Raw genomic sequence first — 118,897 nt, 5'->3', positions numbered from 1 at the left:
CTCTAGGAACCTCTAGGAGCCTCTAGGAGCCCCGGCGGTGGCTGATAAACGCGATACGAGCCGTTTAGAAAGCGATAATCTTATTATCAGGGCGGGGCAACAGGCAGTGATCGCCATCCATGCAGAATTTCTTCCTCGTGTTCAATCTAAAGCCATTCTACCCCCTCCAACCTAAAGCCACTCCCCCTCATCCCATCGCTACAAGGGAAATGCTGGCAAAAGAAACTCTCTAAGGCTCGTTTTGGAGGTTTAGGAAGCAAGCATCCTTTAACAGGGCTGGGCAAGGCGAGGGAATGATCCCCATCCATGAAAAATTTCTTCCACTCTAAATCTTTCCCCTCCAACCTAAAGCCCCTTCATCTCATCACTACAAGTGGCACTGAAAATGCTGGCAAAACACACTCTCTAAAGCTCGTTTTGGAGTTTTAGAAAGGGAGAATCCTTTACCAGGGCAGGGCAAGGCGAGGGAGTGATCCCAATCCGTGAAGAAGTTCTTCCTAATATTCAATCTAAATCTTCTCCCTCCAACCTAAAGCCGTTCCCCCTCATCCCATCACTACGAGTGACACTGAAAATGCTAGTAAAATACACTCTCTAAAGCTTGTTTTGGAGTTTTAGAAAGGGAGAATCCTTTACCAGGGCAGGGCAAGGCGAGGGAGTGATCCCCATCAATCCTGTGCAGGGAGATGAGAGTTGGGACAGGTTGGATTTCCCCATCACATGGATAAATTGTCCCAGAAATCTTATGCATATTCTGTTACTTTCCAAGGACTCGTTTTAATGTTATGAACATCACAGCAGTCAAATCTCTTGCTGATCTGGAGCTTTGGCTCCAGCCGTGCCTGACCTCACCTTTGAGCTGGGGAAAGGCTGCAGAGGGGACTCCAGCAGACAGCTTCTTCAAAGGTGACACTTTGCCTGGCATTGCAGGAAGAAAAATAGCATTGAAGTCATATTATTTGGAAAGAAAGGGCAAATATTTACTGCAGAAACTCAGTTCATTGCAGACGACTGCTGCAAGTTAGCAGGAGTGATTTACTGCTTTCATTACTGTGGTGAGGGGCTGCCCCACTGGTGAATAAAACCCAACCCTTCTCTCCCATCACCTTTTCAAGGGTGAGAAGATCATAGAGTCATAGAATGCTCTGCTCCTCTCTTTGGTGAGACCACACCTGGAACCCTGCATCCAGCTCTGGAGTCCTCAGCACAGAAAGGATCTGTTGGAGCAGGTTCAGAGGAAGCCACGGAGATGATCCGAGGGCTGGAGCACCTCCTGTACGAGGACAGGCTGGGAGAGTTGAGGTTCTTCAGGCTGGAGAAGAGAAGGCTCCAAGAAAACCTTTTTGCAGCCTTTCAATACTTAAAAGGGAACTGATAAGAAAGATGGGGGGGAACTTTTTAGCAGGGTCTGTAGCAACAGGACAAGGGGTGATGGTTTTAAACTAAAAGAGAACTTTAGATTAGATATTAAGGAGAAATTTTTCATACAGAGTGGTGAGGTATTGGCCCAGGTTGCTCAGAGAGGCAACCCAATATTCCTTTGGCCACTGAAAACGCCCACTTTGGAGATCAAACCAAAATGAATGTTCCCATGTGTGAGACCAGAGAATAATACTTACCAGCAGAGCCCGGTAAAAAAGCAGAACACAAACAGCACAGCACTTCAAAAGTCAGATAAATGAGCAGCGTTGCACAGAAAAGGCTGTAGAAGGCAAATACAGCTTCTGACCTAGCTGTCAAAGTTAATTCAATTTTAAAAGATAAAGAAAAATAAATATGCAAGAGCAGCGCAGGAAGCGATAAATGTAGCCAAGGGGTTGCCTTTAATTTATATGTCAGGACAGCACATGGACTACGATTTTTATCCCTTAGCATGTTCACCATAAACTAAGATCTCAGAACCCCAAGAACACTCACTCCTTTTCCTGCTGTTGTAATACACTTGTTTTCAGAGAGCAATTATGCCTCTGTCCAATTAATTTCAACAGCCTCTTCAAAGGTGACACTTTCCCTGGCATTGCAGGAAGAAAAATAGCATTGAAGTCATATTATTTGGAAAGAAAGAGCAAATATTTACTGCAGAAGTTCAGTTCATTGCAGATGACTGCTACAAGGTAGCATGAGTGATTTACTGCTTTCATTATTCGAGTTAAATAAATCTCCTCCTTTCCAAGCTATTGAATATAGACTTATGCTGGCAGAGTGGATTACATTTGATCTATGTACCATGACAAGTAGGGAAAATTGTGGGCTTCATTGCTGTATTCACCCACTCCTTCCTGAACACAAGAAGAAAGTGTCAATACACGGAGCAGCCTTTGCTCTGTTCCTTCAGCTCGAGAAAGCACAAAGCTGCTCTGCAGCTGTAATGAGTATACAGTCTGACACCATGGAAACGAGGATAAACCCCTTTTAACTCTTGCAACTAACCTGCAGGGTGTGGCATCAGAGAAAAATTTTCCTGTTAATGAACGCTTTATTTGCATATATCATCGCTCCTGACAGGCTTGCATTAATGACAACTCAGGCTTATTTTTATTTCTAATCATATGGTTGAACTCTTAATCACCGTAGAAGCAAACAGCCTATCTGATTCAGTCTGGTTTCTATATTATTCAAAAATGAAAGTATTTAAACATGCTGCAATCGCTTCAGAAGAACGAGAAGATGAGTCTCCCACACTGCTCAGCAGATGGGCATCTCTGATATCAACCCACAGTCTTGACTCTGGGTTTCTTTCGCATAGTTTGGGAGGCTGATAAGTATGCAACAAGAGCTTGGACAATGTTTAAGAGACTCTGCTCCTTACTGGGATTTCTGTTATCACTTCATCGCAGTCTGCTACCCACACCACACCCAAACACAATCAAACCACCACAGAAAGAGAAAAATCTGCAAAACAAAAACCCACCGTTTTCAACCATGCTCAAAGCACGGGTTTAGTTCACTTTATAGCCTGTTTAATCTATGGACTTGTCTCCAGTAGAACCTGGAAGGCTCCTCATGCAAACCAAACCCTTACGCTTACATGCTGTGACTTCAGCATCTTGACTCTAGGAAACAGTGAGCCTTGTTTTATACTACAACTCCAGCACCAGGGGTGTCACCACAACTGTCACCTAAATCGGAAACCAAAGAGTTGAGTTCCTAGCAAGTCTCACCAGGAAATTTAGAAACAAAAACCAGAATCAGGAAGGAAAGTTTTATTTGATCGGTAATGCCCACATCCTAAGAGTAAAGGTGTTAAAAAAACAGCTGCAAAGAAAAAGAAAGACACAAAACAAGAACAGATTTGTATACCTTTAGGAAATCAAGAGAAAACAGGCACGAGTTTACATTCATTAGTTTCAGATATGGCAGAGGAATGTTCTACTGAAGAGGGGTCGATAAAATCCTGCTTTCCCCACCTCCTTGTATGAGAGCATGAGTCGTGCTCTTCAAAGCCACACTGATCCCGGAGATACAACAAGGCAGATTTTTCCTCATTCTTTTTTATTGATGTATTTGTGCTGTTAAGCCCATGAAGACCTGCCAGGAGCCATTTGGTGTAGTCTCTACACACACACTAAAGTACCGAGTATGTACTTTAACCACTGGTGAAGCTTGTTACAACGTCCACATAAAAACTGAAAGTCATGCATATTTGAAATCCTGTTTAAGCATCTGAAACCATTGAAGGATTTTATTTCATCACTGCTAAGCCACTTTAAATCCCCATCAGTGTTAAAATCTTGCAAGTGTCAACCCAGAATGATTTAACCCCTTGAGAATAAGGGTTCATTATAAAAAAGGCAAATATCTTATCTCTAGAGGTCCTACTGGAACACGTAACTCATCCGCTACTAATACTGAAGAATTTCCTTTGCTAGAACACAATATGCTGGGGAAAGGAGGATTTTCTAGGAATCTCTTACGCAGCCAGAAGGCAGAGAGTTCTTCCATCACAACCTTTTACTCTACCCTGCAAAACAGATGAGTGTGAGGTGGCTGCTGCTTGGCCAAGCCCTGCTCTGGACGTGATCAGCAGGAGCACCCCGAGCTCCTTCTTGGGGCTGCAGCCAAAAGAACTGAAGGCAGCAGGTCACTGACCACCACCCCTCAAGGTCAGGGAGAGCTTCTCCCACAGGAACAGCTCACTGATCCAAGCAGCACCGTGCAGAGGCTGCAAACACCTTTCCTCTGCCTTTCCTCTCAAGCTACAGAGGGACTGGGGAAAGAGGAAGAGCAGCAACGAAACAGCAGGGGCGAGGGGGTAGCACAGAGAAGTTTAACATCCTCCCCTGTAAAGAGAAAATCAGTTTATCTCAGCAGACATCCTTGGCTCGTGCAGGAGCAAGTTAGCATTGGTGGGCAGAGGGGGAGAACTCAATGTCCAAGAAGCTGTGGATGTTCTCAAGGAAGATCCCTCTTTAACCAGCGTACCCCACTTGCAATAAGGGCTAAGGAAAAGCATAAAGCTGTTGTAAAACTATATTCTTCCATTTGATTGATTAGGAATTTGCAATTTCTTAACGTAAAAAGCTGAAGTGCAAGTTAGTGTTTGTTTCGTGGGGACCCTGTTTCAGTATCTTCTCCTGCAAGGATGTGAAAAGCCAAAGGCAGAGGCTAGCGTTCTCGTCTGTACACAAAGCAGGTAGGCTGCCCCGGCACTGAGGCCAAAAGACACTCATAGTAGTAAATAAATACACATAAAACAACTCTAAAAATGAGAAATTAACAGCATTGATTGTTTAGAATTACAATCCATCTTATGACATTAATCTTCACATTTATCATCTTTTTAACTGCTATACAAAGCTGCTGAAGTTTCTCTGTCTTCTAAACCATCCAGACAAGAGCACAAAGCACTATAAACTTTTGTTTTGGCAAAGTAACTTGCTTTCAGAATACAACATCCTTTTGAATCACAGTTTACATGCAGCAGGTGTGCCGTGCTAATACAACATCCTCTGTTCCTTCTCTCACTGCATGCTACCAGGAGCAAGACACCTCAGAGACCTTTCCTAGTTTAACTGCTGCCTCTTAAATCCTCCTCCTAACAGTTTATTTCATGCAGCCTCACTCGGGTCAGCTGGTCTTCGCTTCTGCCTCAGCACTGTCTTGTTTATTGCATTAATCTGGTTGTCAGGATAAGCCACATCAGTCTGTTGTGCTTATTAAGCAACAGATGTTACATGCTCTACACTTACCCTCTTGCAAGCATCTCAGGAGCATTAATCTACTCCTTTTACATCCTCCCGTTTCCTTTTTCCCTGCTGATTTCCTTCCTGCTGTTACTAGCAGAATCCACATTACATTTCTGAAGAAGAAGACAGAAGACATTTGTATTCTCCAAGCCCATGCACTGGCTTTCCACTCATATGGAAACTCCAGATTCTTATTTCTTTGTTTCCCTTGCAAAAATACAGTTAGATCAGACTTACACCTTTCACCAGGAACAGACAGAAGGGAGTGTCTGTAAAATCTGTAAAAAACAGTGAAGCCCACACTTTTCTGAAAGTCCTCCTTTTCTTCTCCCTGAAGACCTCCTTGGGTATTGGAGGTATATGTGGACTGGAACAGGAGGAAGCACAGGAGCATCACCCTTCATCTGCGGCACTCAGAGGACCCAGAAAATCACTGCGAACACCACATGAAAACCAGAACTGCTTCAAGTCCCGCACGCTCCCCTGCTACTATCCTATACTAAACTCAGTACGTGGCCCAGAGCCGCTAGATTTCAGGTACCAGCTGTGTGGTCAGGAACACATCATTTGAGAAGAGTCCATCTCAGCACAATAAGGTCCTACATACGCATGCATTTGATACCCAAAACTATGCTACGTTTCTTAGGATTGACAGACTATAAAGAATCGATTCCTTTCTAGCAGCTTGATCCCAGCTCTCCAGCTGCCTCCCTCTTTGTACACCACATCCCAACACCTACACCTCGGAATCCCTTGTGCATCACAGGAACAGGCACCACATTAGACCGGTTCTCTCTCCTTGTGCACACCCCACACCTCCTACCCAGCGAAAACTGCTGCTGGCTCATTCTGAAATACAGCAAGGCACTTTGATGGATGTTGAAGACTTAGTGCACGCACAGGCAGGATGCAAACCCACCCTCTCCTCACACAAACTTGCCTTAGGGGCAAACACAAACCTCAGCTATCTCTTAAGCGAGGACGGCCATGGCACAGAGCCCATCAGCTAGCCTGCAAAGAGCAGCAACACAGAGAGCAGACAAACTTCCTCAGAGCTTCAGACTGCTTACAGAAGTCTGCATTTTACATCAGTGCTTTACAGAAGTATTTCTTCCTCCTTAGGAAAGAAATCTTTGCTAGTCACATTGCATGTGCTAAAACACGTAAGGTGAAAATCAGCAGCAATGTCTGTAGAAACACAGCAGAGAGGAACAATAATAAAAACCCCAAAACAAACAAAGCCTCCTGTAAAAGATATGGGTCAAGTGGAGAAATTACCAACAATGTTCCTGCTCCCACACACCATCGTAAACGTCACGGATTACCTCTCAGAAAATGCACAGGTCAAACAGGTACATACGTTGCCCTATTCGAGAGAATTGGGCATAACTCTGGGCCCAGGCAGTCATAGTTTATATGACACATTAAAAAATAATGCTAATAAAAAGAACAGGAAGGTGGAACAAAGAAGAAATTCAAACCATAAGCTGGCAAGTGGTCCTGGATCCATCCCAGCAAACACTACTGACTACAAAAAGCAGAAGGTCCCACCAGGTTGCTGTGTGTTGAGATAAGTCTTGCTGCCACATTTCAGGTAGCTTTATCCATCTCTGGGAGGAAAAAGGTCCTTGTGCAAAATTTTTCCTCCCCTGACTGACACTAGATGAGCTCCTTCAGCGGCTCATTTTCACCAGGAAGCATGCCGTTCATCTCGGGGGAAGTCTCGGTGCCCAGATATCCCAAGAGGATCTCACTGCGCCGCCGCGACAGCTGCAAAATGTCTTCTGCCAGCGACTGCACTGTTGTGTATCTCACGATGTCCAAATCAAACATGTCCTTCAGATATTGCACTATCTGGTGCTGCAGAGACAAAAGGAAGGTTTACGGTAAGGAGATCTCCTCCCATCTGCCAATACCAGCTGCCTGAACTGCAGCAACCGGAGAACCCCAAAGGAATTTTGCACCTCTGCCATACAAGCAAAGATCTGCTTCACGCTGGGTATCACATTTGTGGCCAGATCCCCTCATGCCTCTCAAATAGGACATCAGAGTTCCTGCAGTCAGGCAAGCAACGCTGATGTCCACAGCAACATCCATGCAGACATTTAATGAATACAATGCAGACTCTCATGATAGTATCAACAACAACAAGAGGATTTAGGCTTTAAGATCAAATATATAACTTTGAGATCCCATAAACTCTTAGACAAGATACTCTTTCAGCATATGCACTCATCTTTTTCAGTACTGAAGGTATAAATTGATCTCATCAGACCCTTTTTCTATCAGCTATGGTAAATAGTGCTGGGAGTTTTTATCAATCTGAATTCAGCAATCTGCATCTCAAAACACAGTGATTTTTTAACAGTTTTTATACAGAGCCAAGTTTCTTAACGCCGCATCAGTCACCAAAAGCTCATGCCTGCAGCTTTAAGCCAGCAGATAGCAGGAGCTCCACTCAGATTAGATACAGAAAAGCCATCTTACCTTGAAGAAACCGCAGACTTCAGAAAGCTGCTGCTTGGGCCCCAGAAAACCAAAGGCTAGAACAGGACTGACATGCTCCGATACGGAGTAGAAATGAGAGATAAAGCCATCTGGTACCTGCCAGAGAGAAGGAAAGAATCGGTTGGTCTAGGTTCTCAGACAGAATTAGCAGCTTATCCTGTATCAGCTACCAAACTCCCTGCCAGAAAGCACCATGCTTCAGTAACTGAAGTTAAGAGCTACTTAAGAACTCATCTTCCTGCAGAATTACATTTATCTTTCTGATCCCTTGAAGGATGAGTAAAGTTTTCTATCTTCATATTTCTAAACTATTATTTCAGTAGGAAAATAAATAGAAGAAAACGAAAGGCAACCATCAGGCATTCTTTATAGACTATTTATAATCTCCAGACCAAGCCAGGAAAGGGCATGCAAACATCTAAGACAGAGCTACTGTATAGCAGCACCAATACAGTTCCCAGTGCTCTCGCTTCTCTTTGCACCATTTCATGAGACAAACCCAGTTGCACTAGCTGGTTGTGGGACAGAAGTTGAAAACCTGCTAGAGGCCACAGGGTTGAACCGGGGTTGTGAAGTTGCAGCTTCCTGTTCTCCAAGTCCATTAACTCATCTGCTGTTATACTTTAGAAAGCCACAGATTTAAGGGAAAAGCATCAAATAATAGCTAGTCAGTACTGGGAAGCGGAGAAGCACATGAGCCATTCATTGTGTTGCCAACAGGGAAAGTGCAATGCAGGAGCAGCTCCCTGTTGCTTGGTGTCTGTGACCATTCCTAGGGCATTGTGAGCAGAGAGAGGGAATACCAGAGAGGAAATATTGTCTTTTGAATCCTCACATTAATAAAAAGGGAGAATAAAATCAGACCGATTCGGTAAAACACTGGCACAGCGCTGTAGCAATGTCAGCAGGACCCCAGGGCTTTAAAGCATCACAAAGAATGCGACTCAGTTCAGTTATACCACTTAGATTTTGTATTTTGTCAAGATCTAGGTGTTATCTTTTCAGCTACAAATACATTACATTCTTTCCCTTTAAATCAATCTTGCTTACCATCAAAAGCCTCCGTTTTGCTTTCAGAACCGACCAGCAGGCAGTTGCTAGAGCCTACAATTAATGGAGAGACCATCAGTTACTGGGATTACTTTTCAGAATAAAAACAGTTTACCAACACATTGTCATCACAATATCAAAAGAGTGGCCCTTTTGTGCCAACAACTCTAAAGTTACTGGCAAAACCTAAGTGAATTGGGAGCAGATTTGGTCACTCAAGACCCATTCCAGAAAAGCCAAAGTGTTTGAAGTCAGACAATACAGAATCATAGAATCACTAGGTTGGAAGAGACCCACCGGATCATCGAGTCCAACCATTCCTATCAATCACTAAACCATGTCCCTCAGTGCCTCGTCCACCCATCCCTTAAACCCCTCCAGGGAAGGTGACTCCCTGGGCAGCAAGGTGGTTGCCAAACACCCCAGCACGCACACTGTAAGCAGACAGATGATCAAAGGTGCCTCCCAAACATCTTTTTCTCAGTCTATGAAACTAAATCCATCTTAAATATGCAGCTGGGGGCCAGGACTAGAGAAGCACGTTGCTATTTAAGCCCCAGTGTCTGCTGAGGAACCATCAGAATGAATGGCCAGGTGCAAAAAAAAACCATCTTTTTCCCTATATTTTGATTTTCTTATTCATGGAAATACACGCTGTCATCTTTTAACATCTCCATGGCATCCCTAAGAAAGGCTGCTAGAGAAATAAGTCTATTGGAGCCAACCAGATGCTTTCAAAATAAGCAAAGCTTTCCTGCAAACAATTTACATGTACTGAAGATTGCTGTCTAGAGCTTCAAGAAAGCATGGTTATTTCCAAAGAGTGCATTCAGCTCAGCCACAACAGCCAAGGTTTTGCTCTTGGCACCGTGATCTCACGCTCAGAACAAGGACCCGCTTAGCGCACCGTCTCCTTGAAGCTGTCGGAGAGCCATCGGTTGCGCAGCACAGCCAGCACAGAAGAGGGAGGGTTCTCCAGATCCTCAAAAGCATCCATGAGGATGAAGTCCAGCACGATATCAAAGAAACTCATGCACACCACCTACCAGAGAGCAGAACAGCTTGTAAAGGAAACAGATTTCGAAAAAGCAGATGGACTTCTCTCTTTTTGCCTTGAAGCAACAGAACTTAATGAGCTGAAGTTTGCCACCCAGGCAGGAGGACTGAACTGTGCACACTTAGCTCACAGCCCCCACGGAGGGACTGGTCCAGAGATTTACTAGTCCTGTGTCCAGAAAAAAAACAGTCAAATGGCAAACAAATCTTAGACTCACAGACAGTAGCTTGTGCTCTCTAGGGAAAAAAAACAAAGAGGATTTGGGGTTTGGTGTGGTTTTTTTAGCTACAGTAGAGCTGATGTTGCTGAAGGCAAGATTTGCTGCAAAGCTTAAACACCCCAACAGCCAATGTTCCCCTCGCCCTCCCCAACAATGTACAATTGCAAACTAATTGTATTTCAGAGCAGTTCTGTCACTCCTGGCCCATTCCTACGGATTCATTATCCTCCAACTCCTCTACAACTTTCTAGAGGGAACGTCTTTACCAACCCCTCTTCCCTCCAGCTCCTGCTGAGTGGTTGCCCAGGTCTCTTGCTTCAGTGCATAACGCAGCATCTCCTCATAGCTTTCCAGAAAAGCTTTGGGATTCTGGGAGAACAGAGGAACAAAACACTTTATTAGGTACAACAGCTGGGGGCATTTTGACCAAAGTTTCACTATTCTATTTGGAGCTAACACCATGTGTGCAACTGGCTAATGTTTTCAGCCCAAAACACTTTGTGCAGACAGAGGGAATTAATTTCTGCGAGGTACAGATAGCCCCGGGCTCAGTTGTGACTCAAAGCACATGTGTTGCTCCATTTTCTTCAAGGAAGGAGGAAGAGATACCTGTAAGCAAACTAAGCCAGCAAGGGACTAACACCGTGCAAGCGATGATCTCCTTGTTTAGGGGATAAGCAGTGCTAAGCCAGGGATCTGAGGGCTGGTCTGTGGTTGAGGCAAAGGTTTGATTCTCTTTTCCCTTTCCTATATTCCCTGATGCGATGCCATTGCTGGTGCGCAGCCCCAACCCTCTGTACACTCCAGTGTGGCACAGCATCAAACTGCAGGCATGAGCAGCACAGAGAGCTTCTTTCAAGAAAATTTGGTTAAACAAGAATAAAAGCACAAACACCTTATGTGTCGCAATAGTCACCAGCACACAGATTCTAAGTATTCTTTCTCCTTCCAAGACATTGGAATAACTAGATTGGGATGCAGGACTAAGTGTCCCTGTCCTCACAGCTGAATTGTTAGACAAAATTCCTACCTTTTCAGCTTTTGTCATCAGTCCTATCACCATTTGCTTCCCGACCTCCCCAAAAAACAGTTGATTGCTTTCATCCTCCAGCAGCTCCTGCAAAGGGAACACAAGAAGTCTCCTGTGAACGCCTACGCTCACACGAATTCTGAGCTGGGAGAAAAAAAGACAGGACACAAAGCAGTGCAATGCTGCATATACCAGTATCATTAACCTTTAATAGGCTGGAGTCTAGAAAATAAAACTGCTCTCTCCAGGAAGCGAGTTTAAAGTTAGGCTGAAAGAATGGAGGCAGCAACAAGAGGCACAGGAGCCACAGAGCAGCAGTGGGGCCAGAGCACAAAAGCTGCTCTTCAGGCTCTAGACATACATTCCTAGGACATGGATTGTGATAAGGACAAGGAAATCCTACTCCTCGACTTCAGAGGTTTGACTCCAACCCAGCAAAAAGCTCTCAAGTGGGAGCAGTAGCTCTTGGGCCACTCTGAAATTACCAAACTTTCACCTCCCAGAACTAAACCAGCATCAGTGGCCACATTACCACTGCTCAAGCTGGGCACGGGGACCAGGAGATCCTCATCCTCTCCAAATCAAATCAACTGGGACTGGATGACAGAGTTAAACAGGAGCTTGGGATGCTGCTGCTTCTGCTTTTGCTCTTCAGAGACAAAGACGTCACGCCTGCACAGGCAGGGAACATGCTGCTGGCAACAATGCACCACAAGAACCCAGAAGCCTTTTGCCATTCTCACCTGGAAGGCCTGCCTGACACAGTGCAGCTTCGCAAGGAAATCCTGGTCACTGTAGCAGCCAAGGAGCTCTGTCCTAGAGGGAAAGGAGAATTACTGTGTAAGTATCATCCCTCCTGATGTCTGTAATCTTAACAACTACGCTCCCTTAGAAAAAAAGTAAATCCCAGTGTGCACCTAGGAGCAAGTAACAACTGCATTGCCTTTGTGCAGCTCCCTGGGGAACCACAGCACCTCTGCCAAGGCTGTTCCAGCACCAGGCAGCCACACAGAATAGGCACATTTCTCATTTCTGATTTTCTGGGACTATTACCCTTCCTCAATATGTGTTCTAAAAATCTACAGTTCCTCTGGAAGTCCAAACCAGCAGGAAGGATGCGAAGAGTTTCTACCCCCAAAGGGTTATCCTGGTTATAGAGCTGCTCAAAGGCAAGTAATGTGTTCACGCTGCTCCAAGGAGCCTTGAGACAAGGACCCACAGCTCCAGCTGGCACTTCACCTCAGCGTCCGGCACGCAACTTTCCCTTCTTTCACTAACTGCAGAGCTTCTTCATACGCCGCTACTGGCTTAGAGAGGTGGAACGGTATTTCCTCAAAGTGGAGAGGGTCAAAGAGCTGTACAGGTGGCAAAAGGCACGGGAAGAACAAAATGATCTCATTAAATATTTGCAAATATGCAGAGGCTGCACATAAGATGTGCCTTCTTCAGCTAGCAAACTTCTGTCAGTGCCAATTATTTCATGCAAAGGTATTTCTCTTTCCACCAGTTTCAAAGCTGTCTCAGCTCTGATGCAGTTCAATATCCCCTAAAATTTACACAATCAAGCCATATTACATTAGATTTACGGTACTTTCCTACTGTTACAGCACGTTTTCTACTTTAGATAGGAAGATGACATGGAAATGCTGGCTGGAAAGGGCTGCACCATGCCTCTAATTAAACAGCTTTTCTAATATCCATCTTGAACCTCCCAGCTTGGGCTGTTACTCCATGTTCTATGATCTTTCTCTACCAAGACATGTATGGCTCCACTGCTTTTGTGGCTCCCCTCCAAGCAGCTGGACTGCTACGGACAGCTGAAACTCCAGTCACCTCTGCTGCAGAGAAGAAGGAGTCCTCAGAAATCGAGCTCTCTTCGTCATCTGTCCGAAGCCGCAATGACCCATCTGTCAGTGGAAGCATTAAAGTCTTTTCTGGAGGAGAGGAAGAAGCTGCATGTGTTGGAGTTTATGGACTATCACCCCTCTTAGCCACCGTGCCGTCCCTCCCACCTCCGCAAACAGCACTTCGTCATTATTTCATTGCCTGATTACAGAAAAAGCCATAAAATCAGAGAAGAAACTGGCCTTCTAATGCATTTCCAACCCGGCTCCCATACCCAGATCCAGCAGCATGCTGTCTGATGGAAGCGAAGACCCAAACTCTTCCTGGAGGTGGTAGGCTCGGTGCAAGAGGGATTCCAGCTTCTCAGCAAACTCCCTGTTCTGCGACTCCTCCTTGAACAGAAACAAATGCCACCCTTCATTAGCCAGCTGGGCAGAGACAGATTGACAGCACAAATATGGAAGGAAATTTTCAGTAAAATGGGATTTACAGTTGCAGATTAACTGATTTAAAAAAAAAGAGGACTCATTAATCCTACAATGCAGCTAATAATGCAAGGGGAGGGAAGCTTCTACACAGCTTATTCAAACCCTCTGGCTTTTTAGCTCTGCAATTTTGTTTTCCTGTTGAAAAAGGAAGAAAGAACGTAAGAACTTTAACCTGCCATCCAGAAAAACAGATATTTTATTGACTTACAGGGGACTTGGTTCTCCTGACTTGTGACTTTAAGCTAATCTCAAGAGGGATTCACATCAGAAAACCTGTGTTGAATACAGCAGAGCATCCAGAAATGGATAACAGAGTAAGAGTCCTTGGATGAAGGTGCTGGGCATAAGCAAAGTTTGCTGTAAGCAGCACAGGAGGATAGGGAAAAAAAAAAAAAGGGAGATAAATAAGACTTACACAGCATCTTGGCCTCATCCCCTCTGTCTGCTCTGACACAGCTCAATATCCCAAACAAGCCACATTAAATAAGATTTACGGTACTTTCCTACTGTTATGGCACATTTTCTGCTTTAGATATGAAGATGACATGAAGACAGAAGCATTAACAAGAAGCATGAAATCTATTTTGATAATGAATCAACTGGTTTTAAGTCAATTTTAGAAACACTACAGGACTCTTCAAAGACAGAAACAACAGAAGAACCCAGATTTGACTTGGATATCACAAAAGACAAGTATCCCGCATCCTTGCTACCAGCCCTGTTTATAAGAGGCTGGAAACACTTTTTGTCAGAGAGAATTCCTGGACAGTTCAGAATTCAGCTCCTTTCACAGTCCTGAGCTACAGCTGCTCTCTTTTTCTTCCTGACTGTCACTGAGCTGTTCTAGTTTGGATCTCCTCTTCCCTGCATAGTCCTCAAGTCCAAGACACCAAGACGTTGTCCTAAAAGTCTTTTGTCTGTAGATGTAGGCAGAACAAGTTACACTTCTCCCTGACTCACTTGCTCAGTGAGCAGCGGCACACTTAGCTCCTTCACTTCACTCATTAACGCATGCAGGCAGCCAGCCTCTGCTTCTCCCAGCTTCCTCAGAAGCAACAGCAACCATCAACATCTCCACTTTCAAATGAGTTTAAAACTTACAGACATAACATGGCCAGGCAAAAAGCCATTTCTTTCTTTCTGCTGCTGTATTTGTTACAGCTTTTTCCTACTGCAGCCTCTGCTGCTGGAGGACTTGCCTGACAGTGACTGACACGATGCTGGAAGGTGGGTAGAAACGCTGGGGAACGAGGGGGCGAGACTTATTAAGAAGTAAAAGAAATTAAAAACACCCCCTCACATTGCATGAGGAAGCTGCAAACACAGACAGCTCTTAAACAGAGTCTGGCCCAGCTCTGCCCTTAATTTGCTCTTCTTTTAAACTCCTAATTGCTGCTTCCACACCCAGGCTGGTCTTTCAGCTGGCAAATGCAAAGGGAGAGTGGAGACGTACCTCGGGGATGTTCTCAGACATGCTGTCAGTCTGTCTCCTGCTGTCCCAGGGCACGGGGGTGCTGGTGCCAGCACTGTCCCTCTGCCTGATGGTCAGCGCCTGCTCCCACTTCTGCAGAGCCTCCTCAAAGAGCTCCATGCCTGGCAACGCAACCAAATACAAGCTGTGAGAGTCCCAACTTAGGAACAAAGCAATACAGCACAAGATTTCACTCAATCAGATGGTACAGCAAATAGGGAAGCCTCTCCTCAACTGATAAGAAAGAATAAATGTATTCTATTTCTTTTCCTTTAGAATATGTTTTCATTTGGATTAGAAGTTAAGGAAAATATCCTCAAACATCAGCTACGTCACTGCCAAAAGACTATTCCCTGCACAAGGCAAGCCCATTGCTTGAAGAACAGCATTTTGGAAGTAAATGATTTACCAAGAACACAGAGAACTGTTTCTTTAGGAGAAGATGGGACTTCTATAACTAACAAGTGACTGAGTTTAAGTTTATAACGGAAGAAAGCTTCCTGGTAGAGCTCTACATTGAGCTGCTGATGCTTTATATCAGTTTACATCCTCTTTTTGCTCTCACAGTGATAAATAACCCCCCTCAGGATGATGTTACCCTCATGCTTGTTTACCTTGAATGTAGAGGCTTTCTGCACTGGAATCACCGAGGGCTCCAGCATCCCCCATTTCCTGGGCCTCCCACATTCCTGCTGATGCTGGTGTTGGACTGGAAGAGTTGACTACTACCATCTGCAGGAAAGCAGCAGAGAACCGCAAATGCTTTTTGAATTCTCTCCAAGGGTTAAGACCACACAAACACCACGACCACTTAAATCTGAACAATAAGCCATTTCCCTTCCCAGTGCTTGCCCTCGTGCTCCCCCTCACCCTGGGAAAAGGCATCAAGAGTTACAGGCCCCCTTCCACTTGGGTTTACACTACGCTGTCAACTTCTGAGAGCCACACGGTGCTGAGAGGGGAGGCGAGGTGAGAATTCCTCCCCTTTTCCACCCAGCACCACAGCGGTGCCTTTGAAAGCACACCAAGTTGTGTGGGAAATACCTTCCCAAGCAATTTACACTGAAGCTTCGTTAGGAAATGGCAAACCCATGCAGCACTGAGCACCAGCAGGAGAGCACCGATGGAGATGACAGCCTGGGGAAGCTCCAAAACAATCACGACAATGGTTTTGATAGAAAGTTCATGTCAGCCCCAGCTGCCTGTGCAAAAAACCCTGGAAGTTGGGGGAAGCAACCACCATCCAGAAAAAGGAACCGATTACCAGCAAAAATACAGCTGAGCATTTTGGCCGGGGGCATCCCCGCTCTTCCCTTTGTAACCAAATCTTCTCCTGGGAGGGCTGAGCACCGAGATCCACACAGCACAGTCAGCTTTCTCCAATTTCACATAAATGTCTTTTAAAGTCTGACCCAATAAAGCGCTGGGATCAAATGCTAACCATGACCAGTGTTTTCATATGGCTCAGAGAAAGATGTCCAAATGTGAGCCTGATGCTAGGGAATAAGCTACAGTAATTGCCTGACATGAATTCTTGCCCTGCCTCCATTGATTTAGCTCTGTGGAGTGTTAATCCATCACCTTGAGATCCAGAACCGCAAATCATCAGTTCACTGGTGCCGATTACTTTACCGCATGGCCCAGAAAAACCCCAGGAAGCAGACAAGAGCAGACAGAAACTGCAGCTGTGCAAAGGATGAGCTGTTTTCCCATCAAATAACATGGAAGCAAGGGGTACAGTGTGACAGACACTCAGCTCCCCCAAAATAAGGGGGTACGGGAACAGATCCCTCTCCATGTGAGTATCTCACCAGGCACTGGCAGTGGAAAAAGGAATTTAGATCAGTTTTTTATCTAAAGAGAAACAGACTCTGGTGATACAAAACCTGGACAGCACCTGTGGAAAGGGAGAAGCCACAGGGGAATTTAATGGACATGAGAATCCCTGCAGGGGGAGCGAGGCCAGGGCTGGACACAGCTTGGTCTGCACTGACACATTCCTTTATATTCCTTCCAGTTATCCCAGGGGAATATTGGTGTAGGGCTGTGCCGGCACTGCCGCCTGCTGGAGACACAGTTAGGCCAGCAGGAATTTTTGGCTAATTGTGGTGCTTTAACCATACAGGACCATCTAAAAAGGGAAAAAAGGGCGGTTTCTCCTTCCTGCCTCAGCAGAGCTAACCAGCACCGAGGCCGGGTGCTCTGGCAGGTGACACTGAAGAGATGTTTCACAATAAGTCCTGCATGAAACTGCAGAGGTTCGCTTGTGCTGCTCACTGTTCTAACAGCACCTCATAAAGCTTTGAGCAATAGGCATGCAGAACAGGTCTTGAAACCACAAACACTCCCCCGTCCTTCTGTGGCTGGTCTAACAAGAGGTGGCTAGAAGCAATGGTGCCTTCTGCTGCCTGGCCAAGCCTGAATTACCTGTATTTATAGCCTGCTTTTGGCTTTGGAGAAGGCAGAATGACAAGACTGTTCTCAGCCTACACTCTTTCCCAATCACAACTATCTGATTTTGGTAGTTAATTTGGTTTTAACAACCAAGCAAGCTGTAAGGAGCCCCAGCACAGGAGGGCTGTGCTGGCACAGGGGCTGCTGGGCCACCCAAATCCCCACAGCAGAGGGAAGCAAACAAGCTCCCCATTGCTATGAATCATAGAATCACCATGTTGGAAAAGACCCACTGGATCATCAAGTCCAACCATTCCTATCAAATGCTAAACCATGTCCCTCAGCACCTCGTCCACCCGTCCCTTAAACCCCTCCAGGGAAGATGACTCAACCCCCTCCCTGGGCAGCCTCTGCCAGTGCCCAGTGACCCTTTCCATGAATTTTTTTTTCCTAATGTTCAGCCTGAATCTCCTTTAGCGGAGCTTGAGGCCACTCCCTCTCGTCCTGTTCCCTGTCACTTGGGAGAAGAGGTCAGCACCCTCCTCTCCACAACTTCCTTTTAGGTAGTTGTAGAGAGCAATGAGGTCTCCCCTCAGCCTCCTCTTCTCCAACGAAGCCTTGCTCCTTGAGGGGTTTACAAAGAGCTCCAAGGAATCACAGCCACGTCCCATGCACAAGATCCTCCCGCAGCCCCTCACTGACCAAAGAAGTGGGATGCTCCCTGGGAAAAACGCTGCACTGGTTTCATGCAGGCAACTCAGTGTGAGGCTAATATCAGAGCCTGCCCTCCAATTATGCCATAACCTGCTCTGCTCCAAAAGCTTTGGCAGACCCAAGGACTTTTGTGATCTTGCATCTCCCAACCCTGCTTCTCCCAGCCCAGCAGAGTAGATCCTTACCGAGGCGATGCTGTGGGAAGAACTGGAATGTTTGCTGGGCTCGATGGAGGAAATCCCACTGAGTGTGTCATTGCTCTTGCTGCCAGGACTCTGGACTCTCTTGCTGGAGTATCCTGCAATTGGGAAGGTCACACAAAAATGGGATTTCAAGGCCAGTTCACTGCAGCTGTAAACATGGAGGGGAACACCACCCTGTCAAGTGTGACTGCAGAAGGGGAAAGCAGCATCCAATACCTAGAAATGAGTCATGGATCTCCCATATGCTTTGTTTTACTTTGAGACACAACGAAAACCGACATCAGTGGGGATCTGAGCCAGAGGAATGAGTATTTATTCACTGCTTATGGATGGCAGGAGACATGCACAAGCAGAAAGTGTCGAGCAGAAACTCCTCCAGCTTCCCTCAAGCCAAGAAGACCACTGACGTTATTAAAAACACTTAAAGATGTCCATACATTTCATAAAACAAATGCTTAATCCCTAAAATGCTTTGCTGAGGGCCTGGGTCAGTCTTACCCCAAAAATCAATTCAATCAGGTGCAGGAGCTGCCACAGAGTTGGAACCTCACAACTCGCCTGGCCAAGGCCACCCTCCCCTCCATCTCCCAACCTTCCCGATGCGGCTGCACACGGAAACCCTGGGTCAGACATCATATCGGCATCATGAAGATCAATCTGCAACCAGGTCACCACGTGCCCCAGGCCGTTATTATGGGGGGAAGTGTGGCGCAACGGGTCCGCAGCCTGTCTGCAAGAAGGGGGATGGGAACTGCAAACTTTGGTGAAAACCTCAGTGTCACACTTCTCACAAAGGCTTTTGACGGTCTCTCCCTTTCCTCTGCTAACCCTGTGCTCATAGCACTGTCTTTCAGGCTTCCAATTTCATTCTGCATCAGTGCACTACACAACCGCTTTGCTTTCCTCTGCCCTCGGCTCTCAGGAACTTCCCAGCACTCCCTTAACACCCTCTTTGCTCCTTTACAAAAGGCTTTTGGGGATTTTTCCCTTTTTCCAAGTCCAACCTTTCTTCACAGAGGAGACCCTTCTGGTTGGCAAGATGGGCACTGTGATCCCTCCAGGCTTAAAGCCGCACTTCTCCGGAGCAATCTGCTTCTTTCGACGACGACGACGCTTCAGCTGATGAGCTGCAAGAGCCAACGCAACCGTCCCGAGAGCTGTAGCGAACAGCACCTTACGCAGGCCTGGAGAGAGCCGCAGCTGAGAGAAGACAGACTTTAAACACAAAAGATACGAAAAAGCAACAATTAAAAACCAACTCCACCACCCTTCTTCTTATTTTTTAATGCAGTCTTAAATATAAATCACCTCAGCATTCCCCCTCCCACCTACAAAACGCAGCCCCTGCTACACAGCTGGGAGTTAGCAGCAGAGATACTGCAGAAAATCATTTTGACAGAACGTGGAGAATCTGGTCTCAATTTTCTTCACCAAAACACGCTGCAAAATTTGCACGCAGCCCATAACAGATGCAATCTGGGTTACCTAAATTCAATTCTTAAACCCTGGTACATAGCTGAGCTTTATATTGCCCCAAGTGTTGCATTACTACGAGTGGGAAATACATTAGTCATCTTTAAAACAAGTCTTTTTTTAGTGCCTGTGAAGAAGAGAAAGGTTGAGTCTGGGTGTTCTTCTGGGAGGGATGTGGGAAGCCTTTCTTTCTCCTCTCCAAGCTCACCCTGAGCAGCTCTCTCCCACCACCCCAACCCCTCCATGTAATTCTTATAAACCCTCAGACTGCTCAGGTGTCTCAGCATCACCCCTTCGAGCCTCGGTCCCTCAAAACTAACACAGACAACCTCTACAGAGAAAATCCAAGGGACCCAGCAGAAAAACCTTTCCTGTTTGTTGTACCTGTCCAAACGTCGTGTAAACAAACACAGGGATCTCTGCCACGGTCATCGCCAAGGCCTGGATGATGGACATTCCCTCTGTCCTTCTAAATGCCATGTCTGCACAAAGATCTTGGCACCTCCAGGAGCCACCAGGAAGGGGAAGGGCACTTGCGGATGCTGCGTGAGCTCCTCACAAAGAAATCCAATTTTTCTCTGACATTTGGCTCAGAGTCCTGGGGTTGCCCTTCATCCAGCAATCCTCATCCTGCAGGAAGAGGAGAAAAAACAGGTGAGTGAAGGGAACGCGACCCGTCCTCCCTTCCACTGCACTTCAGAAACCACACATCAGGTCACTGGGAGCAGCAATGCTGCTAGAGCCAAGCAGATCTAAAGCACCTTCTCACTTTTTTAGCTTGTCGTACTGACCGTGGGGTCAGATTCCTAACTGCTCTACAGCAGCAGCATCCTCAGACTCAATAGCTGCCAGAGATTTCGACACGCATCAGAACATAATTATTACAAATAGCCACATGTGTGCTTTCATTGTCAAAACTCTGCTTTCACGCAGTTTTCTGTGCATCGCAAACCAACCGAAGGTCGTTTGTCCAGGAGGTTTCAACGCTGCTCGAGTTTACTCAGAGCTTTGCTGGCCGCGCCAGGGAGGGAGGAGGGACACGCTTCACGCCAAGGACAGAGCTACAGAAGAGCATATCGAAACCAGAAGGGGTCGTCTTTTAAACACCACAAAGTTATAAAAACCCTCTGGCTCCAGTCTTTGCCAGGCCAGCCTTTGCAGCATGCCAGCTGCTGCTCTGACCAGGCTCTGGTGTCCCCCACATGGACAGGAGAAACCCACCCCGGTGTCACAGCGACGTGGGGAGCCCCGGTACCTACCAGACCCACAACATGTGGGCCAGCAAACCCCTCTGGGAGCATCCTTCAAAAACGCTCTCAAGGTGGCCGGAGCCTGTGGGGACGGGCGATGGGCTCTCCCCACAAGGTTAAACACAAGGTTTCCGTCAGAGCAGAGATGAGGAGAGCAAAGTGCAGGAGATTTGGGGCACAGAGAGCTATCTGGGGGTTACTGTGCTTGCCTGGGGGTGCACGCAGCTGCGTATCGGGGCGATCCCTGCCTGGGGCATCTCCCCACAGCCCTGCCAGGTGGCTGAACCTGCCAGCCAGGTGGGCCCCAGGTGGGAGCTCCTGTGGGAACCCAGCACTGCGGCATGCGGGGACCCCACCGGCGGGGCTCTCTGGGACCCCTGCACCCTTGGGGATCCCCCCACAACCCCAAGACACACATCCACCCATGCTCTCACATCTCTCTGGGGCAACCCCCCCCACCCCACACCTCGATACCCCTACAGCCCTTTTATTGGGGGCTCCCCCCATGCACCCCTAGGGCATCCCCCATATCCCCTGCAACCCAGGACATCCCTAAGTGCCCCTGGGGCACCCCAGGGCACCCCCAAATGCCCCTGGATCATCCCCCCCATCCCCAAACACCCCCAAATGCCCCTGGAGCATCCCCCCCATCTCCAAACACAACCAAATGCCCCTGGAGCATCCCCCCCATCCCCAAACACCCCCAAATGCCCCTGGAGCATCCCCCCCATCCCCAAACACCCCCAAATGCCCCTGGGCCATACCCCCCAACCCCTAAATGCCCCGGGACATCCCCCCCATCCCCAAACACCCTCAAATGCCCCTAGAGCATTCCCCCCCATCCCCAAACACCTCCAAATGCCCTTGGGACATGCCCCCCACCTCCCCGGACTCTTGAGGCAACCCTCACCCCCCACCCCCCATAAGCATCTCCATCCCCCTGCACCCCTGGGCTCACGGCCCCCTTCCCCGTACACTCTCTGCACGCCCCCAAGCCCGGTTCCCCCCCCCCCCCGCCCCGCGATGGTACAGCCCGCCGGGCCCGGCCCCCGAGAGCCGGCGTGGCCGGCACCACTCACCGCGGCGGGGGGGCGCGCGGCCCCGCTCGGCGCCCTCTCCCCGCGGCGCGCGCCATTGCCGCGGAAGGGCAGCGTCTCCTTCCCCCCGCGCCGCAGCCAACCCTGCACGGAGGGGGCGTGGCCAACGCCCAGACCCGCCCCCCCTCCAGCCAATCAGAACAGAGCGCCGCCTCCCGGCCAACCAATCAGAACGCTCTCCGCCGGGATGCGGCGCCGAGTGCGGCGGAGCGGCAGGGGCGGGGGGCGCGGCTGACAGCTTCCCCCTCGCCTTAAAGGGGGCTACGACACGCGCTCCCGTTTCGGCGCGGCGAGGACCCACCGCTTGCGCGCTGCCCGTTTTAAGCGGCGCGAGGCGGGGTCCGCCCGGCACTATAAAAGGTGGAGCCGCGGTGACAGCGGGGGCGCGGTGCGGCGGCTCCGGGGCCGACATGGACTTCAACGTAAAGAAGCTGGCGTCGGACGCGGGGGTCTTCTTCTCCCGCGCCGTGCAGGTGGGCCTGGGCTTCCCTCCCTGCCTCTTTTCCTACCGCCCTACGCCTCTCCTCCTTTCCTTTCCTGCCTTCCTTCTCTCCCTTCCTCCCTCCATCCCCCTCTCCCTCCCTCTCCCTGCCTCCTTCCATCCCTCTTCTCCCTGCCTCCCTCTCCCTCCTTCCATCCCTCCTTTCCCTGCCTCCCTCTCCCTCCTTCCATCCCTCCTTTCCCTGCCTCCCTCTCCCTCCCTCCATCCCTCCTCTCCCTGCCTCCCTCTCCCTCCCTCCATCCCTCCTTTCCCTGCCTCCCTCTCCCTCCTTCCATCCCCCCTCCCTGCCTCCCTCTCCCTCCCTCCATCCCTCCTTTCCCTGCCTCCCTCTCCCTCCCTCCATCCCTCCTTTCCCTGCCTCCCTCTCCCTCCCTCCATCCCTCCTTTCCCTGCCTCCCTCTCCCTCCCTCCATTCCTCCTTTCCCTGCCTCCCTCTGCCTCCCTCCATCCCTCCTTTCCCTGCCTCCCTCTCCCTCCTTCCATCCCTCCTTTCCCTGCCTCCCTCTTCCTACCTCCATCCCTCCTTTCCCTGCCTCCCTCTCCCTCCCTCCCTCCATCCCTCCTCCCTCTCTCTTCCCCCTCGCCTCGTGTCACACGGATAGGGGTCGAGGCCACAGCCAATCCAGGCTGCATTTCTCCCAGCCTGGGGGTGGCTGGAGAATGAGTTTGGGGCTGGATGGTTCCCTTGCCCGAGCCACAGGAGCAGCCACCACTGGGGTCCCTGAGTGCTGCTGGCCAGTCCCAGGCAGGAGCCGAGAGACCCCAAACCATGGATCTGCTGCTGCCTGGCGGGGCTGGTACCAATTAATAAGGCAAACAGCCCCAGAGATGCTTCTAACCAATACAGTGACTGGGGCTCATGCATGGAGAAGCATGTGGAGAGGACATTGCTTGCCTAATCGTGGTTGTCCTTAAAGAAAAGCTTGTCTTGCAAGCTTCTCTTCAGTTAGTTGTGTCCAGACCCAGCGGGGACTGTTCTTTCTCGCTAGGGAGATGTGGCAGAGACAGCCTGAGCTTCTGTCCCATGGGAGCTGTCAGGTATTGGGAGCTCTCAGGTCCTAATGGGACATGGTGCTGGGAAGAAGCTGCTGAGAATGAGCAGGCAGCATCTCAGTGGGCTAAGGTGGCATCAGAACCATCCTTCATGCACTGGAGATTAGGGGCTTGCTGGGGCTGCAGTGACCCGCTGGAGCTGTGGAGGGAAGGAATTTGGCTGCCTATGAGGAGGAAAGTCTGCAGCAGGTGGTGAGATGTTGAGTCACCTTCCCTGGAGGTGTTTAAGGGACGGGTGGACGAGGTGCTGAGGGACATGGTTTAGTATTTGGTAGGAATGGTTGGACTCGATGATCCGATGGGTCTTTTCCAACCTGCTGATTCCATGATTCTGTGTGGCTGCTGAGTCAGTCCACTTCTTAGGCATGAAAACTGCTCATAGTTGGGTAGGAGAGGAGAGAGGAGAGTCCGAGCTGGGTGGGATCTTGCCTGAGAAGTGAAGTTCAGCAGGTGTCTCTGGGACTGGGCTGCTTCTTCTACCTATCACGTAGGGGGGAATGATAAACAAACGGAGCAGTGCTGGCTTGTTCCAAGCCTTCTGTGCAGTGGAGTAATTCTGGCTCTTTTAGGACCTGGCCTCCAATAAACAGATATCACCTCCTGTGACCGTGCCAATGAGTCATATGTTATGAAAAAAAGAGATGTAAACTACAGGTGCAAAATAAGGAGCAGATGGAAAGCTTAAAGATGCTGTTCTCATGCAAATGACCTTGGTAGCAGAAGAATAGGAGAAATGCTGTAAAGAAATCTGATGTTTAGAAGCTTCATTGTAAATCTCCGATAAGTGTTTTTTAGCTTCAAGGCGTAGGAAGAAGACAGGCATGGGAACAGTGTCTGCGCACAGTGATTCTAGAGCAAAGAGGAGGTTATAAATAGTGGCTTCTGCCTGCTACACCTACTCCACATAATCTCGTATATGGATATTCATATGACTAATGCCAGTAGTAATTTCTTGAAACGGGCACTGATACTTGCGGATAGCATGCAAGATTAGGGTGCAGGTGTTTGCATAAGGAGGGGAGACTGGAAGGAAATCATAGAATCACAGAATGGTTTGGGTTGGAAGGGACCTTAAACATCATCCAGTTCCACCCCTGCTATGGGCAGGGACACCTCCCGCTGGATCAGGGGCTCCAAGCTCCATCCAACCTGGCCTGGAACCCCTCCAGGGATGGGGCAGCCACCTCTGCTCTGGGTAACCTGGGCCTGGGCCTCACTCCCTTCACAGGAAAATATTTTGTGCACTCCTTAGCACAAACCTTCTAGGAGGGGGATGAGACCTGCCTAGAATAAGCTCTGTTCTCTGTAGCATTGGAAATGCTTTCTTTGGCTCCTGGCATTTAACAAAGCGCTGTTTTACTGGAACTGCAGCGACTGGGAGATAAATGGACTGGCCATTATGTGCTGTGCTGCTCAGACAGCATTAGCTATTGCTGTCTGGCTGAGACGTCTGGCCAACATGCTAGAACTTAACTCAAACTGCAAGAAGGGCTGTAGCATCACTCAGCAAAGAGTAGAGGAGGCAGAGGTCAGCACACCTCTCCTGGAGTGCCTTCCCTGAGGCTTCGGACAGGAGCAGTCCCAGTTTGAACACAACCTAACGTAGGTGCTGTCTGAAGGATTTTGGACAAGGCTAGACTTCACTCATGACCAAAAAACCCCTCAATGAACCACTTTTTTATTTTTTTATGGTAGTTTTCTAGCACAGGCACCACTTAGCAGGATTCCTACTGGAGGAGAAGCCAGGCACCTCAAAGGTCTTGCATGCTTCTGGGTGAGCAATCATGTACCAGTCTCCAGGACAAAGGTGGCTGTGACAAAGAGGCTGTGTAAGCGTAAGGGACGGGTGGACGAGGCACTGAGGGGCACGGTTTAGTGTTTGATAGGAATGGTGGAACTCGATGATCCGGTGGGTCTTTTCCAACCTGGTGATTCTATAACGATCTGACCAGACAGTGCCCTGTGGGCTTCGTGGCATCTCAAACCAAGTAGAAGTAGATGAGGGAGGTGGTGATCAGCACTACTGGGAGTGCAAAACAAGCTTCTAGGCTTGGGTAGCTGCAAGGAGAAAGAGCTTTTGTAGGATTCAGCATCCCACTCGAGGATGTACTCTATTCACACTTGCACCATCAGTCACAGCCATCAAGTAAGGGTCCTCTGAGAAGATGCAGCACAGCCCCTCACAGCTCTGTTGCCTGCAGAGATACTTCAAACAGGCCACGCTCTTCGTCTTCACTGAGGAAGAATAAAGTCTTTCTCCTTAATCAGCTGCACTTTCCAGGTATCAGTAAGTGGGTTTGATCCGAAGCCTCTGGAGAGAAAGCCATGCTAACAGCTCCAGCTTCCCAAGAGAACTTAGATCTCCTCTTCCGAAGTTAACACATTGGATGTCTTTTTCTAGATAGGCTGTGAGCCAGGCTCTCTTGGGGATGTCTGGAAATAGTTGTAGGTGTCTGTCTTTTGTCGATTCTGATGTAAACTGGCTCTGGGTGGAATTGCCCAAGCGCGAGTACAGTTTTGCAGTGCTTATCCCACTGCTAATGTAATTACTACCAGCAGCTAGAGGCTGCCTAATTCTATCTTGAAGCTCTTGAAAGAAGACAGATTCTCACATTTCTCTGAACTCTGCTGATAAAATAGACTTTTCCCCTCTGCTTGGTGACCTTACTGGGCTTGATGCCTTGGCTGCTGCACACTTAGAAGTCAAGAGAACAGGTGGTGACTTAAGAAAAGGGTTTTGAAGGCAAGAGGTACAGGACAGAGCGTGTTTCCATTTGAAACACACCCATGAATCCACAAGGGCAGTATTTTTTCCTCTCCTAAATGCCTTGCCCATGAGTTAACCAAGCTCTCCTGTTAATAGCTTCCTTCTGTCCTCTAGCACAGTTTCACTTGGCTCACAGCCTGGCTTTCCTGACTCCTGGTGACCAAACACTTGAAGCACAGGCTGTAGCTATTCCAGAGCTGTTGAAATTCAGGTAGTTTTTAGATGCTGACAGAGTGGCTGTGGCTTCTTGCCTAATGCGACCCTGCACAAACTGGGAGGTAGATTTGCTCGAAACAATTTTGTCGTGCCTCTGATCTCCAAACAAGTGAATGTTACCACAGCCTGGGCATTATGGGCTGTTTGGATGCTTTGGAAAATCCAACATCCCAGATCTACTGGCAGGTGCAGGAGGCTATTCCTGGTTTAAGACTAATAACCCTAATTTGCTCCTTGTGATTTAAGGTAGAAAGTCATAAGTAATGTCCAGCTGGAAAAAGGGATCCTGCAAATGGTGCAGGGGCCTGAAATGTGCCCCGAGATTCCCTGCAAGGGGGCTGGAGCTGCCCTGGCCGAGCTCACAGTGTCCAGGCCTGGTTCAGCTGGAGGGGAGAGGGACAGAAAAGCCTGGAAGAGACACAAGTCAACTTGTGCTGCATTGTGCAAAACAGCTGTAGTGTTTGGCATAACTCTGTGGGAGCACTGGGATTTTATTCCCCTCACCTTCTCTCACAGGAGACAAAGGTGCTAATGCTTTCAGCAAAGAAAACAATACATGTGCTGTTTTAAAGCCTCAAGTCTCTAGGGCTGTGGGGACAGCCTGTTTGATATGGTAGCTGTGGTGCTACCCCATCCAGCTCAGCTTTACTCACGCAACCTCCTGACATCCCAGTAGCATCACTACCAGCTCTGCTGGGGTAAGGGAAGCTTCCCCACCCTAATACTGAACAGAGGCAGCTGCCTGAGCTGCACTCTCCCCTCCTACTCTCCCAATTCATCAGCCTCCTTGCCCACAAGGGCTCTGATAATGCATCTGGCGTTCCTGCTGGCCAGCCAAGCCTCCCAGAGGAAACCCAACCTTTGGCTGAATTATTGATGCCTTGGAATGCAGCACAACTCTCCTCTTCCTGGAGAGCGAGAGTGGCACTCGACAAAAGGCTGACCTGCATTATTAATCACCTCATCAGCTTCCCTGCACAAAGACTGGGCTGGGGCTCAGCTGGGATGCTTCCTGGGGGGCAGGAGCAGTGGAGCCTCTTAGCACCGTGACCTGGCACATGATCCTAGGACGCAGAACCTGGAATTGGTTCAGGGCAGGGCTGTTGACCCAGGGATCAGGCTCTAGAAAACAAATGGGAATAGCTCTGTTACAGCAGAGTGGAGCAGCTTAAGGTTCTCCCCGTGCCTTGTATGTGCATGTGCTCTGCTGGCCCTGACTCTTCCAGGTGGACGTAGAATCATAGAATCACCAGGTTAGAAGAGACCGACTGGATCATCGCGTCCAACCATTCCATGCACCAACCCTCTAGGGCAACCCGATAAAACCAAATAACTCTCCTGTTTATAGCAATCTGGAATATTTGGTGCAGCAAAAGACACCAGTGCCTCTGGTCCAGGAGAAGCAAGACACAATAATTTTTGTCTGCCAGGAGGCACAAGTGCGTGGTCAGCTTGCCTGCCCTCCTGCATCTCTTGGCCTCACAGTGAAATCTTGTCTGTTCGATGGCAAGGGAAAACAATGCAATTCTTGTGAGTGTTATGAAAACAAATTCCTAGGAACAGAAATGCTTTGCGGGGGAGTTCTGCCTGCAGTGCTTGAGTAGCCAGACTGCACAAATTGCTGTTCCTCCACCCTGCTGTTCGCTGGGGACTCTGGTTTAGCAGCCACATAAGAGAGGATGAATGGCTGAGATCTGTTGCCACCTGAAAGCTTGGATCTCTACTCACCAGACACGAGAAAGAGCCAGCTCGCAGGATAAGGCAGTGTAACTTACCTCTAATCTCCTTCGCTGGCTGTGCTTGCATGAGACGCTGCATCTGATCCCACCGCAGGCTGCTCCTGCGAGAGGTGGTCCTGCTGTCCCCTGCTCCCCATGGCCCATTCCCAGCAGTGCTGTGTAGCTGGGGGAGTGCTGTGATCTGCCTGAAAACTTATGTTAGAGATTAAACTGAGCTGGATCAGTGACTCCTCGTGCACAGACAAGGAGGTAGAAGCATGTTACGAGGGGGGGGAAGAAAGATCACCCTCTGCAGCAGCCTGCAGTGAGGGGGTAGCAGCTTCTGGGCAGCAGCGAGGGAAATGCTGAGGGAATTAAGAGCAACTGGAATAAGAGCCTCCCATGCCCTTGCATTCTCTTCATGACATTCATGCCCTGCTTCCAACTCGGAAAGAAAGCTTGAATAAGAGATTGTTTTCTAGACTGACCCTTGGGAGCCACAGGCTGTGACTGAGATCGCTGCCCATCCTCCCCTTCTGGCGTAGCCTACACTTGCAGTGACTGGGGTGCCTGTCCTCAGCCCTCTTGCAAGACAAACGGCTTTAGTGCCCGACTCGAGATAAGAACTGAGCGACTGGGTCCTGGTTGCCCCGTGGCCAACTGTCCAAATGACCCACGTTGTTCTAGCACAGCACGCAGAGAGGGTGGGTTACAGCACACGGCTGCACAAGACAGCAATGCTTGTGTGGGTCTTTTCCAACCTGGTGATTCTATAATTCTATGAATACAGCAATATAATCCATATAATTCTATGAATACAGCAAATTCTATGAATACAGGTCCAGAGCTGGAGCGATTCAGGAGGCTGGCAGTAGCTCTGAGGAGGTGCTGGGGGGGGTTCAGCAGCGATCTGACTGCAGCAATGCTGTAAGAAGCTGCTTAGGTTCAGCTGATTAAAAACTGGGTTTAGACTGACAGCTCCAGGGCAGATGCTGGTGCAGGATGAGTCTAAACTGCAGGAAGAAGAGCTGGACTTCAAAGTGAGATAAGATCTCGAAAAGCTGTCTGGGAAGGGGAGGGGGGGGTGAGGGAGACTGTTATGTTTGCATCAAAGAGTCTTGGCTTGTTTAAGAAAGCTCTTAAACAGATGACAGAGAATTGGTGCCAAATACCTGGGAAGCCCCAGTTTGCTGCATGGCAGTGACTCAGCCCAGGCTGGCAGAGCCTGAAAACAGCCCTGGGCTTCCTACAGCGACAGAGGAAGCTGCTCACGCATGCCTGATAGTCGTGTGTCCCCCCCAAAGACAATCCTAGATGTTTTTTACAAAGCAATACAAACGCCTCACCTTGATTCTGCTTTTAGCCGCGTGCGGCAATAGCCATGGGGTCCGTGGCAAGTGAAAGATGAAAAAAAGATGAAAATATTGAATAATAAGATGAAAATAAGTGTCAGTAAGCAGGGGCTGCTGGTGTGAGGGAGAAGCGAGCCTGGTCGTGCATGGTTGGAACTGCTCTGTCCTCTCGGGGCTGCGGGAGGGAGGGTGACTGCAGTTCAGTGTCTGTCACCGCTGGCATCCAGCTCAAATCTTGCCCAAACAGGTCACTGCGTAAACACACCTGCAGGGTTTGTATATCTCGGATATCAAGTCGTGTTTGCACACTGCTCGGCTCATTTGCCCGCATCGCGTGCTGGTTCTGGGCTTGCTCCTTATCTCACTTTGTTCCCAGCATTGTACTGGATGGGAACACAACAGAGCTTGTCTGAAAGCCTTTCAGGAGGGGCAGCAGACCCAGACCCCACAAAAGGACATCTTAGCCTGTCTAGAGCTGAGCTGTGGGACAGGGGAGGGTAGAGGAGAAGATACAAGCAACAGATCGTGCAACTGTGTTTTATCTAAGAGTTTGAGGCAGGCTTTAATCTCCTGGCACCTGACTGCACCAGGCATTGTACAGTACCGTGTCCTGATAACTCAACAGAGGCACCAGAGGCCAGCAACAAGGACTAAAAGGACAACTGCAACCTCTGTAGGAGGCCAGGTGACAAAGGGGTCTTTTAGTACAATCCAGCAACATGCTGGTTCCATCCAGACTGAGAAATTGTCCTTAAAACACACTGAGGTTGGCCAACTTCACTGAGAGGAGTGGGAAATGGGACTGGGATGAGAGGGAAGGGGCACGTCTCTCAGGAATCCCCCAACGAAACGATGAGGGGCCTCCAGGCCATCTGATGCTGCACCTCCAGACTGACAAACCTTGCTTATCAGATGTCACTGCCCAGTAGGAAAACACTCACACAGTCTGCTTTTCTCTCCTGCTAATGTTAAACTTAAAAGGAATCATGGAGGGAGGAAGGGTTTGTTGCCAGTGTGAACCTGAGTGCTGGGAGAAGTCAGACACCGTTCTATTTCTCTCCATACCCTGCTTTGGAGCCTGTCCTAGAGGAAGGGTCACTTGCTAGAAGTGCTTTCATCCAAATCCTGAGCCCCGGAGCAAAACTGATGTTGTGTCCATGCTTGCCTAATAAGATGAGAAGAAAGTGCGGCTTGGGGTTAGCGGCATTCCTGGTCCTGTTGGGTTTGCAGGACAGAGTTGGTTAGGAGAACATGAAGGAGGTTAGCATCTTGCCTCACCTGAAGGATGTCTGTTGGTCTCCTGCATGAAGTACTGGAAGCCATGTCCACGTTTAAATTGATTCCTCACAACTAGAGTCTTTCTGACCAGACCTAATTAGGAGTTACTTGTTTCAGAACACCTCTCAAACCTGGGCTCTGTTTGTAGTTCAATACTTGTTCCACTCTTGGTCAAAGATGCCTGAGAACAAAGAATGATACCTTGAAGGCCTTTTAGCTCTACTCTGTGATGAACACGCAGGACAGAATAAGTCTCAGTGTCTCTTAACAGCTCTGTAGCATGCTATAATTTTGCTTTAGTGGAGCAGACCTTCTAATGAATACCTTCTTCCTGCAGTTTACTGAAGAAAAGTTGGGCCAGGCTGAGAAGACTGAACTAGATGCACACTTTGAAAACCTTCTGGCCAGGGCAGACTGCACGAAGAACTGGACAGAGAAGATCTTGCGTCAGACTGAGGTTCTGCTACAGCCAAACCCTAGTAAGTCCTGCTTCCTCTAATGCTTGAAGGACAAATATCACTTGCAGCTCAAACAGTGATAAAAGACATGCCCTCTGGCAGACTCCTGTTCCAGTGAGTTTGTGGAGGTTGGAAGAAACATGTCTTTGCAGGGCCTGTCCTTCCTTCCGTGTGTAGCTGAGAGGTAACTGGTGCCCCTGAGGGCTAGGAGATGGTTGGAAGTGAGGACGCACCTTCTCCCGGTGCCGGTGTTTGCCATCCAGTGCACAATCGAGGACTGTATGGGGTGGGCTGCCATGAATGCCACTTCCAGAGTCATTCCATCCTGTAACCATTGGTGGGATCCTCATTCCAGGTGCCAGAGTAGAAGAATTCCTCTATGAGAAGCTTGATCGGAAGGTGCCTTCCCGGGTCACCAACGGGGAGCTGCTGGCACAGTACATGACAGAAGCAGCTAATGACTTTGGGCCAGGGACACCTTATGGTAAGTAAACCTGGCTAATTAAAAAGCCCTGGGAATCCATCCCTCCCTAAGAGGGCATCCCCAGTACCATTTTGGGTTAAGGCTTACACAGCATGAGTTGGGATGGCCTGCTCCCCCCACAGCAACATGACTACTAGGGTGTCAAGGCTGGTGCCAAAGAAGGGCCTGTCTTCTCTAGCCCAGAAGCAAACAGCCCACCTGGAGCAGGACATCAGCGTCACATCCACTCAAATCATCCTCCATGCTCTGGGGGAAGAGGGGCAAGGGTCTCCCCAGCCCTCCCTTTCTTGCAATCCTCAAGTCTGGCAGGGCTGGAGAAGAAACCAAGACATGTGGCTAAAGGCATGGGACTGGTTACAGGACACAAATTATTCTGCGCTACTTCTCTAGGTTTCTAAACTAGCCTGAACAGAGAGTTGCAGCGAATGACTTTAGCTTTGTCCAGTTTGAGTGTATCTTTAGTCTAAGGTGGTGCCTCATCACACAGTTTCTTTAGGCTCTGAACAGGAGAAGCATCCTTTAACAGTGTCTTGCAATTGGAGGGTGGGAATCTTTCTCCAGCAGAAAAAAGAACAGGAAAATAGACTTGGGAAGGCTGGTACTTGGCCACAAGCCTCAAACAGACCCTTCCTGACATCACAGTGCATCTTGCTGCTCTTAAATCCTAACAACTGCTTCTTTCAGCAGGAATTTAAGGCTTCTTTAGGCAGCAGAGCTGCACAGAAGCACAGCCTTAACTTCCAGCTGTCCTTGCGTCTGCCATGAGCATTTTTACTGCTCTTCAGATCGATAGTTGCTCAATAGCGAGTCCACTTTCAGGCAGAACAGCTGTAACTGCATCTATCGCCAGCACTGCCTAATCAACTCATTTTTTCTGGTCTGGTGCTTTTTAATTTGCTGCTCTGTTCCTGTGCCTCTGTTTTATGAGACCAACAGATCATTCTGCGCAAGCAGGTGTAGGAGTAAAAGGACATCGGTGGAATAAGTGCTTTGGCAGACAGATAAGATCAAAGCTGCACTGGGAGCAGCTGAGAAGAGGCCCCAAGCTAAAAGCTGATTGTAGTTAGGACTGAAGTTGATGTGGCACAGACATGGTCAGCTTGTCCAGGCACAGTACACGGTGCCTTTGTCCCTCAGCCCTGGAGCCTGGTAGCTCTGGGTGAGTTGGCTGAAGCCAACACAACGTCAATTGGTTGCTCCCGGAGTTGAAAGCTGCTGTTATTGCAGGGAAGACCTTGATAAAAGTTGGAGAGACTCAAAGGCGCTTAGGTGCGGCGGAACGGGACTTCATCCACTGCGCCTCCATCAACTTCCTGACCCCGCTGCGCAACTTCCTGGAAGGGGACTGGAGAACCATTTCTGTAAGTGTGATGGCAGGGAAGGGGAAGCTTGTCACCTCACCGGAGACCAGGAGGGCAGCGGGAGAGGGAGGCAGTGCTGGAAGAACCCATTTTCTTTCCCTTTTGAGAAAGGAGGACTCCATACCTCTCCCCTCAAAGAATGCAAAGCTAGGGAAATACCGATCCTAGACCTGCTCAGGGCTCCCTTTGCAGCAGGGTAAGGTTGCCAGTTGATGTGCATGAGGAAGGTAGCTCCTTCCCTGGCTCCTGCAGTTTAGTGGGCACCACCCACCCGTAAGATGCTCTGTTTCCCTGGCAGCCAGGCCCAAAACGCTTGCTGATGAGATGAACATAGCAACTGCTTCTTTCTCACTAGCACTCCTTGCTAAGGAAACCAGTTTGATTCCTAGAGGGTACCTTGTCGCTTTCCGTCCCCAAAGTTCCTAAGCTGTCTGCTCTTATCCTACCTTCTATCCCTTCCAGAAAGAGCGGAGGATCCTGCAGAACCGCCGCCTGGATCTGGATGCTTGCAAAGCCAGGTTGAAGAAAGCCAAAGCTGCCGAGGCAAAAGCAGCGGTAACTGTCTCCCTCACTCCCCTCACTGTCCTTCTGGCCACAGGGCTTGACTCACACCAGCAATGCCACATGGTCTCTGGACAAAAATTAGGCTTCCCTACTATGTCCTGGCTCTGGGAGGCATGGGTGGGAGTATCCCATGTCCGGTGTGCAAGGGAACTGGGAGCAGGACCCGTGTGCCTGTTCCTCACGTACCCTCCCGTGGGAGAGGTGTTGAAACAAGTAGTTGTGAGCTTCCAAAATCTGAAAACTTCTACTTAACGCGGGCTCCTGTCTCTTGACAGACAGTAGTTGCTGGATGTTTTCTGCTAGTAACTAAAAGGCTGTATCTTCTGAGGACTTGACAAGTATCCCTGGGGATCTTAAAGCAAGCCAAGAGAGCGCTGAGCTGGGAGGTGCACAAGGGAGGAGCACAGCAGCAGTCCCAGGCTTTCACACTGGTTAGGATTCTTCCAACACCATCTTCTTCCCCTGGCAGGGGTGCTGGAGAGCCTGTAAGAGGAGGCTACGGTCAGATCTGCTACCAAGAGGCCCTTCCTTCAGCCTCTCTGTTCACTTAATTCACAGTGCTGTCTAGATACAGGCTTGTCCTGCCCTCTGGCACTGGGGAAGTCAGGGGAAGTCACGGCAAGTAAACCAACAATGCTCCCAGGTCAGAGCAGTGCAGAAGAGACTGCCAGGTCAACCAGTGTCCCTGTCATGCCCAAGCAATGGGACAAGTGTTTCAAAGTGCTTGTCTGAGGAGACCTGTCAGCTCAGGGAGCTCCCTGGGCCTGAGGTGGCTCCTGGAGGCAGGCTCTCGCTGGGCAGAGCCCCGATGGGTTCCCTGGAGGGCCTTGTCGAAGCAGATTGCCGTCCCCTAGCACTCTGGCTGTTGGCACGAGGACTTGCCAAGTTCTGCTTCTAGCCTGGGGCCAGGAGCACAACTAGCAAACGTGTCATGCAGAACAGGGAGGAATCCTTCTCATCAGTCAGTCTCTGGGATGCACTGGGATACCAGCCTAGGAGCCCTGCCATGAGCCCATTTTCTAACCATCTGCTCAGCTGGGCCTCTGACTTTAAGAGCTCCCTGGGTGGCCAGTTCCTGGGTGTTTTCCCTTTTCTCCAGCTCCAACTGCATAGAAGCCATATGGGGAAGCTGTGCTGAGCTCAGCAGCCACCATCAGCAGGGCTAACAGTGTTCAGGCCTGTGTGGGAAGCCCCAAACAAAGCTTTGGGTGAAGAAAAGAAAACTGCCCTTTTAAAAAAAGCCTCCTCTCATCAGTCAGGTCACCCAAATCCACTGAAGGCAACTTCAAGGATCCCTAATCCCCTTTCTGAAGGGGAGGGTGCCCCCAGTCACAGTGGGATGTGGTGGCCGTAGCTTTATCTTAAGCTTAAATCAGAGCAGGAATTGAAATACCTTCAGTGCTTCCTCCATTCCATAGAATGGTTTGTGTTGGAAGGGACCTTAAAAAGAATCCAGTTCCAACTGCCCTGCCATAGGCAGGGACACCGTCTCTACCTTGCTTCCTACCTGAAGTGACCCCAAGGCCTCTCACCTGCACACAGACTTGGGTGAGGGACTTCCACATAGCCAGAAAAGAAATTAGCTTGGTTTTTTTCTGGAGCTGCAGGGCTGGGGTGCTCCAAGCAGGGTGCACAGCGAGTCCAGGCTTTCCAAGGTGTTTGCCTAAAGCCACACTTCAGCCTCTTTGTTTCAAAGAGGCAGAGATCACACAGCAGAACAACCACCTCGGCTGCTGTTGTGGGCACGCAGCTCTTACCCAGCTTAGCTTAAAACGTGGGGTCCCTGACCTCAGGGTGCCTCACCGACTACTGGAGCACAATGTATGGCTGGGAGCTCCCAGCGTAGGGGGGAAAAGAGCTGCTGCCTCAGTTCTAGATGTGTTAACTCATCACTAAGCCACAATGTTCTCCGTAACGTGCCTAGAGTCCTGTCTCGCTCTGCTCCATCCAAGCTGGCCCACAGTATCGCCCCTCTCCCAGCTCACCACTCTCTTGCTGCTCTTCCCCTCTGTAGCGCAAACTTGTGTTCCCGCAGCTTCTGTCTCGTGACTGACCCTCCAAGTGCGCTGCTGTCCAGACCTGTGAGCTGCTGTTCGAGTGTCTGGGCTTGTGCATTTCTCTCAGACTTCGTGCTTTGTCCTTCCTGTTGATGCTGGTTTGTTTACTAACCTTTTTGTTTTGTTTCTTTGTAATTTGCTCAGTGTGAGGGAGATGTGAGTATTGACTGTGCTAACAGTGCTGTGATTTTTTTTTATTTTTTCTTTTCTTTAACACCTCTCATTGTCTCTTTCCCATTTTAAACGAAAATTCTTATCCCATTCGGACTGGCCCTGGAGCATGTACTGAGCGTGGGCAGGGCTGTGGCTGCCTGGGGAAGGTGCCCCAGAAAGATGGGAGCATCTGTCGGCTGCCTGCAGCCCCTCTGGAGCATGAATTGAGTTCCATCAACGCTGCTTGCAAGCAGTGCTCAAGAGAGGCTTGGGCTCTGGTAAAAACACACTCAGGCTCCTTCGGCTTTAGGCAGGAGGAGGTCAGGTTGGGTGACAAGTCCCTCTCCTGGAAGGGAGACAGCCCAGAGACAATGACAGGCAGGTTGATCTGGTTGTGGTGCTGTTCTGTCCTCCAGGTTCCAGGGATCTGCTCACTTTCCCCATTACAAGAGCAGAAGGGGGTGGGAGGTGGCTCCCTGTTGACCACTGCTTGCAAATACGATTTGTCCACGCGTAGGAGCGCAAGAGCGGCTTGCCTCCTTCATCCCATGTGCTGTGACTAGTTTTGGGACTCCCTGGAGACCAGGGAATGGGAGGAGAGGTTTCCTCAGTTGCTCTCGATCTTTCCCCTCAAAAGAAAAAGCACAAGAAGCAATTCCTGCAAGACATCTCCTCTCCCCACAGGGAGGAGTGAAGCCTAGTTGCTGTGCTGGCCTCAAATCTCACTGGTGCATTTTCCTCCCTGTGTTCAGTTCTAACTGGTAATAGGAATTGCTCCTCCTTATTCCTTCCTCCAGCCATCCCCAAAACTCCTGGATGGTTTAAAAAACCCTCTTCTTGTTGGGATTGCCTGGCTGCTCTTCCACACACTGGTCACTCATTCCAGCAGGCTGCTCGGGGAGCAGCAAATTGGGTCAGCGTGTGTAAGTAGTTCTAGGTGAGCGGCAGAGAGATTAACCTGGGAGAGGCAGCGTGGAGCCTGAGAGGCTTTAACAACGTAGTTGGGCTGCAGCTGGATTGTGTGCCAGGCCTTCTACAAGCCTGGTCTTGGCTTAGCTGAGTAGAAACCACGTTACGTGATTGTTAGAGAGCCCACTTCTGTGGGAAGGTGGACTGGATCCCTCACATTCCCAATTTCCTGCTCCAGGGCAGAGGTTTAGCTATGGAGAGGGTAGCTTGGACGTTCTCTGACCTGGAGACTGAAGGGTCATACGCTACCTTTGGCCATGGCAAAGCTTTGGGCTAGATCTGCTTCGGCTAAGCTGTGTCTTTCACTGAAAACAGCAGGTCTGGGTCTGTTAGGAGGAAATTTTTCACAGAAAGGGTCGTTGGGCGCTGGAACAGGCTGCCCAGGGAGGGGGTTGAGTCACCTTCCCTGGAGGGGTTTAAGGGACGGGTGGACGAGGTGCTGAGGGACACGGTTTAGTGTTTGATAGGAATGGTTGGACTCGATGATCCAGTGGGTCTCTTCCAACCTGGTTATTCTATGAAATGTGCCCCGAGGCTTGATAAGAATAAGACAAGTAGATGTGTTTCTTTAAAAGGCACCATATAAAGGACGTCTGATGGTAGTAAACATGCCTACTTTAAGGACGAGCCACTGCACAGGGACACTTCTAGGACTGCAGGTGGGAAGCAAGGAGAGAGAAGGTCCTGCCCACTGGACTGCGTCAACACAACATGAGCAACCTGCTGGCTGCAAGGGAATGGGAAATGCAGTAGGGATTGTGCTGTCTCATCTCCACTCCAGCCGGGCACTGTGTGAGCAGGGAGCTGTAAGCGCAGAGTTTCTAATAGTAGAAATATCCGTGCTTCAAGTACCAGTACGACTGCCTGGGCAAGTCCACAAGCCTGGCTTCCACCCACCACTGCTCACACTGCCAGGAGACCTCCCTCCTACCATCCCCTAAGAATTTTAACTAATCTCCCAGCACAGACAGGAAAACACACCAGTCCCTTCTTCCATCCATTGCCCAACTGACTCCTGTTGACTCTTCTACATGACTCGTACATGAAACTGTATTCCCCCACTAGGCTGTGCCTGATTTTCAGGAGACTAGACCTCGTAATTACATTCTCTCCGCCAGCGCATCAGCGGTAAGATTGCCTCCTGCTAGATGTTGCCTCTCCGACCTCTTCCTGACCCTTTCTTCACCCGACTTAAACTCAGGCCTCGTGCTCCGCTGTTTTCAACATTTTAATGTGACATGGGCTGCCCAGGGTTCCTCTGACTCGGCTTTAAGGATGCGGATCCACCCTGTGGGGTGCACGGTCAGGGTCTGGCACTTCTGCTGCTCGCTTTGCTTTCCAGTTTCTCTGCCAATCTGTTCCTATATTTTTTCGTGGGAATCTTCTGACAGGGTTTTTTATTGCTAGTGGGGCAGCCGAAAGGAGAAAAACCTCAAAGGTTAACCCTTCTGGGTGGTTCCAGCTGTACACTGGTGATGTCACACGCACGACTGCCTGACCAATGCTGTGGTGTCGGTGCTCAGAGGCTTTGTAGCTGGTCAAGAGAAGCAAAGGTGGAGGAATCAGCCACCCATCGTGTCAGTAATGCTGTAGGCTGGCAGGGCAGGCTTGTCTCCTCTGCAAAGAGAGGTCAATCCTTTTCCTTTCATCTCGGGACCTGTCTGTCGGTGGCTGTTACGCAATCAGCTGCGTTGCGGGTGGGTGAATAGCCCATCACCTCTGTGCTGTCTTGCACTGAGCGGCTGTGGTCAAGCAATTGACTCTCCACACTGTGTTCATGGCTCCCCATCGCACAATGTCACATTTCTCGTTAAAATGTTGAAAACTGATCATCTTGCTGCCTAAATAGCATTCAGAACAACACTGATGCCTGATAAGAATAATCTGGGAGTGGAAGGGCTGGGGAGCAGAATCCATAGAGATGAAAAAAGACAGCCCAGCCTCCTACCAAACAAAAAGCATCATGAGAATGAGTTGGATTTGCTTAATGGGCAACCCATCCTGTTTGGAGAAAGAGGCGTGTCTGAGCTGGTAGCATCAGTGTTAGTTCCCAGGAGAATCTGTCCTAACCTTCTTGGAGAGTGATGCTGGGATCAGAAATAGCTTTGCACAATAGCTAGAAAACTATTTCCATAGGTAACCGGCCTGGTGATGAGGCTGCTTAGGAAGCAGCTGATGCCGGTGATGCTGTAGCAATTCCTCAGTTTCCATCTCTCCTAGCACAGCAACCAGCAGGGAGCCTGTGGCTTCTCCCCTGCAAAGATCTGTTCCAAGGACAGCGCAATAGTGGGCTACAACTGAGCTGTAGAAGAATTGGAGGAGAAAAACTGGACTTGCCCTGCCTCTGAATACTTGTGATTAGACCAGGGTATCCTGATCGCTCCCTGAGGCTTTCTAAAGCAGACCTGCAGGCAAGCGTTTGCATGATGTGCGTTAGCGTCTTGCAGAGTGCCCAGATGCTCAGTTGGACACGTCTGGTCATCACCAAACTACAAGCTGATCTGCTCTTGCTGGATTGCAAAGCTGTTCTGGGGAGCAGCGGCCAAGCACAGAAACGTGACAGGAGAATTAGAGTTTTGGAGAGGGGTTTAGCCCATAAGTGTCTACCTTGGCATGTCTGCCTGGTTGAGTGGTGCCTCTTCAGAGCCCTGCTAGAGAAGCTCTGGCAGCGATGGTGACAGGGGACAGTCAGAGAGGGTTCTACTTGCTCTAGGTGAACAGCCAGCACTGATCTTTGTCGCTTAATAGTGTTTGATGGTTGCACAGCAGGTCCTCCTACCAGGAGTTGTCCTTGTGGCTTCCAAAACTATCCAGAGGCTGAAGGGCCACCTGACACCCAGCTGCACTAGCAGGGGTGACTGAAATAACGATTGGCATCTCTAGTGAACTAAAACCTGGGCTGAGCCCCAGCTGCTCCCCAGCTCCATGCAGGTAGGACCGCTTTGCGACAAGCTCTCTAATCCCAGCATTTATCCCAAGGGGTCAGGCGCTGCAGCAAGGTAGGAGCTCTTCACGCTGTTGCTCTGCTTTTCTTCCAGGCGAGAGGCTTTGCGCTCCTTTAGCCTTAGTACTTACTGACAGCGTAAACCCGTGGGTGCCGCTCGCCTTGCTGCTGAGCTCTGCTCCCTTCTGGAGGGAGGGGTTGCTTATGCCCAGGTAACAACTTTGTCTTACAGGTGAGCAAACAGGTCAGCTCTCTCCTGGACCACACGCCCTCAGCAGGGTTCTGATTTGGCTTCTAAATTTATGTTGATTTTTAGAGAGGTGGATAACAGGGTGCTTTTATTTTTGCTCTTCCATAACAGGAGGGCTTAGATGGAATTAAATCCACCTGGTGGCAAGCACCTACTTTGTTTTGTATGAATTGGAGGCTGAGGAGCCATTTCTCCTCTCTCCCACACTGACCTTTTGTTTTTTGTGTAAGAAGGTGTACGTGGGCTGTGCAAGCCTAAACATCCCTTTCTCTCAGACCCTGCCGCTCCTAGGAGCGATTCCAAGAAAAACACATTGAGCACCTTCCAGAGGGTCAGTTAAAACACTGTCCACAGCATCCAAATAAGACAACCTGTGGCCAGAGTGAAAGCTTCCCTGTTCCCCTAGAGTAAATCTTCCTCCAGGAACACAAGGATGCGCTGATCAGGGCACAGTTCAGCCTAGGACCTGCTTCCCAGGTGCCTACAGAGACCTTTCCAGCCCTCTGCCTTCCAGATTCAGAGCTCTTGGACTGAGAAGGGGCTCGCGTCCTCGCATACGGCTGAAATGTCCCAGCCCTTACTCAAGCTAGTTTCTGACTTACAGTAACAAAACACCCTCCTGGCCTCAGTGCCCCAAGCGCTGCACTGGGACAGCTTGCAGTCCTACAAAACTCCACTCGAGTAAAAGGAGATGCCAGTAAGGCTGTTTACCTTGGGTCAGGAGCTGCTGGCCAGGGAGGCAGAAGCTGGAGCAGGCAGCAAGCCAAGGAGCTGCTGTTAATACCTCAGGTGCTCCTTATATTGCCTGGTGATGTTGTCTCGGCACCTGGGGCTTCCCCAGCGCACCTGAGGGCGGTTGCTGGTGAGGAAACCTCAGCAAGGTTCAGCTGGGAGACCCTGGGTCTAGAACAGAGCGTGTTCTGCCTCCCACCCCCCAGCATCCAGCCTGGGGCTTCAGGTGCCTGCAGCGCAGGTTCGGCAGCGCCACGGTGACTTCCCTGACCTGCAAAGGGGCCGTCAGACCATCTCCTGGTCCCACTGGTTTAGGCTGGTGTGGTTCCATCGCCCCAGGGTGATTTCGTGTTGCCAGTTGCTGAGGAAAGGCCAAGCCAAGGACCTCTGGGAAGGATCAATGTGTTTTTCTACCCCTTCACCCCCTTTCCCATCGCTGTGCGTGACTTTTGTTGTTGACTGTTCCGTGTCCTGGAGCCAGATCCCAGCAGGCAGCTGGCAGCGTTGTCATGCCCCAGATGTGCCCCGTGGATGATGAGCGCGATGTTTGGCCTGGCTCAAAGGCACCATCCAACCATTGCTTTATCCTTCCTGTGGCTAAACACACCTTTGGGAGCACAGAGGGACTGGATTAAGGTACCGGTAACCTGAGCTCTGTTTGCCTGGAGCTCATGGCACTTCCCAGGTCCTGTTTGTGGGCTCAGGCAGCTCACTTGCCTCTCCACAACCCTAAAAGAAGGGCTGTCCTTCAACAACAACCTCTGCAGCCTTCAGCAAAGTAACTTTTGCTGCTCAGAGGACTCTGCTGTTCAATCCTTCTCGTTCTGGAGCTTGTTGAGTGCCAATTGCTGTAAGAGCCCTGGCAGGGAGCCGAGTTGGATGCTGCTGGTGAGGGCTTGCTCTGCTATTGTGAAACTGAGCTCGAGGGGGCAAGAATGAAGGGAAAGGGCATCGATCTGGCAGCTGCCGCTGGGTGAAGGGCTAAGCTTGTCCCTGGAGCTGCCCTGCTGTGTCCACGGAGCATCCTTGCCCCGTTGGTGTTAATGCCGAGTGCTTCTCGACGTCTCCAACACTGATCTCCTTTCCTGTTGCTCTGTGGCCCCTACAGCTTTGGAGCGACGAGGTGGAAAAAGTAAGTACCCAGCTGGAATTGCGTTCAAACCTTCTGGGGGTGCGTTGAGGGGTTGGGGAGGGGGCTGCAGATTCCTTCCTGCTCGTGTGCCTGCGCGGATGCAGGGGAGGGTGAGCGGGATGCTGCTGTTGTCCTGGCAGCGGCTGGGGATGAGCCTGCCTCGTGGGCTATTCGGCTGCCCTGGTGCAAGAGGCTTCGTGTGTACGTGATAAAAGTCAACTCCGTGAGCCCTGCACTGGTGCCACAGGAGCAGAGGTGACGCGCTGCGACGTGATTCAGCTCTCCTGCTGTGGCACAAGCCCTGCCTGCTCTGGTTTTGCACGCGCCACGCGTTCACCTCTAGGAGCCCCTCGCTTGCTTGTTCTGGGGTCTGAGCAGGAGCTCCGAGCAGAGCTGAAGCCAGGACAGAGGATTCCCCCGTGGGACAGCCCCGGCTGCTGGAGGGAACAGCTCTGTCAGGGCAGCAAGGAGGGGAGTTTGGAGCTTATCGTGGAGTTGATGCTGTCTGGGTGAGCTGCTCTTACCCTTCTGAGTGGATCGATGGAGGCAAACTCCCAGATCTTGTTTATTTTCTGGGCTCCGCAAGGGGAAGGACTCATCCATGAAGATGGATGGAGGGCTGCTAGGGGACTAGAGATGAGGGTGAGCTCTGTGAGGAGTTACAGCACGGCGTGGAGCTTCCAGAGAGACCTTCTGGGATCCCAACTGCCCCTCACGCCTCAAAGAGCAGATATTAGTCTGAAGCCTGAACTGCAAGGTGGTAGAATGGCACGTTCCTGCATGCTGTGTGTGGTGCCCCCTGTTACTGCCTTACTCCAAACGCTGCATCCGAGCAGAATGGCTTGTTTTGAACCAGCTCATCCTGCACTTCAAATCCTTCAGTCCCTCAAACAAACGAGCTGACTGCGCTGGGCTCTAAGCCTGCAAGGCTCTGTGCCTCTATCCTGAGATGCATCCGTAAACTTCGAATTTCTCCACGTCTTGGAGAAGCACAGGACTGGAAGGGAGCTCCCAGTTCGCAGCCTGGTGCTGGTTTTATAGCAAACCACATCCTGCAGCTGCCCAGAGCCAGCACGAAGAGGCAGCGGGTCTAATCCCAGGCAGCCCTGACTGGAGCTGGGGCTGCCTGGCAAAGGTGGGAATCTGTGCCCCTACCAGGGTCTCTGCTCAGCTCACTGGAGCAAGAATCCCTCGGTGCTTTGTAAGGCGCTAGTAATTCCTATGTCATCCCCCCATTCTCCTTTAAATAATCCCTTTCATACAGAGGATGCAAAAAAATAGATCAGTTGTAGCTTAAAATAGATAAATCTGATTACAAGGCAGCCCGAGTGTTTCTTTGTTCCAGCCTGGCTGTTCCACAGCCCTGGTGACGCTGGGGCCGGGTGGGAGAGGGAATGATCCCAGCAGCTCCTGGCTCGCCCTGCTGAGAAGACCAGGTCGCCCTGCTCGGAACCACCCGTGATGTGGCTTCTGCTCTGCACCCCTCAGGATTAGCTCTTTGGGGTCAAGTCCTGTGCCAGGTTGGTGGGAGCATTTCCAACGCAGCAAAAGGAACTCGGTTGCAGCCCCCGGAGAAGGGGAAAAGGACACAGAACCCTTCCTCCCCTCCTTCCAGTGAGCCGTAGCTGAGTGGGCATCACTCTTCTGTGCCATCCGAAGAGTGAACGGGCACGTTCCGCTTGGTGTTGAGGAGTAACACATGCTAGAGAGAACAGAAGGGTCTGTCTGTCACCCCTTTCCCTCTGGCAACAGGGAGGGGAGAGCAGACACCAGGGCACCTGACTGCTCCAGCCCTTCTGGAGCTTTTCTCTTTGCGAGGAACCACCTGGGTATTCTGGTACTGACTGGTTGGTAATTGGGGTCTCTGGTATCAATCTGTCTTTGGATTCCCAGTGTCTGCTGCCTAGCTGCCTCCTCAGAACCACTGCTGAATGCCTCCAAGCTCAAAATAAGTAAGGATTTCAAAGGAGAGCCTTGGGTAGGAGCTGGCTTGGGATGTAGTGGGTAACAGCGCTATGGTGAGTGCTTCCTGGCCTCAGCCTTTGTTCTGTGGTGGCAAAAAGGAGAAGCTGCACCGCTGGAGAGAAGCTTAGGGAGGCTGTCACATTCGTGTATCTAAAGGCTTAGGGAGAGAGGGTAAAGGGACAGGCGCTGGCACGGGACTGGCTTTCCGCATACATCAGGCTCAGCAAAGCTTCTCCATCTTCAGGTTCTAGTCTTGTGGGAGTAGGAACTTGGAAGCTTAACGCATTTGTCTTGAGCTGCCGTTCCATGACGTGCAGTGATCGAGCAGGAATCAAGCTCAATTACAGCTGGAGGCCTCTGGGATCCTCACTCAGGGCGTCCTGTGCTCCATGCTCGGTGTCGCAGGAGCGCGGGGACCCCACGGAGCCGACAGCGCATTTCTCTCTGTGCCAAAGTCAGGGCTTGGCAGAGGAGGCGGGTGTTGCCTCTCCCTGGAAGCGGCAGAAGAGGGGTCCTCGCCTTGTGCTGTCCCGAACCCCCTGTCCTGTGTTGCAGGCGGAACACGAGCTGCGGCTCACGCAGACCGAGTTTGACCGACAGGCTGAGGTGACGCGTCTCCTGCTGGAGGGGATCAGCAGCACACATGTGAGTCTCTCGAGGCAACTGGGGGGGACAGGGACCACGGAGACTCTCGGCTCCTTCCTCCAAGAATGCCAAGAAGGCCAATAGCATCTTGGCTTGGATCAGAAACAGTGTGACCAGCAGGTCCAGGGAGGTTCTTCTCCCTCTGTGCTCGGCACTGGTGAGACCGCTCCTCGAATCCTGTGTTCAGTTCTGGGCCCCTCACCACAAGAAGGATGTTGAGGCTCTGGAGCAAGTCCAGAGAAGAGCAACGAAGCTGGGGAAGGGGCTGGAGAACAGGCTTTGTGAGGAACGGCTGAGAGACCTGGGGGTGTTTAGCCTGGAGAAGAGGAGGCTGAGGGGAGACCTCATTGCTCTCTCCAACTCCCTGAAAGGAGGTTGTGGAGAGGAGGGAGCTGGGCTCTTCTCCCAAGGGACAGGGGACAGGACGAGAGGGAATGGCCTCAAGCTCCACCAGGGGAGGTTCAGGCTGGACATTAGGAAAAAATTCTTCACGGAAAGGGTCATTGGGCACTGGCAGAGGCTGCCCAGGGAGGGGGTTGAGGGGGACGGGTGGATGAGGTGCTGAGGGACATCGTTTAGTGTTTGATGGGAATGGTTGGACTCGATGATCCAGTGGGTCTCTTCCAGCCTGGTGATTCTATGATTCTGTGGAGCCTTTGCTGGGAGTAGAGATAGAGATCATAAAGTTGGATGATACAGCAACCTCCTCATGAGACCTGGAATACTCTAACTACAAACCTGCACAGGCAGTGCCACTGTGGCACCTACGCTTCTGCAGTCCTTGAGAAGCTTCCAAGCCAGAAAAAAACTAGTTCTTCTCTCACTAGAGCTGTGGACTAGCCACGTGGGCAGGGCTAGGGTGCCTGGAGCAGCCTCCTTGCTGAGATCTCCCTTCGACCTACACAACGTTCCCAAACTTGACAAATTAGTGTATTGAAGTGAACCAAGTAATTGTTTTACATACTGGCCTGCACAAACCCAGGCCCTGGGGGGGAGGGTGGCAGCTACAAGAATAGAGCTCCTGTGCCTGGCACCCGAGCTTGCAGAGCAGCTGACTGTCCTTTTTCCTCCAGGTGAACCACCTTCGCTGTCTCCACGAGTTTGTGGAGTCTCAGACCAACTACTATGCTCAGTGTTACCAGTACATGCTGGACCTGCAGAAGCAGCTGGGCAGGTGAGCCAAGAGATGCTTTTGCTTTTTTCGGGGTTTCTCCCACATGCAGTTACCCCCGGCTCAGCGTCACCACCCTGTGAAGCGGGAGAGGAGTTAAAGCCCTCTCCAAGCTCTGACAGAGCTGAGCTTGCGGGACAGCGAGAGCAACCCCAGTGGCAGTGCCTTTGCCGTTGGATTCATCTGGGTTTCTACATTCATCTCAAAGCAGGATGGCCATGGGAGTTCAAACGTTCTTGCTCTAAATGAGTTAAATCGCATGGGAGATATTCCTGTTGCCAAGCAGCAAGTCGGAGTGGGCTCGGCTGCAGCAGTAACCAACTCCGTGCGGCTGCACAGCCCGTGGGCGCGGGCAGGGTTACCTGTCACAGCAGCACCGTGGCCCCGCTCGGGAGGGGCTGGTGTCTGTGCATGATCACTCACAACTCCTCTTCCATTCTTTTCCACGCTTGCAGCTCTAAAGGAGAAATGTAAGTAAGATGTTGCATGGCTCTAAGAGCTCTCCACCTCAGCCAGACGCTAGAGTCTGTGCAGATTGAGACCACTGGCATGAGGTTTAACAAGGCCAAAGGCCGGGTCCTCCACTTGGGGCACAACAACCCTGAGCAGCTCCAGACTAGGAGAAGTCTGTCTAGAAAGCTGCCTGGAGGAGAGGGACCTGGGGGTGTTGGTTGACAGCGACTGAACAGGAGCCAGCAGGGGCCCAGGTGGCCAAGAAGGCCAATGGCATCTTGGCTTGGATCAGAAACGGCGTGACCAGCAGGTCCAGGGAGGTTCTTCTCCCTCTGTACTTGGCACTGGTGAGACCGCTCCTCGAATCCTGTGTTCAGTTCTGGGCCCCTCCCCACAAGAAGGATGTTGAGGCTCTGGAGCGAGTCCAGAGAAGAGCAACAAAGCTGGTGAAGGGGCTGGAGAACAGGCCTTATGAGGAACGGCTGAGAGAGCTGGGGGTGTTTAGCCTGGAGAAGAGGAGGCTGAGGGGAGACCTCATTGCTCTCTACAACTACCTGAAAGGAGGTTGTGGAGAGGAGGGAGCTGGGCTCTTCTCCCAAGGGACAGGGGACAGGACGAGAGGGAATGGCCTCAAGCTCCGCCAGGGGAGGTTCAGGCTTGACATCAGGAAAAAATATTTCACGGAAAGGGTCCTTGGGCACTGGCAGAGGCTGCCCAGGGAGGGGGTTGTGTCACCTTCCCTGGAGGGGTTTAAGGGACGGGTGGATGAGGTGCTAAGGGACATGGTTTAGTCATTGATAGGAATGGTTGGAGTCGATGATCCAGTGGGTCTCTTCCAACCTGGTGATTCTATGATTCTGTGACTTGCAAGGAAAGTCAGCGAGGGCCAGACCAGAGGGGGGAGTTGCAGATAACAAGAGCGAGCTCCGTTACTGTCTCTCTAGAAAGCCTGAGAGCCTCCAGCTGTGGCGTCCAGCTTAACTGCTCAGTGACTGTCCCTGTCCCAAAGAACTAGCAGAGTAATGAGGTGACACAGACCATGGGAGAGAGGAGTGGAGCCAGTGGAACGGCCGCAGAGCCAGAACAGCCCCTGCCCAGACCCCTCTGTGTGCCGCACTTCAGTCTCGCTCTCGGCGCGTTGGGTGCCAGTCCTGTCACGGGACACTGCAACCCAAATAAACAGATAAACACGGGCTGTTACGTAGTCTCAGCACCCGAGAACTGAGTGCGTTTCCCCAGTTGTAGGGCAGCATAGGTACATTCCAGCTGTTAGCTGCACCTCTGCAGTTTTAACAACTGAAAGCACAAACTCGCTCTTGTTTTCTCACACCAGAGCCTTACTAAACTCTGCTTTTTTCCCCTGCGTAAGATTTTCAGGCACGTTCGTAGGCAACGCAGAATCCACCTCTCCTCCCGCGGCTGCCACCTCTCCTCCAGCCGTTGCTGCTGCCACGCTGCCTGCTGTGCCAACCATCCCTGTTGTGCCCACGATTGTCGGGGTGCCCAACACCGTGGCAGAGGGCGTCCTGAATCCCAATGAAGTCAAACCTCCTGCCAGCGGGACACGGAAGGCCAGAGTCCTCTATGATTACGAAGCAGCCGACAGCACCGAGCTGGCGCTTCTCGCAGATGAGGTTGGTAACTTTTCTTTGCGTTGAGTTTCACTCTAACTGCCTCTGGTGCCCGTTGCATGCTTATCGAGGTCTTGGTTATTCTCCCTGCCCCTAGAAACCCTGTTTTGTGGAATGGCTAATGAAGTCTTTCCCTTGATGCTTGTATTCACCGAGTTGCAGTGAACCTGTGCTCATGGCCAGTTGCTGTTTATCACCCCGATAACTCTTCTGTTCCTGCTGGAGTCTGGCTGTACCCAGCTAACAAAATTCCATGGTACCTTCACTGTGACTCTCAGCTAGAGCTGCCTTGTCCGAGAGCAGTGAGAGCAGCTGCTGCCTGGGGGCCTGGTCTGATCACGCTGAAAAAAAAAAAAAAAGGAAAGTCAACAGGTTTCAAACTTTGCTGTCAACTGGACTGAATCATGATATTGGGAAGGGATGACATGGCAGTATCGAGCCACCCTGTCTGCAAAAATACCTTAAGTCAATTTGGAGAATGAAAAGGCAACAGGGACGTTGGGCAGACTGCTGTAGCTCTTTTATTAAAGCTGCAGATCGCTCCAGGGAAGGGGGAGAGACGCCTGCAAAATGAACTGCAGGAGTTATTGTTCTATCCAGTGCCCGCCTGCCTGTGTTTCTGGGCTCTGCGAGGTCCTGTCTAACGCCGTCTTCTCTCCCCAGATGATCACTGTGTATAGCCTGCCGGGCATGGATCCAGACTGGCTCATAGGGGAAAGGGGGAACCAGAAAGGCAAAGTTCCTGTCACTTACTTGGAACTGTTAAGTTAAATGTTTCCAGGAAGAAGAATGTACAAGCAGAACGCACCCCTCGTCTCCTGGCACTTCTAACGCGGATTTCTTCATCCGAGACCATTGCTCTCTTCAGGGTCGACACTCCATTGCTAAAGCGGGAATTGTGGGAAAGAAATAAAACTTCCAGTAAGGTTTTGGAAAAGGGCCGATAGCACCCAGGACTGAATTTATTAACTCCCAGTGCAGACTGCTTTGAGGTTAGTCGTGATGGCATGAGTTTCTGTGATTAATTTTCCTACCCTACCCTAGTCTTGTTCGTCGCAGTGGCTTTCCCCGGGCCAGCACGCTGTCCCCCCCAGCAGCTGCTCACAGAGTTTGAGTTTCCCTTCCCTCGTGTCCGGTGTGGGTTAGAGTCTGTCCCCCATCCTCTCTGTTCTCCAGCCGTAGAATTACCCGAGTCAAACCATCAAGCATTCCAGTGGGGAGGTGCCCCACGCAAACCCTCTGACATGTTCTAGCTCTTGAGTTTAAGAATTCGGAGCCCATCAGACCCTTCCACCTCGCTCACCTGAGGGAGAGCAGGAACGCAGCGCGCTCTGCGGGACGTACTTGGTGGTTTCAATCCAGAGCCGCCCTGTACAGCTGGAAGGAAACGTCTTTGTGAAGAACAACCTCATACCATAGGGCCTGTCTGTCGAAAATCCAACCTCAGTGCAAAGGACCACGCATCCTGCTTGCGTTTCCTCGGAGAAACTTGGACTGCAAAGAGTTTACAAGTTGTTTTTTTTTTTACACGCTTTGCTCCCTGTGTTAATTGTCCAGGCTTTTGTTTCAGTGTGTCTGTTCCAGGCATGGTTTAGCCTGACTTAACTTTCACCTGAGCTCACGGATTTAACTAGCACTTTCCCTCCCATCTCAGCAGTGAGCACTCCGTGCATCCCAGCACAGGGAAGGGCGATCCCGCTCGCTGTTCTCTCCAGCGGGAGCCACGCGCGCACGGAACCGCCCCGGCTGCCCTTGAGGTTGCGGTGGTTTAGCTTAAAGGGAGCACTTAGGTGTGGGGATGTCTTTTCATCCTGCAATGAGCCGTGTAGCTGGAGCTCAACCAAAGGATTCCCACTGCTGTGTAACCAGTTCTCCGCTCAAGCTGGATGGAAGAGAAACTCGCCTGCGCCGAGCTCCGTTCACGACCTTCCCCCCCTTGGTATGTCAGAAGTAACTTTGCTTGTTTATGGATCTTTTGCACTTTTCCCCCCATGGTATTGTGACCACTCTAATGTAACAGGGCACGGAGCTCCTGTCTGTGTAGGGCTCATGGTTTTCAGCACTTATTTGCCAATAAACAAACTGCCTGATCTCCTGCTTCTGCATCTTGTGTGGGCGCGGGGCTGCTCGCTCTCTCCAGCCACTCAACTGGCTCAGGTGGGAGCTGTGCCCTCAAACCAGCCCAGCCTTGGCAGCCACTGGCAAAGCAAAACAGGGCTGCTCCTCCTCCTCCCTGGCCCAGCCGAGACTCTCGATGTGCCTCAAGGTTGTTAAAACCTCGCGTTTCCTCTGCCAGCTGCACATCTCGGTTGTACTACAGGCTCGGGAGCGCTCGGAAACAAGAGCTCCCCCTGAACCTGAAGTAGAGCAGCAGCACGATTTCAGCTGCTGAGAGATTGGAGATGCTATTCTAGATCTAACAGACTGGGTTTTGTTGTTATGGAAACTAGAGCTGCTGCTAATTTAAAATCCTAAAGCCTTGTCCCTAGCACCCAGCTTGGAAAGAACTCCTGGGAACAGCAGCTGTTGGAATGCTCTGCAGCGTAGCAATAGCGCTCAGTTGTCCTAGTTGGATTCCAATGAAATGCACTGGAGAAATGGCATCAATGCTCTGTTTTAATCAGTTCTATAATTGCTGTGATTACCACTGCCTCGGTTCTACTCCCCTCCCACCTTCCAGGATGCGTATCTTTCCCTCAAGCTACTTAACTTCCCTGGTGTATTAGAGAAAGAGGAAGAACAGCTTTGGCAAAAACAGCAGCAACTTAACGATGCAGAAAACGGTTCTTCTTCCCTCAGAACAGCCAGAAGGAAGTCTGCTCCTGGCGGCAGTGCTCCCTTCCCTCTGCACTAGAAAAGAGCACACGGAAAGACTGGCTCTCTACAGAGATTACACTCTCCTGCTGCTTATTTGCAGATGCTGTGAGCCAGCATGGCTGGAGGCTGTTCCCCTCTGCAGCCACGGGGCAGTAAGGGTGCAGCTCGGGGCTGGGATGCCGCTGCCCACGCGATGGCAGAGCCCAAACACAGATGTAACCAACATCAGCTGCTGTTCTTTACTGTCCGGCACCAAGGGCTCCTGCCAGCACCATAAACTTTCACTCTGAATAAGTATCTAAACGTCTTGCTTCCCCCTAAATTCTCCTCTCTGTTGTTAAACCCTAATAACATGACTACCACGCTGTGTGTGACTTCAAAAGCTGAGACAGAAGACACCTACAAGAGCTACTAAATGACCAGCCCGAGCACTACTGAAGCGACTTCTGGCTTTACTCCCTCTCCCCATTTGCTACCCGTCACCCATTTCCACCTGCTCTGCACAGTTCTTCATGTTTGCACTCGGAGTTAACGGTTACAGGTAACCCCACCCAAAGGAGACCAGGCTTGGGGCTGCCACACCACCTCCCTCACTCTCATAGCGGCTCCCCTCGGCGCTTGGAAGGTAATCAAGCCCCACTCCCTTCTATCTTAAGACCCCGCTTTGCTCCAGCCACCTAGTTCAGATCTCTGCAGGGCAAGCAAAACTCGATCGAACAAGCGTGTTAGAATATCACCATCACTTAAGCTTACAAGGAGAAAAAAAACCAAACTCCAAGCACCGTAACCCAATTTTCTCACTTTAGTCTCTTAAAAGCATCAAGATTAAAAAGGTTCTCGCTGGTAAAGCAATCGAGTGTCTCTTTAGGAAAGTATTGGTAGGTTACCAGCTCAAAGCTACACTAAAATTTGATTTCTTACCATAGTTGTGTCTAGATTTCAGGCTTTACTTTAAGCAATAGTCACTGACCTCTTTGTATCTCCATCCACCGCTGAGCCTTGGACCATTGAAGGGTTTGTTGTTCTACTTGAGAGCGCTGCAAGGGCACGATGCAACTGGAGATGCTTCTTCTAGCTAGAGCCTGTGGCCCACACCACCGCGTGCGGCGCAGTCATTCCCGAGGAATACTTTGTAGTGGTGCTTGCTTCAAACCTCCTGTGGGTTCCCCAGCACGAGAGAGACAGGGAGTGGGTGTGGGAAAGCCAAGGGAACCAACCTTTGATTCTAATCACTTTCTGATTGTCACTCCCACGCTTCGCAGCGCTGTGAGCTGCGACTTCAGCCCAGCCAATGCAGCAGAGCCCGACGCAGACGGTGCAGGATTGGTGCTGCAGGCGGCTGCGCCCAAAACAAAACCATGAACCCAGCTGCTGTCTATAAAGGTTTTAATATCAGTATAAATAGGGCACAGTTACAAAAACCCGCAAGACTGGAGCAATGGAATTTGGACTTAAAAACACTGAATGAGGCCTCGCTCTTCAGAAACACTCGCGACACACAGACTGCAGGGTGAAGGGAAGGCGTGAGCACACATACACTGTCTTGCCTTGAACCATTCAGTACAAAAATAGCAGTAGAAAGATGGTCTCTGAATTGCTGGCTGATCCCTTGGTTGTGCCTTAGCTGGAGCGTGCTGGACTGCAAGGGAGAGGCGGATCGCACCTTGTGTTAAGAGCAGAGTTAACGCCCAGCGGGAAGTTTGTCCCCTCTCTCCATCCAGCCCCAGCGTCCCCAGCTGAGGTACAAGCTATAAAAATAAAGGTTTTGACTGTTCAGCACTCGCTGCAGCCAGGACGCTCTAGAGACAGAGCGAGCGGGCTGTGCACGCAGGCCGATCGCTGGAGAGTCGCTCCCGGCTTTCCTTACATTCACTCTGCTGCTGGGTTACAAGAGTTCCATGGGATCTCGCGGCTAAAGTTACAGCTCGGTTTACACCGCTGCCCACACCAGGCCCCAGGCCTCCCTCCCTTTCCCACTCCTTGGTACGAGCTCTGCCAAAGGTGACACCTTCTGCGGTGGGTGTGAATCATTCCGGTGCAAGTCCTGAAAAGGGAGGCAGGGGCAGGACGGAATCTATCTCTGCACGTGCCGGACAAAGGCCTGCACGAGCTGAAACAAAGGCTCCTGCCCCTCGGGACCCAGCTTGGTGGAAGATTTTCCTTGAGGAGAGGGAAGGACCCCGCTGGCAGGTGAGGAGGGGCCACCGCGGCGGAAGTAACGAGACAGGCTGGAGAGCAGAGTACTCTGAAATCAGAAGTGGGTGACAGGTTAGCTTCTCTCCAAGGCCCATCCCAGACAAGGTGCCGGTGGCACAGGACAGGCCGCAGCAGAGCGTGCGGCCCAAGACACCCTTTCCTTGGGGAATCATAGAATCACCAGGTTAGAAAAGACCCACCGGATCATCGACTCCAACCATTCCTATCAAACACTAAACCTTGCCCCTCAGCGCCTCATCCACCTGTCCCTTAAACCCCTCCAGGGAAGGTGACTCAACCCCCTCCCTGGGCAGCCTCTGCCAGTGCCCAATGACCGTTTCTGTGAAAATTTTTTTCCTAATGTCCAGCCTAAACCTCTCCTGGAGGAGCTTGAGGCCATTCCCTCTCGTCCTGTCCCCTGTCCCTTGGGAGAAGAGCCCAGCTCCCTCCTCTCCACAACCTCCTTTCAGGTAGTTGTAGAGAGCAACGAGGTCTCCCCTCAGCCTCCTCTTCTCCAGGCCAAACAACCCCACCTCTCTCAGACACTCCTCTTGTTCTCTAACCCCCTCACCAGCTTTGTTGCTCTTCTCTGGACTCGCTCCAGAGCCTCAACATCCTTCTCGAGGTGAGGGGCCCAGAACAGCCCTACTGGGCAGCCAAAGGAAAATGACCTTCTCCCACAAGACACGTTTCCACCGAACAGCGAGGAAGGACAGTCCAAGCTCTTACCAGCTCAGAGCTGAGCTCCTGTTTCATCCGCTGCTTGTCGCGGGGATGCACAGCTGGGTCTCTCAGGTACCGAACGGCCTGGGAGATGAGCAGGTAGAAACAGTTTTCCATTGTAAACATGAGCAGAGACCTGTGCAAAGAAACGCATGTCAGCAGGAGCCAAAAAGGGCAGCGGCTCTAGTTTCAAGATCAAATACTCCTAGAAAGACTTCACACACAGGAAACGTGTGAGGGAACATTATTGCTGCCCACATCCTGCTCCAGCAGTGATACCCAGAAGCCACCATCTGGAGATCAGAAACCCCTGCTGGCAGTCAGGGAAGTCTGATTTAAATATAGTGGTAAATAAGCATCAAACAACTTGGATCATTGCATCATGATGGGATGGCTTCACACACCCTCCCAAGAAAAATCGCTGCTTGCTTTGGGGAGCTTCAGATGGGCTGACTGAACTCCTTGGATTCAGAGGGAGCAGCTCTGAAGCTACATGAATGCATCTAAACCTCAATTCTGACCTGAGGAACATGAGGTTCTGCTCCTTGGCCATGGCTACGTCAAACGGCAATAAACTTACTTGAGGATTTTGGTTCCCTCTTGAGTATTCAGCCCTGCAGCCTGAGGGAAAGGTTCCTTCTTCTTATCCAGCTTAAAAGGAAAAACAGGCAGGCATTAGAGACCAGAGACACAGAATAGGAAACACTCCTGCTCTCCAAAGCATCAGCTGGATGATCAGCTCCGAGATCACAGCAGCTGCTGTGCTGTCCCAAACACAAATGGCCAGTACCTCTCCCAGCATGTTAAGGGCCACGTTGACTGTGGCAAGGAGGGTCCCAAAGGAAGGGGCGACGTCTGAATCAAAGGCTGGTGTGGTAAAACTCAAAACGAAGAGCATGTTGTACTCGGCAAGGTCCAGCGACTGTGGAGAAACAGAAAAAGTAGTGAGCAACCCCTGAGGCCACGAGGATGCTGTTGTCATAGCGACAGGAACACCTAAGTCCCTGTATCCCACTTTTTGTGCAGAGAACTAGAAGCATTGAGATGATTTCCCAAATCTTAGGCATACAGATGGAGCAGGAGAGTGTTCTGTATGGTACTGTCTGCTTAGTCTCCCTCCCACAGTTTCCCTCACACAATGAGCTTTCTCCAACTCCCAAGCCACACAGCTTGCCACCAAGTGGCAAGCTGAAGTAATGACCATTTTCAGATTGTTTTCAAACACCCCAGCGTTTGTACCTAGACACAGAAAAAGGACGTTAACTATCCAGAAGTCAGCAGCAGGACAGTGCCAGAATCAAGGATTAAACCTCCCTTTTCTGAACCTGGAGACCAGACACCAGGTCGCAACGACTATGAAGGACGAGGATGTCTCTTCTGAAGTGGCAAACTCGATAAAAACCTTGCTGGGTTATTGGTCTTCTCCAGCAAGGTTACACAAACACAGCGTTGTGCAGATCACACAAAAGCTCAGCCAAGCCTTCCTTTCACACTGATCAGTGCCCGATTCCTGAAGTGAATTCCCTGTGTCCTGCCTTCCAGCTTTGTGCAGGACAGACAGATGCATAGCGGGGTCACTGTCTCAAGGAGGACTGACTGTGCCCCACTACAAAGACCCAAAACATCACCCAAAATGCTGAAAACTCTCTGCTTCAGGGAGCAGCATCACTCCTCTGTCTCTACCTGATCAAGCAGGATCTGGCAGACATCAGGGGTGAAATGGCGCAGGGCAGCAAGACATTTGCTGAGGATTTTCAGGAGGCTGTACTGCACTGTGAGCAGCGCTTTCTGCTCTGCTGCTTCTGACTCGGGGCTGGGATGTTTGGAGGAGGCTTGGGGATTACGCTGCACTCGTGGAGTCACACTCGATGGAAGAGAATCACCATTTTTTGTCTGTGGAGAAAGAAAAAAAAGTCTAGAATACAGATCATGATTTTTTTTGCATTACTTTCAGGAAAAAAATGCTATGAACAAAAGGAATGAGGAAGCAAAGCAGCCAAGGTCTGCCACCTGCTAGAGGTGTCAGAACCTGCACTTCGCACACGTCGGGAAGACACTGCATTGCAGGGAGGCAGCTGCAGAGGCTATTTAGATCCACGTTCCAGGAAAAGACTCTCTAATCAACACAACAAGTCTTAGCCATGCTGAAATAACACATCAGTAGCAACACATCGTCTTCAGACCATGAATGTAAGGATTTCCCTATCCCTCTTAAATCAGATCAAGGACACCAGGACAACAGTGGCTTAATTAATGGCACTACAGAGTGCTACAGCAAAGCAGCTTTCTCACTGCAGAGTAGGCAGCTCTAAAACAATAACAGCACCATTCAAACACAGGCTGCTGTTTCTCTACACAGTCCAGAGATTTTAGAGTCCAGACTACTTTTAGCAGATACTTTTTCTGTGCAGAAATGCAGATCCTAGCTGCTGCTGATTGTCAATCATTACCACTAGGATTATCGACAACAAATTCAATATCTAAGAGTCTGGATACTGAGTAATATTTGCATTTTAACAGGAAGCACAGGCACACAACACTCCTAACTTACAGTTTGGCTTAGAGTCCCCCCCTCCTCACCTGCAGGTAGTGCTGGAGCATCTTGCGGCTGTGCAGGAGGGAGGTACAGGCCTGGCACAGGTAACACAGATTCACCTGAAATAAATAAGGCGATGGAGAAGTCTCTTAAAAGCTCAAAACCCTCTATTCACTACTCTGGGTGAAAGCTAGAAAATCCAGTTAAACAGAACTCTGATCATAAAGGATCAATGCAATCTCTTGATTTCCCAGTATCTTCTTGGAGTCACCTGGCGCGGAGTACTGAGAGCAAAACATTGAATTCCCCAAGTTACTTTTTTCCAAGCTACCCCAACGGTTCTCTCTCCTCACCCAATTCAGACAAGGTATTGACAAAACAGACATTTAAATGACCTCAGTCACAGCTCCTATCAAAAGAGCAGCAATAAAAAGGTGAACTAGTGCCATTTTCTTTTAACACGTGCAAATCCCTGCACTCCAAGACAACGTATTACCCACAGCAGCATCCTGATCCTTACCTGCACATCTCTCATCAGCTGTGGCAGGTGGAAATGCCACTCCTTTTTGAAATTTGAGAGCTGAAGAATGAAGCCAACAGTGTGATCGGCCTCTTCCAGACAGGCCAAGCTCTGTACTGTCCGAACTGCATTCAGGCACTGGAAAGGACAGAGAGGTAAATCAGGGTGATTACAGTTAAATCACAAAAAGCCCATTCCCTTCTCTAGAAAAAAAGGCTCCAACAACAGCTCTCATATTTTTATTTCCAGAGCAGCCACAGAGTTCCCATCAAACTCTCCCCTCTGCTGTTGTGTTGAGCAGATATATTAAACACTTGGAGTAAAGTTACAACCCGAGGGTGAACGAGATGAACAGATGGTGACTGCCCAGGTCTAACCAGTATCGTAACAATCATCCCTGCCTGACATACCTGAAGAATCCTCTCTTGATGGACACCAACGAAGTCCAGCGCTTCCGTCAGGAAGTTGTATCGCAGTGTTTTAAGCAGGCGTTCCATCAGCGACATGGAGAGGCGATAGACCCCCGGCCAAGAAGGGGCATCCAGAGACTTGCGAGATGAAGCAGATGTCTGAAGGAATAAGATACAAAATTCAAATTCGTTATTCACACGCTGCCTGGCATGGCACACACCACAAACCCTCCCAGAGCAAGAGGGCCCCACGCCATCCACAGCCAGCAAGGCAGGGCACAGCAAACCAAAAGGAAGCAGCACCCACCTGGATGGCTCCGTTGGTGCTGAGCTGGTACACACTCAGGAGGGGCAGGCAGACGCTCTGGGTGACACCAGCACCAGCCACTGCAGCTGCTCCCTACAAGACACAGAACAAGCTACTCTTAACATCAGTCTCAGAGAGGAGGGAGACAAGCAAAAGGGTCTTGCTTTACATTAGATATTTCTGTCCTTGCCTGTCACCACCCTTTTAGAGATCTTTCATCTACACGCACTTCTATGTTGTTAAAAATTTGATATCAAGAGAAGCCACAGTGTTCCTCAGTAAAATCTAACCTGCACAACTGTGAATTCCATTTCAAGGTCACCTGCTTTGGTTCATACACAATCTTTGAAAACAGCTGGCTTTGGGATGGCCCTCCTTTCACCTAAAGCTCCCCACGAAGTTGAATTTTTAATAGATAAATAATGCTTTACTGCAACTAATGAGAAAGCTGTTCCGACACTTAATGCTGTTTTAACTAGGAGAGATAATTTACATTACAGAAGAATACATTCACTGAAAGTGTCTGCTCTAAACTACAGGTCTGCTCTGGCTGGCTCGGCTCTTGTATCCCAGACATCCCATTATAAGAACAAGGCAAACTAGACAGGCATATGTACAGGACCTGCTGCTCGCCAGCCTCTCAAACTCCTTTGTGTACTGATCATTGTTCATCACAGACAGAATAATGAGATACATGGTTCCCATTAAAAGTTTGGAGCTATATGTTCTCATTTCTCTGCGTCTCTGACCTGTTGAGTCCTTGCTAAGGTCAGCAGTAAATGCAACGAGGCTTCTGTGAAATGAAGGTTTTGTTTAGCTCTCAGGCTGATCTCCAATGTGGCAAAGATAGTAGGAAGCACTGGGACTTTCCTAGTAATCTGCAGCCAGTAGTCTCCATCTTCATCAACCTCACAGAGCTCTTTAGCCAGATGCAGACCCAGAACACACACCTGCAGGGACAAGGAAAGGACAATGAGGTATGGGCGTGACATGGATACCAAGAAAATCTTGAAAGCATCTCTTAACACAACCTGAAGTTCAATCATTCTCAACAGAGTAAATTAAGGCACCTGGTATCCCTCATATTATAATATAGCCAGGAATTGTGCAGAGTAACAATTTCGATAACGTCTTTTAGGACAGCTCTGAGAGGCAGCAACAGCCAGTTCCCCAGACTTGTGTGCCAAAAAGACATGGAGTAATTCTCAAACAGGAACTGCCAAAACCTCCTTTGAAGGCAGAAGGCTGTGAGCGAAGCTGTTCCAAGCACAGATCAAACTTTTTTGCTTAGAGAAAAGAAACACAGAGGCAAAGCAAACGGGACAGGCCCATTACCCCATCTCGCTGGTCCTTGTGTTTAACTCGGGAGGCATCATCTGTTTCCATGCTGTCCTTGTCATCTGTGGCGTCTCCCAAGGTCAGGCTGTGTCGAGTCTGATCAAAGAGCGCAATGACCTCATCCTGGAGTGTTTCACACACGCTCAACACCAGCTGGGAGTACTGGGGGATCTCATTCACTGTGACACACACAGAACAGACAGCAGTTAACACACTGTTTGTGTACCAAGGATTCCAGTTTAGCCGATAACATCACTGAACCACATTTCTCGGTGTTAGTATTTATTCTGTTTTCATTTCAAAACCTACAAAATAGAATGGGATGACTAAGTTAGATGATGAAGCCTAGGAGCATATAATAAGGGATTAGACTGTCATCTGGATTAAAAAAACATGTATTTTTCCCCAGAAGTCACATAACTCATGACATTTCAAGACAAACCAAGTACCACTATGGACAGATTATTCCATAACTGCTCACCACAGCATTTCCTACCCATTTCTCCCCGTTGCTTGTACTGGCCAGTGGGTGCAGTCTATGTTCTGTAACTCTGTATTAATACGACATTCTCATCAAAACTATTAGAATAAATTGCACCACCGTGACGAGAAACTCAAATTCAACAGGAAAAAAACATTAAAAATCAACTCAACCCTCCATTTCGTACTTATTTTCCAAAATATATGGGCTTGCAGAGCCCGAGCAGTGGGACAAGGACTACAGGGAAAGGTAAACTGATAGAATTAACAACACAGCAGCCTTGTTTATGTGTTGTACAGAGAAATACAGCCCAGATTCCACTGAGGGTCTTCAGGTGCTACTGTGATGTAAGCTGCCCCATCAGTAACAGGAGTAATGCCCAGACTGGTTTCTCTGGTTTATAACAAAATGTACCCTCTGAAGAGTTTCTTGTGTTTTTTTCTGTTGGGTCTTTTATTATCTCCAACTAGAAATTCATGTCAGAACCTAAGCTCTGCAGTCACTCTGTGGGATGGCATCACTCGAGTGTCCCTCCCACACCTCCTGAGCTATTTGAACCCTATCTCATCTCTATCAAACTGATCAAACACAGAGGTGGTTGTTGGGGAAACGCAAGAGAACGGAAGACAGACACACGCTGTGAATGACAAACCTCATCTCTTTCTAAAATGAGCTAAAGCAAGTCACTAAAAAGCAGAGAAGTCCCAGAGGTCGGTAACTATATTCAGCATCCTGCACTACTGCTACCACCACATGCATTTTTCTCTTGGAAACGCTAGCGTGTTAGGGTGTATTTGGCCACAGCAGCCCTGCTCTTGACACTTGTACATACACCACCTCACCTTTCATCTCCTTCATTTGCAGCACAGTGATAAGAGCTGAGAACACTTTGGCTTTGGTTTTCTCCATCATCTGCTGATCTGCCTGTAGCACTCCCTCCAGAATCTGCGTCAAGGAGTTTATGATTTTATCCACAGAACCCAACTCGCTGACAACAAAAAGGGAGAGCTCTTCAGATTAGACAAGATCCCTCAGTAAATATACTGGCTTGACTGAGCTGTGTGTATCATAAGTTACATGATCCACACAAATAAAAGCAGTTCTTGCAAGTAAAGTTTAAGTGACCACCTGGATCTCACTAAAGACATGCCACGGTGCAGTAAACATGCAGGACTAACTATCACAAATGCATTTTCAATACACTTTTCACCAGTAAGCAGGAAGCCAAACTGTAAAGAGACTTCAGCAACAGCCTACAGGCATTTGCCATCCCGGAAGGTTGGGATAAGGTTTCAATTTCCTCCCCAAATCACTAAAGGAACCTCACTAGAGCAAAACACTTAAATGTAATCTCCCGAGTTTTTATGTTTAGCAGTAACTAGCAATTATCCAAATAAAATACCTACCTCTTCCACTGTTTGAGCAGGATCAGGAGAAGGGTACAGAGCATAGACCCCAGCTGCAGGCAGGAGACTGACATGGGAACTAGGAGCTAAAAAGAAATACCACACGTGTTACAGCTCACATGTAAGAACACTTCAGAAATCCTCAAGCCAAGCACCACAACCAAACGACCAGATTTGTTCTTCAGCAGCCAACAGCACCGAGGGAACCAGGGTCAGGCCCTCTGCAGGGTCACTCAGCAATGACAAGAATGACCCATATAAAATAAAGACTGATAAGAAGCTTATCAATTCAGGGAGAGAGATTTGGTTTCAGCCCACTTTCACTAAAAGACCTATGATGGCAAGCAGCTGCACAAACAGAACTCCTCACAGCACAAAGAAGATGAGCAATTGGGAAATTAAAGAACTGACAGGAAGCAGCACCTACCAAAGCCTTGGTCCCATTTAGCACATCCAGAAACAATTGCTGACGATCTGCAGGATCAGTCAGATGCATTATATCCGCCTAAGATCCACAAAAACAGAGACCAGTCAAGCACGACAAAAGACACATCTTAGCAGTCTTACATCATTCTAGTGTTTTCATTTGTTACTTTAAGAACTCACCAAATGTTACAGCTGCTGAGTGATGCAGTTTTACATACATCACTCAAATGTGACATTAACAGTTGACAAGAAGTCGGCGCTGACTGATTTCCCTAACGGTGCATCCCTGCCTCACTTGACTCAGAAAAATCTCTTCAGGATTACAGAATGATTTAGAATTATTATAAAAATAATTTGCTACCTCCCTCCTCTGCTCAGACACACAATATGCTCATTTTGATCAAACAGCAAACCACCGCCTACTCCAACCTCATCTCATGCTCGTGCCAAGTTGTAAGAAAACTGAAAGATAAAACCAGTGAATTCCTCACTATGGCTTAGCTGGCCCCGAGAAGCTGCCATTGTATTGTTCAAAATGTTAATTTCAGATTGTCATGAAAGATAAGAGGTAGCACTTACATGGCTAGTGGAGATGATGAGCAGCATCCGCCAGGCAGAGATCAGCATCTGATATTCCGTCACGGAGGCACAGCTGCTGCCCTCTGTCTCTGCCACGTGATGAGCCAGTAACTTCACATAGTCTGACCAATAGGCAAAGCGCTTTTTGGTGGAGAAATTCTTCAGCGTGTCCTTCAGGGACTGATCCAGGGAGCCTCTGACCAAATCAAGAGGAGAGGTTATCTTAATTTATTCTTTGGTGAGAAAATACGCATCTTCCGAGATTCAGGTAGGAAAGCCAAGGATACAGCTTGCAAGTGAAAGTCATTCCACACATTAGACCTGTGCAAGGAATCCCACCTTTCGCATCAAATTTGAAGCAAAAACATGACTCCTGATGAAAATCTATTATTTATTTTTAAGGAGAAATTTTAGTTTATCCTGACTTTTCAATATATTAAAGGGCAGTCATGCTCAGGAAAACAAAATGAGTGGAGAAAGCTACTAAAATGTTATTCAGTAATCGCTATAACTGGTGTAGTTCGCTTAGTTTCCCATTAGTTTCAATAAACACTACATATTCTCATTCCAGGATACAAGAAAAATGCTACCATTCTCATCAAGAGGCTGCAGAAAACCTGTAAAATCTCTTTCTGCAGTTGGTGATGGCAAATGCACATTTGTAATTTGTTTTTTTAAAATGCTGTTCCTCCCACACTTTTTACAGGATTACCTGTACTTTGTCCCCCAAAGCCTGCAAAGTCTAACAAGTGTTTAAGGCACGGGTGGACGAGGTGCTAAGGGGCATGGTTTAGTGTTTGATAGGAATGGTTGGACCCAATGATCCGGTGGGCCTCTGCCAACCTGGTTATTCTATGATTCTAAGATCTAACACACACAGTTTAGACAATTTAAAAGTACAGGGACAAAGAAGAGACTACCAAAGACTCACTTGACAACATAGTAGATCTCCAAACAGATGATTTTCATGATTAAGGCACAGGTATCCAAGACACTGAGCTATAAAGACAAGAAAAAAAACCAAACCAAAATCTGAGGATCTAGCTCTACAGGCTGAGTGGAATTCTGATTTACGGTACGTAACTACCCTCATTTTGTTTGGATGTAACTCACCTCTGATGATTCGGAAGGCGGAGGAAGGGTCCCAAAGAGGGGATTGGTTAAATTTTCCCAAAACTTTGGCCTAGAAGACAGATAGAGAGTAAAATCAATTATCTCCCCCAAGAAAAGGTGTTTTGGAAAGAAGGAAGGAAACGCATTGTATAAGAAACAACAACTCACTTTGTCCTCAGAACCAGCATGGCGCTGTCTCGCCGATCCTGCCACAGAGCATGCAGGAAGGCAATGGCAGCGCGATGCAGGAGGGGAGGGCACCAGTACCTCTCCTGTTGTTTGGAGTCTATCAGCTCCAAGACCACTTGGAGGCAACTCCACTCCCCTAAGCTGAATTCCTAAAGCAAGGAAACGAGAGGTTACATCGTCACAAAACACTGTGCAGACACCTATTAAAGCAGAACACGTTCCACGCCCCTTGAACAATAAGTAAATCTTGACCACATGATGCCATCACATGTTTTGCATGTAACTGCAAGGAATGTAGTCACAACAAAGGAGAGAGAGAGAAAGTATTTTCAGACGAATAAAAAAATAAGCTAGGCTAAGACTTAGTAAAGCTCAAGTGCCTCCCAAAAGGTCCCAACCCAAGAAGACCTTGAGCTCTGGAGCAAAGCACCAGAGAGGGTATTTTGGAAAACCAATACTGTCCGCTGCACTTCAGCCTTCAGCTTTCTCAATGACTGGCCACTGCCAGAGTCAAGAAAGTGGCCACAGAGATCTTCCAGTGTTCTTACATTAACTCAGTATCTGCCTTGAAACACTGGGGGAATTTTCTCTTTGGTTTCAGGGAAAAGTGAAACCGAGATGCAGCACATCCACAAACTGCAAGCACAACCTGCACTTATCTTTACATTAAGCATATCAGGTTACATGGGAGAATTATCAGATTTTAGAGACCAGTGCCAGAACACCACTATGAATGCTACAACAGAAGACTAGTGAGTCCTTGGGCAAACATTTACTATTCCACCTTTGAGCCGTCGCTGTCATCCTTCACTTCCAAGTTCAGGAACAGCTCAATGAGCCCAGGTTGTGTCTCCACCGCAACTGTGAGGAACTCGAGGATCATGACCTTGATACGCATGTCCTCAATCTTGCTCTGCAGGCGGGTGAGGAAGGCATCGCGGATAGCAGCAGCATCACTACCAAGGCAGGCATAAACAGACATGGGAGCAACCTGCAAAAGGAAAGGAAAATCAGAAGCAAGAAAAAACAAACCCTACAGAATACTTCTGTCCAGTAAGGGTGATTTGCATTTCAAACCGAAACTCAAAACTATTTGATAATGAGTCTATGAACACACGTGAAGGAACTTAGAAGCTGTTGCTATTAAGTGGGAAGAAACATGCAAAGTGATGCAAGGTTTCCTTCTGCCCTATTCCTCACCTATTTCTCAGGGCTGTGACAGAGCCGGAAAACTCTGAGAGAGAAAACCAGTTTTGGAATAACGTTTCTTGAAAGAAATAAACCCAGAGCTAGATTTATCGACTTTAATAAAAGCACTAATATCTTCTCAGAAGTACAGTAGCCAAAAAGTGCAAGTCTAAAAGCCAAAGTTGAAAGCTCCAGATAAAAACTTAAATAGAATCTCCTTCCAAGATGTTAAAGTTCTAGTTAAGAAAGTGTAGGAATTGTATTTAAGAGTGTGACTTGGGAAAGTTGCTCAAAAAAATGGAAAGAGATCAACTAGAGGTGCAAATACTCTGCAGAAAGCATCCGACTCGCTTGAAGCCTCTCACTGAGATGCTGAGCAACTTTCGAAACAGCAGAGAACATTAAAAAACTAAGGGCCCTTTATGTGATTTTTAACATGCTCTAACTTAGAGCTTTCAGTCCACACTGCCTTCAACCAACCTGCATTACAAATAAGCCTGAAGAGTTATCTTGAAAGCATTTCAGTGGTGGAATCACTCACAAGGGAAGAAGCAAAGGAGCACTTGAGTGAGTCTCATCTTACCGTAGCCAATCGCTTGAGCAACTGGATGGCCAGGCGTGGGAGTGCAGGATCGTGCTTGTGGTAGATGTATTTGGCCAAGACCGCAATAAGATTGTTTCCATGAGCACCTGGAGAGAACACAATGAAAATCAAAGAAGAAACTGCAATGAGATGTCACTGTTTACCAACTATTTCCATAGCCAAAAGTGACAACTGGGTCAGTCTTCCAAAAGAACAAGGCATGGGCCCAGCCAGAGGTAATAACAGCCGCTGATCCACAACATTCTGCAATTGTACCCAGCTCATTACAAAGCAGCAAACAAGTATGTTTGCTTAATACTTTAGAAGCTGCCTTGGAGGAGAATCGCCTTAGCGGAGGGAGAGTACACCTTCTGCCATGACTAGAAACAATTTTTTGGAACCTTGAAATCGTAATTATTTGTAATGAAACACACGCTGATTGCCTGTGAATAAAAATGCACAGCTGCCCAGGCTGTCCCCACGGAGAAATACTTACCATGCTGAGTAAGTGCCTGTTCTAGCGGAGAGACCACGCTAGAGGGGGGCTTCAGTCGGATGACGTTATTGGTAACCGAGAATGCCAGCTTAACCGTCTGGATCAGCAACTGACCTTGACCTTGTGACTCATCACTGCGTTTCCAAAAAGAAACCAAAGTAAGTGTGTTGACAACCAACATTTCTTATTTGCACAACACTCAAAGAGGAAATTCTATACTCTGTTAGTTGGGGGTTATAAGATATTTTTACTCTGATTGTCCTGTCACCACTTAACAGTTGCTGAAACACAAACCCCCACAAAGAAGTCTAAGCCCTGAGCTGTCAGCATCAAACAAACGAAAAAAATAGCCTGACAGCCAATTGTCGCTTTTGTTCCCCTCTTTAGGGTACAGATACTTGAAATGTGTTAAGACAGAGGAAGAAACATTTACAGAACCAATCTTACAGAAATTATGGTGTACAAAAGTGGGACGAAGAGAAAAAACTGACTCCAAGTCTGGTATTTTCCTTAACAGATACACATTTTCTCAGATAGGTCTCACTTACACCTTAACAAGTCTGGATTCCCTTCCTGACTTGTTTTGAAAGAAAGAAATAGCAGACTCGATCAGAAACAACCTGCTAGCAAGTTCAGCTGGCTGTGTGTCAAGAAAGGTCAGACAGGGAAAGAGAAGAGAGGGAAGGAGAGAGATTCAAGCCTCCGTGAGAGCCACCTAAGGAGGTTAAGGTACTCTACTGGAGACATCTTCAGGACTTACAGAGTACTTCAAGCTGCCTTTAGAACCATGCTAAAAAGACTGATCATCCCTAGCACTTCCAAAATTACAGTTTAAGCTTTAATGCAATTTACTCATGAGCAAGGTTTCACTTGAACTCTGTTACTTGAAGACGCAAATCTATCATTGGCTCTAATCTTCTCACTTCTAATTCACTCAAGCATTCAAGCAAGTTCTTTATTAAAAAAATGGAACTGCTAGCAAATTTTAAACTATTGAGCACATTTACACCTACCGGCACGCTCCAAATATCATTCAGAAACAAAAAACTGAATCAACTGCACAAAACAGATAGCGTAGAGGAAAGGTTATATAGAGATCTGAAACAAAGAAGGCTTTTTTCTCCAGACCACACAAGGCAGTCTGTCATGGCTAGCTGCTATGCCGATTCCTCATTAAATACAATCAATTAAAGCTACATTTCAAATATTGTTATTTGCCGTTTTACTCACCTGCTAGACTGGGAGGCCATTACCATATCGATGGTGTCCACACCGATTCCCATGATGTTAATGACAGCTTGCCCTGCTTCTGTGTTGGCCAAGCTGAAGATGCACAGGGACTGAAGGCTGGGGGCATTGCTGCGAGATACGAACACCACACGGCATCAACACTAAGAGCACTTAAAATATTTTCCCACCTACCACAATGTAACCTCTTACTTTCTACACCCTCACTACCCCTACTTTATTCTCCCTTCCCCTTTCTTCAGGGTGGATACACCAAATAGGAAAGCAGACAACAGTCTGTCCCAGAAAATCTATTTACTGTTCTCTCTTTCTGCACCAGGTGTTCTGAAAAGCAATGTCCCTAAACTTTTTCTACCCTTCCTATACTCAGCAACACTGAAAAGAGCTGAAACCAGCACCAAACAACCTTGACAGTTCACTCCTAGTCATTTACGTGTAAAACCTGAATCAAAAAGAGCAACGGAGCCCTCTTGCACTCTAAAGCCTGGCTGGTGCAGATCTGAAACCCATCACCCATCTTACCTGCTGCGAGGATCCATTTCAGGGCATAAATTCAGTATAGCATGGATCAGCTGCAGAATAAGGCATCCTAAAACAGAGATGAAATGGGAATACTCAGGTCAGGAAGGTCTGTTGCCTAGTTCCTAATATTTTCAAACAAATCACAGCATCTAGTAATGGCAGACGTACAAAGCAAATCCCAAATGGTTGCTAAAAAAGGACTAAAAATTCACATATTCTCTCTGAGAACACAGGTGATCCCTTTTATTCCTTCCTCCGCCTCCCCAACCACCCAATTCCTTACCAATTTTCTCTCTCACTCCATGAGAGTTGTAACGCCATTTGTGGTAATTTGGTAACATCTCCTTTAGGACAAACACAATGCAAGGCACGAGTCCTTGGCTCTGGGTGCTACCAAGTTGTCCCTAGGAGAAACAGAAGTGTTATTGTCTCCTTTCCAGTTAAAAGGACGAGAAACCTTTTGCAGGAAGATATGCCACATGTCTTCAAAGTGTGAGAAAACTATCGAGCATGGGGATATAGATTTACAAGCAACTTCTATTCTTTTGCAGTGCAGATGAATCAAAACAGCCTACAGACAAATTCACACACAGACCATTCCAGAAGGACTTACCCGGACAAGGGTTGTGATCAGGTTCAGGAAGGAGATGGTAACGCTGTACTCGCCTTGAGGCTGTTCTATGCTCATCAACAAGTTTCCATAGCCCCCAGCATTCATTCCCTCTGCACTGTGAAATGAAAAAGAGGGTTTACTACATGAATAGCAGGACTGACATGAGTCAGAGCTGTCAGACACAGATTTCACGCTGGCAAAAAGCTCTTAGGACAGGTTATGAGTACGCTGAGGAAAAAAGGCCCGGGGGATGATAAATACCTAATCATGTGATTCATACTGGATACAGGATTGGCAACAAATGGTAAGAACCCTGTGTGGTGAAGGTCAGTCCAGACCTGCAAGAGAAAAAGCACAGCTATTCCCCCTCATTCACACACGCGTGTCTGCCAGTTCTCAAACCTAGAAGGTTGTTTCCTCACCTTGGCTGGCATCCAAGCAGCCAGTACTGTCAAACAATTGACACAAGACGCTATAACATCCACAGGGGGAGAGATGACAGTTGTTAGCCTAGGAAAAAGAAATACTGTGCATAAAAAGCATTGCCATCTGTGGGCTAGACACTGTCATTCTAAACAAAAAAGCTTCTCTCTCACTGGAGTTTATAATCTAAGCAGGTAAATACAAGCACAAGAGCCTGTGCTTTCAGTCTAGACTTGCCACCTCCCCCTGACACCTGAGGCAGATCAATTTACTGCAAGAGGCAAGGCTGGCAAGACAGCAGCCTGCCACAGCCAACAATAATTATGCAGCAGAACATCAATTCCCAGGCAGTTGACACTGAGTGGAGAGTTAATGAGTACAACTGTCTTAACACCTGGAAATTACTGCTCTAATGATATGATTTATCCCCCTTTCACTAAAATACAGCTACCAATTAAAAAATGCCTTTAAATGGATAACATCGCACAACATTTGCAAAAGACATGGAAAAGGGGCCATTCTACTGCATCAAAGCATTAAATAGCGTGTAGCCAGAATGGTCTTGAGAACCAAACACCAGTTTTGGGGAGTTCAAGCGCTGAGACACACTTCTTGCAAAGCTCTTGGCAAAATTAGTAATAAGCCACACTTCCAGCTCATTATATCTTCTCAGGTACCTCTGCTGTTAATGACTTCATATTGGGCAGTGACTTACCTCTGCAGGAGCATGTAGATCCGCGACGTGATGGGCAGAAGGCAATCTGCTATCGATACATCAGTACTGATGACTTTATGAACCAGATCAATTATTGGCTTGACCCTCTGGCAATGCTGAATCACATCTGCATAAAGATAACTAATGCTAGAACGCGAAAGCATACTTCAGCAGTAATCAAATCTGCAATGATGCACATTAATCATACCACACACCCCCACGATGATTCAAAAAACACCATTTATTTTATCCACCTCAACATTTATCCCCTCATCTAAAATTTCTCATCTCACAACATGCTCTTGGCCTTCTGCAGTGGATTTTACAGTACCATAATAATAATAATGAAAAAAAATCAGGTTTCTCGAAAGTATTCCATGTTCTTTTGAAAGTATTCAGTATTCAATCCTACTATTAACTTCAAATCGATGCCGACTAACAATTATTTGTTCCCTTTTCTACTCCTGGCCTATCTCACCTGCTGTCGATACAACATGGAGCAGCATCTCAATCTCACAGGTGAACAGTGTCCAGCTGCTGTAGGAATACTCCCACCGTACCAAATATGCCCGATCATCCAGCATCACTTGGCCCACTGTTCCCTGAGGTATCCGCAGATTTGTCTGACCTAGTCCTAAAATTGAAGCAGTAGGTGAAATGAAGTCACAAACTTACCCATGAGTTAGAAGCCAGATAAAGAATGAAGTTCCCCCAAAACATTTCAATAAGAAAAGTTTAAGAGCAGTTTCCTTACCGAGAGGATAGAGGAGCTTTGGAGCCTGTCTTCGCCAAAGCGTGCCATCTTCGTGAGAGATCACGTCAGGAGGTTTATGCTTGTACAGTTCAATATAGAAGGACATTTTATCCAGGAAACTGTATACCTGAATACAGAGAGAGCTTAAATAATACAGCAAAGAGACAGACCTTCTTAATTAATTAACCAGATCACTTCCAGGAAGAGGCAAGTTTTCTTGATGTGGATAATATCCTTCTAATATGTCAACCTACCAAAACATTGTTGGACAGCCCACATATCCTGGCAAGTCTCATCTAATGAATCACAAACTTCTACTTAATCACAAACTTCTACGAGTAAATTACAACCAGAAAAATCTGACAGTATGTTAATCTTCAGCCATTAGAGTTGAACTGTCCATTGTTCTTTGACAAAAGCTTAATGTCTGTTACCTAAGATTGCAATTGAAATATGCACATGCAATGGAAAGAAGGAATCACACAGCATTATCACATAGTACGTCAGCCCTCTCTTGAAATAAACCATCTCCCAGACACCAAGAAAGATCCTCTTACCTTTTTTGCAGTAGACTTATCAGACACAAGGGCTTGGAGCAGCTGAAGAAGAGGAGTGAGAAGATGTGGGAACATCCCACACACACTGTCCAGGATAATGCCCAGACCCGCAGTAGGTTCCTGGTGGTGGAAACAGAAAACCAGTGTCCTATCACTAAAAAGAAACACTAAAATGATCTCAGTAGAGCACAAGGATACAGTTCCTTTTTAAGCTGTACATTTAACATTAATCATGCACAAAAGTATCACTCCAGTCCTTGCACAGACTAAAGCATGAGGCAGTGTGCAAGTAAAAGGCAGGAAGTAAGATCATAATGCATCACAGATCATCCTAATTCTGTGACAACAAAAAAATAAGCACAATGCTTTTGCCAGCTGTTAGTTCAATCCTTGCAACCACAGCCCTGGTTTAAACTATCACCTATATTAAAACTTGTTCCAGTATCCTTCAAGGGTAAAGCCAAGGCTGTACCTAAAAGGCAGGAAAGGGCAAAAGTAAATCAAAAATAGATACAAGTGAACACTAACTCCTCAGGCCTTCCTAGAAACTCATGAAACAAACAATCGGTCTGTTCCCTTCCTAAAATGGGGTCTTGTATCAGCTTTTAGCTATAAGCAAGGTAGGTCAAAGAAGTGGCTAACACACTCACTGTCTTCCAGAAGAGCTGAGGAATACTGGAAGCTGCCAGAACTTCACATGCAGCATCAATTATATCCTTCAAAGGAAGAGAGGATGGAGAAAATAAAAGTTATTTTACGCAGGAGGATTTCATCCCAACCAAGTTCTGCCACATCTTTGGAATTTAAGTTTCTACGTTTTCCAGCCAAGTCAAAACACCCAACACATCCAAACCCAGAACACACAGCCAGCCTAAAACCATGTTTCATCCTTATCCAGGACAAATACGTCTGTAATATCAGCAAAGGGCTATATGATGTATTCTCAGACTTGAAAATGGAGTATGTTTGATTTCCATTGCTTTGGAAATAACACATCAGCAATTAGTTTCAAATTCACAGAAATTCAAGTGCAAGATATCCTCTTCCATTATTAATCAGCCAGTCTGCAGAGGTATTTACTAAGTTTGCATTGTGTAAATGCAGTAGGAAAAATCACTGTGGTAATCTAGAGTCACAAAGTTTGCAGTCTGAAATGCAGGATTACAATTTAACAAAAGTAACTAGCATCAGTTATGACAGGTTATTTTAAATCAAGTAACAGACACAATGAGCCTTAGACACTTACCTGCTGACTGCCCAACGTATGTAACTCCAGTGATGTGAGGACAAAGGAAAGAAGTCCATAGATACACATGCAAGCTGTGCTGGCAGTGCACTGCGAAGAAAGAACGCGCCAGGCTGTTACAGAAAAGACTGAACACCCTGTAACTCTTCTCAGCCTCCTTTACAAACCGAGTAACTGCCTTTTTCATACACCCTAGCTGCAGTCAGCAGCCAGGCAGCAAACAGGCACCAGTCATTAGTTAAGCTCCACAAGACATGAACTATTTCACCAAAATGACAAATCCTGCCACTACAATTATTGTTAGAAGTGCCTTCCAAACATCAGAAAAAGAAGCACTTGGTGTTCATAGAAATCAAAATTATTTGCTTTCACTGCCTTCTGCCTGCAAAGTAGTTTGCTGTCATACACAGTGTTGCCTAATGAAACCATACACAGAGAACAGTGCAGAGTTAAATCATCTCAAGATGCATAGTGGCAAGCGCAGTCATGGAAGCAAAGGAACAAATGTGATTAAATGCAGTCTATCCTGCTCAAGAGATGTACCTCCTCAACTTACAAAAGCTTTTTTTTATTCTTTGGACATAAAAATCTGTTTTGTTTCAACTTGATTTCTGATCTTCATTGAAAGAAGGCAAGATGCTAATAAATGCTTCACTGTATTCGCTGCTTTAAAACCTGATCTAATTTGAAAGAACACTGGTTCAAAATCATCCAATTCCCATGATACCTTGACATCAACAGCAGTTAAAAAACTTGAAGAACTTATATATGCAATGATAAGAAACTCACATTCTTCCCCCCACTGCTCAACGACTGCAGAAGCTTTGTTAGATACTGGAAAACATTGAGCTGGATAGCAGTGCTGCCCATTCTCCTGATAATGTTTGTGGCCTCCTCGGGGTTTACAGTGTGACGGAGAAGAGCCCAGGCCAAAAGCACCGGAGCGTGGTGTGAGACATCCCCCAGCTGCAGCAGCTGATTGTCCATCTCCTGCACAGGGACAAGACAAAAGCAAAATAAGACAAAGAAATCCACACTCGGCAAGCATACGGCTGACTGCATTTTCTACAAATTCTGTATAACTAGGCCTAATCATAAGTTACTCTGCCAGTGCTTTACCTGGTGGATGCGTTCATTATTGGCTAACTTGTGCTCCTCTGTCCTGTCATCCAAAGCACGCTCATGGAGGGAGTCGATTTCCATGCCTTCCACCAGAATAAGAGCACTAAAGTAGCTACAAGCAGGAAAAGAATAAAAAATAAGGTCATCAAAAAATTTATTTAAGAACTCAGAAGGCTTTTTAAAATTTGAAGTAATAAAAAAACAACCTTTAGCTTGCTGTTCTTTGAAGCAACGACATATTACATGAAATTAACAGCAGGCAAACCAAATTTTGCCTTGAAATGCAGGTATATTATTTTAATTCCCCTTGGCTGCAGCTCCAGTTACGTCCCAGGCAGCAAAAAGAAGACACTACTGCCATTTTAGCAGTCCCACAGTAGCTTGAATGGAGGCACCACAGTTAACAATACAGGTCAGACTGCCAGCCAGGCAGCAGCACAGGACTGTGAAGATGTAATTCCACTTTCCCACTAGACCATCCAAGGAATGGCACTGTGTCCTCATTGCCATTCTTATCAGAGGCAAGATGATATGCTAGGTTAAAGCCAGTACACGGATAACTCTTTACTTTGCAATCACCCCTTCATTTTGCCACAAATCTCCAACGTCGCCAGAAAAGCTACTTTGCCTCCACCACAAGCAGCTTAACTTGAAATAGTGATTATAAGAGACAGTACCTAGAATTATAAGTACTGTTTTACTGAGGAAAACAATTGGTTTTTTCTATATTCGCGTCACAAATAAACACTCACCCAATACGATCCACCAGGTGATCCATGCTCTCATCTATCAAATGTCTGTTGGTTTGCCTCGTGCCAAATCCCTGTTCTCTGAACATCTTTGCAAAAGCCAGAAGCTCATCAGGTGCCATTTCAAAGTATGCATAGTAGAGAAAGATGACTTCCAGGAGCATGGACTGTTCACGAAGGCATTGCATAAACCAACGGGAAACCTGGCGTTCTGTCTGCACAAGGAAAAGTCCCACCATCAGACATCAAAGCTCACAAGTCAGTTAAAGCAGTTAGAAACGGAGAAGTGTTGAAGCGTTTCAACAGCTTGTGTACCCAGTGGTTTGTATCAATGGCAAAGAAAGCCACTGTAGATACAACGCGTGCTGATGCAGAGAAATTATGAACAACTACACATAAATGGGTCAGATAGCCTGGAGCTATCCAAGGATTTATTACAAGGAACAATACGTTCCATGCCACTCTCTCTGTTTCTAAGCAAATGCATTTTCTGTTAACAAGAAAACAAATTTTAGGTTTCTTGGACCAGGAGAAACATTCTTTTTAACTGCCTCTGCACATATGCCTTTTCCAATACACTACATATAAGGAAAGACTTTATAAATTTGATAAATAACAGCAAGAAACAAAATACCATAAGATTTCCATGCGTTTCCCACGTAGGAGCTTCTGCTTTGTACAGCGCTTCGAACTGTTTCCGGTAATTAGGAACTAGCTCCTTGTCCAACTTCTCAACACATTGGAAGTATTGTGCCTTAAACAAAGAAATAAATACATGAACTTCTTGTATGCGCACACTCACTTGCCTTCTTCAATCACAAGTGGACAATTCCTACACAACATACATATTTAGCCTATGTCAATGATATCAGTGCCTGTACTCACTGTGTAAGGGTGTCTCTCATCCTGAAAATAAGTGAGCAGGTGGAGGACACAGCGCAGAATGCAGATCCTCTCTTCATAGTAATAGTCGGCAAGCTGCGAAAATACAGCGTGATGTCAATTTGCTACAGGGCCCAGCTCCCACACCCTCTCCCGTGCACTGCCAAGGCCTTCAGCACGAGAATACACAACACTCAAACACTACCATGGATGGAGTTCCAATTAAGCAGTTTTTAAGTTCTTAAGAAAAATAATTAACTTTCCCGAACTCAATAAAACATGCCCACGGGGACACGTCTATGATTACACTGCTAAGTGAGAAAAGTGAAAAAGAAAAGCAAAAAGACACAGGTGATCTCTCATTCCTCATCCCCATTATCCTCTGTCAGCTACGATCATCAGTCTCCATTTCAGAGCTGTCACTTGAGACAACAACATGTAAATCTATAAGCTTTGGGAAACGTGTCTGCCCAGCTAAATTCCCTGACACGAAACCTAAAATTTATTTCTCTAGCAGCTATTAACACTGTTCAAATCTTCACATACATCCCTCTATTTCAGAAGGGCCTTCTAAAATCTGAAAAGGAATATTTATAATTCCACAATTCCAAGATTTTCAGGATCCACAGAAATAAAGTTGGTTCTCGGTTGAGAGATCTTTTGAAACGCAAACATAAATGGAATTGACTAACCTTCAGCATCAGAGCCTGACTCTGCCTTTCATCCTGAAGAACTGTCTGTAAGCAAAACACAACAAAATAAAGAATTACCTGATGCAGAAATACCTACAGATAAAATACACTCTTGCCAAAAAAAAAAGACTGAGATAAACAAAAGACAATTTTTTTACATTGCTTTTGGAAAGACAGATCCCAAAAGCACGAAGCAAAATCACTCATTTTGTTAAAAATGTATTTGTTCTTCGCCTCCACTCACTCTCCTTCACAAGTGTGTAGCTTTCCTGTGCTTCTGCAAGACAGCTCCTGCAGAGGGATTCAAGCAGGAAGAGGTACTAGAAAGTCACGCCTGGATATCTGCTAGCACTTTTCCTTTTCACTTGAGCATTGTAGGCAAGAGAAGAAAAGCTAAAAAGCTATTTCCAAACCAGAACTCAGACTCACACATGACCATACACATCAACAAGCCACTGGTATTAAGGAATGAGGTGGAGCAAACAGAATATAAATGGGAACTACGGACCTTCAGGGAGTCCCTTGTTCCTCTGTAATCCTCTTGAAGATATAACTGTAACAACTGTACACTCTGCTCTTCATCCAGACCCTGAAAAAGAGAGACATGCTTTGAAATGAATAAAAGGAAACTGAATTCATTAAAGATGAAGATTCTCTCCAAACACTCGGGCAGCTCTTCTCTGCAAAAGAAGTAACTTCCAAGGTGTGACAAAAGAAACTTTTTTGCATCAAGCAGATGCTCGCTTAGTCAACACTTCCGCTTAAGGCAAAACACATCAGCTTTGATGCTACTTAGATGTAGCCAGTTTAGCTTCAGCAAAAGGAGTGACAGTGATTTTAAAAAGTGTACTGCCATCAGTCACCAAATTCCAGCTTCCAGCCTGAAGGAACATAACCTTGCCAGTAAACCAACAGCATTTTCAAAAATGGCAGCTGATTTTAGGGGTATCGGTTCATAACGGAGCAGTTTCAGATGTCTTGAAAGAGCTCAAGAACAAACAAAAGCAGGATGGGGTGTTAACCAGGACAACTGAGGCACCTCAAGGTTACTGATGACTTCAAAATTTTCAACTACAGCCCCAACATGTACTTCTAACACCCTTCTTCTGAACTGAAAGGAACCCAAGTTTACCTGTATTCAACATCAAGAAGCTTACTTAAAAGAATCCCAGCAACAATGCATTCCAATCGCAGGGATAAAAAGTATAATCAGAACACCATCTTCACTCACCAAAAACTTGCTGACCCTCAGACCCAGCTCTTTCAAGGGAGCAGCCACATCTTTATCAGCTTTTATTTTTTCTGCCGAGTCCGTGCTAAAGAAAAAAGAAATTTTAGTCGTGAAAAATGCAGCAACCCCAAGGAATGAACTCAAGAGGCTTAATCTCAAAGTTATCAGCTTTATCATTTTAATTGGGACATGGTTTAGTGGGCACCACAGGGTTGGGCTGAGGGTTGGACTGGACGATCTTTAGAGATCTTTTCCAACATTAATGATTCTATAATTTGCTTCTTCCTCAATGGCCTATCAATGCTTCATACAGCAATATCCTATAATCTTCTCACCAGACAAAATTTAAATCGTTCACAATCATCACCACAATAAATGTACGCTATGCTCATTCCACCTTTTCTAATCAGGGAATCTGGACATCTTTCCGGGGTGACTGAGCATCACGGAGTCACTTCTCCACAGGCTGCACACTTCCATAAGATTGCTGCAGCTCCACAGAGGCAAGAGTAAATAGCTATCAAACTTTCATAACGACATCAGAAACTGCTGTTACTTCTTCCCAGCCTGTTTTTCAAGCCCAAAAACATTGTGTGTTTAAGTACTTCCTGTTACTATTCCTCTTCTGAAATCTCACATCATGCAAGAGAGTACAAATCTATTTTTATGTAATCAGAAATATTCTGCATGTTCCTCTACTTATTAGATGAGGCCTCATTTTAGAGATTAACATCTAAAATCAGGAAATCACTGTACCTTGGCGGTTTATAGTATGAAAGTCCCTCTAACAACCTCTGCCAATGCTTGTTCAGTTCTGCTGCGATCTGTGCCTAAAAAAGAACCAAACACTACTGAACGGATTCCACAGCGTACGTTGCCATGTACCAGATTTGTTAAATTCAACCTAGGCAAAGAAATTCCACCACCACAAAAAGACAGGGACAACACAAGATGAACATCTATGATTCAGACTGATTCAAGGTGCGAGAAAACTTGTTGCCTTGCCTAATCACAGGAAGGGAGAGGAAATAGGAGGCAATGGACTAGGTTCAGAAATATTTGGATTTCCAACCTCTGGGCAAATTCTTGAAAGCACGGGCTCGGTCCCAGAAAATACGGAAGCAGGCTGTACCACTCATGAATACCCCAGGCCAGCCAGTCTAGAAAGCAGCACTTGTGTCCGCTCCAGAAAGGGAACGACCTTTTCACACACACCCTTCCAGGCAGTTCATGAAGCAGCTACAAACAAGGAGTGGAAGAATGAACAAGTAGCAGAGACAGAGGAACAAAAATCGCACTGAGGAAGAGGGAAAAGCAGCAAAACGTATCTCATTCATATCTCACTAATATCCAAACAGATGTACAAATGATACATTCCTCCATGAAATCCATTCAGTGACGAGTAAACGTGCTCAGTAAGACATGGACTTACTGGTTCTCTTAAAGCTGATCTGCCCAGGAGAATCGTCCACAATTCTCTGCTGCTCCTGCATATGAAGGGACAAAGTAGAGAGTATTTTAATGATGAACACTATTTGCTTACAGCTTTTCAAACCTGCAAATAACTCAGAGCAGATCACACTGCAATATAAGAAAACTAATTTAAGGAACATCAGTTTTCAGATGTCCTGGAAGAACTCAGGAAAGACCTAAAGACAGTGACAGTCGATACACTTGAAGCTCACAGCAAAGAACCATCATCTTCATATCAGTTACTTAGCTCAAAGCGATTTTGCTAAGTGGATGTTTGAGGTTGAGGAAAAAAAAAAAACTAATGAAAATACAGAATATTTTATTCAGTTACATTCAATGCTCTCCTGCAAATAGAATCTTCCATAACAGTTCCATCCTTCGCTCTCAGTGGAACACAAAACTGGGTGAAGTGAAAACCTGCCATACCTTCATAGAAGGCAGAACGATCTGCCACAAATCTTCAGAACATTTACCCTTGGCTTCTAATTTATCACCCAGAACTCTGTAGAATAGCCAATCTGCATTATAAGGTATTACCTGACCCTGGCGTACGCATCCAAGAAAAGCGAGTCTCCCTACTGCAGCTCAGAAAAAGGATGTTGGCAAAAAGAGTATTCTGGGAGCTCAGACAAATGCTGATTTGATAGCAATGTAATGCAAATGAGGACTTAAACACCACAGCTCCCCACGCAAAGACTGTCTATAAGAACAGTCATTGACTTATTTTTAGAACACTTTCATCAAAATAACTCACTATGGCAGCGAGAGTCATCTGCAACTTCTGGCACATGGTGCCACTTAACGGAATGATAATACCTATTATTTCCGTACACCTACCAATGCAATTTTCACCTGCTAATTCCTTGCCAGGCAGGAACACCTCCCTGTCTACAGGCTAACGAACCTCCCCGTGGTCCGTCTGGCCACCCACTGCGGGTGCCACCTCTCCAGCCCCCACAGGACACTGGAACAGCCAGAATATTACAAAAACCAGAACTTTGTAGTTCCATTCCAGCAGAGTTCTTCAGCCCAGCAGAGCCATGCTGCCTGCTCTTCATTCCATCCTAACCTCTTCCGTGAATAAAACAGGGTTTTGCAGCCAACTCATTAATTAGATTCCACACCCGCCAAGGAAGGCAAGCTCTCCTTACAGGATCAAATATAACAGTGGTGTTCTTGTCCCCGTGAGCGGTTAGAGACAGCAATTTAATAAAAATTAAGACAGGCAGGAAGGTTCTAGGGTCTACAAGCGTTACAATAACGTCCAAAAGCGTGCCCACGGCCAACCAAGGCACCGCTCTGAAGCGACGCCTGAGCCCGAGAGTCACCAAACCGCTTCCCCGCCTCATCTTTCACGATTTCGTTGGGATCCCCACCCTGTTCGAAAGGCTCGGGGAGCCCCCAGAGCGCGGGGAGCCCCGCCGGGACCCCCCAAACCGGGACCTCGCCGAGCCGCCGCTCGCACGCAGCCCCGCGGCCCCTCCGGCGGCACGGCAAGGCGAAAAGAACGCGAAAAGCGCTCCGAAATCCCTCAAAGTGCCTCGCTGAGGGGGGAAAAGCCCTGAGCGAGAGGCGGGGCCGGGCCGGCGCGGGCCGCGCTGCCGTTAACGCCCCCGCTCCGCTCGCGGCGGGGCGCCTCTCTTTCCCTGCCCGTCTCCCCCGCTCAGGGGACCCTGCAAGGAGAGACGAGGCCGCTTTACCTTACCCTTCCTTCCCCTCCAACCCCCCGCTCCCGTTCCCCCCGCCGGAGCGGCCGCCGCGGCCCCGCACCTCGCACTCAGCCCGCCCGGCGCCATCTTGGCGCGCGGACCCCCCCCCCCCTGTCACGTGACCACGGCCGCGCGGGCCCTGACCCCGCCCCTTCCCCGAGGCCGGGGGGGGGGAGAGTCACGTGATCGTGGCAAACCGCTCCGCCCCCCGCGACCGCCGGACTCGGTCTTGGCGCGCGCGCGCGCGCCCCCCCTTGTCACGTGACCGCGGCCGTGCTCGGCGGGGGTGTGTCACGTGGTCGGGGTGGGGGCTGGGTCATGTGACAGGCGGCGGCGCCAAGATGGCGGCGTCCTGGGCAGGTGGGTGCGCGTCGCGCTCCCCGGGCTGAGGGCCCGGACGCGGGGATCGCACGAGCGGACCCTCCGAGCGCTCCCGGCGGCTCCTGCGGCCACCCCGACCCTCCCCGTCGTGTCTCTTTAGTCGTAGGGGGCCGCGGCTGAGGGTGAAGGACAGCGAGGGCGGCGCGGAGGGACGGGGCGTGAACGCAGCGTGGGGGAGAGGGAAGAGAGGCAGGTGCTGCAGCGAGGCAAGGGCCGCTGGGCTTTGGGAGCACGGCAGGGGGAAGCTTCCCCTCCTAGAGCAGCCGGGATGGGCATCACAACATGGGCAGAAAACGGGGAGCAATAGAATTACCAGGTTGGAAAAGACCCACCAGATCATCGAGTCCAACCATTCCCATCAATCATTAAACCATGTCCCTCAGCGCCTTGTTCACCCGTCCCTTAAGCCCCTCCAGGGAAGGTCACTCAACCCCCTCCCTGGGCAGCCTCTGCCAGTGCCCAATGACCCTTTCCGTGAAAAAATTTTTCCTTATGTCCAGCCTGAACCTCCCCTGGTGGAGCTTGAGGCCATTCCCTCTCGTCCTGTCCCCTGTCACTTGGGAGAAGAGCCCAGCTCCCTCCTCTCCACAACCTCCTTTCAGGGAGTTGGAGAGAGCAATGAGGTCTCCCCTCAGCCTCCTCTTCTCCAGGCTAAACACCCCCAGCTCTTTCAGCCAGGTCCTGGGCAGAGCATTGAGGAGCTTCGCATTACCGGAAAGAGGGTGCAGAGGAGAGAATGGCATCTAGCACAGAAAAATGAAGTAATTCAGCAGCGAAATGTGTGACGTTGCCAGTTTGCATGTCAGCAGCTATCGAAATTCCTGTCCAATAGCCCAGCAGGCACGCTGCCTAGTGGGGGAAACCGTCTTCATGTGCCGTTATTACTGCAAGAGCTGGGTCACAGCCATGAAGTTGTCAGATGGAACGTGAGCACATGTTAATCTTTGGCTAGCGAGCAGTATTAGCTCAGCCTCTCCTCAAATATGCCTTGAGCTTTCCCCTCCCCAGCGCCCAGAAACAACAGGGAGTGGGAACCCAGAACAGTTGTTGGTCCAAGGTAGATGTTGCCCGTGACAATTCTGTTTTGTTGAAAATATGGTTGATTCTTATTGTGATCTCTTTAAAAACACAATTTTGGTGGCAAAAAGATTACATTTGGCCTGATCTGGCTGTACAGTAACAGTAAACGCAATGAAGATGTTTGGCGATTGTGTACTTCAAGGTAAGCCACAAAGGATGCCGTAACGCAATATGTTAATCATTAAGTTTCCAGCATAAAGTCATAAATAGCAAAACTCTCCAGACCCACATTGGAAGGGAGTCCGAGAGTATGCGCTTCAGTAGTTACCAATAATATTGCCACCAAAGTCTCGATCAGCTCTGTAATCTGGTGACACCGTTCAATACCGGTTGAAAATCCAAACCAGAACTCTGCATAAACTTCTAGCCATCTGTCAGGTAGCTTATGCAGATACTGTGAGCAGAATTTAATGAGCTTACTGTTCATCAGCTTAAGGAGGGGCCAGAAAGGATGAAGCCATCCAGAGTTTCCGCTGGAGGTATCTTGTCCAGCAGGGATACCTGCAACTGGATCAGCCATTCTGTGTCCAGCAGAAATAGATGTTGATGTCTTCAAAGAACCCAGAAGAGAGGCCAGTACAATTCTATCAGCTTATGAATGGCTGAGATATAACATCAAATTCTGGTTAAGGAGAAATAAAGCAATAGATGCTGGTGAGGATTGCACAGCGTTTGAGTGCCCACAATACTCCAAAGAACGTAAGATGTGATTTAACCTAATAGAGTCGTTATGTGCGTTGCTGATTAGCTCAACTGTTTATCTTACAGTCCAGAAGTTCAAGTTTAGTTTACAATGAGCTGTCATGGGCTGTGAGCTTTGATTCAGAGACGTTTAAGTGCTGTAAACAGAGTAAGTGTCAGTAAGACACGGCAGTGAGGGGATATCAAAAACAACGACAGCTTTAGCTCAAGATCAAGAGGCTCTTACTAGGTTTGCTTGAAGAATTTGAGAAAAACTGTGCACACCAGAGGTTAAACAAATCTCTTATAAAAAAACAGTGATGGATTTTGGGGCTGAGGATTGCTAATATTTGTCTGGCGTCATTAATGACTGACTAGCATTAGAATATTTCACTTATTTAAGCAGATCTAGAGTCTGTGTGAAACAGGAGTGTGGGGTTATTGCTTAAAAAATAGCAATCAAAATAGGTGCCAGGGGAAGAGGCTGTGCCATGGATCAACAAGCAATGAAGCTGATACCTTTCTAAAAACAAGGAAGACTAAATAAGGCTCTGTTTACTCATAGATGAAGCTGTGTAATGGTTAAAGCATACGGCTACAACACAGCCTGGGGTTAAACAGTATATTGCCAGTAGTCAAGATGGACTAGAAATGTATTTTAGAAGCGATATCTCTCTAACAAACATGACCCAGCAGTGCTGTAGAAGCAAAACAAATTAACCTGCTTAATACTAAGGATGTGCTGAGCATCCTCTCATGGGCACAGGCAAGATGGTCTGTTCTTTTCATTTTTCTGTGCTCAGGTCTCCAACTTAGCTTATCTTGACTGTTCTGGTCATAGATCAAAAGTAGATAAAGGATGCCAGTGGATGATTTTTAATGATTGTGATGTTTTCTTTCCTTTTTCTATTGTCAATACTACGCAGCATTGTAAATCTGCTGCAGTACTGGAAGTATTCGGTACGTTCAGACACCAGTAATGGGAGGAGAGAGAGAGGTATCGGGGGGTTTGCACAGCAGTGGGAGGAAAAATATTTAATTAAAGGAGGAGCATTGTGTAAAAATGCAGTGAAAACCACATGAGGTTCTAAGATTACCTTTAAACTTTTAAATTGACTGCACTGCAAATTCACGCCATGACAGTGAAGCCTTAGGGGAATATTTATGGCTTGTTTGCTTCGCATTTGAGTCCGAAGCTGCTGCAACAGAAATATTGAAAACTGCATCTGAACACCCCGATATTCGGTAGGTCATTTCTGTCACTGCAAGCTGACTGCTCTGATTCTCAGTTTTGGCTCATCTATTACCTCACTAGTTTTATTTTGACATTAACAATTGGCACCGAGCTGTCACTTTAAATTGAGCTGAAGAATGAAACAGCTGTGTGGAAGCTTTCACTTTTCGAGTAGTTGCTTTAATTGTTTAATCTTTCTTTTTTTCTAAATAGGAATTGCAGTAGCATGAAGGAGAATTCTTCCTAATGGAAAACTATTAAGCACATCAGGACTCCTGAGAAAGACTCTGAAAGCTTGAGCCACATTGGACTGGAATCATGTTAAACAAGCCAGTGCTGGCGGAGTCCCTGGTCGTGTTCCTCATCGTTCTCTGCGTGCACGCCGTGGTGTGGGACCGATATTCCTGGTGTGCCGTCGCTCTCACCATCCAGGCTTTTTATGTCCAATTCAAATGGGACCGTCTGCTCCAGCAGGGGGGGGCTGTGTTCCAGTTCCGCGCAGCAGCCAACAGCGGCCTCCTGCCGGCTAGTATGGTCATCCCCTTGCTGGGGATAGTGATGAAGGAGAGGTGCAGGTCTGCGGGCATCGTGTACTTCGAACGTTTTGGCATAGTCGTAGCTTCCACTGGCATGCTGGTTGCTCTCTTTTTATCCGTAATAGCAGTTGGCATCACAAAACCCGTGCCGACCAACACTTGCATACTTACCGGTATGGCTGGCAGTGTCATTATCTACACCATGAAGCACTCTTTGACTGTTTCAGAAGTGATAGAGGTCCTAGAGGTGCTGCTGATTTTTGTCTACCTCAGTATGGTCTTGCTGTACTTGTTACCTCGATGTTTTACTCCCGGAGAAGCATTGCTTGTTCTCGGAGGCATCAGTTTTGTTCTCAATCAGCTCATTAAACGCTCACTAAACGTAGTCGAGGGCAGGGGTGATCCCATAGACTTTTTCCTTCTGGTGGCAGTTGTTGGAGTTGTTCTTCTTGGGCTTTTTTTCACTGTGCTCTTCATTTTCATGGACTCGGGTACGTGGATCTCCTCGCTGTTTTTCCACATGATGACAGCAGTGCTAGGCTTAGGGGTCATCATGCCTTGGCTGTACCGGTTGATCCAGAGGAACCCTTTGTTCTGGCTACTCCAGTTTCTGTTTCAGACACAGACAAGAGTTTACCTTCTTGTCTACTGGACCTTTTTGGCTGCTTCGGCGTGTGGCGTCGTTTTCTACCAGAATGCTAAGAGATCATCCGAATCTAAAAAACACCAGGCCTCGACTATAACCAGGAAATATTTCCATTTCATTGTTGTAGCTACTTACGTTCCTGGACTAATCTATGACCGCCAGCTCCTCCACGTTGCTGCAGTGCTGTGTCTGGCAGCATTTATCTTCTTGGAGTACGTTCGGTACTTCAGGATCAAACCATTTGGCCAAACCCTTAGGCATTTGCTGTCTCTCTTCTTGGATGAAAGAGACAGTGGACCTCTAATCTTGACTCATATTTATCTTCTTCTTGGCATGTCCCTCCCAGTATGGTTGTTCCCCAGATCTTGTGCTCCTAAAGGGACCTTGTCTGGGGCAGGAGCACTGGTTCCCTACTCCGGGGTGCTGGCAGTAGGGGTAGGAGACACCATCGCCTCCGTTTTCGGCAGCACCATGGGGGAAATCAAGTGGCCGGGAACAAAGAAAACCGTCGAAGGGACAATGACAGCTATTTTTGCTCAGATCATAGCTGTGGCACTTATTCTGATCTTTGACAGCAATGTGAATCTCAACTCCAGCTACGCGTGGATTCTGGCATCTGTGAGTTTGGTTTCTCTTTTGGAAGCTTACACTACCCAAATCGATAATCTGCTCTTGCCTCTCTACCTCCAGATAATGTTTATGGCGTAGAAGCACTGCCCGGAACAGAGATTTCTCCCTTTCTAGAGAAAAGTGGTACTAGATTATGCATCGTAATGAGAGCTCAAAGCTGATCTAAACACCACATTTGGTACAGCACATACAGTTGTTAAAAACAGAAATGAAAAAGACCCATTTAAAATAAAGAGTTTGGTTTGGTCGTCTTTTTTCACCTGTTTAAAACAGCATGAGGTGCTTTATGTTCTCACAGGAACACAAACGTGACCAATAAAAATAGCGTTGGTGTTTAATAATCCAAGTTATGTTTCTTCTGGGTGCCCAGAGGAAAAGGAAGAAGAGGTAAGTCAGTCAGAGGGGAATGAATAAATGAATAAATAAATAAATAAATAAACCTCTCAGGTGCTGCTGTGCCTCTGTATGGTGTCAGACCAAAATGTGTTTTGTTGTCTTGAGTCCTGCAGTCCTGTCTTACTGAATATGTGACCCCCTTGTTTCTGTAGGAGCATTTAAAGCATGTTTTATAGTGAAGGTGCCACACGGCAAGTTCAACTGTCCAAGTGTATCCATCACTAAGAATTGAACTGATGCGCAGGGACAGGAAAACAGTTCAGACTCAGCTGCAGTAGCTGAGTTTATCCAGGGTGGGTCGAGGAGGTCTGAGAATGTCAGAGCTCGTTTATTCTAAACAGAACTAACAGGAGGGTTGCAGTTCTAGCCCTGAAGATTTGTGGAACAAGAAGAAAGTTAATCTCTTCCAAGATTTTAAACTCTAACTTAATTTGGAATAATAATATAGGGGGGAAAGCTAAGCGAAGTCACAGGCAAAACTCATTACACATTAATCACAAAAGCAGAAAATCTGTTAAAGTCAATAAACTTTTCTAATGCTAAAACAGTTCTTGACTTTTTGCATTTCTTGTTTAATCAATTTATAAAAATGCTTCTATCAACAAATCAAGTAAAGTAATTTTAATTCTGTCCTGGGATTTGGTCCTGCCTTTCCTGAGGGTGTCAAACCCGTCTGGAGTTGGGTTTGGTTAATAATGCAATAAGTTGTCGGATACTTTTTGTAGAAAACCAAAATCATAACTCTGCTAGACTGTTTCCTTCACATTTAACAGGAAATCCTGAGAATCCAAGCCAGGTTCTTGCTTTGATTTATGCCCTTGCACTTGGTGGTGGTGTGCACCGCAGGGAGAGCTGCGTATCACCGGAGAACAAACTCCTGCTCCTCAGCAGAAAGGTGCTATTCTAAATTATTAACTCTTCTGATGGAAAGATATGGAAAAAGCTTTAGCTGCTTCCTCTGTACTCAGCACTGTACTCAACGAAGCTGCTGAGGGGGCTGGAGAACAGGCCTTATGAGGAACGGCTGAGAGAGCTGGGGGTGTTTAGCCTGGAGAAGAGGAGGCTGAGGGGAGACCTCATTGCTCTCTACAACTACCTGAAAGGAGGTTGTGGAGAGGAGGGAGCTGGGCTCTTCTCCCAAGTGACAGGACAGGACGAGAGGGAATGGCCTCAAGCTCCACCAGTGGAGGTTCAGGCTGGACATTAAGAAAAAATTTTTTACAGAAAGGGTCATTGGGCATTGGCAGAGGCTGCCCAGGGAGGGGGTTGAGTCACCTTCCCTGGGGGTGTTTAAGGGACAGGTGGACGAGGTGCTGAGGGACATGGTTTAGTCATTGATAGGAATGGTTGGACTCGATGATTCAGTGGGTCTCTTCCAACCTGGTGATTCTATGATTCAGTTTTAAGGTGTAACTCGTGCATCAATGAGCCACTCTCACACCTCATGTTGCCCCTGCAGCAGTGCCAGTGACGTTACTCCTACGCAACTTCAGTTCAGGACCCAGGCTTGAGCTTGCCTCGCATTAACTTCTATTTCTTAACATTGCTCAGGTTTCACCTTGCTCCGAGTTGGTTTGGTTGGGGTTTTGGTGCTGGTAACTCTCGTTGTGCACGCTGAGGGTTCAAACCAGCCAGACAACTTTACACTAGTCCCATCCACTGGGAAAAGGTCACACCATGTCTTCCTCAAAGAAAAGAGGAGCAAGGTAAAAGGGAGACTTTTTTTTTTTTTTATTTAAACGTTAGGATTTTGATTGAGGATTTTCGTTTCCATAATTTCAACACGAATCTGTAAGAACTGTAATATTTGTAATCAACACACTCAAAGATCAAACACTCTGCTAGAAATACTTAAAAGACTGATAATAGAGATAGACTTCCCACTTCATTTTGCCCACAACAGGATCATTCTTATTCAAACAGCAGGACAGAAACCCAAGGGTAAGAGTCAGTCACCTTCACACGACACGTTCACCTGCATTCCTAGGATCGACACAGCCAAGAAACACACTAGACTTAAACAGAAGAAAATAGAGAGTCTCTGCAAGAAGAAATACTTCTTAACTGGTCCCAGTCAAGTTGCAATGGCCTTTAATGGTCTATTCCCAAGACTGAAGATGTTTCCTCACCAAAAGGACTAGGTGACTGTTCTCATACTGGTAGGGCTCACGCCGTAGAAGAAGTTTCTAACAGGGATTCAAATGTGTCAAGGGTCCTCATTCCGAGAAGAGGATAAATTAGTCGTGAGCACTGATGTAGTGAAGGTTGTATTTAAAGGGAACAGATAAACAATCAGAAAGGAATACTGATCAGCTATTGACTCCAGAAGCCAGTCACTAACTTCAAGTGTAGAGTGATGGAAAAGGCAGTTCGGGAGTTGGCTGGAGCCTAAAAAGTAAAGAGGTAAAAAGAGAATTTCAGAGGTTCTTCCAGTCCTTGGGATACGAACTCAATGCTAACTGAGATACTCCCAACAGAAACTGAGACACACACAAAACCACCGAGAAAACTTTATCCTATCCCATTGGAAAGCTCTGATTTCCTCAGCCGCTCGTTGGGATGGTGAGCTTACCAGTTCTCTTTGCTCCAGCTGGTGTCTTTGGCTTCCATCACATGGAAGGTGAACGTGTGGCGAGATGACTCCGAGCTGTTCAATTCACTCTTATGGACGACTTCCCCATGGATGAGAACGAGCCCACCTGGTTGAAAGAAACACCTGTACTGCTTGTTAAATTGTGAGCGCCGGCTTTAAAACAGAAGGGAAGCTGAAAGCGTTGAAATACCATTTTAGGACTTTTGTTTCTCTTGAGCTGTGCAGCAGACTGGTCTGGGGGTTGGTTTTACCTTTACTTATAGGCAGAGGTATGAACTGGCTGTCGTCGTAGGCTGGCTCTGACCCTACAAACTCAACACACGTTGAGGCACCTGAAGCTGCACGGACCATTCTCCGGGTAATTCCATCTACAAATCCATGGAATAAGCAAACACACATAAGAATTAAACAGCTAGCTACACCCTGCATAGCAGAACAGTGATTTCTCCTGGCAATGATCAGAAAATCATTATTATAGTATATTATATTTTTTCCATAGTGATTTGGGTGGGGGTTTTTATTAAGAAAAAGGTTTAGGATTTGCCAGCTGTCGCAGAAACTGATAAAGAACCTTGCCTTTCTGGCTCTTCCTGTGCATTACAACACAGCCCTTGAGGAACACAAACAGTCACACACCCATGCAAAGCCAACCTTTGCTCCATTTCTCCTTTCTGTAAGACCCTAAATTGCAACCAGAGCGCAGCCGACTCCAGAATTTATGAGGGATGACTGCCTGCGGAACTTCAGAGCACTATGGTTACGCTCACAGAGTGAATGCTTAAGCAATTAACAGTTTAAAGCTGATCAGTGTGCCTGAGAGGGAGTGAAAAACAGAAGAGCGTAGGGGTAATCCCACGGTGGTTACAGACACGGCATCGCTCATCGCTCACAACAGCCATTCAAGGAGCTCGTCTGGTTTTGTCTGTGTGCTCCTTCTGTTGGACACTCCAACACCTTGGATGGTGTCCAAGCGATCCTTGTCTAGACTTAGAGGTTTGCTTTGTTTACTGATAATCAGACCAATATCTGACAGATGTGTGTGTCGAAGAGGGTTTTTATTCCCCTTCCACAGGGCTGTCAAGACTAAAGCCATCAGAGGGAAGGATGCAACTTTGAAAAGAAACTGTTTTCTGAGCAGATGGGTGAAAAAAGACAGAAAAAGATAACAAAAAAAATTTAAAAAGAGGTTCCTCAGTGTATTCATACTCTGGAAGGCAAAAGGAGAACTGAGTCCAGATCAGACTTGAACATGATTCTATGATTTTCAAGGCTGCAGCCAAAGCTGTGGAGGGGTCACCCACACACAGCGGTGCCCTGTTTCACCACAAGAGGAGAGGACCCAGTGGTTTTAACACTTTCATTACATCAAAGCCTTAAAATCTCAGTGGCCTGGCAAGGCCAAGTCCAAACCCTGCAAAGGAAGCTTCTGAAATAACGGTAACGTGAAAAGAAAAGCCTCAAGGACTGTTTTAATGGCCCTCACCTTAATAGATTCTAGTGTAAATAAAATTTCAGGAGGACTGTCCTTCCTTTCCCCAGTGTTTTGTACTCTTTGTTTCTAGGCTAGATGTTGATTGAACACAGCATCAGTCGTGTATACCACCTTTATCTTTTTTTAAATTAAACGGTATAATTATATTGGACTCATCTAACGGACCAGCGGCCAAGAGCAAAGTGAAGCAGCTAACAACCTGCTGAAAAACATGGTTGTGGGTTTGACAACGGCATAGGAGGAGGTTTTAGTAGCAAAGAAAGTTGTTCTTCATACAAACAAGGGCAGCAGTGAGCTTGTGCAGGCACCGTGAGATGCCGAGACCACAACGGGGTCTGGGTTACCCTTCCACCCTTCGGCACGAGGACGGCACAAATTTTACAGCACACACCAAATGCCACAAATCTTACTGGTGTGAGAGCCAGGAATGAACCACAAGCAGCCGTTCTCCCGCGTGGCGTCCTCCAGGGCGATCCAGAAGCCCAGGATTCTCCCCAGAGGCTCCGTGTGCAGGAAGGTGGCATCCTGGTGCGGTGTCACTGCGACGAGAGACAGTTAACTCTGTCTTTTAACAGTTAACTCAGGCTTTTAACGCCTGAGGAAAGCGGTTCTGCTAGGACAGCTGGCTTGTTCTCCTTGACCTGACCTATCCTGCCCACCCATCTGCCAGACATTAAATTGTACACAAAAATACACCCTTCAGCCTGCTGCAAGCTTTGTCCAAGCTGCCAAGGAGGTAGGAAGGTTTCTGGAAAACACGGATGCTGTTTAATAATTTTAAGAAGATACAGACCACAAACCTCACAGGCTTAAATCTGATTCTAAGCCTTTTTCCTGGCAATATTCCTTTCCCAAAGGAGCATTATCTGCAGTGTGTTGTAGAGATAATACGAGTCTCACCTTCACCACCAATGCCGGGTTGCTGCAGGGAGAGAAAGGTGATGTGTGAAGGGAGGAGTTCACAGCTTCCCACCTAATGGAGTCTTAGTTCTGGAGTGATAAGACAACTTGAATTATCGTACCTTGAAGATATACATGCTTTGCACAACTACTGGTCTCTCAAGGCCCAGTTTTCTTCCCAATTCCTGTAAAAAAACTTCCCAAAATTTATGTTTGCTGCTTTTCATGCATAAAGCATCATTCCTTGAAGATAGTTAAATTTCCTTTTAAGGAGAAAATGACTCCATTTAAGAGTCTAGAACATTTCCATTAACTACTCCATAATTTAGTGTTTTCCAGACTACGAACGGTGACAGCTCACCTGCACCTTGGAGCAGTGGGTGATCTGCTTGAAGACAGGATCGTAAGCGTGTAAAGCTGAAGGGAAACAAAAGGCTCAGGCTGAAGATGTCATTAACACAAAAGGAACTTGGCAGCACTCGATGAGCTCCAGAGACGACAACCAACCAAGATAAATTGCAACCAGAAGCTTCAATCCCTCCCAAGAGTGGATCTAGGTGACTTATCACATTTAAGGTGATACAACACTTGTAGGCTTGTACAATCTTCTTGAGGAAACAGAGATATAACCACTCACTGGCCACAAACTGCAGCTACATAAAAACAGTGTATAACAGTGAACAAAAAGGGTCATTGGGCACTGGCAGAGGCTGCCCAGGGAGGGGGTTGAGTCACCTTCCCTGGAGGGGTTTAAGGGACGGGTGGACGAGGTGCTAAGGGACATGGTTTAGTGTTTGATAGGAAGGGTTGGACTCGATGATCCGGTGGGTCTCTTCCAACCTGGTTATTCTATGATTCTATGATTCTAAAAACTTAGTATTATGTGATGAAGCTTTATATGGTGCAAGTGCTGATGCAACAACACGTGACCCCGAGGCAGACAGGTGAATCCACCCCTTATAAACGTGACTCTTAAGATCTACCAGAAAGGTAATTACTGCAAAAATGAGCTGGGGCTTATCCTTGGCTACAGTCCACAGGTCAGAGCTGTCGGAACACAGACGCTTGCTGCAGTCCAGCTCCAAGGAAACCATCAAGCAAAGACTCTGAATCATGAATCCATCTCATCGTGATCAAATTTACCAGAAGGACATGCGACTTTAAGGTCCCGTCCAACCCAAACCATTCTATGTGTCTATGTGTCTATGACTGGGTCCAGCAGGGGCTGCTCCTGAGCAAGGGACGAAGCAAGACTCGACCAAAAGGAACAATTCCAAAAAAAAAAAAATAAATCTAGAGAAGCCTTTGGAGTTGTGGAGTTGCTGAGTCAGCAGGCATCTAGAGTTGTTTTCACTTCCACTGTGGAAAAGCTGAAGTATGGCAGGGGGGCTGGGAGGGGGAGAGTGTTTTTCTGAGAAAACCAAAGGACTGAGAACTCTCAGTACTGAATTCCAAATTTAGTGAAGTTCAATCTGTGCAAAGTTCATGTGCAGTGAAACCTGCTCACGTTTTCCTTGTATTGTTTGGAAACAAAAAGGGTCAAAATACCAGCTCGGTGGCTGGCAGAGAGGAAAGAGCTCAAACTGAAACCCGTGAGGATAAAGAAAAGATGCTGGTGACACCAGAGGAGGGAGGACAGCGTCAGCAGCCCCCACTGCACAGGACACAGAAGATGGTTTGATCTGTACCGAACGTGATCGGTCTGAGGTGGTAAATTCATTCAAACAATCTCTTACATAAAAGAGAGAAGGGCTGAAGTCCAAGCTGTTGCATGTCAGTGGCTCTGAGCTATGCGCAGCTCGAAAACCTCCTAGGAGGGTTTTCAGAAAGGGCTGTAATGGAGGATTTTTCAGTCCTTTGACAGCAGAGAGTGAAGATAGAATTGCAGAGGCTGTGACAGAGCAACTGGGGAGAAGCAGACTGATGTGTAGAAATCGAGTTGAAGGACTTAATGCAGAAACCAAGAGGAAAACAGCCCAGGGTTGCAGAGACGGGCGCTGCTACAATGGCAAAAGGGGTGAGCTCTGTGGTCATCGATGTAGTCGCCCCAGGAGGCACAGAGAGGGAACAAAGAGGGAAGAATTCGCTTCTCTGCTCAGAAAGGTTTCAACTCAGATGGCCACGGTTATTTAAAGTGAGTAGATCTGAAGAAACCCTCTAGCCACATCCCCCCTTGGTCCCTCCCTCTCAAAACTCCCTCCTTCAAACGTACCGTGGCCAATCTTGCTGATGGATTTCTCCTTGGGAATTAGAAAGTTACCTACAAAATTAAACCAGCATTTAACATTGTTTGCAAAGCAGGAATCACCCCTAGAGCTGGAAACTGCCCCTCAGCCCTCACTCCCCTGTCTCCTGTCCCTTCCCCGTGGATAACACCGGCCAGGGCTTACCTTTCTTATCCAAAACGCCTTTCTCAAAGAAGAATCTAATCTTGTCTCCACTGGTTAGGAAATAATCTGAGCTACCCTGTCAGGGATAAAAGCCTGGTAAAGATAGCATCCTTGTGAAAAGATAAATGAACCTTTGGTCAAAGCGTTGATACTCACCTGCATCTTTTCCCCATCAAGGCGCAGCATGAACAAAACACAGTCAATAGAAACCACTCTCACAAAGGCTTTCCATGGCACTAAATCTCTTGGCATTGATTGGGGCTTTACAAGAACCTCTGATACAGAAGCTAACCTCACTCTTTTTTGCTGGCTGCCTGGAAAATAACCTATTTTCTGTCTGCAGAACAAGTACAAGGTGATCTGTGTGAGCTGAATGTCCAGCAGAGCTGCACGCACCCTCTCCTCCTTCACCCACCGCCAAGGATTTGTACAAAGCTGGAGAGCAAGTGCCTCATGGTGTCATGTTCTGCTCACACAGAGCGAATCCTGAGCAGCTATTTGCTTTTTGCCTTTCTCCTTCCAGTACCTGTGCCTGGAGCTGCTCCTCCTCCTTGGTGGAGAACTCGGTGCGGCAGTGTGGTGGCACTTCCATCTCCGCTACGATTCTCTGAATCTGATTCCTCATGCTGTCACACTCCTCTGCGGTGAAAAAGTGCTCTAGGACAAGGAAGCCATCCTTGTGGAACTGGAAAAGACGAGGTGATTGCTCTCCTCCAGAGTCCCCAGGGGAAGCAGCAGAGAGAAAACCGTTCTGGCCCTTTGCTGTGACTCAGCTCAGAACAAAAAGCATCCCGACTTCAGGTCTGCAGCTGGACAACCTGCTCTTAAATTTTAATTTCAAGAGGGATTTCTATTGCAAAGGATTTATTCTTAAACAGGCTTAGATTCCATGCAGTTAAGAACGGGGTATTTCAACCCCTCAGTCCACAAAGCAGAGGAGATACCATCGCTAGAGCCTTTGTGGCTCAGGGGTCTCTTATCTAAGGTGTGCAACCTGCAACTATTAAATTGCGAAGCCTGCTAACGTGATCAGAACAGTGGTACCTGGGTTCCAAATAAGAATGAGATGCTTTACAAGCTGGAAAGCCTTGTTTTCTCTAAGGGAAGAGCCCCTAGGTGATTTCTCACGGTTGCCTACACAATCCCTTGCAAAATGAAGTGAACTCTGGTAGCACTGGAGTTTCTTTATATAGAACACCCTGGGGATTATCCTTCAACAGGCAGATTCTGGCTTGGCGGATGAGAGCAGAGCAGCAGAGCCAGAAGGGCGTGAGAGAAATTCCTCTAAGAGCTCCGCGGGGCAAGTTGCCCTGTGAAAGAGTTTGTAGCCACAACAGGGTCCTCACACGCTCAAAACGAACGTAACGCCAGGAACTGAGAATATGAAGCGTTTGAAAATCAGATCTTTGCTAGATCTGATCCCAGGGTGATGGATAGTGACCATCTCTCACAAGCAGTGCCTCCTCCTCCTTCCGCGGAGCGCAGCTCCTTACCTGTTGGATCTGATCCCGAGTCACCAACGCCATCAGAGGCAGAAGCTCCCCGGATCCCACCAGCAACACCACGATACGGCTCAGGCTTTGCGGGATTGACTCTCCGCCTCTTCACGTGATCCTTTTCCCAGCGAGCGATAACAGCGAGCAGCAGGCAGCCGGACTGGGGTGCAGCCAGCAGAGCTGCTTCGCAGGGAATTTTGTCCTCGTTTCTAGCCATTTGTTCCTGGCAGGGACATTCGGGGCCGCAGAGTTTTGCTTTGGCTCTTGGTGCTACTTAAAGTGCCAAAAAACGTTCGGTTCAAGGGCAATCACAAACTTGATTGCTCTCTATAACTCATTGCTCTCTCCAACCACCTGAAAGGAGGTTGCGGAGAGGAGGGAGCTGGGCTCTTCTCCCAAGTGACAGGGGACAGGACAAGAGGGAATGGCCTCAAGCTCCACCAGGGGAAGTTTAGGAATGAAAATTAGGAAAAAAAATTTCACAGAAATGGTCATTGGGCACTGGCAGAGGCTGCCCAGGGAGGAGGTTGAGTCACCTTCCCTGGAGGGGTTTAAGGGACGGGTGGACGAGGTGCTGAGGGACATGGTTTAGTGTTTAATGGGAATGGTTGGACTCGATGATCCAGTGGGTCTCTTCCAACCTGGTTATTCTATGATTCTATGATCCAGTTAACCCCAACAAGGAATCACTGCTTTATTTAATAAACCAGGTGAAAAACCAGACCAGTTAGGCTGGTAAACAGTGGTAAAATAAGATAAGGGAGGTAAAATGAGATTCGAGTGGGATGAAAAAATCTAAAAGCTTTGAAACAAATTTAAAGCAGCGATTCAAACCCCTACAGAGCCCCTTCTGCTCAGTCAGCAAGCCCTGCCTGCACTTCAGCACCTGGAAGGGGCTCCAGAAGACAACAAATATCAGACTAAAGGGTGATAAAGCTAAACAGCTTTCACTAAGCGTTCAGAAAAATTCATAGAGAGCGTCTCTATTATTTTCATTCTCTGTGGTGATTTACATCCAAACGTGCCTGTACATAAAACCAGGTCTAAAAGGCTGAAGTGATGAATAGATGGCAGCCCCAGCGGTGGCGCTGCCCACCAACACATCCCTCCCATCGCACAGGAATCCCAGGAGAAAGATTTTCTTCTCCAGGAAAAAAAAAAAAAAAAAAAAAGTGTTTGGCTCTTGCAGGAAATACTGAGAACATTCTCTCAGCAGCACTGCACAAAGAAAGGGCATCTGGGGGTACAAATGGTTCTGGGAAGGTGTTTACTTCCAATTATACTTGCTCACAACTGAAAATCCATCTTAAAGAGACGTTCTTTGAAAAATGAAGTCCTCTATTCTGTAAGGGAATCGACTCTGGATAAAAATCTCTCCTTCTTCAAGGTTGGTTTGGGCTTTTAATGAAAAGGGAAGTCGATATTTTCTTTTTTGAGTGCTTACAGCTTATTTTCCAGCTTCTCCACGCACAAGAGGATAGGAATTCAGCAATTTAAAGAGCTAAATTTTGCAAGAGAATTCAATCACTGGGCTACAAACACAGAAGGGAGACAATCAACCTCCCACACAAACCAAAAAATAATCAAGCAGTTCCTCCTTCCTGTTTAAGGACTCTCACCAGCTGATGGGAGGTGAATTGTTTTTAAGGAAGCTGTGTAGCCAGCGGAAAAAAACTGGTGTAGCTGTTGCCCACGAGTGGATCTGGTGAGGACTCACCTCACCCTTCATTGGGAGGCAGCAGTCGAGGAGAAGCACACACCCCCAAAGCCACTCCCCGGTTCCTCGCCGACAGTGTCGTGTACTTCTCATTCCCAAGCATATTTTTCCATCTATTTAATACGTCACCTTCTCCACTCCCCACCTTATGCACACACGATGACTTCAGAAGCTGGGTTAGTTCATAGTCAACTACAGCTTTCCTGTTCTATGGAGGGTTTGAGCAACATAAACAGCAGATCACGGTACGCAACACGGCAAGAACCCAAAGATTGCTTGGACTAGGAGGCAACCCAGCCCGGTTACAGAAGCATCTGTCCTTAGGAGTCCTCCAGTTCTTTGCTGCTCCAGATATGCTCCTATTTTGAGACTTAGAAACACATTGTCAGCAGGAGGAAAACCACCTACACCACATAAAGCCCAAAAACAGTCAGAGAGAAGGATGTCATCTTCGTAAATACCTTCTCTTCCAGTAAGTTTAAATAAAGAAGGCAGAAAGTACTCAGACAAAAGTGGGAAATGACCCTCTTTTCCTTCCTTTCCTCCCCCTCCAAGAGCTCTTTTGCAGACTATTAAACAACATTTTCTCCTGCCAGCTCTGCAAGAAAACTGCACTTCAGGTCAACTCCATTGGAGGCTGCCAAAGCCCATCCCATGTCTGCATAAAAGGTATAGGAGTGAGCAGCACCTGGAACCCAGGCAACCCCCAGCAGACAAAGCACAAGTGTTTCAACTGCCTTTTTGACTGGCACGATTATCCCGATTTCTCTATTTAATAACAGTTCCTATTGAAGCCACTCGGAGCTTGCCAGCTCTCCAGTTTAAAACTGCTGCTGCTGGAGCTGCCAGGGTTGTTAGGGGAGGAAAAGTTGCAGCTAGATCTCATCACCTCTCCTGAAGTCTTCAATGTGACCCCCAACAAGTGACAGAGCATTTAATGAGAAACAAGGAGCACCAGAGCAATGACAATGATGAATATTTAAACTGAACTAAGCAATATATTAGTACATAAAATGGCATAGATACTTGGATGCTTTTCCCCATAGTGGCAGGGCCTTTCTTTCAAGTTATCAGCAGCCTCATAAACGCAGTCATATTCCATCAAGAGAGTCTCATTGTCATCAATAAGTAAAACTAGGATGGTTACCTCCTTCATAAACCAGCAAGGCAAATAGCTTACAGCGCAGCAGGGCTAGAGGGTTTCATCAGAATAAAACCAATACAGGGTCCATCGGTCTCTACTGCATCTTCAGTTTATGCTTTTCAGTGACCTATGCAGAAATATGGAATTATCGGTATTCAAAGTCTTCTTCCAGCAAAGACAGATCAGTTCTTTACCCCACGCTCTTTCCCCATCACTATATTCCTGCAGGAATCCAGAAAAAAAAAAAAAGTTCTCTTGGATAATACCTTCAATTCTTTCCTTTGGCTCATCTAGTCAGTGCCCGTAAATCCTTGAAAAAAGGAGCTGCGGTGTAAGTCAGCCTTAGATCAAGAGGCATTTTGTCCTCTCTTATCTTGGTTTAGCCCTGCTAAGTGTCATTAAACCACATCCATGCTGATAAGCAGCACCCAGAGTGGCACCTTTCACCTCTTGCACAGCCTGCTCACATTTTCCACCTCTGGAGTGGGACTAGAGCCACTGTGGTCAAGTAGCCAGGGGAAGAGGAAGCAAGGGACGGCAAAACACAATAGAAATTCCTTTCTGTGCAATCAACGGGCCGCACAGAAACTCGGACTGCAATTGGAAGTTACAGGCTGATTCTCCGTAATACATCAAGAACCTGCTCAGTCAGGAAAGACGCTACCTGCCAACACTTCCAGTTGGAAATGTTTCCAGGCAGACAGCTAGGAAACACGCTGAAATAATGCGTTACCAGTAGTTGGCTGCAGACATAATTGCAATGGCAATAATTTCAATTTCAAAAGCAGTTTTCTCCCTTGACTCTGGTCCCTAGCCCTCTGCTTGGGAAGGGGAGCACAATCTGCATTTTGAAAGCCCAACTGAGCTTCTGTAGGACTACGCAGACAATACTCCAACTCCAATTTGGCAACAAAAACTGTTCCAGCCATTTGTTAAAGCAATGGTGAAATACGTAAAGCAGTCCAGGCTTGTCACGGAGCAGGACCTCCTTCGCTGTACATTTAGTTTTCACTTATTCATAAAGGAATGCCATAATCCACAAGGACTCATACAGTGAGAGAAACAATAATCCTACACAATAGCTGGAATTATTAACATTTGTCTTCTGAAAAGGGAGATCGCGAAAGGCCAAGTGCCTTAGCATACAGAAAACTTAGAAGAAAGCAGACATTAAAGGAAAATGCAAATTAAAAATTAAAACTTTTATTCTGTTAAAGTGTCCAGTCTTACAAGTCGTTCAGAGAAAACAATAGCAGCCTTCAGTGCTGAAGGTGGAGGTGCTGGCTGATCAGCTGCCCAAACAACCCCACTTACAAAGCGAATGCCATGATTCCGAAACGTTACATCAAGTCCCAGGTCTCGATGCCAAACCACAACCCTGCTCCTACATTTACCAAGTGGGAGTGAACAATGTTTAAGCCATGAGTTGCGTCTTACTGAAATGGACACATCTGTCAGTTGTAAAAGATGATTCAGGCTCCTCAGCTCCCTTCCCATTGTCTCGTGCAGAAAAATCTCCCCCACCGTTCAATAAAATTCCTTTAAAGGAGACTGAGAAAGGAATGGAAGGGTAATTCCCGAAAACCTAAATTAAGCTTTTCTTTGTGTGAATGCGCACAAAGTTCACCTTCGCGATCCAGTGCGGCAATTCAAATAGAGCTGCTATTGAAAAGGGGGTTTGGAGATGAGATTTCAGGAGGATTTCATACGGCCAAAGTGGCTGAACATTAACCACTGCAGCTGGAGGGATGGAAGGGGAAAGGTCAGAGTCAAACAATCCTCTGCTCCAGTTCCAGTTCTGCTTCATGCACTGTTAGAGAGAAGGTAGGACAGAAAACTCTGTTTTGGCACATGATTGATAAACCTACAGGATCCACTGTGTGGCCAAACAGTGGGGGGAAAATTCATTTTAAAATGCAACAGGAAAGAAAAATAAAAATCAAGGTGAAGCTTAAGCAATAGTTTTACTCGTTAGCACTTGCACAGCCTTACCTTGGGTAACATTTCAGAGTAGATGACTCTGCTGTTTACAGTATGACAATACTGTTTGTCAGTGAGAAGTCAGGCCAAAAGCTTAGAAAGAAAAAAGAATCAGAGGGAACAGCTCTGGCTTCAGGCAGAGCGACTGCAGATACACTTGAAGAGCAAGAGCCCCTGTGGAGAAGTTACATTAATGCATCGCTGGGGAAGGCACAGCTATTAACGAGGAAAAAAGTTATTCCTCTCTTGAAGGAGGACTGAAAAAATAAAAACACATGAAGAATTCAAACCACGCAAGTCCCCTTTCCAAAACGTAAGGAAAGGAAATGGTGTCAGAGCTGTTGAATCGATAATATCTGAAACTTCTTCCATACACCTCATCCTCTGCTAGGGATGTGTCATTGTTCTCAAAATTCCTAGAATCGTTTGTTAGGGAGCAAAAAAAAAGAAGAGAAGAATGGCAGTGTGGTTCAGCAACTGAATGCCACTTAACACTACTCGTGGTAATGAACACCGAGGACTGACTTAATTAAGTGAGCTAAATGGAGTGTATAAATGGTAATAAGAAAAAAATAAAAAAATGAGGTAGGATATTATCAAGAAGAGACAATTAATACCCAAGAACACCACACCACGAGACACCTGTAACAGCCATTCAACCATCCAGACTGGCAGAGTAAATTGATTCCAGCTGCTGAATTAATGGGGACCAAATAATAAAATCAGAAAACAATCTTAAACAAAGAACAACTCCAGCTCATTCCAGTGCATAGTTTCAGAGATACAGCAAGACTTACACATGTAAGAGGTTTGGTGTTCCTCACCTTTCAGCTGGTTCAAAATAATCAGTTGCAAGTTTGGGGGATATTTAGCAGGAAAGGCATAATTCCCTCTCATGAACCTTCGGTCCTGAAACAGGATGAGGGCGCATGCGATCTACACAAAAACTCATTCAGCTCAGAAATGCTATTAAGGAAGCAGTTGGTTTGAATTCAAGCTGTTGCACGGTTTAGCAGCTAATAAATTATCTGGTTTGCTACTACTCAAGAGCTTTGAAAAGCCTGTCAGGAGAACAACGCACCGACCAGACACTTGATTGTCTGCTTACGTTAATTTTTTTTTTTTTTACTGAACACACAGTGTGTCACAAATAAAACCCCTAAACTTCAGATTGATGGATATTTAAAGGAAAATAAATAAAATACACCGATTGCATGCTTGCAAATGGTGAAAGATTGTTGATGTAAGCTTATCCTTCAAAGACTGAGCAATCCAGACAATGTGGGAAGCAGGTGACTCACTCTGCTCTGGGTTGAGTTTGCAGGAGTCCTGAGCAGTGAACGCATTCAGGATCTCATGGTTTAGACCCTGTCCTTGAAGTTTTAAAGCTTCTTCCATCTCATCACACAAGACTGAGACTCTGGAATCAGTATCTATTTGAGGGAAGACCAAGAAGCACATATCAGGAGTAAATAACACATATTGCTGTCTACCAGAGTGGCAACAGATTTCTGTGCCACGTGTGTTTCTGGCACAAGAGGTTATCAGGCTGCCCATCCCAATTTTGCCACACAGGAAGCTATCTCAAGCCCTAGCACTGGAAAAATCTGAGCTTGGAATATTGTAAGAGCAGCAAAAAGCTAGTGTTTTCATGCACGATCAATACTGGCCTGACCTATAATTGCTTTGTAGCCCTCAGGCACGGGGCAGTCTCTACTCAGAAAGCAGCAGGAGTATAAGTCTGTTATTTATCAGAAGTCGGAGAGTCTCTGCCTTCTAGCAGAACAGCCTATTGTCCACTTGTCCTGGGGATACAGTAGAGAGACACAGCAGCTCAGGGGCTTGCAAGCTTTTAGAAGCGCCGCAGCATACTTTCAGAAGCTGCTTATAGAAACTTCTAACCTAACTGTGTAAAGACTAGTTTGGATAGCTAACACCATACCAGTAATCAAGAGTCAAAGCACTCATTTACAATGATCCAGACATACAGAAGAAATCCTTCTGCTCCTGTAAGCCAGGTGAAAACCCTGCGAGATGTCCTGCGCTGTCAGCCCTGCCTAGCCTAAAATATATGTTGCAAACCAGTCACCCAGTGGCCTTGAATACAAAACAGGGTTCAAGCCTCTGTTCAGCAGCCATCACAACCTTTTGGCACAGAGTAAGGAAAAAACGTTTCCTTTACAATCCAACAGCCTCCACACCCATTATAACCGCAGCTAAGCCCAGAGCCATTCCTGCTTTACTTAGCAGCATTAAGCCCATCCAGCAATTTCTACCCTCTGTTGATGCAAAATGCTTGTGCAAGTAGAACGAGTACAATCCAAGAAGCATCAGCATCGATACTTCACCATCCTCTCAGCAGCGACCCACCTCTAACTCAATTTCAAGACACTAACCCCTTTTAAAACATGAAGACCTTTTAGAGTACCTTGCCTTCCAGATAAAGAGATTTAATTACGTTATTCTCTGGACTGTTTAAACTTTTCATAATGAATGGATTCAGGGAGGCAGAATTTACATCTTTCTCAAAAGCAGTTTTATAAGCAGATCTCCCAGATTTGAATGTAGCTTTATTTAAGCGTCTGAACATTAACAAATCCAGAGCCCAGTTAACATTATTCACGGTTTCAGCATGTTTAGTGTATATATTTCATATCTTACACCTGATGAAGAAAGCCACAGCGTGCCTTATTGCCCCAACACCCACGGGATCACCAGGATTTGCTGAGCCGAGGCACTCGCTACGGCTGTCGCTCCCCAATTTTATACACAGGGGAGGCCTCCAAACTTCTCACACCTCAGCTTGCAGCACTCGACCTTGGAGCCAACCTGTTGGTCTGAGGCAGAGTATTATAGCGAGGACCTACAGGTCCTTGAGCCTCCTATTCCTTCTGATGGAAAAGAGCAGACTTAAGGGTGTATTGTGGGCACGCTTTAACCACCCCACCTTAAGGATATGATTATCAGTAGCTATGATGAATTATCTACCTCTGTCACCGCAGAAGGTTGGGGTTTTGTCAACCAATACCAAGCAGGTCAGACTTGTCTCAATAGAGACTGCTCTGTCCCAGCGGTCTGGAGGAGCTCAGTCCACAGAGGATTCTCACACTGCTCCTTAATGCTGAGGGAATGAAAAGGTGAAGAAACAGGAAGACCGGTTTCTTTCCAGCACCAAGTTCAATCAGCATTAGCCTCTTATTTAGGTCAAGAGGTGTAACAGGAACTGACAGCTGTTAAAGTGAGGAGGACAATAGAAAAGAACAATCAAGCAGCTCTGTAGACTGCATTAATGAGAACGGTGGCAAAGCATCTAACAGTTTAATGGTGGGGAGGCAAAAGGTGCAGAGGAAACCTGAGCATTCCTCTTCACTAACACCATCGAGCCCAGGAGACTCCCCACCATACTGACCAGTTGTACAAAATATCAGGAATTTAAAAGTAGCTTAAAAACTTTAAAAGCCAGATCCTGAAGCAACTCAGTGCTTCTGCGAGAGTGGATTAGACAGTCTGATTGCTTTTTATCCACATCTTTCTCCCATTTTCACCATAATCATCGATTTCAGAACACAATAAAGCTCCAGAACTGTGTCAGTTAGTGCCTCCAGGATATCAGCTGGAGAAGTGAGATCTACTCATCAGTACAAGTGATTTGAAACTATTAAAATAGTGCAAGCTGAAATGAGCAGAGAGTCTGGGGGGTTTGATTCCTTCTCCAGCAGCAAGAGAAGGTACAGGGTGCAAAGGGTAAAAGACAATTGGTAAAAAAAAAAAAAGATCCTGCATTCAAGCTGATGTCCGAGATAAGTTTATCCCCCAAACTTTAATGCCAGCATCTAGATAAAATCAGCTGTCTGTATCCTATCCCACCCCACTGTGGGGCCTCACTGACAGAATCTCCATGTCAGAGGGGAACTGTACCAGGTGTCGCAGAAAGAGATGGAGGTTCAAGAGGTTTCCTAGTCTCTTGATCTTTGCTTGCAGGACACTGGACACCATCAGTCCCTGCCATGTATAAGCCCCATTTGGAGCAACGCAGCAAACCCCATATTTCATTTTCTCCTCCCATAAGCATAATTTATTCTCACCAGCATCATCCACCTCACCCCACTTTCTGTCCAGAAGAACAGCAACATCTCTTGCTCCCACTGGCCTTTCCTCAGAGGCCAACTAAGCTGTCTTGATCCTCATCCTGATCCCAAGCTTCCCCCGTCCTGCATCTGAGGCAAGAAGTTGCCTCGTTCAGAGTCATGTTTGTTCAGGGACTCCTTGGCTAGTCTGGTAGTGATTGGAAAGGAGAAAGGGGAGGACTTGGGGAAATGGGGACTGGAATGGCCTTTTCTTTCCTTCTAGTTGTTCAGAGGCTTTTTTTCCTTTTTTCCAGGGGCTCAAGCCTGCTCTTTGTCCGCTCTCCACAACCGCTCTTTGACTTCCAAGGGCAGTGTGTTGAACAGGTCCTCCTCTACCACAAGCCCATTGCGTTTCAGCAGAGGACATTCTCCCAGCTCCACAGGCAGGCACTCCAAGCGGTTCCCTCGTAGCTCTATCTGTGACAGATTTGTCAGCTCTCCAACCCGGGATGGAAGCGACTGCAGCACATTGTTTCCCAGGTGCAAGGTTCTCAGCTTCCTGCACTGGAACAGCTCCGGCGGGAGACTCTCAATCTGAAAAAGAGAAACCAAATTGTAGGCAAAGTCATCAGCAAACAGGACACGTGCTCATAACAGACCAGCAAGCCCACACAATCCTTCAAGGTTCACAGAGCACTTGTTTTCAGTCATTCACTTCCCCCTTGAATGAGCTTCTGCTTTGCAGTGTAAGGAATGTTCCCAAAGCAAGTGTCACTACATTAAGATTGTATGGATTCCTCTTTCAGACACTACTGCATGGGTTAAAAAAGATCTCCAATGATGGTGTCTAAAGCAAAAGACATCACCAAGATCACATTTAGAGGACCAGAAACCTGCTCCCAGCTGGCCTGCACTGTCACATGCTCCCATCAGCATCAGCTTCTTTCCATCCCAAGCCCTTTGAATCATCATCAGATCACAGCCCCTTTGCTTTAAGTAGCCGTTGTACAACTGGTACCACACTGAACACCACATACTGGGGTTAGCCAGTGCTCCTAGATCTGCTGTAAGAAGAACAGAGGCTACGTGGGTACAATCTCCAGGCCCTGGGAACTGGGGCTCTTCTTCCATTGTTTCTGTAGGGTTTTCAAGTGTCGCAAGGACCTCCTGGTTCCACAACACAGGGGGTTTTGACAGTGTCAAAAAGCAACCAAAGAAACAAAGCCACCCTCTGTGGGCTTTCCCACCTTTATGCACCCACGAGCCACTAATTTAATAAGGTTTATTACTATTAAAGCTTTTTAATAGTCTAGTCCTCCCAAAGAATTTCTAGGAAAACAGTGTGGCTAAGGTTTAACGCACGCTGCTATGAATCAAAGGTAGCAACTCAATATTCTCCTCTTAATTCAAGATCTCATTAAGGAGGCTTTAATTTGCCTTTAAATCCAACAGTGTCCTTTTTAATAAATTACGCATCCTTCACAGCTAAATTAGACCGTAATCAGTTCTGAACAAGTTGGAGTCCAAGGAAAAGCCAAGACGAGACTGATCAATTAAAGACCGGTCGGTTCAGTCATCATTACTGGTACTGTCCAGTGTTTTGCAATCAAACAATCACAGGCTCTTGAATATAATAGTGCTATTTATGGGACAAGTATCGGTTTAGGAAGGAAACAATGTGCTCTAGCACAGTCCGCTTCCCAGAATGGAACACTTGTACCAGCCAACTCCAAAAGGCTGTTTGCTGCTCTGCTGAGCTAGGAGAGGACATTCGAGATAATTCCTGTCCATGGGAAATGCCAGCCAACAAGTCCATGTGCTTCTTGCTGTCATTATTTAAAAGTAACAAGGCTGCCAGAGCCCCAGGGCAACTGTGGCCTTGCCCAGACACCTGCAGAGGACACAAACAGCTTTGCTGTTTCACTGGGTCCTCACCACCTTTTGCTTCAGAACACACTGGAGTGAAGGCTGCTCCAGCTTTCCTGTTGCATTTTTTTTTTTCAGAGAGAAACGGGTGGTGCCACAATGCAGAAAATGAAGCTGCCTCTCACTCCTTTTCATCCAAGGCAGGCTCCACCCCGGGACTGCAGAGGACACGCTGCAGATCAAGCCTCAGGAAGCCGTGCAAGGGAGGTTGACAGAACACAAATGGTACATCTACCCAAGCTCTGAACTTAAAGCTTAAGAATCTTTAAAACTCCCTCATCTTTGCTTAATGCCATCCTCAGGCACTGCCCGTATCAACTGTGCTTGCTCCAAGAAGAATTTGGCTTTTAACTCAATAGAAAATGATGTGTGCATACACCATGGAGTTTACTGGAGCTGAAGCCACTAATGCCAACAGCTGCACAGCCACCCAGCGTGTCCGTGGGGAAAAAGAGAGCACAGCTATTAAACTGGGAGCACTGAGCAGCTCTGCCACTAATTTGTAGTGGCACAACTCAGTCACGAACCTTCAGACACTGACTTCAACACGCTGGCTGGAGTTTTAGGAACCCTGTGTTAACAGTGAACTGCTTTAGCAATTAAAATACTTGATTTGAGAACATTTTCCTGGATGAAAAGCCAAACCATGCCAGAGGGGCTCTGTCTGCCTCTCACAGGCAATCCGACAGTGCCCAGTTAGGAACACATCTCAACAGCAGCAGTAAGGATCTCGACATACAACTGTTCCAGGACAGTTCTAGTGAGCGTTCCCAGAAGAACCCAGAAGCCACTAATTAGATCTGCCAGCAATTTGTAGTTATGTTAGAGCCTTTTGCAATTTCAGGTAGTAATAAACTGCAAGAGAAAAAGAGCATTCCAGGAATCTGGAAGACAGAAGGAATGCAAGGTTCAACAAGCCCTTCAGCTCAGCGCACCAGTCTGTGCAGTCACTGACTGATCTTTGTGTTCACAGTGAATGAGGCCTCCTTCATCCCAAATAGATAAAAAAACATTCAGGAAAAAAAATACGGGTATAGTTTGCTTTAGGCAAATAAACATTCTCCAACACAAACCAGGAGACAACCTGTGGTAATCAGGCAGCACAGAGCACTTGGTCACTCCCACTGCCCTGTACTTAGGCTCAGACAGGTAAGGCTGAGACTTGACCTCTGGGATTACACAAGAAAACCCATGGCTATCATACAGAGGCACAGCCAGGTGCCATCATATTTTCTCCACTCTGAAAGTCAAGGAATTGCCACAGTTCACACTTTCATATCTGCCTGCCAACAGATAAATCTGGTTTAGTTCACTCTGCCCTGAGTAAGGACACTGCAGAAGATTTCTTTGCTCCCTCCAGAGTCACCTCTGTGGAACGAGCCAATGCATTAAAAGTGAGAGCTTAAGAACCATTTCTCATAAGTCTGTCCATATCCAACTTCTCACCAAAAGTTTACAAGACCAAAACCTATGGAGTATTCCCTAGAAATGCAAGATTCTATAAGCAAAGCTGAAAGCAAACACATACATGCAGCCACAGTGCACGGACACTGCTGAAGTACACAGGTTTACGTGCATAGTTCTTCATGAAGACTACAGGTTCTCATATCTCCATTTTAAGCCCAAAACTGCTGTCAAGTTAGAGACTACAAGCTTCCAACTGCAGAGAAACAGCCAGCAGGCAGGATTTCTAAACAGCCTCCAGTTGCCACTTATAAGTAGTTGCAGGTCAAGAAGAACTGCTACAGAACCAGGGCTCTTTGAAGAAGGCTTTTGCCCCTAGAGTTACTTGTGATGTCTAGATAACCTCTCAGAGAGAAACAAAAGCTTAAGATTTTAAATAGAAGGCAGTGTCAGGAGTATTTCACACACCTTTGTAGCATGTTTCATCACACAGATAACAAAAGTGTCCCAGTTTTACTCACTCAGAACACTCAGCTTCTTGCTCACTTACCCTGTTGGCCGTCACAGCGAGGTTCTGCAGGTTTTGAAGAAGTCCAATGTCTGGTGGTATGGAAGTCAGGTTGTTGTGGCTGAGATCCAAGTACCGAAGCTTTCGGCAATAGAAGAGCTGCGTAGGGATCTTGTCTATCTTGTTACGATTCAGGTAAAGGCGCTCTAAATTGGTTAGGTTGCCTATTTGCATGGGAATGTAGGCAATGTGGTTGTACCACAATTTAAGGCAAGTGAGACGATGTAAGTGCTGGAAGCTGATGATTTCCTCAATGGTCTTTAGGTTATTGTCCTTCAGGTCTATCTCCTGCAGATTCTGGAGGCTAAAGATGGAGTGAGGAATGCGTTCCAAGTCACAACGGATCAGCTCAAGCTCTGTCAAGTTGACCATTTTCTTAAGGCTGTTGAGAACAATGAGCTTGGTGCCCTCATTGTTGATGGAAAGCTTCTGAAGATGCACACCAACATCCGTCACCACCTGTGGCAGCTTGGTGAGATTACTCTTTAACCTCAACACCTTCAGCCTCTTAAGCTCCCTCAATCCATCTATCACAATGTACCGGTTGTTTTCAGCACTCAAATTCCCTGTCAGATGAAGCTCCTCTAGGGTCTTCAGGCTATAAATCCAAAGAGGAATCTCCTTGATATCTGTGAACTTGATGTGGAGAGATTTCAAGTTCTCCCTCAAGAAGGCAAGGGCTGGAGCCTCAATTTTGGCAGCTGTGTGGTAGAGCCACAGTTCCTTAAGGCTGGTGAGCTGAGCAATGCTTGGGGGAATAGTGACATCAGGGATAAGCTCCAGCTTCAAGACCTCCAGCTCAATGAGGTCAAAGACCGTGTCAGGAATGCCGCTCAACATGAAAAGATGCAGTTCCAGCTTCTCCTGGGAGTTCTTGGTGATCCTCTGGCGCAGCTTCTCCAAAGTCCACTCGTTGTTGAGGTTCAGCTGCCGCAGTTTGTTCTCGCTCACCTCCGACAGAAAGACTGCAAAGCGCTTGGAGTACAGGGGGTCGTACTGATCGATCAGATGGAGCATAAAAGCAAAGTCATTTTTCACATCGGGAATATCGCTGTAACTGCTCTCCTCCCGAATGGACTCAAAGGAATATTTCTTGAGTGATCGCCTCAGCATCCACCAGAGCGTGTACATGCAGATGAAGCCATAGAATATCACCAGACTAATGTAGAACGATGCCAAGATTTTGAAGAGAGTAGCCAAAGGATGAGCACAGCGGTACATCCTGTAGCCAGTCAAGCTCTCAATGTCCACTTTACAGTCAACATCAAACGTTATGTTGTTGACGTAGTAAACAGTGTAGCAGATGATCAGGATGAACTTGATCACTTTGATGATGGTCTGTCTCATGTACAGGCGATAAACTATATCTCCCTCTTCCACGTGCGTGCGGAACTTTTTCACTTTCTCAAAGAGTGCTTTGGCCTGTTCACCTTCTTTTTTGTCCAAGACACCAGTCTCAGACCGGTCCACAATCCCTTGCTCAATCCGAGACTTTGTTCTCTGCAGCATAGGAACAGTAGCTTCCACATCCTCACTGACCGTGGAGGATTTCTTGTCCATGGAGCCATTCATTTTCCCAAATGATGGCTTGGTATCACTCTCTTCCACCACCGTCTCAGATAATGCCCTCGTTGTCCATGGAGAGTCAAAACATTTAAGCAATATCGACACAAAATGCTCCAGCTTCGAGCTGGTCCTTGGGAATTTGAACCAGAAGTTGCTACAAGCCAGGAAGATGAGAGTATGTAGCAGCACCAGATAAGGAAAATACTTGGCAAACCAGTGAAGACGGTTCTCATAACACACCGCATCCACATAGTTATACTGGTGCCGGTCCAAGTCATATCGGATCCCCATAGGCCCCGTATCAGTCGAGGGAAGAAGACTAGAATTATGGTAGGTACGTTCTGGGGTTGTGGTTGTCCAACCTCTGACTGAGTCATTGCAAGAGTCTTTGGTAACCCATTTACAGGGCAAACAAATCATTTTGTCCTGGGTGACCTGAAGCGTCCCTCCAAACACCGCAATCATCAGCATCACGATGGAAATGTAGTCTGTGAAGACGTCCCACCATGGCTTCAGGATGCGGTACGCTGGCTGAGTGTCAGCAAAGTAGCGCAATTCAGTGACTGGAATCATGATTCACCTGAAAGGAAACCAAAAGCAGGCATTACTAGCTTCAACTGTTTTGTTCTGCTTTTCAACAGGGCATCAGGAAACTCATGTTTTAAGCACTGGCACAGCAAGACTGGAATTAGCTGAGGCCCAATTTCAAGTCACTTTTAGACAAATGAATGAGGCTTCCTGTGAGTAATTTGCTACAGCTGAGGCTGTGAAGTCAGTTTGTTGCTGTTCTCCCTGACAGATGAACTGTCATAAAACATCAGAACCTGTATTTATCCTGAACAGGCTGTGGGACAAGGCATTAGCGCTTAAACAAAGCTCGATGGACCAACTTAAACCAGCCTGACAGATCGCTGTTTGGAAGTTTGCTGTCTTATCTAGGGATTTTATTTCAGGGATGAAGGAATCTGCCAGAACTGTTAGAAGTGATAAAATCCACACACAGGACATAGATGTCATGAGTTTGTTCCTGTTTTTAAAGAGCTGGAAAATAATAATTCTGCATGTGTGGTTCTCAGCCGGGCAAGAAGGAGGATTTACACATGATAAAGTTACATTTCCTAGAACCACTTCATTGACGCAACTCAACATCAGTGATAAACGAAGCTGGAGAAGAGAACATAGCTGTTTGATACCATAACTTTTCCTTCCATGTAAGAAGTTTTGGCTTCATCTCCTTGCACTAATTCTCCAAGGCAAGATTAGTCAGTTGCCTTCTGATAGATTCAGTACTGAAATCCTGTAACAGCTGCTCTTTGCATTATTTACTTCAGAAGGAGAGGAAGGGGGAGACATACTTAAAAGAAGAATTCATTTCCCTGACCAACCACTCCCATCCAGAGTTCACCTCAGCTGGGATTTAAGAGCCACAAAGGAAACCAAAAGGTTCTGGGAAGCAGAGGCCTTATGGCAGTGCTTCTGTCCTTCAGACTTCCAGATGGAACTCTGAGCACATTTTCCACAAGCCACAGAAAGCCCAGAATCCAGAGTGATCCACTGGTAACCGTGAGCTTGCAAATGTTCCCCTATCTGACAGGCAACACAAGCAAAGAACATGAAGTCATTGTAACTTGTTCTAATGATGGTGAAAAAGCAGTAAGATCACATCATATCTGCTAGCAGAGTTCAGCAGTAGGACAAGCACCAATCCTGCAGTCGTTTCAATTGTAAAGGAGGAAGAGCAAGAACTCCGAATTCCTCAGAAGCACCAGAGCAGGACATACACAAGGTTTTTTTGCTTTGTTGTTTGTTTGGGTTTTTGTTAGAACCCCCAAGATACCAGGCTGGGAAAGCAAGACAATTCCTAGAGAAAGAAGGAAGTTCAGCTAGTGAAAGGTTTGAGAGCCAGGGAAAGACCATACACGCCACTGGACCACGAGAGAAAACAAACAAGACGAGCACACATGCCCTCTGTCACCCTCCCACCGTAATCAGACAGAGGGAGCAGAGCCCTGCACTTCCACACTCCAAACAAGAGAAAGCCTGGAAAGCTTTGCAAAGGGGAACATCAAAAGCTACTGCAGTTATCTGCTGGAACAGTTAACCTGGACGTGGCTTAGCTTCCCAAATGAAGCCCACTCATAACCTCATACCATCCACTGCTTTCCATGAATGCTGTGTAAGACTCTATTCCTCTTTTCATTGCATGTTCCTGAAAACACTGATACTGTCCATAAAAGAACTGTTCTCCATTTAAACAACTCCTTACTCCTCCTACTCCATACCGAGGAGGAAAATATATATAAATTATTTTGGTTTTTCTTGCCTAGACCTCACTTATTCCCAAGAGCCTTCTTCCTCCTTCCAGCGTTTCATCACTCTTGGCAGGGAAACTTAAGGAAGATCTCCTTTCAGGAACGGGGGTCTCATGGCTAAGGCATTTGCAGACTCACGTTGTAGTGCTGGATTGCTAGTTTTGCCCAATCCAGGAAATGCCTAGTTTCTTCTCACAAGAAATTAACCTTGTGCTTACTTGGATTTGTATCTCGAGACAACCAGGAAGGAAACCAACCAGGAATTAGCCCAGCAGGCTCCCCAATTCTGTTTACCAGTAGGGTAAGAAATCTCCTTTTATACTGTGCACCTACAAGACAGATTAAAAAAGAAAAATCTGAGTGTCCCATGATAGTTTATTAAGGCTCAGTGTCAGCAACTAAACCCTGGCAGGGTGGAGCAGGAAACGTCCTGCCTTCTAGTAACAATAACAGGGTCACCAGAGGAAGAAAAGGACATTCCCAGCAAGTCTCCACTCCTCCTGCAGCTGTGGAGACCCTGCTCAAGTCCCAAACAGCAACAATAAAACCAGAGGCCACCCTTACAGAACAGAAGCTGGAATTGACCACATCTTATCTAATCTTACTCCCAGCACCTGCAGTAAAAGGGAAAATTTCCCACTAAAAACCTGAGGAAGTAAGTGGGAAAGTTGCACCCCTCCTCAGTCGGATTTCCCATGTGATCCATTTCTCCTTACTGAAAGACTGTTCTGCATCAAGATGCAGATCTTTCCTTCATGGACTCCATTTCGTAATCATTTTAGAGCGCGATTCTTGCTGCAACACACTCTTCTGGATTAAAGCAAGCAGTGTCACTGCTGGGGCTGATGATGACAAGAGACTAACAGAAGTCAGGTTGTCAGGGGCCACGTCTGTGACCTGACACTCACCTGCGCAGGAGGATTCCTCCCACCGGGACTGTGATTCCAACAGCTGCACAGAAACCATGCAGGTAGCTGGAACACGCCCTCCCAACAAGAACCGGGCAGCAGGATAGAATGAATTACGTGGGGGGCTTTAATCTGGTGTAAGACTAGGAACAATCCTTGCACAAAGACAGCTGGGCAAAAATAAAGTTGCCTCTCATATCCAAGACCAGACTGAGCTTCATAAGACCAGCAGGCAGACCACAGAGACTTCAAGGTTCTGCTCTTCTATACAAGTTGAACTCCAGTGTGCTCTGTCAACAGGGAAGTGTTTACTGCGAAGAAGCTTCATTTGCTAAGTCAGCTCTGTCATGCAGCTTCGTTGAAGGCTGCACACAGAACGCATGAACTGAGCAAAAGAGTTTATACAAGGGAACAGCCCTATCAGGAAAGGAAGTACTGTGTCAGAGCAGCCTTGGTGAATGAAGAAGGATCCCAGCTCCTTCACCTACACCTCAAGCTGCAGAACTTTCCAGCTGGAGCTCAGAAACAGGCGACTTGCTTACAGTCCAGTTAACTCTGCCACATGGAAGGCATGGGTACTCAGATTTCGATGGAGTGCTTTACTCAAGTTTAAAAGCAAACTGATTTCACTAAATTTGCATAAGCTGAGAGGGTGGAACATCTCTGCCTCCGGTCAGCTTATCAGAAGCATAAGGAAGTATGTTTTCCAAGGGCATAATTAGATAGGCAGGCTTTAGGTATTGCACACTGAGAAAAAGAATAAATAAAAAACCTTAAGAAGGGTCTGCCTTAGAGGAGTTTCAGCTTTTGCATTCCACAGTGCTTTCCAAGCTATAACACAGTCCCTGAGCAGTCCTTCACCTCCTGCCTCTCAGAAATTACCTTGAGGATTTGGGATACACCAAAGCAGCACTACAATTCCTACCCCATAAAGAACAACCCCAGGACAGTTTATAGCAGCAACATCTGAGATTGCACAAGGAAAGATCTGCATAAAAAGCCTCATTACCACGCATCAGGATCCATCCAGCATAAATAAACACACTCCTGAATTCTTTGCACATTCCATGTGTAAGATATTACATACCTCTTCAGTCCGTGCAGATTCCCCTGGATCCAAGGACTCCTTTTGCCAGAGGAACATCCCTACTGCAGCCTGCAGGGCACCTACCTGCTGTGTGCAGCACAGCCTCACCATTAATGCTGAACACGCTGATCAACAGAAGGAACAGCAGTTTCAGACTTACATAACCAGCTGCCAAACCTACCCAGACTGCAGCCAACCATAAGCATCACCGACTACTAATCCTACGTGTTACCAGACACACCTGGAAGAAAAAGATAATCACCCGTGTCAGAAGAACGGGGACATTCTGAGCACACCACACCTAAACAGTAAAACCAGACAGAAACAAGATTAAACCTATCTGCCTGACAGAGACACCACAAAGCAGCAATAGATAAAGGCTGACAGAGCTGAGAGCATGAATGCTTCTCACAAAGCAAAAGAAGTTCAAGGTATTAAGAGAACAACTGCTGCAGGAGCAAACATCCTCCGATATGGACAATTCCTCTATCCAAAACCATCCAACCTAAACAAGTGAAGACTGACTTATTGTTGACAGATACCTGGCTGAGCAGCGCTTGGAATTCCTGCCTCCAACTGCTAGCCAGTATATCCAGCTAGGGACAAAGTGACCAGAAACAACATCACTGTTGTGTTTCACTGGCTTTTTTGGCAGCTTGACTCATCGTTTGCCAAATACTTTATCCAGCCTCCTCTTCCCTCTTCCTTTCTGTTGCCCATTCTGAGCTAACAGCACAATAGAACTACATGCAAAAACTCATGGCATGCACAAGAATTTAAGTTTCCACCCCTTAATTCCAGGACAGCTTCCACGTGAGGCAGCCTTATAATACAGCTGTAGGTAAGGAGACATGGATGCACTGGATGTTGGGTGTTGCAACTCTTTAGCGTCCACTACACATTCTTAATTCTCAGAGGCTTTCCTTGCAAGGCTGTGGCCTGCAAAGCAGAAGTCAAGCACCACTTACAGTATTTCTTACCTCTTTGAAGCCCAGAGAAAGGGAGTTGTTCATACACCAAGATCATCAGAGGTAGATAAGGAAAAGAAATCTTGATGCTGTTCAGACTATAGCCTCGATTATTGACAAGCTACAGCATGTTACAATAAGCTTTCAACAGAGCAGAGTTTCCCTCCCCAGCATGCTGCCACCTGAAATCCTAAAGAAAGGCATGACACAGAGCTCTTTGTTCAAAAACCAGGAAATGTAAGGTCAGAAATGGGACTGGGAATTTACGTGCCTCCTCCCTGTGTTTATTAGGTCTAGAATTAAGAGAGAAGAAAAAAAAGGGGGGGCTGGAACAGAGCTACTTTCAGGCACCCCTCAGAAAACCTTCCAAGCACAAGGACAGCCATGCGATCAACTGGAAAAGTGCAAGACAGGAGACGGAACAACTCAAGTGATTTTGTACTTTGCTGTTTAGAAATAACAGTCAAAGCCCTCCCCAGCAAACTGTTATCCCTATATCAGGCCCTCCCTGCATTAAAAAAATAAATCCCTCCTATGGGACAAAATGTCTTCTGAGATAGAGAAGTGGACACGTGAAGTTTAACGGGTCATTTATCATTTAGATTAGCACATAGAATAGTGGAAACAGCAGCTGCCAAAACTCACACTCTTCACTTGGTGGCACAGCCAGTGAACTCAAGGCTGAGAGCCCTGTAAGTTGGTTTTCACACAACTGCCCAGCAGCTGTGTGCAACACTCAGCCTCACCGAAGCCACAGCAGGATGAAGTGAACTGACTGGGTCTCATCATCTTTGCTGAAACTCACAAAAAGAGTAACTCACCGACACCACGAAGAGCACATTATCATCTGTACAGCTACCCCTCAGCTGACCCTTTCCACAAGACACAAGTCTGACATTCTTTTCTGAACTTCCTAGCACAACAGCTCCCATTTACCGTCACACAAGCATGCCTGTCCTAACAAGTACAGGGAAGAACACCTGCACTATCAGAACAATCCATGCTGGAGACCTGGCTTGCCCTCCCACGTTTTCTGACTTCTTACAGCATTTTGCCCCAGCAACACAGGGCTGAACACAGTCCGAGGTTATCAGCATCGCTGACGCCCGGAGCAGGGACTGTACATACACCTGTGTATTTAAGTGCTACCAAATGACTTTGCTACAGTGATGCAAAGCAGAAAAATGTCTTTGTCAGCTTATAAATTATGAACGTACATGGTCACAGGCTTCCGATCCAAAATTAATTTTTCTCTTTGCCATAAAAATAGATGTTTCAAGGACAGAGAGGTTTATTGGAACTTGTCTTGGAAGTACAACTGCCTTATTCCAACAGGATACTATGAAACACTCCCTCCTACTGACTAATGCCAGTGATTCTGTTAGTAACTACTCAAGATAAAGAGAGTAACATCATTAACTTGTAACAACCAGAACAGCTTCAAGAGCCTCATCAGCTGCAGAAGCCTACTCAGCAAGCAATGCCAGCATTGAGAAGAGTCATACAAGAAAAGGTAACCGTTTTCAGCTAAAGACAGAAACGGTGGACAGAGCAGAGCTTTGACAGACCCGTCATCCGATTAAGAAATCGAGTTTCAAAGTGAGTAAAAACTTGTAAGCAAGCAGAACCTTAGCTGTCACAACATGCACAAACCCATAGGTGTTGCCAGAGCTGTTTTCAAGCTCAAAGGGATGAGCCTGTTAAGATGAAAGAAGCTACAGATGAGAGCGAAGCAAGATAAATAACATCAGCTATGAGCACAGCAATACTGACCCTCAGTCTGAGCAAAGAGGAAGGATAAGTCCATACGCATCTATTCAGCAGGCCCTGTAAGCCTTGCCTTCAGACCATGAGCTCCAGAACAGCGATTGCGACTTCCAGCCCAGAACATTTTCTGTCTGTGCGAGTTGATTAATAAGGCACAGGCCACTTTACCTTTGACCACCAAGATCTGATTAAAACCAAGCCTCTACAAGAGAACCCATTAACTAGTCCAGTATGCACCTTTACAGTGCACAAAGGTAGGCTCCAGCTAAAGAAAGCAGCATGCAAATCTGTCACAAGAGGAGCTTTGTGAATTGCCAAGGAGCTTTCACAGCAAATGTTAACAATGCTCAGTACACAAGGAGGAGGCGGCACTGTTATTTCAGCAGGGAGGTCATGACTGAATAGCTTTTAGTTTCAAATGCAGTTTCACAGCAGCAGGAGGGGCACGTATAATACAGCTATATGAATACCTCAACAGTTTAAGGAAAAAAAACTGCTTGGAAGCGTTCAAGATATGCTCTTCCAAGCACAGAGACTAAGAAATGAGTGATTGATATCTGCCTCAGTTTAGGAGATGCACACTAATTTTAAAAACACTTGAAACAAATGCACCAAGGAGGCTCAGCACCCTGCAGCTCAATATGTTAACTTTTAATCATTACCAAATAGCTACACATCCTCCCCTCTATCCTCATATTAAGGAGCCCCACACAAAATTCCTAAACCCTTCTCCTCTGTGCTCCACCGCTGCTCACCCGACATTGCACCTCTGTCTTCCTAGACACCAGTTAGGCTCAATTTAACACCAGAAATGAGTTTTGCTTCCTTTTTAAGTGCCCTACTGAACAAAATCCTTCTTTAGAATGGGGAAGAATTACATGAAAGCCACTAACAAAGCTGCTCCAATCACAAAGCAATTACACAATAACTTATACGTTTGACCTCCACTGCTTATTTAAAAATATAGTATCAGAGAACCACGAACCACCTCTCTGAATGCCTGCAGCATCTACTAGCATATAATCAACTCTAAGCATTCAGTAAGTCATCACTGGAAGGCTTCAAGCACTCCACATTTCAAACACGGAAACGTTAGCTTTTAGCATATGGTTTCGTGCAGACTTTAAGGAAATATTTATGCAGATTGCCTTTGACCTACACGAGTAAAGTCTGGGTTTCCAAATAACATGAGAGATCAGCACAAAAAACAAACCAGTGAACTGCCAGCACATCAGACAATTCTTCAGGATTCTCATGCTCTGGATTGGTACTGGACATCTCGCTGCCCAGAACAAGGCCAACCTGGACAGCATTTCTCATCTTGAAGATAAGCATGGAACTCTGCAATACCTTTCACCATGATCCTAGTGAAGAACCAAGAAAGCAAGGAGTTTCTTGCAACTAGTTTCTGTCATTGCCTAACTGACGCCCACATGGGTGACGAGCCAGAGCGCTCAAGAGAGTTTGCTGCAAAAAACTGCCTAGGAGATGGATGTACAGCAACACAAACACCACCCTGCAGGAAATGGATGAGCGCCTACTAAACTGAACAGTTCTTGCTAACCCTTATCTGCATTCCTTTTAGCAGCAGTCACCAAACCACTTACTGGACAGCCTTGAGATATTTACTGTTTAGTGCAATGAGGAATTGGGGTCGTCTGGCCAGCGGTCAGATGTATAAGTGAATAACTATAACAGTTATATTTTACTTTGGGTAACACTCGGTTCCTTTACTCTTTTTTTTTTAATCCTCAGGGTGACTAAGGGCTTACAGAACTTAATTAGCACACCACCACTCTCCCATATCATCCTCTGATCAACCGCCTTTCCCCTCCTTGTTCCTTATCCATCATCCCATCACCGCCCTGTGCTTTACAACTATGTTTAAGTAGCATCCTGCTCATTTTTTTTGGCTTTATTTTACCACTCAAGCGCTGGCCTGTAGCCTTTACCCTGCAGCCCTTACCCTGCAGCTGGGTTCCGCTATCTGCACTTCAGTTCTCTGTGTTGGAAGTGGATGATGTTCCTGCGTGCTGGATCCTGAGCGGGTGCTGAAGCGTTGCATTCCCCACACGCCATGGGAACAGCTTCCCTGGAATGAAACAAACAGGGATTATCAGCAAAGAAGATGGAATCAAGATCACAGAGGGTCCCTGCTATATAAAAGCTTGGTAAAGGATATTCAAGGAGCAAGGCACAACTTGGACGGTCACGGGGAAACAGAGACACCTCGATACCTAGAAAGATGCCAAGAGCTCCAAGAACCAAGTAAATCTCTTAGGATGAAGGACTCTCCAACATCTCTTATTCCAATACAAGTTACCAAAAAGCCAGCATCGCAGACCCAACCAAAAGACATGCTGAATATTAACAGGGACAGATTAACCTCACGGAAAAAGGATCAATGGCTTTACTACCTACTTTCTAGTCTGAAAAGTTGGCTTTTTTTCTTTAAGATGTTTCCATCAGGAATATCCAAAAAAGTAGATCATCTTCCTAACCATTCAAGCAACTGCCTCCTCTCCTCATGTATCTAGCAACACAAATCTCTAAAGGAACAGCAATTTAGCAGCATCGACAAGAATTCCAACCGCTTTTTTCTTCCTTGCTTCCTGTGTGTCAGCATGGGGCATGGGAATCCAGACAAGGGAGCAGCGCGAGGCTTGGAGAGCTCTCTCGAGCGTCCAGCTACGCAGGGAGGACTGCAGAACTTCAGGAAGCGTTTCGTCAGCAACAAGGAAAAATGGAAAGGAACAGACATCGCTGGGGAAAAAAAAAACCAACCCAAACGGGTGAAGATGTTCAAGAACACACTCCATCTGATCATTGGGTTACGGTTCGGGCTAAGAGGTTCTGGAAGCACCTCCGATAAGCAGAGCTGCTCTGGTTTAGCTGTGACAGATTGCTGCAAGGGAGAGGTTTAAAGGCTCTGAGCTTCCCCTCATGCCGCAGGGGAGATGGTAAAGGAAAGAGCTCTGACTTTTCCCTCCCACAGGCTTCATCTCCAGCCCAAAGCCAGCACAGCTCCGCACCTCAGCTCTCCAGAAAGGGAGAAAACATGCCCTGGAAACGAAAACCTCAACGGCTCCATCCCCAGCACCGAGCACAGGGGTACCGCTTGTTGGGACCCCAGCACCGAGCACGGGGCTCCCCTCCTTCTCAGGGGAACCCGCACCAGGCTCCCCCCGGGCCGGGGACCCCCTGACCGGGACCCCCTCACACCAGGGCCCCCCCCACACCAGGGACCCTCTTACCGGGAACCCCCTTACCGGGATTCCCTCACACCGGGGACCCCCTTACCGGGATTCCCTCACACCGGGGACCCCTTTACCGGGCTCCCCCGGCCCCGCCTCGCCCCGCAGCCCCGGCGGGGTCCCCGCTGCCCTCTCCAGGAGCCGGAGGAGACTCATTCCCGCCGAATTACTCAGCAAATCCCGGCGGAGCGAGGCCAATACCCCCCACCCCGGCCCTGCTGAGCGGTGCCCGGTACCAGGACTTCCCGGACACCACACCACACCCCCCCACTCAAAGCCCTTGTACCGTGTGACAGAGGGACCGTACCCACCTGCCCGCCTCGGCCCCCGCCCTGCCGCTCGCCGGCTCCTTTTGTTCGGCCCCAACCGCACGGCGGCGGCGCCACCCCGGAACTGACCTCACCCGCCATCGGCGAAACAAGGGGGCGCCGCCATCTTGGGAGCGACGGAGGGGGCGGCGAGAAGGGCGCGCCGCCATCTTTGTGCAGGGCAAAGGCGAGCGCGGTGGGTGGGCAGGGCTTGTGATGAGGGGGTTAAAAGGAGGGAGCGGCAGGGAGGGGGGAGGTGAAGGCGGGGGCGCCATCTTGGTGCAGGGCAGCTGCGAAGCCAGGCTTAGAGCTGGGCAGGTGGAAGGAAGATGGGCGCCTTCACCTGCTGTGAGCGACTCAGGAGATCAGAATTCGTACAAC

The 118,897-nt window shown here is 47.5% G+C and overlaps 6 protein-coding genes across 11 annotated transcripts; 2 read left to right on the top strand and 4 right to left on the bottom strand.

Annotated features, from left to right (window-relative positions):
- Window positions 1-3,475: 3,475 nt before the first annotated feature.
- MIGA2 (mitoguardin 2) lies at window positions 3,476-22,108 on the bottom strand. 3 transcript variants are annotated; one of them, XM_069873704.1, is made up of 17 exons: window positions 21,969-22,108; window positions 20,024-20,269; window positions 19,171-19,381; window positions 18,149-18,261; window positions 15,470-15,587; window positions 14,838-14,977; window positions 13,171-13,288; window positions 12,885-12,985; window positions 12,291-12,406; window positions 11,795-11,867; window positions 11,052-11,138; window positions 10,292-10,390; window positions 9,652-9,786; window positions 8,745-8,798; window positions 7,674-7,790; window positions 3,586-7,046; window positions 3,476-3,528 (listed from the first exon to the last, which is right to left on the bottom strand). In XM_069873704.1, the coding sequence occupies exons 2-16, from the start codon at window positions 20,117-20,119 to the stop codon at window positions 6,846-6,848; spliced, it is 1,779 nt and encodes a 592-aa protein (XP_069729805.1). In that variant the 5' UTR covers window positions 20,120-20,269; window positions 21,969-22,108; the 3' UTR covers window positions 3,476-3,528; window positions 3,586-6,845. The 3 variants fall into 3 exon arrangements, with proteins under 3 accessions (XP_069729805.1, XP_069729806.1, XP_069729807.1); XM_069873705.1 differs by having other exon boundaries at window positions 3,595-7,046; XM_069873706.1 differs by having other exon boundaries at window positions 19,171-19,366.
- Window positions 22,109-22,327: 219 nt separating this feature from the next.
- On the top strand, window positions 22,328-49,931 carry SH3GLB2 (SH3 domain containing GRB2 like, endophilin B2). Of its 3 annotated transcripts, XM_069873229.1 has the most exons (11): window positions 22,328-22,459; window positions 31,210-31,351; window positions 31,686-31,814; window positions 33,042-33,175; window positions 33,638-33,730; window positions 37,984-38,046; window positions 41,953-41,976; window positions 44,497-44,586; window positions 45,660-45,760; window positions 47,580-47,844; window positions 48,505-49,931. In XM_069873229.1, exons 1-11 carry the CDS (start codon window positions 22,397-22,399, stop codon window positions 48,610-48,612), a joined length of 1,212 nt encoding a protein of 403 aa, XP_069729330.1. In that variant the 5' UTR covers window positions 22,328-22,396; the 3' UTR covers window positions 48,613-49,931. The 3 variants fall into 3 exon arrangements, with proteins under 3 accessions (XP_069729330.1, XP_069729332.1, XP_069729333.1); XM_069873231.1 differs by lacking the exon at window positions 37,984-38,046; XM_069873232.1 differs by lacking the exons at window positions 37,984-38,046; window positions 41,953-41,976.
- Window positions 49,932-52,027: 2,096 nt separating this feature from the next.
- On the bottom strand, window positions 52,028-79,183 carry NUP188 (nucleoporin 188). Its single transcript, XM_069873703.1, has 44 exons — window positions 79,147-79,183; window positions 77,336-77,390; window positions 76,660-76,733; window positions 75,904-75,988; window positions 75,181-75,261; window positions 74,673-74,717; window positions 73,984-74,076; window positions 73,733-73,852; window positions 73,102-73,313; window positions 72,347-72,461; window positions 72,017-72,217; window positions 71,228-71,317; window positions 70,632-70,697; window positions 69,982-70,101; window positions 69,425-69,551; window positions 69,149-69,304; window positions 68,671-68,797; window positions 67,955-68,042; window positions 67,794-67,870; window positions 67,533-67,647; window positions 67,203-67,323; window positions 66,920-66,986; window positions 66,380-66,508; window positions 65,150-65,283; window positions 64,654-64,760; window positions 63,667-63,873; window positions 62,862-63,031; window positions 62,694-62,763; window positions 62,512-62,579; window positions 61,581-61,776; window positions 61,003-61,080; window positions 60,576-60,661; window positions 60,012-60,157; window positions 58,686-58,867; window positions 58,100-58,300; window positions 57,351-57,443; window positions 57,044-57,202; window positions 56,634-56,771; window positions 56,158-56,232; window positions 55,261-55,470; window positions 54,368-54,499; window positions 54,158-54,228; window positions 53,584-53,713; window positions 52,028-52,903 (listed from the first exon to the last, which is right to left on the bottom strand). The coding sequence occupies exons 1-44, from the start codon at window positions 79,170-79,172 to the stop codon at window positions 52,733-52,735; spliced, it is 5,214 nt and encodes a 1,737-aa protein (XP_069729804.1). The 5' UTR covers window positions 79,173-79,183; the 3' UTR covers window positions 52,028-52,732.
- Window positions 79,184-82,619: 3,436 nt separating this feature from the next.
- Window positions 82,620-84,675, top strand: DOLK (dolichol kinase). The gene has a single exon (XM_069872956.1). It carries the CDS (start codon window positions 82,780-82,782, stop codon window positions 84,349-84,351), a length of 1,572 nt encoding a protein of 523 aa, XP_069729057.1. The 5' UTR covers window positions 82,620-82,779; the 3' UTR covers window positions 84,352-84,675.
- A 1,720-nt stretch (window positions 84,676-86,395) lies between these two features.
- PHYHD1 (phytanoyl-CoA dioxygenase domain containing 1) lies at window positions 86,396-93,901 on the bottom strand. Its single transcript, XM_069873273.1, has 11 exons — window positions 93,538-93,901; window positions 92,571-92,729; window positions 92,045-92,120; window positions 91,867-91,914; window positions 90,016-90,071; window positions 89,777-89,839; window positions 89,655-89,676; window positions 89,165-89,293; window positions 87,514-87,630; window positions 87,242-87,368; window positions 86,396-87,057 (listed from the first exon to the last, which is right to left on the bottom strand). The coding sequence occupies exons 1-11, from the start codon at window positions 93,568-93,570 to the stop codon at window positions 87,012-87,014; spliced, it is 876 nt and encodes a 291-aa protein (XP_069729374.1). The 5' UTR covers window positions 93,571-93,901; the 3' UTR covers window positions 86,396-87,011.
- A 3,681-nt stretch (window positions 93,902-97,582) lies between these two features.
- Window positions 97,583-118,653, bottom strand: LRRC8A (leucine rich repeat containing 8 VRAC subunit A). Of its 2 annotated transcripts, XM_069873590.1 has the most exons (4): window positions 118,520-118,653; window positions 116,921-117,046; window positions 106,329-108,492; window positions 97,583-103,042 (listed from the first exon to the last, which is right to left on the bottom strand). In XM_069873590.1, exons 3-4 carry the CDS (start codon window positions 108,483-108,485, stop codon window positions 102,767-102,769), a joined length of 2,433 nt encoding a protein of 810 aa, XP_069729691.1. In that variant the 5' UTR covers window positions 108,486-108,492; window positions 116,921-117,046; window positions 118,520-118,653; the 3' UTR covers window positions 97,583-102,766. The 2 variants fall into 2 exon arrangements, with proteins under 2 accessions (XP_069729691.1, XP_069729692.1); XM_069873591.1 differs by lacking the exons at window positions 116,921-117,046; window positions 118,520-118,653 and adding an exon at window positions 112,220-112,358.
- Window positions 118,654-118,897: the final 244 nt, after the last annotated feature.

This window comes from Phaenicophaeus curvirostris, chromosome 20, assembly GCF_032191515.1.
Source record: "Phaenicophaeus curvirostris isolate KB17595 chromosome 20, BPBGC_Pcur_1.0, whole genome shotgun sequence".
Lineage (NCBI taxonomy): Eukaryota > Metazoa > Chordata > Aves > Cuculiformes > Cuculidae > Phaenicophaeus > Phaenicophaeus curvirostris.
The sequence above is the reverse complement of the archived record's forward strand: the minus strand, read 5'-3'. Positions and strand labels throughout refer to the sequence as shown.

What these genes read in the sequence shown, in the direction of transcription:
- MIGA2 (XM_069873704.1), bottom strand. Translation starts at nt 20,119, where the DNA reads ATGGCATTTAGAAGGACAGAGGGAATGTCCATCATCCAGGCCTTGGCG. An exon ending in AGAAAGCCTCTACATTCAAG is followed by an intron (nt 14,978 to 15,469) that starts GTAAACAAGCAT and finishes TTGCGTTGCCAG; the next exon opens with GCATGGAGCTCTTTGAGGAG. An exon ending in TGATGACAAAAGCTGAAAAG is followed by an intron (nt 10,391 to 11,051) that starts GTAGGAATTTTG and finishes CTGTTCTCCCAG; the next exon opens with AATCCCAAAGCTTTTCTGGA.
- SH3GLB2 (XM_069873229.1), top strand. Translation starts at nt 22,397, where the DNA reads ATGGACTTCAACGTAAAGAAGCTGGCGTCGGACGCGGGGGTCTTCTTC. An exon ending in TCTCCGCCAGCGCATCAGCG is followed by an intron (nt 38,047 to 41,952) that starts GTAAGATTGCCT and finishes TGGCCCCTACAG; the next exon opens with CTTTGGAGCGACGAGGTGGA. An exon ending in TGGCGCTTCTCGCAGATGAG is followed by an intron (nt 47,845 to 48,504) that starts GTTGGTAACTTT and finishes TTCTCTCCCCAG; the next exon opens with ATGATCACTGTGTATAGCCT.
- NUP188 (XM_069873703.1), bottom strand. Translation starts at nt 79,172, where the DNA reads ATGGCGCCGGGCGGGCTGAGTGCGAG. An exon ending in ATCTACATGCTCCTGCAGAG is followed by an intron (nt 68,043 to 68,670) that starts GTAAGTCACTGC and finishes TCTTTTTCCTAG; the next exon opens with GCTAACAACTGTCATCTCTC. An exon ending in GAAATGGATCCTCGCAGCAG is followed by an intron (nt 66,509 to 66,919) that starts GTAAGATGGGTG and finishes CGTATCTCGCAG; the next exon opens with CAATGCCCCCAGCCTTCAGT.
- DOLK (XM_069872956.1), top strand. Translation starts at nt 82,780, where the DNA reads ATGTTAAACAAGCCAGTGCTGGCGGAGTCCCTGGTCGTGTTCCTCATC.
- PHYHD1 (XM_069873273.1), bottom strand. Translation starts at nt 93,570, where the DNA reads ATGGCGTTGGTGACTCGGGATCAGATCCAACAG. An exon ending in AAAGCATGTATATCTTCAAG is followed by an intron (nt 89,677 to 89,776) that starts GTACGATAATTC and finishes CTCTCCCTGCAG; the next exon opens with CAACCCGGCATTGGTGGTGA. An exon ending in ACCTCTGCCTATAAGTAAAG is followed by an intron (nt 87,369 to 87,513) that starts GTAAAACCAACC and finishes TCTTTCAACCAG; the next exon opens with GTGGGCTCGTTCTCATCCAT.
- LRRC8A (XM_069873590.1), bottom strand. Translation starts at nt 108,485, where the DNA reads ATGATTCCAGTCACTGAATTGCGCTACTTTGCTGACACTCAGCCAGCG. An exon ending in TCGCTGTGACGGCCAACAGG is followed by an intron (nt 103,043 to 106,328) that starts GTAAGTGAGCAA and finishes TCTCTTTTTCAG; the next exon opens with ATTGAGAGTCTCCCGCCGGA.